The sequence below is a fragment of the Papio anubis genome, chromosome 7, assembly GCF_008728515.1.
Source record: "Papio anubis isolate 15944 chromosome 7, Panubis1.0, whole genome shotgun sequence".
NCBI classification, from domain to species: Eukaryota; Metazoa; Chordata; class Mammalia; order Primates; family Cercopithecidae; genus Papio; species Papio anubis.
The window spans coordinates 131023837-131150561 of record NC_044982.1 but is presented as its reverse complement, the minus strand read 5'-3'; the positions used below and the strand labels follow the sequence as shown (position 1 = coordinate 131150561).

Sequence of the window (126725 nt, the reverse complement as noted above, 5' to 3'; positions counted from 1 at the left end):
TTCCAAATTTTTGGTAATACAGTTACCTTATTCTATATAGAAAAATAAATACATAAAGGAAGTAATGAATCTTTTAGTCTCCCCACCTGCCAAGCAGGAGCACACAGGAGGCCTCTTGGCAAATTGAGGTGTTACTCCATTTCAGGACCGTGTATCTAGGAAATGCATACCTAAGAACACACACCACCATGCACGCCTCTAGTTCTGAAGTGTTGGAAGAGCTACTCCCAGGATGTAAGGATTCCACCTACTGTGTTGAACTTAAAAGTTTGCTAAGTGTAGTACACACTCCAGTCATAAAGGGTCCAAAGAATATAGCAAAATGAACAAGGCAACTAGCCCCAGCTAGCCCAGGGATGTATGAGCACCCCTCTCACCCATCCAACCATCCAAGGAGGATTACGAGCACCATGCCCATAGCAACAGCAGCCAGGGAAGAACAATGGTCAGTTCCACATCAGAGGTGGGTGTTTCAAGGGATGAATGAGTGTATTAATCAAGGATCCTCAGAGAATAGAACCAATGGGGGGGTGTGTGTGTATGTGTGTGTGTGTGTGTGTGTGGAGAGAGAGAGAGAGAGAGAGAGAGAGAGATTTATTATACGAATTGGCTCATGCAGTTAGAGGTGGAGAAGTCTCATGATTTTCCATCTGCAAGCTGTAATTCAGTCCAAGCCCAAAGGCCTGAAAATAGGGGTGTCAGGGCGATGGGTAGCAGTGATTGTGTAAGTCCCATTCAGAGTTTGAAGGCTGGAGAGCAGAGAGTACTGATGTCTGAGAATGGGAGAAGATGGATGTCTCAGCTTAAGTAGAGAATGAATTCTCTATTCCCCCACCGTTTTGTTCAGTTAGGGCCCTCAGCAGATTGGATGGAGCCTGCTCACCGTGGGGAGGGTCACCTGCTTTCCTCAGTCTGCCAATTCAGAGACTAATCTCTTCTGGAAACACCCTCACAGACACACCCAGAGTTCATGCTTTAACAGCTATCTGGGCATCCCTTAGCCCAGTCAAGTTGACACCTAAAATTCACCATCACATACCAGCTATCTGGGCATCCCTTAGCCCAGTCAAGTTGACACCTAAAATTCACCATCACACAGAAGATGCCACCACTGTTCCACAGGGGAGAGAGTTGGTGAGACCTTGGTCTGTGTGAGCCTGAAACTAGACATGTGGCCACCCAAGGAAAGCGGAAAATGCCACCCCAAAACAGGCTGAGAATTCAGTGTTCTTTCCAATCAATATTCTTTAGTATTTCTTCTCCATACTGGAAGGACAAGGAGAAACAGTGCTCTAGGGTGAAAATGGAGAAAGAAGTTCTCTGGGGCAGTTTTTGGTGTTCCTCTTTTACTGTTTAGGCCTGGTCAGCTCTGGTCCCAAACTTGGACATCCCAGCTCAGCCAAACCTCACCCTGACACTACCTGCCTGGATCCACTCTCCTTACAGTGCAGTTTAGTCACTGTGCCATCGGTCAAGTCAGCCCTTGGGGTCTTACTGCTCCCCAGTGAGGCTCTTAAGGTACTGACTTCCTTTAGACTATTTTTTAAAATAATGCACCCCTAATTACACTTGTGATATTTTAGAATCTTGGTAGAATTTGAGCACCCTACAATATAGCTCCCAGCCTGGCCTGTCCTGGCTCTGCTCCACAGTGTCCCCCTGCCAGCCTTCCCAGTGCCCGAAGACCCTGCTGTCTGGATTCCACTATAGTTTCAAACTGAATGAGGTGATCTTTTGTCTTAAAAAAAAACTGCAGGGCATTTGTGAGCACCTCTCTCACCCATCCGACCATCCAAGAACGGTTGCGAGCACCATGACCCGTAGCAACAGCAGCCAGGGAAGAACAATAGTCAATTCCACGTCAGAATGTCTTGGTTGTTCTCCCAGGTCTTCAAACAGCGCTGTTTTTAAGAAATTTTTGTCCACCTTTTCTAGTTGTTCTCAGCGGAAGAATTCAGTTTGATACCAGCTACCATGGCATGCCTGAAGCAGAATTCAACTCCTTTTGAAGCGGATGGCATATAAAGCAATCAGTATTTTAAAAACTCGACATTCAACACTTAATTTACCCAAAAAATTACCATAAAAAAATAAAAACAAGCTTTCACTGCCTGACTGCCGCCATCAGGGGTCGCATGCATGCGCCCAGGAAGGGCCTGTTCCAGTTGGCTTTGCCCTATCACCACAGCGTCCCTACTTGGCTGAAGCTGACATCTGACGACGTGAAGGAGTAGATTTACAAACTGGCCAAGAAGGGCCTGACTCCTTCACAAATCAGTGTGATCCTGAGAGATTCACACGGTGCGGCACAAGTGCGTTTTGTGACAGGCAATAACATCTTAAGAATTCTTAAGTCTGAGGGACTTGCTCCTGATCTCCCTGAAGATCTCTACCATTTAATTAAGAAAGCAGTCGCTGTTCAAAAGCATCTTGAGAGGAGCAGAAAGGATAAGGCTGCTAAATTCCGTCTGATTCTGAGAGAGCCGGATTCACCGTCTGGCTCGTCAATACTATAAAACCAAGCGAATCCTCCCTCCCAGTTGGAAATACGAATCATCTACAGTTTGTGCCCTGGTTGTATAAATTTGTCTAGGTACTCAAGCAATAAAGTGATTAAAAAGGAAAACGAATGCGTAAATAATCGACATCAACATAGCCCTCAAAAAAACACAATTTTGAATGTAAAAGTCACAGAGTACTATGTACAAGACGCTAAGACATATATGACATTTTAAAACACACAAAACATACTACATGGTGTTCATGGATGCATACATGTAAAAGTATTTAAAATTGAATAGAATACCCAGCAGATTTGAGAATAGTGGTTGCCTTTGGCAGGGAGTGAGGGACAAAAAGAGAACTTCAATTTTATCTGTAATGTTTATTTAAAAAGGTAAAGCAGACAGATATGAACAGCTGTTAACCACTGTTAATTCTTGGTGGTGGAAACATAAACAAACCAAATCCCTCCATTGGAAATGCCTAGAGATCAGATGTCACACCTTGTTACTTTGCATGCTTCTTCCTTCCTCTTATTTGCTCCTCCCTAAATGTCCACGTTGCTGCTGTTGGTAGCAGAGTCACCATGACTAAGTCCACAGCTAGCTTAACATCTGCCCAGCCAGCTCTGGACACAGGCTGGCACTTCTTAGAAAGCACACGCTCCACATGATGACCAGCGCGGGGGCGGAGGGAGCGCTATGCTTCCGGCCTGCACCCCTCTGGCTCTCACGGGAAATAACCAACCCTGGTTATCTTGGGTGCACCTAACCTTTCCACAGGGCCTAGGAAGGCTACACGACTTTAGTAAGTCCCAAAGCATCTTGCACCTTGATTTTAGAATCCAGCAGCCATGAAAACACGGACAAAAGAAAAAATTCTGCCATGAAGGGGAGGAGGTAGTAGAGTGAGTTATTCATTCTCTGTTTCAGAAAATGAACTTGGTTTAGAAAACCATCTACGTGTAAGTCAGGAACAAGCACCGCTCAGGAAGGCCAGAGCTTTGGATTCTACCCAGGCTGGAGGAGGCGGCAGGTTGAAAGGAAGCCAGTTCTGTTTTCTAGTTCTTCGTTCCCTAAATGCCAGAAGCAGCTTCCCCAGGAAGAACAGACAGGGCCATGGGGGAGCCAGACCCTCAGAGGGAGCTTGGGCACCCGTTTTACAAATCCCTTGCCTCGCTCTGCAGGGAGTCCTATGCCCGTCTCCAAAGAGCCTCAGTATTCATGCCCGACGATAGGCAGGGACAGATGAAAGGCAAGGCAGCCCCAGCCACGGAGAGAAGCGAGCAAACCAAGGAGCTGGACTGGCAGGCTTCCCGGCCCTTTCAAAGGCAGCAGGGCCTTTAACTGGAGGCGGCTGGCTTATCTTAATCTCCAAACCCTTTCCTGGAAAACAAGCCCGTCCTAGAAGGGCCAGAGGCCCAGAGGTAGCTGGAGTCAGTGAGTCAGGCTGGCAGCATGCAGCAGGTGGCAGGGGTTTTGCAGAAAGGAAAGGCAGGCCATCTGCCTTCCCTTAGAGCAGGCCTCAGGCTGCAAGCACAGACTTGCAATCTGGCAGCCCAGCCTTTGTGTCCAGTGTCCTCAGTCAGGGAAGCCAGCAGTGACTATTTCAGAGGGGCAGCAGGGTGAGAATGGCCACGGTAAGGTACAGGCCACTGTGGGTGGTTAGAGTGGCAGACCTGGGACTTAGCCACTTTAGCTACTAGTTGGGTGACCCTGGGTAAGTTACTGATCTTTATACACATTTCCTAACTCGCCAAAGTGGGTAATGCCACCTACCTCACAGGGTGCACATTAAATCAGATAAAGTGCAAAAGATTCTTGGCCCATAAGGTTTGCCCAATTATGGCTTCTGCCCTGTTAAAGGATCTTAGGCATTAGTAAAGAACCATTCCCACTGCCCCAATATACTACTGGGTCTGTTCCCATAGTAAAGTTGTACCGTCCCTGGGTGGGGTCCAGAAGAGATGCCCGGGATCTCTGTATGTGGCAGGGGCACTACCCACGACCTGCACACACAACCCTTCCCATCTCCAGCCCACCACACACTGCGTCAAAAGGCTGGGTCCTACTTCCACAGCTGTAGCCCTGCTACTCACGGGAAAGGCAGGGGGCTGAGGCATCCCCCTCCTTCCAGATGAGCTCTGCATATGCCCGTCAGTCCCAAAGCTTGCTGTGACCCACAAAGTTTCTCTCTGTCTGGACACAGGTCAGCCTCCTGCCCACTCACGGGAAGGCAGAGCCCATTCCCACTGGGACCACTCCCCTGGCTTGGCAGAGACTATGCTGCCACCTCCAGGAAGGCAGTTCCCTGCTGCTGAGCCCGGGCCTCCAGCCTCCAGCCCAACAGCCAGTACTCGGGCGAAAGGTCTGATTAGCAAATCATGAGGAAAGACAGACACATTTGGCATCACATAAATATAGAAGGACTTAATATTGACAAGTCATTTCCATTTAGTTTAATAACAGTTTTGTAGCCCCACTGTAAGCAGGTAAGGTCCTAGACCTTGTTCGCCGGCGGTGCCTGGTCCACGCTGGCAGGTGCTAATTGTGGGCTGTCTACTCACTCTATGTGCCGCTGACAGCAAAACGCCCAACTTCCCTGAGACTCGGCTTCCTTACCTCCCAAAAAACCAGTTTCCGCCTTTCTTCAAAAATCGTTTAATTGCATTTACCCAGCAAACCTCTGGAATCACACTTCCCGTTCCCTAGGAGCTGTTGACAACTGTGGTGAGACCAAGTGAGATCCTGTGCAGTGGGAACCTTGCAACTCTCCCCCGACACCACATTCAACTTACTGCTGAACGTCTCTGTGACCTGCGCTTCTCTAGCTTTCATAACCCAGGGAGGGGCACACACTCCAGCCTTTCTTTGTTGATGGAGACGGGCTGGGTCTCAGTCATGCCCGTGAAAGTCAGTGACAATCTTTAGCCCTATGTATTCGGCAGGTCTGAGGGCAGGACCAAGGCATGTGGATCCCTCTGCAAAGCCTAGAATGTCTGAATTTGGGGCTGTCACGCCCCTGAGAGGCACCTGCTGTCAAGTCATTTCTCCCCAATCATTTGAAGATTTACAACGGAAACATTTCTGGCTAATGACAGTCTTCCAACAAAGACAGGCTGCCCGTAACTATCCACCAGCTCAGAGGAGGAATGCTGAGAATGTGAAGGAAATGAACTGCCGGCCTGGGGGAATGTTTTTGCTTTGGCTCTGGGCCTTCGGACTCACATTCTTCCTGAGGACCTGAGGGAAAGGTATCCACTCAGAATCTCATTCCCACCAAGAGGACATCGGTAGAAGGGCCAAATACAGAGGCCCAAATACAAAAGCAAATAATGCTAAAAAGGGTGACTTTTACTACAAATTAGAAAATTATGTACCTCAATATATCAATATACCTGACTTTTTACAAAAAAAAAAAGGAAACAATCTACACAAAGGCTTTACACTTACTAAAATTAGAAAATCTCATTTACATTAGGTTACCCCTTCCAATTAGAATGAGGAGAATCAGTGCTGCCAGAGAGCTGGAGGGAAGGTCCTCTACATTGACCTGGAGGCAGAGGCGGTTGTGTACAGAGCTCTGGACAGGACACAGCAGTGAGCCATCAGGTGGCTCAATGAAGGGCTGGTCTGGTGAGTGGGCAGTGTGGCAGGAACGCACCAGGGTAGGGACCGAGAGGAACAGCAAGAGAAAGCCATGACTACCCCCCCCACACTCAGAACTAGAGGCTGAAGGAGAGATCACCCAAGTCCCAGGGGAGCCCACCTGAAAATGCCACACAGAGCAGGGCGTGATGGAGACATACCCAGAATTCCACCTGCTCCCACTGGCTGAACCCAACCAGAGCGGCCATCAAGGAATCCAGGGCCTATACGGGTCACCCTTCCGGGGGACAGAGCAAAGAATAGACAGATCTGATGACAATGATCATCGTCAGTCCCCTTCCATGGGGAAGCTGTTTTGCTTTCTGTAAAATAGAGACTGTGGTGCCTGCTGTGGGCCTGGTGTGAGATCGAGAGAGATTATGTGCCAACTATGGTTGCAGAAGACCTCGAATTTAGAAAAAGGGGTACACAGGGGGCTCCTGTTTATTCTGTAATTAACATTGAACATGCTCCCTCTTTTGCCATTTTCTGGAACGGGCAGTTTGGATTTCTCAGAATATCACAAGAATCCAGGGCCATTAATTCCCTCCACATTCACCACTGACCAGTCCCCACCCTTCTGTTTCAGAAACCGGTCCCAGGGCTGGAAGGCCTCCAAGTTCCACTTCCCTCAGTAGCTCCCAGTCACTCACCTTGGCAATTTCTTAGAGGACACGGAGCCAAGCTCTGGAGAAAACAAAGAAGTCACAATCACAGGAGAGTCAAAATTCCCATTGGGTGACAGTATTTATTGAAAGGAAATCTTGCTTTATCCAGGAATTCACTTACATGGAGGTAGCTGCAAGGAGAATGTCTCTTTCCCATGACAACCCAAAGCAACCAAACCATACCCCAAAGCAGAAACCCAATGGGATAAGCCACCTGGCGTTGTAGACCACCACTCAGAAGCAGGAAAAACCACAAAAGATACAGGATGATTGTCTCTTCAGTATTGCATTTGGCCATGTATGTGTTTTTACGTAAGATATATTTTTCTTTTTAAGCTAGCTAAAGAAAATATTCTTGATTGGGGTTAGTTCTTAAAGAAAAAAAAAAAAAAATAGAAAAAAAGTACGTATATATAATAAAATTAAAGAACGGTAGCATGTTATACCTGGAAAGGACCGTGGGCCCTAATCTTCGCTTTGTTCCAGGCAATCCATGGCTCTGAGAGTGAGCACACTGTCAAAGTCACTGGGGTGAGATGAGCTGGGACTTGAAAACCCTTGTCTTAACTTCCAGTCTCTTAACTCTTCCCACTCTACCATACCGCATGCGTTGCCAACTCCCTCAGAGTGTAGGATAGCACAATTGTCAAAATGCGTAACAGCCTATTTTTAGGGTAATGATGCAAGTGTTTTGAAAAGTGACCTCTGTTCTCTTTGCATGGGCCGTTTTGCTTCTTGTAGCCAGCCCCATGGCTACTGGAAAGAACTGACCAGAATGAGGGGCAGCCACTTTCTCACAAACCGAAACAGACACACGCTCCCCAAGTTCTTGGGCGTGCTGACCTTCCCCAGCTCCGTCTCTAGGTATGAGTGGGCTGAGGCTTCTCTAGGCAGGCTTATTGGCTGATGTCTAACGATGGCGGAAGCAGCAGGGAAATTATGAACATATCAAGGGTCAAAGTGAGCTCTAGGGAACCAGGCTTGTCACGTCCTCAGGAGGACAGAGAGACAGAGGGCTTGAGTACAGAGGTGCTCGACCTCCATGTCGATTTGTTTGATTGTCATCTACCACCCCCTTTCCCGACACTGAGCTCCAGGAGGAAAGGAATTTGTACCTGTTTAATTCACTGCTGTATTCTCTGTGCCAAGGACTGTGCCTGACACATCATCGATGCCCAATAAATATTTGCTAAATGAGTGAATGACTAAAGGGAGGAATTGTCCACACCCCACACAAGCAAGCAGAGATGAGAATCACCCCCGGCTGTGGTGAGGATGACAGTGACCCTGTAGACGTGGAAGGGGCTTGGCTCTCTGGCTCCAGACTCCCACTCTTAAACTGGGCTGACCACTCTGAATCCTGTCGGGCGGGCTCTGACCCGGCGCAGGTGGGACCCCATGGCAACTGTCATGGAGTTCTCTGGCCCACAGGCCTCCCGCCTATTGGGATGGTTGGGGACACTGCTGAAGTAGCTGAACACTACCACCTCTGTCCCATATATGTCACCAACTCACAGGGTCTTCTCCCTGGCCACATCCTGTCCCATACTCTGACCTGTGGAAGCCCAGCTGTGATTGGGCCTGGCCTGTGGGTATGCCTGGAGACTGCCACATTGTGAGGTGACACAGGAAGGCCAGGAGGAAGTCCCCGGATATCTAGCATCCTCCCGATGCCATGCTCCCTGAAGTTCCTCTCCAGCCATGTGGCCTTGCCCACAGACCTCAACAACTCCCTGCGACCTGCTGCTGGCAATATCTCTTTGTCCCAGGAAACTGGAAGGAGTTCTCCAGTTTGCACAGACACACCCCTGCCTGACTTCTGCTTCTTTCCTCCCTTCCTCGACATAAACCTGAGATCCTGCTCAATCCACCTCTTGCCCACACATCCCCCAGCTTTCAAGAACTTCTCTGTCTTCCTTCTCACACTAGGCCCCCCACACACACCTGCCTATCTCCTCTCTCCTCTCCCCTCCCCCATGACCTCACCAGACACCTCCCACCTCACTCTCATACCTAAGTCTATGAACCTTTCCCCCACACCCTCCTATTCCCCCGATCCCAAAAGCTTGCTGTGGGAGGAGCGGGGAAAGGACCAGTAAGACATGACCACATGGCCCCATCCTTCCAAAAACGGCCTCATTTGTTGAAGGCCTTACCTACAAGTCTCCCTATCCAATCTGCGTAAAAGAAATTGCAATCAGTGACTGGGAACAGGTCTCAGAACGTTCAGAAATTATAACAGAATTCTAGATAAAATAAGCAAACAAGGCCATAGCTGCCGTCACAGACACGAGCAACCTTCTGGCTTTCCCCTGTGCCAGTGACGTGTTTACCCAGACCGTGTGAACTGCTCTTCTCAGTCTTAGCTATCCGTGACCACTACAGTTCTTTTTTTACAACCTTCGTTTCCAAAGTGGTCTTTATTTGACTTTTTTTTTTCTCCCTCTCTCTCTCACCTCTGCTCAATACTTAAAATCTAATAGCTTCATATTTTAAAAAAGAATACTCAATGGCTGGGCACGGTGGCTCATGCCTGTAATTCCAGCACTTTGGGAGACTGAGGCAGGTGGATCACTGAGGTCAGCAGTTTGAGACCAGCCTGACCAACAGGGTGAAACCCCTTCTCTACTAACACAAAAAATTAGTCAGGAGCAGTGACGGGTGCCTGTAATCCCAGCTACTTGGGAGGCTGAGGCAGGAAAATCACTTGAACCAGGGAGGCAGACGTTGCAGTGAGCTGAGGTTGCACCATTGCACTCTAGCCTGGGCAACAAGAGTGAAACTCCATCTCAAAAAAAAAAAAAAAAAAAATACTCAATATAGGTGTGTGAACTTTACAAACCAGCCATCCTACCAAGCCTCCATCACATTCCAAATGCAACAGCAGCAGTACGTGAGAAGGTCTGCTTTAAAATATGTACAAGCTATACATCGTTTCCTCCCTGCACGGTGCTTTTAAATAAGTCCTAGCCTTCTGGAGCCTTTGTCTTGGCAGGGGCAGTTAGGACGGGAGGAGGGACAGCAATGCAAATAGTGACTGTGGAACAGGGGCCTCAGCCTACCAAAGTGTATCTCTCACAACAGCCCAGGGGGTGGTGGCTCCTGTTCCTCAGGCATCCCAACATTTTAAACTGCAAAAGCTTCCTGTCAAAGACCCACTGAGAGACCCTGGCGAGGAACGTAACACTGAGGAGCTGGCACGCTGTGCAAAGGGGCGGCGATGGTCTCGGTGGCAGACGGATGCTCCCCTCCCTGCCTCCCGCTTTGGGCGGCTGCAGCTCCTGCAGGGATGACCGGCACTTCCATAGCACTCAGATCTGGCTGGCGGTGGTGCTGTCCTTGGAGAAGGTGTAGCTCAGGGGCGCCTCGTAGAGGCTTCCCCCGTCCGTGCTGAGGTCATCGTCGTCATCCATGTCATCCAGCACTTTATTTGGCAGCTTCTTCAGTCTGCTGAAACAACAAGGGGCATGTTTCCTGGCCCTGGGCCGGGGCCCGTCACTAATTTGAAGATAAAGGAAGGGTTTTGGGTTGCTGTCCCTGCATCCCACTGAGTGGCACAGAAAAGAAACACATGAACTTAACAGGCGATGTTCCCTTCAGCCACAGGGAATCCACTGCCCCCATTTCAGTATGGAAAGCCCATCTTGATGGGGTGGGCCAGGCTGGGACAGGATCAGTAATGTTGATTTCCCCAGGCTGTCATTATTGATCTTGTCTTAATTTAAAATTTTGGTATCTTGTTCACCATGGATTGCATGCATTATCTTTTAAATATTGCAATAAAATGTTATCTATCTTAATTATTGAGATTTTTGGTGCCCTCTTAAATGCTGCACCCTAATGCCAACCTTGGGGCCAGTGACCTGATAGGCCCTGTTTTACAGGATTCTCAACGGGCTGGAGCCTTCTGTCCATTGATGAGAACTACCTGGGCAGCCAGCACAGAGCCCCATGTCACAGCCAGTCTCCAAGAAAAGCTCAGCTCTATGGTTAGCAAGAACCTAATCTCATGAACCTTACCTCATACCCTAGAGAGAGACCCTGGAGCAGAAAAAGCAACCCACACAGTCCCCAGCCCTCCGCTCCACGCCCCCATCCTTAGGACCACAGCAGACAAGCTTCAGAGAGCTGCTCTCTCCTGGAAACCAGGCTTAGGGAATCCTAGTCCTCATGAGGACACGAATCAGAACTTTACCTTATTTCTCCCTAAGTCAGACAAAAGCCCAGGCTGACCCAGGAACTGCCCCTCCATGATCGTGTGAGCTATAGTCTTACCTGCCTTAAGCCTCTGTTTCCCCTTCTGATCAACAGGGATGGTATCTGCCCAGCTGGCATCGGGGCATTGGTATAAGAATGACATGCATGAGACCCTACTGCCCATGTAGGGTGACTGAAGTGGACAGAACCACCTCCACTTCTAGGATAAGATAACCCCAAAAGCAACAATGAGGAGCTGGCTTGAGACAACAGGAGTGCGAATGCTCTGAAGGCAGAGCCTGCTTCAACCGTGGGGAGATTATCGGGCCCTTTTTGGCCTCCACACCTGCCCACCTTAAGTCCTTCTTCATGGAGTTGAGTTGGCCCTGCAGGTGCTCATTCATGTCCATCTGCTCCTCCAGCTCCCTCTGCAGCTTCTTTTTAGAACTTTCCAGTCTGTCGATTTCCTCCTCAGCCTCCTCCACCTGCCGCTTCATGGCTTTCAAACGCAAGCTCAGCTGCACCGGGACAGAGTGTGGGTTGAGTGCCGGCTGATGGCCCAGCCCCAGCACTCAGCTCACCCCAGGTCCAGCCACCATCTCCCCCAGGCAACCAAGACATGGGCAATGGGGCAGCCAGTCTCTTGGGAAACATGGAGAGCAGGCGGTAAGACAAGGTGACTCTTTAAAAGCCAAACTCAGGGTGTGGAATTTGCTATCTCCTAATTACGTAGGCGAGAAGCCCCCATTCTATGATGTGACTAGGTGCGTGGAAAGGGAGGAACCAGCCCACTCACACTCCACTGCTGCTCGGGGAGGCCTCCCTTGCTCCCCCAGCCTGAGACGTGCAATCTCATCTACGAGCGAATGCACACAGAGGCTCCCTACCTGGTCCTTCTGATCGGTCAGTGACAGGTGCTCATCGTCCACCTGCATCACCAGCTCCTTCACTTTCCGCTCCAGCCGCCGGTTGCTGAGCTGAAGGCTGGCCCGATCCCTGGAAGGGAGGAAGCAGAACCAAGAACCCTTTCACTCCCATGCCTGCAGGGGGCCCAGCCCAGGCTGTGGAGAAGGGGAAACTCCAAACAGGGGTACCTGGTCAGCTCAAGGCTTAGGGTCAGGGAAACACAACTGCACAGGAGAAGCAGCTGCTTGTGAGAGAGGTGAGGAAACGGGGTTCGGAGAAGGGGAGTGACTGGCCCAAGGCTGCAGAATCAGCGAGGGGCTGAGCCGGGGCCAGACCTGCCTGGAGTTCCTGAGCTTTACTTTGTAAGGCAAGAAGTCACAAACTGCAGATGTCTTGTGTCTACTCCAGGCTGTTCTGGCCTGACTCCCCAAAAGTCCAGCTAACACAATAGATAATGTAAAACGTCCAATGCTGGCACACCACGCCCCTTTTAGGAAGGTGAGGGGCCGGGAGTCAGAACTACAGCTGGAAGGCTGCTCAAGTTCAACCTGGTGCTGGCCCTCGGGCTGCCATTCAAGAGTTAGCTGCAGAGAATGGAGTTGTTGGAAAGGAGTGTGCTCACTTGATCCCATGTCCCTCCCACCCCGGGGGAAGGACCTGCCCCATCTCTGACGGGAGGCTAGTCGGCCTCTGCTTAAATACACCTGGCCTCCAGGGCAGAGTCAGCCTTCTGGCTTGTAATGTGGCTCAAACTCGGTAGTTTCTGAGGCAGTCTGTACTATGGGAAAAGGGACAGCAAGTACAGTGGCACTGCCATGGACTGAGAAGTGGGGGTCCTAAGCTTTTACCCAGCTACACCAGTATCCAGCCAGGCTACCTTACTGAAGTCACTTATTTTGATGGGTCTCTGTTTTCTCATCTATAAAAGTAAGGTTGTAGTTGCTCTGCCTTCCTCACAGGCTACAAGGATCAGGAGAGATCCCAAATGTGAGAGCACATTGCGATGGAACTGTCACTGCCCACTGGGGCCTCTGCACTGCAGTGGGCCCGGCTCACCTCTCCTCACTCTCCAGGCGGTCCTCCAGCTCTGCAATCCTGGCCTCCATCTGCACCACCAGCCCCTCTTTGCTGGACCTGTAGGAACCTTCCAGGTGGATAATCCGGCTCTTTAAGTCCTTGTTCTGGAAGAACATAGGGAGACCGTGAGGGGCTATGTGTCTGCCACGCTCTGTGCAGGGCAGCGAAGAACACGGGGCAGAACCTGGTGTTTGGTCGCTGCCTGCGATGAGGCTGCTTTCTGCACCAGGGCCTGTGGCCTGGAAACCGGGGGAACCCAGAGATGTTTCCAAGGAAAGCCCTTGAACTCAGCTGCAGGTCAGAAGAAGAGGGTCTATCACACTCCCTCATAAGCCTGAATGAAATTTTTGCCATGTCCTAAGACTCCCGGATGTCAAATAGGCTTTGCCTTGCCCTATAAACCTACAGGGGGACAGGAGAAACAGGCTCCTTTGCCAGTCATGTGCAGTGAAGAACACGAACAGAAATCATGTAAGAGAAATAATGACCCGATGAAGCTTTCTTAGCCACTCATGTGTTTGATGACATGGATTCTTTTTCATTCTCTTTACATTAGAATTTAGCCCTCTTCAGGATCTAGAAAATAACACATGCAATTCCTCCTCCCCTAGCTGCCGAACTTCCATGCAGATTTCCTATCACTGGGAGAAACAACTCTGGAAAAGGACTGTTACCCCCCCCAGAGGTCTTGGGATGCCAAGTAAAGGAGGGACCTCCAAGGGCTTCTAGTTCAGAGCAGTGCAGTGGGGGAGGGTTAGCCGATGGAGGGGGAGGCAGCTCCCAGGCCAGCTGCTCTCACCTGCCTCTCCAGAGAAATCTTGTCACACTCCAAGTCTTGCCTCGCAGCTCTCTCCTGAAGTAGCTCATTCCTCACCTGCTCCATCTACAGCAGACAGAACAAAAGCCCGGAGGTCAGAAGGACTGTGCCTGGATCTTTTGTACTGAAACGGTGGCAAGGAACTGAATGTCGACTCCCACTTTATGAAGGGGGCTGCCCTACCCAGCCCCTCGTGCCATCTGCTCTGGGGCACAGGATCTGTTTCTTAGTTCTTTCTTGGTTTCTCGATGACTGCAATACTGGTGATACAAATAACAGTAAGAGTCAAAGCTAGCCCTGCTGCTAGGGGTTGAACTGTGTCCCCTGAAAAAGATATGTTGATGCCCTAATACCCAGTACCTCTGACGTGACCTTATTTGGAGATGGGGACTTCAGAGAGGTAATCAAGTTAAAAATTAGGTTATGAAGGTGGGCCCTAATCGAGTATGGCTGGAGTCCTTTAAAAGGGGGAAATTTGGATGCAGAGACAAACATGTACAGAGGGAAGACGGACACAGGGAGGGCGCTCTGGGGAGATGGAGGATTGGGGTGATGGGTCTACAAGCCAAGGATTGCCCAAAGATTGCCAGAAACCACCAGGAGCTAGGAGGAGGCAAGGAAGCATTTCCCTACTGGTCTCAGAGGCAGCATGGCCCTGGTAACACTCTGATTTCAGATTTCTGGCCTCCAGGACCATGAGACAATAGATTTCTGTTGTCTAAGGCACGCAGGTTGTGTTACTTTGTTACAGCAGCCCTAGAAAACTGGCACACCTGCTTAGACTCCACAGGTAGGATCCTATGACACCCCCTGAACAACCCTCAGAAGGAGGTAACAGTATCTCTGCTGAGGATACTAAAGCCTCCAAAAGTCAATCAACTTGCAGTGACCCACTGTCTAAATTTGCCTGGACTGAGGATGTTCTCAGGCTGTTTCTATGCTAAACAGAGACAGTCCCAGGTGAACCAGGATGAGTCAGTCACTCAACTTCCCCAAGAGGTACCTAACCAGGAATGGGGGAGCCAGCATTCAACGGCACTCCTGACTGCTTCATTATAAGCTCAAATTGCAGAGAGGGCTTCCCAGAACCGTGAGCGTATCTCAGACACTGCTAGATTTCTCCTTTTTTATGCCAGAAACGAAAGTCAGTAAGAATGCTGGGCGACTTCAGGTGACCTGACAAAGGCTGAACACTCCTGAGGGTTTCCTCTATGCTCAGGAAAGGAAACTGGCTGCGTAGCACCAGAGAAGAAATCCCATCACCTGACCATCAGCATCTCTTTTCCTGATTGCCAGTGGTTTGCGCAGGAATAAAATGAATTATCAGAGGTGGAGGCTCCAGACCCTGTTGCCAGAACTGTCCAGCAGAGGGCAGCCTGAAGAAGCCAGAAGAATCAAGCTAAGCCAGTAAAATAAAACCACGTTTTCCTTCTTAAGGATGAAAAACAAATTCCAGGGTCCAACATGGCTAAGAGGTACACACACAGCCCCCGGACACCAGGGCCTGGAGAGTGTTTGACACAGGCTGACTTGGCCTGGCCTCAAGTTGAATTTTGCCACCTGTACATGCACCCCAGTGAGTAAAAGATAAGCTCGCCCCTTCCTCACTGTCTCCCAGGGAGAGCAAGAACTGGAATCCCAGGAATAGCCAGAGGAGACACCCCACATTGGGCCAGGTTTGCATTTGCTCCCTGGCTCCCCTTGTCCTGACCTAGGTGTGTCACACAGCATGATGTCACTGGCCCAGAGTGGGCGACAGGGAACGGGGCGAAATGATGCTGCTGGGACAGGCAGGGTTGGGACACAAAGGCCTCCAACACCACAGGGGGAAGCTGGGCCTCTGCCCCTAGGTGAGAGGGGGGTACCAGGTGGTCCAAAGAAAATGCTCACATTTTAGAATTCCTAACTGGCAGGCATCTAATTCATGGAGGTTCAGAATGTTCAGCAGAGGAAATTGAGGCCTAGGGCGGCGGTTAGGCAAGTAACCTGAGGATCAGGGCTAGAGCCAGGCCAAGCCCCTGCACTGCCCGTTACTTCATGGCTCTGCCTCTGGACCAACTAAGTGGAAAGGATTCCAATAGACGTAGAGTTCAAATGCAGCTGTAGCAGAAACATCCAGGCACAGACGGGCAGTCCAGCCTCCTTACGGCGTCTTGCACGGAGAACGGAAAAATGCTAGCAATGGCCAGGACCAGCAGGCAGGGCACGGCCACCCAACTCGGGCCCGCTCCTGCTCACGAATCACACACTGCACAGAGGGCACCAGAACAACTGCTGTCACTGTGACCCCAGCACAAAGTGAAAGGGGAATGAATGCGGACTCACGGCCCTGCTCCCAAGGTGGTTTCTGAACCAGCCACCAACACCTCACACGTGGAGGTCATCAGAACAGCTGGGCCACGGGACTGAGGACGGACGTGCCTCCCAGCGGCAGCCGTTCTGTTCATATGCCCAGGGCAGTGCCCGACACTTCACTGAGGACGTGATTAAATTTCCACTGTAATGGGAAGTGATTACAAACAGCAGTGGCCCAGCTTGTCCTGCTAGCTCTCCCAGTCCCTCACCTGTGACCTTGTTGATCTAACTGCTGGGATACGGACTCCTAAGCAAGGAACTTGATTGAATGAGACAGCCTGTAAGTGTCCCCGAGCTGGCCAACGATACAATAAAAGCACAACCTGGTGCCTCCTCTACCATTCAGGGTAGAGGAACTCTCCGAGGCAGATGTTATCACCCTGAGTTTCCAGGTGGGAGGTCCAGAAACAGCTGCTGAGTCAGAGTTAGGTGGAAGCAGCTTTGGGAGTCCAACCTAGGTTTTCTCAGAAAAACTCACTCTTTTCTCCCCTCCCCATTGTGTCTTCACAAACCTGTAGGACCTAGGACTCTCGATAAAGGAAAAAGACCCACAAGGAGGAGAGTTCGGGCAGGGGCTTTGGAGCCCAGAAGGAGAACGTGCCTATGGTGGAGTGAGGCAGAGTGCAGAGAGCGTGTGGAGGGATTCCAGGATGGCCAAGTAGTCACACAGCCCTGGGCCCAGCCTGGGGGTTCAGGACAAATCTTGCCACGTAAAGCAGCAGCCACTGGCCACAGTCTTGCACCCTCAGTGCCAGTGTCTGAAAATTCTGGATCCCACCAGGAAACAGACTTCCCTGGGCAGAGCAGCACTTAGCATGGCGGCATCCTGGAGGGTCCCCACAGGTTCAAGACCTCCCTGGAGGACCCCTGGAGAGACTGAGGATAATGGTGACTCTCCAAAGGAAAAAAAAAAAAAAAAAAGGAATTATTTATCCCCCACCACAGCCCCTTAAAAGATGGCTATTAAAATGGAAATGTAAAATAAATCAGAGTGAAGAACAGGAAGGAATAAATGTGTAGCCATAAAACTTAACAGTTACTGTGACCTGAGCAGGCAGTCCCTTTTCTTGAGTCTTTGCAAACCTGGGCTTTTGGCAAACATGATAGGCTTCCTTCAGTTCTTCAAAGGACAGCCTGACATGAAATTCTAAAGTAAATCCACCATGTGGAGCCTTATACAAGGAATACTGCGTGGTGTTATGGACAATGCCCCAAGAAGGATCAGTTTCACCATAAACCCAGAAGTATCCTGTGTGTCCCTGCTGTTAGCTGTCCTCAATGCAGTGATCCCAGGACTAGGCCCCTTGACTTGGGAATATTGTAAACCAAATTGTTACCCTGAGCCCACACTGGCACCTGCCCTGGGGTGGTGGTGAGAGGCGGGGGGAACTATGGCTTGGCTGAGCCAGCCTCGTGGACCAGAGGAGAGTAAACTCGAGGCTGGGAAAGTATTTCTTTATATAAGCTTAGTGCTTTATATGCTGTTTACCCTTCAATTACATTAAATAGCATGAACAAAAACTTGCCAGTCAAATTTAAAACAGAATAGGAGCTGAAGGCAAAAGTGGATCGCAGCTGGATTGAAAGAATGCTAAGTATCCTGAGTATTTTGATGGGAAATCACAGTATCAGATTCCAGTGGGTTTTATGTCAGAGACACCCATGTCCTGAGCCAGCTCTCAGGATTCTAAGTAGCTGCCTTTCAGGTTAATGGAAAGCCAGAGCTATCTGTGATGGCCAATAACAATACTGAACCCCATCACCTGTGTTTATCATTGGGCTGTAAAGAGGTTGGCAAGCCCACACTCCTGGCTGGCATAAAAAATAATCAAAAAGGCCAGGAGCGGTGGCTCACGCCTGTAATCCTAGCACTTTGGGAGGCCAAGGCGGGTGGATCACGACGTCAGGAGATCGAGACCATCCTGGCTAACACGGTGAAACCCCGTCTCTACGAAAAATATAAAAAATTATCTGGGCGTGGTGTCGGGCGCCTGTAGTCCCAGCTACTCGGGAGGCTGAGGCAGGAGAATGGGGTGAACCCGGGAGGCGGAGCTTGCAGTGAGCCGAGATCACGCCACTGCACTCCAGCCTGAGCGACAGAGCGAGACTCCGTCTCAAAAAAAAAAAAAAATTTTTTTAAAAAGGAAAATTATTATTAATCAACTGTACACACTGGGTTTTTCAGCAGCTGATACAATAAGAGGCAGTTCTGAGATTAGGAGCAATTAAAAAAAAAAAAAAGAAGAAGAAGAAAACCCCCCTCTGATCTTTCACTCACAACTGCAAAGAAAAGAAGACAGTCCCATTTAGCACGCGTGGCACCCCGATGCTGACTGAGGAGCAGGTGTGAGCCAGTAAGGAGCAGTTCCAGAAAGTGACTGTAGGAGCCCACAACTCTATCCTTGGGATTTAATCCTGCAGTTGCCAAAGCAACAAGGCAGCCTTGCTCAGTCCCTGGAGAGACCATGAAGCCACCCAAAGCTTGAGTCGGTATTTTTCCTGCCTGCCAGCTGCCTGGGCTTGATGAATCATCTTTCCACTGGGCTGGGTCATCATGGTCTCCATGGGCAAGAGAACGCCTTCCCACGTAGGCCCAGCTCTGCTGTGAAGTGTTTGCAGCAGTACCCATCGAGCCAGCACAATAGCCTATTGGCCTTTAATTTAAAACACATGAAGCCGGACCTCTCTTTGGCAATTTAAATCCTGCACTCATAAAGAACCAGGAGAGGATCAGCTGAACTTAAATCCTCACCCATTTTAAGAAACATGACTTTTAACTTGGGAATGGAGACCCAAATGCATTTGAAGGAGTAGTCTTTAAGACCATGACATAGTCTCATGCAGGGATGATGGGAACAGGCAGGAGGCTTTGGAGTCAAACTGTGACTCCTCCTACAAACTATGTGACCCTATGTAGTCACTTCACCTTGCAAAACCTGAAAACAACAAGAAAATGAGGCACCCAGCACAGTGCCTAGCACTTAGGGAATCATTGGTAAGGATGGCAATTGTCATAAATGGAAACATGGTTTTTGGAGGATGGAAAGGAAAAAGGATTACTCTGGATTTAAACAGACCAAACACCAGTGACTTGAACTTCTTTCAACTTATAAGCCAATCAGAAACCTTTCTATATATGGTGGGACTATACTTGGGTGAGAAAACAGATACTCAGTACTTCTGTTTCATAAAGAAGGTATCATTTTATCAACTCCAAATCCATCCCTTCTCCTTCATAGCAGTCAGACCTGAAAACAAAGTCCAAACATCCAAGAGGTTTGAAAAACTTTTCTCTCTCAATTAGGATTTCCTGAATCCATCATTCTGAATAAGACTGTCCTAAGCATGTAAAGGAAGCCCTTAGAAAGGCTGTGATATGGTTTGGCTGTGTCCTCACCCAAATCTCATCTTGAATTATAGCTCCTATTATCCCCACGTGTAGTGGGAGGGACCCAGTGGGAGGTAACTGAATTATGGGGGTGGGTTTTTTCCTTGTGCTGTTCTTGTAACAGTGAGTAAGTCTCATGAGATCAAATGGTTTTATAAGGGCAGTTCTCCTGCACATACTGTCTTGCCTGCCGCCATGTAAGAGGTGCCTTTGCTCCTCCTTTGCCTTCCACCGTGATTGTGAGGCCTCCCCAGCCATGCTGAACTGTGAGTCCCTTAAACCTTTTTCCTCTATAAATTACCCAGTCTCAGGTATGTCCTTATAGCAGTGTGAGAACGAACTAATATAGGTCAGGAACTTATAAATAACATGGCCAGCTTTTAGTGAGTGCCAAATGTATGCATAAGAAAGAGAAAGAAAGAACAGAGGCATAGAAAGGATCAAATACACCATCTCATGCAGCCTTTCCTGTCCTTTGCCCTGGTAACAGCACAGTTGAGGCCTCCTCTCCATCACCCCTTCTCCAGTCCTCACCCCCACCCCTGGCACGAGTCTTCTAGAATACAGTGTATGCTTCACTCTTCTGCTCAACAGCCTTCAATGGCTGCCCACTGCCTTCACGATAGAGCCATTCAAACCTTCAGTCTGCATCTTCAAACTTATCTCCTTTCATTTCCTATGGAAACTAGATATCTGATTGAGTCACACTCATCCATTCATCCATTCATTGCTCCTCAAAATGCTGTATAGATTCCTACCTCCCAGTCTTTGTTCACACCATTCCTTCTATCTAGAATCCCATTCCCAATCCCCTTGGTTTATTCAAATCTTAGCCTTTCTTTAGAGCTGACCCCAGGTCCCCACCCTCTTTCTAGTAATTCTTTCACACTCACTCTTGCTACATTGGTCTTTCCCTCATTAGTTGCTTGAATCTTTTACTTGGCATTTAGTATCCACCGTTTTTTATTGTTAGTTACCAATTTTTTAGGTCTGACCCAGCTCCTCAAACAAACTGTAGCAACTCAAGGTCAGAGACCATTTCTGGTCCTCTTGGAGCTTTACTGCAATGCCATGCACACAGCAGGCATTCATCATATTTTGCAAGCATGGGTAGATAGAGCACTGCCTTGGAAATTGAAACCTAAGCCCAGTTCTGCAGTCAATTGCCAGCATGACTGTGGCCAAACCACCAGGTGACTCTGGGCCTCAAATCCCGCATCCATTACAGGGAAGTGAGGAGAGTTGGACTGAGGTCCCTGCCAGATCTAACAGTCTATGAGAGGGGTTGGCCATTCACTAATATTGCTGGAAAATCTTTTTTCTGGCTTATTCACTTAAGTCCCATCACTAAGGCTAGTGGGAGATGTTTGGGGGAAGCAAAGATTCAGCAAAAGAGCCTGTGAGAATTCAGAGTTTAAGAAGAGCTGTTAAGTTTGAACTTTTTAGGCCGGGCGCGGTGGCTTACGCCTGTAATCCCAGCACTTTGGGAGGCCGAGGCGGGCGGATCACAAGGTCAGGAGATCGAGACCACGGTGAAACCTCGTCTCTACTAAAATTACAAAAAATTAGCCGGGCGCGGTTGTGGGCGCCTGTAGTCCCAGCTACTCGGGAGGCTGAGGCAGGAGAATGGCGGGAACCCGGGAGGCGGAGCTTGCAGTGAGCTGAGATCCGGCCACTGCACTCCAGCCTGGGCGACAGAGCAAGACTCCGTCTCAAAAAAAAAAAAAAAAAGTTTGAACTTTTTAATTTAAAGAGAACAAGATCGCCAGACTAAAATGTCCCATGCCTTCTCTTTTCAGTACCTAGTAGCAATTTGCTAGGAAGGCAGGGCTGATGCTATTACTTGGGTTCAAGATAACATGCACCCTTTCCTGTTTTTTAGGAGCTGTCCTTGTTAAGAAGATGTCATAAGGTCAGCATTTGATGGGGGAGAGGAAAAAGGGTCTTAAGTTTTGAAGTTTCCCTTTTCTTGCTTTGATTCCAGCAGGACAGCACAGGCACATGGCCCTAGAAGTTAATCTAAGTGGACCAGAAGAGCTCAGAATCAGGGCCCATCTGTCTATACCCAAGGCCTTCATTTCAAGAGGCAGGAAATAAGCCTTGACTCAACCTCAACTTTGAATGAGAATGAGATGCTTTCCAGGGAGGCGGGTATTTGGCCCACCCATTTCTCCGCCCTCCCTCACAAGTCAGGAGGCAGCACAGGCCAGAAGAGAAGCTCTCAGAACACAATCAGGAGACATCACTTTATCTCAGCATTTCTGTTTCATTGGCTTACCAATTCCCACATCCACGTGAATGTGACCCTCAATTTCTCCACTTCTAACAAACACCAGGCTTTACCCTCCCTATCTCAGATGATGCAGTGAGAAGCAAGCAAGCAGAAGAGGGAAAGAGAGCTGATAGGGAAAGAGGCTGTAGACATTTGTGGAACTCATCTTTTTAGGCATATAACTCAGACACAGGGAGAGAATGGGGGAAAGTAAAGGGTGAGTCAGACACTTCTGGATGTATAAAACCTTCTTGCAGTACTGCAGTGTTAGAATTCAGAAAAGCCTTCAGAGATCACCTGGATCAGTCACTTCCTTTTGATAGATTTTAGAGACTGAGCTCAGAGAGGCTGGGACTCTCCCAGAGGTAAATGAGGCTAGTGCAGGAGCCAGGACTGGGACTCCCAGCCCACTGCTTTCCCCAGCAGACCAAGTGAGTTCCCTTAACTTCCTCCCGGGACTTAGTTCAGGTTCTCGGTTCCCTTAACTTCCCCCCTAAACTGACATCAAGTTCTTGGCTTAGTGGAAATATTTTTAGCCTTGACCACATCATGGACAGCAGTTCTATTCTCCATGATCCAAGTGCTCAGCTGAAAGGAAAAAGAAGCGTCCAGAGCAATTCTGGGACCAGATCTCTGCATGACCAGTTCTCTCAGTGTTGGGCTGTCAGCTGAGCTAAGGGAGGCAGACATGTTCTGGTTCAGTGTCTGTGTTTTGTTTCTGATGTAAACATGGAACTGAAGGTCTGTTTTCACTGCCTCGTTACTGATAGGATGACACACTTTCCCACTATTCTTCTTAGCATAAGCCACAAGAAGCGCTGGCAAAACAAATTCATGGTCACGTCCTTTGTCATTGTGAATGTTTAGCGGATTCTGACATGTGGCGGGGCGGGGGGGAACGTGGCTACTTAGCCAGGCTGGCAGGGGCTCATCACAAAACAGCTTTTATTCCAGTGAGAGAACTTAGAAAACAGTCTTCAGTAAGAACCCTGGGGGACGGTAGGGGAGATATCAAGGTCGAGCTGTCCATCCGGGCTTTTGGTTTTCAGGAAGGTCCCTCTCAAACCTGTGCAGCTCTGGCCTGATGGACTTTCGCAGCTCCAGAGGAATCACAGCCTGGGAACATGCAGACAGAACCCAGACTCCACGAGGAGGGTGCAGGGAATGAACCTGGGGTTGCAATTTCCTTCACTCTCAGGAGAAAAGCAGCATGAGTATCCCACTTGTTTGCAAAGAAATCTGTCAACAGGGACCTAACAGAATATGGAAAAGCAGCCAGTGATTCGCATTCTACTTTGAGCAGGGCTGCCTGCTCAGAAGGTGCTATCCCCAAGCTCTGCAACTTTCAATTCTTGGTCACCCTGAACTGAGGAAAGGGAACTCCATATGAATAAGCAGAAGAGACCAGAGGAAAGTGCCCTTTGGAATAGGGAAGACTGGAAAGAGAGGATAAAAACATAAAGCAGAAAGTGGACGTTTCCCAAGTGGTTATGAATAACAATCTATTGGCCATAGTAGGAAAAGTGCTTTTTAGAGCTGAGGTTCTAAGGATCATTCGTTCAACAAGCAAGTGTGTGGAATTTCGTAGCCAGCACCATGTTAGGTGCAACAGAAAGTAGGCTCTATGATGCAGCCTTTTCCTTGACAAGTTAATCAGCAGTACACATACCTATGAAGCATTCACAGTCAGTAACAGTACTTTCCAAGTGAATGCTTTTTGCAGTTTTGGAAGGAGTTTCACTTACATTTGATCCTTATGACAACACTGTGAGGCAATCGGGGAGAGTTACTCTCATGTTATAGATGATGGAACTCATTTCTCAAGCGACATGCAGATAATACATGCAGTATTATCCAAAGGCTTTTGACCTGTGTTTCCATTTTTTAATTAAGTGAAGGTTCAGAGGGGCTTTGAGAGAGACTGGGAGTGGCAGATGAGATCTGGGGAGAGCAGTGAGATCACAAGGAAACAGCAGTACTGTTAACTAGTTTCTGTGTCGCCAGTGCATGCTCGAACCACTTGACAGATAAAATGTGGAAACATTTTGGGAAGAGGATTCAGAACACTCAGTGGCAGTTTCAAAGATAATTAATATGTATTCACTAGTCTCAGCCCTTCATTTACAAGATACCTGTGGATACATGTAGAAACTTCTAATGACAGAATGTGCTTTTAATGACAGCTTACCCAGTTGTATGCCTAGGCCTTGAAATGGTGCTGGACGAACTGTACATCAACATTGAGAAAGCCCTTCACTTTTTCTGGACTAGCACTGGCAGTTTCTTAATTTAAAAAGATGAAAACAAAACTTAAAAACCTTGAAATGATGCTAGGTATAGATTAGGAAATTAGCTGACCAAGAATTAAAATTTAAAATCTAAAATACAAGTAATCTGGTCAAAGTCTCTCCTAGAAGCTTATTAGGGTGATGACTATTCAATCTTCCATCAATTTCTAGACAGCATGAATTCTTCTCTCCTGGCCTTAACTGAATCCTCAGGTTTAACCCCTCATGTTCCATTTTCACACGGGACAATCCACGCATCATTCACCTATAGAACAGTACCTGTTCCCGGCTCCTACTGATCCTCTCAGACAGCAAATCTGAGTTGTTTCTCTCTTCTTCCAGTTCCATCTCCAATTGAGACACCTTGTCCTAAGAAAGAAATCACAAACACAGTCGACTTAACTTGCACTGATCGGGATTAAGAGCAAAGACTGCCCCATGGAGAAAGAACCCTAAGGGCAAATGAGAGCTGACTAGCATTAGGGTTTGGAAAAACAATATATCTATTTCTTACATTGCCCAAGGCAGATATTTCTTAAACTACGTGTTTCATGACTTGTAATGTAAAATGTAACTGTGTATGTAGAAAACACATAAAAGAAGAAAAAACATTATCCCAAACCCTAATACAAACACTAAGGACATTTGAGCATGTTTCTGTCAAGTCTTTGTTTCTCCCTGTGAATCAACAACTTTAAACAGATCTACCCAAGCCAGTGTCTGTTAAAAGACAATGTGGAAAAAAACACTTCATGCTCAGGACAATCTTCTGTCTGCATCCTGCTCAGGGTTTCCAAGAGCCTTGCAGGAGTAAATCTACAGCAGACGTCTAAGGAACAGCATGCATTTGCACTGTGCACTCCCAAACCTGCATTGGATTAACCAAAAGGCAGTGCTAACCAATTCTGTTAAACTCATCATCACTTAAGAATAATAATTTGTGGCTTCTTTGTTGGCTCCTAATCTAACCTAATTGAGTGTTAAGAGAAAAACATTTCAAAGCCGCTTTGTATATGAAGAAAAGAGGCTTCTAACACCAACCACCCCACTTAGAACTGCGGGTTGTTGGTCTTGAGCATGTGTTTCTCCTGTCACCAGTCAATCTGTCATAAGTCTAAGTAAACTCAGAGCCACAAATGCTAAAAAGCAATTGGCATTCCAAGTTCTAAATGTGAACCTGCAGCATTTGTATATAAATATTGTCTCTGAAATTCCCAAAGTGGACTGATAAGCAATGGACACCTCTATCCCTAAATATTATTCTATTTATCACAGTAAGACACCCAGGATTCATGTGAATGACTAACTGCCTGTGAATGGCCCCTGGTAGTGATCAAAACCTACGGGGAAGCCAGAAAGCCCTCTCCCGGGAGCCAAGCATCTCAAAGGCTAACTTGGATCAAAGCTGGGCCATGCACCGAAGCCTCCTGTTTATTCAGTGGTTCCTGATGCCTCCAAGACCAGTCTCACTATAGTGAGACAGACATCACAAGAGCTGCATTTACATCCAACAGCCACCTGAGAAAATGGCCATCGTTGGGAGAGCTCTTGAGTCTTGAAAATTAATTTTAAGTGCTAGTGAAGGAGCAGGCAAGACGTAGTCACAGCAAGATGGTCCTGCTAGCTGCCTCTTAGGGGACAAAATACCCCTCAAGTGCATCTCATGGTAGCAGGGTCTTAAGAGCCATTCATTTTGTAATTAATGGGAAAATAGCTAAATATTGCAAATGGGCAAATGAAGCTTAGCTATGCCACTCCTTCTAGACCTAAGTCGGCCAAAGGAAATGTTCTCTTTAGTCAGGATATACTATGGATTTTAGCACCTCTTTGTAGGACTCTCTTCTTGCCTAAAATCCATACTGCACAGAACCGAGCAGGAGTGTTAGGGGTCCAGGCCAGGGCCATTACTCCAAAGGTTCTTCCTCCACTGCCTGAAGAGGCTTTAGCTTGTTTTGAGTCAGGTTGTTGTAGGCCCTAGAATAATCAGTTTCTAGTTAAGTGGGTTGACCTTAGCTTGACTTAAAATTACCACCCCTAAAGAGAGCAGAACCAGGACATTAGCAAAATGTACAGCAGTCCTACAAAAGAGCAATGAAACTGTAATCAGGTTATTCCAGTCTCTAAAAGAGGCCTATCTAATAAAATCTTCAATGACTGAAACAACACTACCTAGATATAAATGGCTACTAAATCCCCTGGAGGTTTTAAAAGTTATTTCTGTTTATTTGCAAAGTTGAATCAGGAATTCCATTGATTCTGAATTTAAGCCATCTCTCCATGGCCTTGAGCACTGTCTTTTATCAAAATCTTGACCATTTTAACTTCTCTGAAAAGTCTGAGGCTATTTTTTAGTGTCTCTCTCAATTCCACTTTTTCAGTGTCTCTCCCTCTCTCTAAATTCTACTGGGGCTTGTATGTGTATGTGTGTGTTTCTGGGGGTTAGTTTTGTTCCTAGGAATTATTCTTTTTTAAAAGTTCAGATGGAGTGATTCTAAGGTTCTTCTTGTCAACCTCAGTGAACTGTCCATACTTAGATTCTGTTACTTCATTTACATTTTTCTAATATGTTGTGTTTTCAGCCTGTGACTAGATCACCCCCATGTGGTGACTGCATTCAGCACTTTCTGATACGCTGTCTTGGACTATGTACATACTATGTATACCACAGTAAGTTGAGTCACAGTGTGCTGCGAGCTCTGGCAAAGCCAAATAACCCGTAAGGGAAAATGGGCCAGACACAGGAAGCAAGAATGGAATATGCGGTGTGGCTAATGAAGGATGACGATTCCTAGGAGGCTGCTCTCTGGACACGCAGCAGTCTGGTTCCTTCTAGTTAGCTGAAAGCACTGCTCCAAAGAACAAACAGAAAAGGAAGGAACTATCAGTGCCCTTAGGCAAAATCACCTACGTCCCTAGGAATCTGTTCTATTTCCTCTCAAGACAATGAGAACGTTAGACTAAATTGTGTCCATCATTCCTTCTAACTCTAATGTCCTGAGTCTCTCAATGACTGGCCCCTTCCTTCAATCAAGAAATGACCTCACTACACCCGGCTGTGGGAGAGAATAAAAACCCCAGACTTCCCACAGGCGGAGCTGAGAGCAAAGAGGAGGCTTCTCTCGTGGCCCAGACTCGCTCTCCACAGGTCCCCCAGCTCACGCTGTGCGGCCCACAGACCTCCATCTGCTTGACCAGTCTGCTGCGGTCATCTTTGAGGTGACTCTTGGCTTCCAGCTCATACTCCAGGTCCTTCAGCGTCTGCTCCAGAAGCTGCCTTTTTGTGAGCGCTTCATCCTGAGCTCTCTGGTAGTCCCGTAACTCTTCCTCCATCAGGCGCATCTAGGAGGAGAGACAGCTGGGATGGTTTCCTGGGGTGCCTCAAGAGCATAGAGACCTCCACAGACAGTGCACAGGCTGACTCCACCACAAGGAAGATCCGCTGGACCCCCCATAATATGGGAGATCAGAAGACCCTGAGCAAGTCCTACCTCACTCTGGGCCTCAGTTTCCTTTTTGTAAAAAGAGGGGGTTTTCCAGCTACAGGCAGCAACCTATTAGGTTACAAATTCCATTTGGTAGATGTTGACCAGTATTTTTTAATTAAATAGAACAGAAAAAATAGCAGAGTATTAGCAAATACTGATTTGCAAATCTTTTGTACTAGATATTCATATATTTGTGCAGATGCGTGTATTCCTGGGTTGCAAGATGTAGGTTTCATTTTTGTTTTTGTTTTGTGAGATGGTGTCTTGCTTTGTTGCACAGGCTAGAGTGCAGTGGTGCGATCTTGGCTAACTGCAGCCTCCATCTCCTGGGTTCAAACAATTCTCCTGCCTCAGCCTCCCAAGTAGCTGGGATTACAGGTGCCTGCCACCACACTGAGCTAATGTTTGTATTTTTAGTAGAGATGGAGTTTCACTGTGGTGACCTGGCTGGTCTCGGACTCCTGACCTCAGGTGATGCCCACCTCGGTCTCCCAAAGTACTGGGATTGCAGGTGTGAGCCACCATGCCTGGCTGAACGCTAAATGTAGGTTTTACTAGGTCGTGTTAAAAATTCTCGAGAGCCCCTTAACTAAATACATGTTTCCCAGGGGGTAATTTGTTGTCTACAGGTATCACTGTCACCTCAAAAGAGGTTTCAAGTCAGTAAAAAAGAACACACAACTGAATTAATGACCGCAAAGCAACCTACTGGCACAAAACCTAACAATATACACAGGCACATTAGGGAAAGCCACTGCTTTGTAGAAGAAAATGATTAGCTCTTAATTTACAATGTCGACTTTTTTCCATCCACAAGATGGCACTCAACTAATAGCTTTGAATAAAGTGCAACAGACAAAACAGCGTGATTCACAAGGGCCAGTCTGTGTCTTGAACTCTGGAAGCTCCCTGGGGAGATCAGCCAGCTCAGCACACAGTAGGTCTCCCTTAAACATCTGTGTGGGCTGATATGGTGAAGCCCCAGGCTGTCTGCTTTGTTCTAAGTGTCCTACCCTCTTGGAGTTGGTACCAGTATTGAGTAGAGTTACGGTCTCAGGAATAGAATACACCAGGGAGTCTGTTTCCTTCAGAGTATATGAAAGCGAATGGCAAACTCCACTACAGAATGCCACCCTTCTGCGGTGTCTGTCACAGGAGAGTTGGAAAGCCCCAGTAGTTGAGGACAGCTTCGGAAAACCCGTGAGAAAACTTGAGGAAATGTGTTCTTCTCTGGGAGGCTGACAGCAGCACCGGGCATTTCTGAGAATAGCCTAGCCTTGAAGACGGCATCTCCAGATGAAGACCCGCATCTAGTTTTGGTGGTTACCATGACAGAAAGTACATGAAAGCACAGAATGAAAATCACCCCATGGAAAAAGAGTGATGGGACATTCTCTGGATACAGAGGGTGTGCTATATTCCAGAGCATTTAAAAAAACAAAAACAAAACAACAAAAAAAAATGCTCTATGACTCAGTTTCCTGGTTCGCAAAATTGGGATAATTATAAAACCAGCCTTCTAAAGCTATTATGAGAATCAAATGAGATGATACCAAAACAGAACATGGGTATGAGGGTCAGAAAGAATGACAGGCAAATGTGCAGCCTGCGTTTCCTTCCTGTCCCCCTTCCCAATACCCGGCATGCCCTCCTCCACTGCTCAGCACAGCTCCACCTTCCACACCCAGCAGGTCCCTCCTAACACCTGGTAAGGGCCCCGTCATACTCAGAGTCCTTGACGGGAGCCGGCAGAAGAGAATAACTAGCGTGGTGTCTGTGAACAATGTATCCTGAATCATAAGTAAGCAAACAACTTTTGAACTTCCTAGTGCTACCTTTAAGTAGTTGAAATCACACTTTGCTAAAAAGGATTTAGAAAATAAACTGAACAGTAGTAATCACTAAGTCTTGATTCTCTAAAGATCAAGCTTATCGGAAGGTAGAATGGGTGAAAAATGTCTATTTCTCTCAAAGCAAAGGCAGCAACTATTACAGCACTTAGAATGGACCCCTGTCGCTTTTGGGTTTTTGGGTTTTTTTTTTTTAAACCAAGATCTTCAACTCAGCTCAATCAAAACACAAGAAGAGGGGCAGTGAACAGAGTGGAGCTTGAGTTTTTTAAGGATCCAGAGTGACCTTGGCTTGTCAATTCACTTTTGCTTTCAACAACTCCATCACTCTAGCATCTTAGTCAAGGGTGGTATCTCACTGTAGTTTCCCTGCAGAATGATGAGGTGTCCACGTCTGTTGCTCGCATGAAAACAGTGTCTCACAGGGCTGCATCAGTGAGAAAAATCCAGGAAGGGCCATCTTTATTTTCCTTGCAAGGAATCCTTTTATTTTGGAATGACTGCTCTTTTATAAACAACACCGGTCTCCATGTGGCCTTAACTATTCTCTCTGGACCTCAGTTTCCTTATCTAACTAGAGGATCTCTACATTTCCTTCCAACCCAAGGATTCTATCATAAAAATCATTACATAAAACGCAATGGGAAGTACTTTTCAGGGGTCATTGTGACACGGTGATCTTTTGAAGTCAAATCAGACCAGGTGCTTGTTGGCGTTCTGGCAGATATCTGAATCCTTCTGCCTCTGTGCTGTAGTAATGAACGTGATTTTTTTTTTTTAATGCCAAAGAGAACTGTGATGTCAGTGGGCTAATTTCAGTTCTTACTTGGAGTCCTGTATCATATAACCCTGAGCCAAAAGGGATCTGTTATCAAGGTCCTTTCAAGAGTGTTCTAGAAGTCTGCAATAAATATCTATTGTTCTTTTACACAGTTTCAGCACTGACTCGTGGGTGACGTTTCTTTGATCATCAAAGAAATTAAAGTTTGTTTTTTAAAGAAAAAAAAAATGTTTTCCTGTGGAATCTTGGTGCTCTTGGCACTGTTCATGAAAAACAATAAGCCTTAAAATTAAAGAAAAGGAAATTAATATTTATGAAGTGTCTGAGATGTACAGACTCGCTGCTACACAGTATTATCTCATTTAATTATTAAGTCACTAAAATGTGGTGTATTTTTAAAGAGGTAGAAACATATGCTCAGAAAGCTGGGGTAAGTTGCTCAAGGTGACCCAGCTGGCAAGAGATATTATAGCTGGAAATCAGCATAGGCTGTGCTTACATTTTGAAGCCTCCAGCTTTCCATTAAAACAATCAAAAACATCCCCTTTCTTTTTCTCAGTTCTTGAGAGGCCAAGCCTGAAGGGAGCTAACATTTGGGTTTCTTTGCTCGATCCTTCTTAAATATAAAACCAATGTTTTAATCATTTCAGGACTCATAAATTCCTGAGGATTTCTTTTATTCACCATTATTGTTGTGAAACTCTTGTCTGCTACCCTCATCCCAATAAAAGTCTGTATTTTCATAAATGAATGGCCAAAAAAACAGTCAGTTACTGTAATCCCTACTCTAGGATTAAATTAAAACATGAAAGCACATAAATAAATCATCTGGTTGCAGCTGGGCACATCACGGCTGCTCCATAAATGGCAGCTAAACATGTTAGGCAAAAAATTGTAGATTCATCAAGAAAATGGTCAGGTTAAAGCTGTGTCCATTTAGCCTCACAGTCCATCAGTGGGTCCTTTGTGCTCCAGAATGCCATTTGCTCACAGAACCATCCAGAAGGTGAAGAACGAAGAGTCAAGCACAAAAGCTGTCTCACGAATCTACCACCAGGTCCCTCACAGAAGAGTTTCAGGGCAAAGGATACTTTGATAAGCGATAAAGGAAGAACTTATCTGGCCAGCCATTACCTCATCCTGCATTTTCATGGCTGTCAGTCGGGACTTTTCTGCCTCCAGGGTTTTCTCCTTCAACTGTCTTTGCATTTCTGCGAGCTCCCTGCGATTTTTCTCCTTGTACTCATCCAGCTGGTTCTGGAGCTCCAGGGTCGATGTACGGGAGGCCTCAACAATGTCTGCCATCTGGAAGAAGTGACACGGGAGGGAGCCCACCCTGGGATGCTCTATCTGAGACCAGGGTCCGGGTCCCCTTTCAACACACAGCACATCTCCTCTTCTCCCTTTCTTCTACGGCCCCTTCAGAGACAGCCCAGTGCCTGATCCTGAGCCAGCCAGGTGTGGGCACCTGTAACTTGGCAGCAGCATGGAGGAGTGAGCAGGTACGTCCTTTGGAGCCAGGCACACAGCCTCAGGGTCCTATGCCTGCTGTGCCACTTACCAGTACGTGACCGGGGCATCTCATTAACCTCTCTGGGCCCTGGCCGTGTCCGCACTGGAAACACTGAAATCATATCTACCTTACAGGGTTGTTGTCAGAATTAGTATCCGCAGATACAGATAGAACTTTATCAGCAGATACAGGTAAAATTCTAGTTAGAAACAAAATAGTAAAGTGTCTGGTACACAGTACGCATCAGAAAACAGCAGACACTCATGTCAGCTCCCGGAATACAGAAAGCCTGCCAGCTTGGTGCCTTTCCCATTCTGGGCATGGTGGGGCAGAGAGGAGGAGAAAGAGCAGCAGCTACCGAGCTTTGAAGCTGCTTTCACACTCCTGGACAAGTAATAGAGATGGAGATGCAGAGAATCTGCACAGAGACATCCATTCTGATCCAGTTAACATTGGTTCCATATGCACTGACACACAGGCTGCTTCTACTAACTGTTAAGAGGTGATTCTGGTGCCCAGAATCCAGAGGAGACCGGCATTCATGTTTTCTAGACCAGTTTCTCTGTATCTCTTCAACAAATCGAAAGAGCTGCCTCTGGGGATCTGCAAATCCCTGACACTTTAGGGTTTAGACCTACCGCAGGTTTCCCAGGCTTTCACCAGACCCTCAGAGGGGACTGGGTCCAGCAAAGGCATCTGGCCCTACATCCTCTTTCCTCCTCCAGCCCCTCACCTCCTTCTGCAGTTTCTCAATGGTCTTGCCCAGGTGCCACCGCTCATTCTCCATCTCGTTCTTCAACCTTCTTAGCTGCTCCTTCTGCTCACTCTCCTCTTTGAGCTTCTCAGACAACTGCTTCTGCTCCTGGGTGGTCCGACTCAGATTTCTCTGCAAATGGCAGGGAAAGGACAGTGCTGTCACCTACCAACCAGATAGCCACAGGAACGGGTACCACAGGGAACTTCACAGTCACACTGCAAAGCAATCAGATCTGTTAAATCCGTGATGAGGAAGAAGATCAAAATAAAGCCGCCACAGAGACAGAAGGACATTGTTGGTTCTGAAATTCAGGGACCAAAAAGGAAAGTTGACTTACCCAAAAACATCCACAGGAATGAAGGGGCAGACAAACAATGTGCTACAGAAATACATGGCCAAGGCTGCTGGTGGTGGGCATTCAGGATAGTGTCTGAAAACCTGAATGTTCATGCTTGAAAATCGAGGTCAAGTTGTATATTACAACAACCTAAACCTACTTGGCAATTTATGTCCTGTGACACGCAGCATCACACCTAATATTCCAGTATTTACTGTGCTATGCAGATGGTTGTTACAGTTAGAATAACTAAAAATGAATCACGAAGAGAACACTACCCCACAGAACAAAGGTCCACTTGGGTAAAGGCAGTTGTCATCAACAGAATCCATGAATTGGACTCAGACACAGGCAAAAAGGAATTTGGAAACGCACAGGTTGATGAACTTGATGAACAGAAAGTGTTAAATGGAAGAGACACTAGTCAGATAAAATACTAGTCAGGTAGGTGGTTATTTATTGAATCAGCACCAAATACTAGTGCCTACCATAAAATACAACCATCTGAGTGCAATACTCCCCTCAGTTCCCCTGAGGCTCTCATCTCACAAAGTCACACAGACTTATGTTCTTTACGTAAACAACATGCAATTCCAAAATAAAATCCTAAAATATTATAGGAAGGTTATGGTGGTTTCTTTAAATGGCTAAGCATTAGGGCCATAGGTATCAGGATAAGAAGAAGAGGCACAGCTCGAAACAGAGCAACCTGACTCAAACACAGACTGAATCATCTCGAAAACGTTGTCAGGCACTGAGGGCTGACTGTAGGCCACTACAGGAACAGCTCAGGGCCTACCCGGTCTTGTGTCCCTGCAGTGACTGCACAAGAACAATGGTTTATATTTGTACAGCGCTTAACAGTTTACAAGCTGCTGCCACAGGCAGTAACTCAGGATCTTGAAAACATTCCAAATCACTTCGGACTCTCCTGGTTTGCAGAGCATAGGAACAGATCTGCTCTGCCAGCCACGTGACATGGGGCTAAAACACTACCCGTGGCGGCCTTCCGGTCCCTGGTCTCTGCTGGGCTGGCTGCACTTTGAGAAGCAGCCAAGAGAACCAAGATTAACAAAAGCTGTTAGGGAAAAGATGGTGGCAAAAAGAAAGGTAATCAGAAGTTCAGTGTTGGGGGAATTAGCAGGAGTGGGCTCCAGCACAGCTGCCGCTGGGCACCCAGCAGAAGCAGAGTCAAACCTGGGGTTTCTGTTGATCGATGATTTAGCAGTGTTGGGGTAAAGGGTGAGGAGGAGTTATAGAACCAGTGAAGTATGGTATGGGACAAAACCCTCAAAACACGTGTCCCAAAAAATGTCAATTCATGAAAACAACAAATACAGAGGGCCCCCAATGGCTTCCTATAGAATCTTCAGGATCCAACTCATCCCCCTCCCTCTAGGAATCCCCCAGCCTCTCTTTCTCCTCCTTTTAGACCCCAATCCCAAGGGCTCCAGGCAGCAGACAAGCCAACCCAGCTCTACTCAGCCTCCATGTGGTTCATCCATGCATTTCTGCTCCACTCTTGGCTCAGGCAGGGCTGCCTGGCTCCTTCTCCTGAACCATGAGAGACACCACAGACTCACCATTCTGGGCCCAGGGCCTGCCAGCACCCCCCACCCCAACACACACACATTGCCTAGAAGAACAGATTTGCTACATTATTTTTAAATTATTTCTTGTAGGCTTGCCTCTTGCAAGGTAGTAAGCTCTGTAAAGGCAAGGGAGAGATTTTCTGTCTATCTGGGTATGTTCACTATTAGGCATATGATAAACACTTAGCTGTTAAAAATGAATGCCTATCCCCAAAAGCGATCCCAAGGCTTCTTATGTTAGAATCACCAAGCGAGGATGGGATGCCCGTACTTAAAATGTAGATTCTAGCTTTTTCTGATGGAATCACAATTTTTCTCAGCATGGAGTTCACAATCATTTGCATTTGAAAACTCCCCAGATAATTCTAATATGTACTGAGGTTGAGAAACACTGTTTAGAACAACAGTCTGCTTCCTCCGTAATTCAAGAAATATGTTCCAATAAGTCACTGCTGAGAAAACGTCCCAAATTCACACGAAAAGAAGCAAACTTAGCAACTTTGCATTCTTCTGACCCTTCATGTGCATGGTGTCAGGAGTGAAATGCTCTGTAGCCACAGCGATTCTATTTCCAAGGCCAGCAATACAAGCTCATCAATGAATCATGAGATGAAAATTTAGGGAAAATATATCAGATTGGGGAATCCGAGACACAACAGTGGTAGACATAGGGTGAGCGTCCTTGAGCTTGGGGACCATTATCCGTAAACCGATGCAGACTTTTACCCTATGACTGAGGTCTCAATTAGCTCATATTAACAACAACCAAGTAGCAGGGAAGCCTACAGGTGTCAAGGAATGGGGCAGCTTAACGAGAAGGAAGCTGGTCTTCGTGGAGTCCCTGCCACTCAGTGTCTGTGGGCTGCAATAGCAGAAGCCTTGGGCCCTTTTTCCTTGGTTGTCTCAATACTCAAAAGTCCAATGGGGTGGCAGGGAAAGCCCTAGGAATAACGTATGCACTGTTAGCCCTTCCTGAAGGAAAGAACTGTGGTTTCTCCAGCAAAGGTTCCTTTATTTCCCCATCTGCAGAAGGCACTTTTAAATAGAATCACAGATGCCTTGCCTTAAGTAGCCCTAGACAGCAACACAGTCCTGAAGCAAGCAGTAGGGCACTGAGCAACCCAAGAACGGCATCTTTATGACCCTCTGCTACTTTTTAACTGAGTCATGGGAAATCAGACATAAATTTACCAGGGTCTTCGGCTACTATGTAAACAAATCTATTTATCATACATGAAGATGCAATAGACTAATAGCACAAAGACTGAGAAAAATCCCAGTTACTTTTTTCTTTCCTCAAGGGCCAAGGTCCCTTTGGGCTGCCAGCTTCAAGGACGAGAGTGTACACAGAAAGAGCAACCAAACAAAAGGAGCTGACTATCTGGTTTCCAATTTTAAAGGAAACAAAGTATTTTAGAGTGATAGTGCTTTTTTCATGGCATTGCTTTTAAGACCAGATAATTCAGCTAAAGACAGTGCAACTGTCAGGCCCATTTTTAATTCTCGCCAGCTGCACTGCCAGTGGCTAACACGACCACACACTGCACGAAGCACTCTCACCATCCCCACACCACTGGGAAAACGGGCCTCAACAAAAGTAACATGTCAGGGGTAATTTCCAAGGCGAGGCTAGAGATCCGGAGGTGGGAGTGGGTGGGGATTACATTAACATCTTCAGGCCCCAAGGCCATCATCTGTTCTGTGCACGGAATTCACTCTGAGTGCAGATTCCCAACTGGGGAACAACTTCCATATGTGTGAAAAGTTCCTATTTGACCAAAGGAAAAGTTCTGAGAGATCCACAGCTGCACCTGGGACTTGGCGTGGACATACCCAGAAGGTCCAGATGTTTATTCCTATAGAGCACAAATGTGTTTCCTTTCTTCCTGCCCCCCAACCAGCCCACAAATTTAAGCCCCACACTCTGGCAGCTGGCTTGGGTAACAGGAACCAACCTAAGCTTTAAACAGCAGCACAGCACAAGTGCCATCCACACAAAATCAACCCCACAAGATTTTGTAATGAAGATCTAGATTTAAAGAAATAAAAAAAAATCCAAAGTGAAGGCAGTCAGACATTGAATTGGGACTTTACTATATGCAAACACAAGTTTTGTCCCAAGAGGAGGAGAAGGCACAGACTTCTGATTCTGGGGGAGAGTCCCTAAGCTAGGCTGACCTGTGGGGATCCTTCCTCTCCTCTATACTCTAGGAGATGAGGCTGAATATTCTTCAGGAAAGCTGCAACTAGGCATTTACAAATCTGAACCTGACTCGGCTCTTAACACTTTTAATGCCCCCATTTCACCTATCCCTGACTACAAGTGGGTCCTGAATGGAAAACTTTAACAACCTTCCTCTTAGACAACTCTCAAAAACACTGGCTTCCACCTCCTCAGAAACCCACCTGAGATACTTAAGCAGCATCCCGAGAGCCAACAGGAGGAGGACACACCTCCATCACCCTGAGGTCACTGTGCAAAGTCAATCAGAACGGCAGGACAGGCCTGTCTTGAGAAGGTACTTCAAATGGGAAAATCTAATGTTCTAAAAACCTACTGATGTGGAATGGCGATAGCTATCCAGTTTCAAGGAAATGACCTCCGCCTGCCTCTCGGAATAGCCATCCCGAAGGACTGTGCTCTATAGCGTGCATTTGCCCAGAGGAAAAGGGAAATTGCCTTCTGCCAGAAAGCAGACTCCACACCGCCTCGGGGGCCAGTCCTGCCAGCCTTCTCACACAACTTGTATTTTATCTTTGGAAAGCTATCAAGCTCTTTCACGTCTAAACCGAGGTCTCTCCGCCTTGGCATTACTGACATTTGGGACCCGATCATTCTTTGTACTGGGCGCTGTCCTGTGCTTCATAGGATATTTAATAGCATCCCTATCCCTGTTTTCCACCCACGAGACACCGGTAGCATCTCCCCAGTTGTGACAACCAAAACTGTCTTCAGGCATGACCAAAACCCCTCAGTTGGGAACTGCTGGTCTAGACAGATACTTCAAATGACTGAGTGGTTATTATGGGTGAAAGGGAGCTACCTGGAAAGAAAGGGCCAAGGACAGTCTCAGCACACCCATCCAGAATTGCGTCTCTGTGCATTCTTCTTGAGGGAGTAACGACAACAGCCCTTGGTGTTTACCTGAGCAGCCTCCAGTTCATTCTCTAGGGCCCTCCTGGCTGACACAGCTTCTTTTTCTTCCCTTCTGGCCTGCACAAGGGCCTCCTCTAATTGTCGTATTTCTCCCTACAACGAAACACTGGGTCAGTGTGCACTTAGATGTATGCTGTACCTATGAAACTGACTCAGTGGAATTAAATGAACACCGAAGACACCCATGACGTGGCAGTGGCTACAGTCACAACGCGCCTGTCACGGACCCAAGGCGGCACACGACAGCTGTGTTCTTGGATGTGTGTGCCTGTCTGCAGTTCCAGTTCTTAGCCAGGTGTGAACATCCACATTATCTCGAGTGATTTTTTATTTTTTAGAGACAGGGTCTCATTATATTGCTCAGGCTGGTCATGAACTCCTGGGCTCAAGTGATCCTCCCTCCCACCTCTCAGTCTCCCAAGTAGCTGGAATTACAGGCATGAGCCACCATGCCCAGCTGGGGTAATTTTTTTTATTTTTAAATACAAATATCCGGTCTTATTCTTGGAGATCTGAAAACAGCAGGTATTGAATGGACCCCACACACACAGTTTTATAAAAGGTACCCAGGTGGTCCTGATGGATGACTGCCATGGTTTGAATGCGTCCCCCAAAAAGCATATGTATATGTTGGAGGTTTAATTACCATTGTAATGGTATGAAAAGGTAGAACCTTTACGGGGTGATGAGGCCATGAGGGCTCTGCCCTTCTGAATGGGCTCAAGCTGTCATGACAGGAGTAGGTTCCTGGTCAACGGACAAGTGTGGCCCCCTTTGGCCAGTCAGTTCCCCACTCCACCTCTGCCCTTCTGCCATGTGATGCCATTCACACTGTGACACAGAAGGACAGCCCTCGCTAGAGGCTGGTATCTTAATATTAGCCTCCCCATCTCCAGAATTGTGAGAAATACATTTCTATTTTTCCTTAATTACCCCAATGTGGTATTCCAGCAGCACAGGACAGACGAAGGCAGTGACCACGTGTATCTCCTCCTTCACTGTCAGCTGCCCTTCCTACTGCTGAATGTGTGTCAACTCTCACTCCCAGCTTCCCACTGCTAGAGGTCTGGCCAACCAGGTCACTGGCTTGTTAAAATCAGTGTCATTTCAAAAACATCAACTATGAGTTAAAAAAGAATACATAGTCTTGAGTGAGAATCAGTCTAATGGTGGTGTTAAGACAGCATTTTCAGGTAGAGGCTTGTGCGAAGCCGTGGAAGGCTGGATGTGTCTGGTATCTGGGTGCATGGGGATTCCTGTGCCTAGACCCGTGTTCCCACCTGACCTCACCCTCCCTATTCCCAGGCCTCCCTGTCATGCCACTTCCGGGGTAACAAAGAAATGGCTTACAGAGAGGATGTATTCACTATTGCCTTGACCTTTCCAACTAAATTATGACAATAAATCCCTTCCCCACTTTTGAAATCAATTACACAGGAAAGAAGGAGCAGCAGCTGCCAAAGCTGGGCCTGGGCCCAGCGAGCCTCACCTCGTACTTCTTCAGCGTTTCCTTCGCCGTGGCTTCATCGCCTTTCAGGTCCTCGATCTGCCTTTGAAGCTGAGCAACTCTCTGCTCCAGCTCTTCGCTTCTTCCCTGCAGCTTCTCGTTCTCCTCCTGCAGGAGCTTCACGCGCATTTCGGTCCCTGCCTGGTCTTGCTCTGAAGTGTTGCTCCTGCTGGCCAAGACCTCGACATTCTGTTAAAAACACAGAGCAAATGAACAAGGAGACCGGTGTCAAGGAGCTGTCCCCAAGCTGGGAGAACAGCTGGCATTTATGAAAAACCCATTGTGCCCACTCAGCCAGGCCCTGTGCTGAGCCAGGGGTCGGCAAACAGCAGCCTGCAGGTCCAACCCAGCCTTCCACCTGTTTTGAAAAGTGCAGTGTTATTGGAACATAGCCACGCCCGTCCATTTGCACATTGTCTGTGGCTGCTTTCAAGCTACAACAGCAGGGCCCAAGTGGCTGCAACGGAAACCCCAAAGCCTACGGTGTCACAAAGAATAAAATGTTGACTCTCTGGCTCTTTTTAGAAAGAAAAAGTCTGCCAGCCCTTGCCTGTGTTAAGATCCTTACATGAGATTTCAACCTTTTAACAATTCCAGAAGGTGGGTGCTATTCTTATCACCATCTTAAATATGAGGAAACTGACACTTGGATAGTTTAAGTAACTTGTCCAAGATCACTTAGGAGGAGTTACATTCAGGCAGACTGAATCCAGAACCTGTCTTCATAACCCTCGCTTTCTGACATGCCCACTTCCTTGCCCCAACCATGGGCAGGGTCTTTTTTTTTAGACGGAGTCTCACTCTTTGGCCCAGGCTGGAGTGCAGTGGCGCGATCTTGGCTCACTGTAAGCTCCGCCTTGATCACACCATTCTCCTCCCTCAGCCTCCCGAGTAGCTGGGACTACAGGTGCCCGCCACCACGCCCGGCTAATTTTTTTGTATTTTTAGTACAGACGGGGTTTCACCATGTTAACCAGGATGGTCGCGATCTCCTGACCTTGTGATCCGCCCGCCTCGGCCTCCCCAAGTGCTGGGATTACAGGCGTGAACCACCGCGCCCGGCCCAGGCTCTTTCATAGAAGCTCTTGAGGAAGGGCAGCTTCGGAGTACAGGTTTTTTCATGTCCAACAGAAAAGAGAAATTTAAATTAGCTTAAATTCGGATACAGTTCATAGTGTAAGCTCTAGGTATGCTGCACACAATTCACAACAGAAAGGAATGACAGTCTCAGGGTGGTTATTGTTGATTCCAGAGGTCACAGGGGCTTTGTATTCTTCGGTTTAGCAATTTGAAGTGATGTTAAAGAAGTGAGTTAACACTTGTCCTGCCCAGCGTTCCACCTCTCCAGGCAGATCTCTTGCCTGTCCTCCATTTCTCCACTACTACAAAGATGCCAATATCAGCAAATCTTATGCCTACAACACAATGCTACAGATGCCTGCAGTAAAAGAAAGGCCCAGGGAGGACAAGGTTAGGCTTTGAAAGTCTGTATCACAGCCCACGTGGGAGAAGTATCTGCTAGAATTGCTCACTTGTATAGACTTTATGGAAAGATCTTTACATCTCTTAGTAGTATAGTAAGCTTATTCTGCTGAACCTAACCAGTTAGAGAGTTTCAGGAACCAGAGCATCATTTCATGGCCCAAATGTTTAATTCTATACAACAGAGAAAGCCCATCAGAGCCAAGCAACTGAGTTAGAATGAAGTTAGCTGGCATTGCTAGGAGAAAACTAAGGAGTCAGACAGCTGGGATTTCTCAGGTCTATCAGGATATCATCTCCTAACGAAACCAGCAAGGGGACATGTCACAAAGATATACAGAGAAGAAATGAAGTGTGGTTGAAAACTTGAGGAAGGATCTAAAGAATCCAGTAACGGGTCAGACCAGGGAAAGCAAAAGTCTAGATTGCCCATTTCTGCCCGAACTCTCCCATTAACATGTGAGACAAAGTTACAGTTATCAAGACAGGGCAGTACTGGCATGAGGGTAGGCATAGAAATCAATGAAACAGAATTGGGAGTTCAGAAATAAACCCCTACATTTACAGCCAACTGCTTTTCAACAAGAGTGCCAAGACAATTCAATGGGGGAAAGAATAGCCTTTGACAAATGGTGCCACGACAATTGGATATCCGCATGAAAAAGAATGAAGTTAGACCTCTTCCTCATACCTTACGCAAAAATTAGCTTAAATGGATCATAGGCCCAAATGTAGGATCTAAAACTATAAAACTCTTTAAACACAGGAACAAATATTTGTGACCGTGGGTTAGGCAAAGGCTACTTAGCTACAACACCAAAAGTACAAGTGACACAAGAACGAACAGATAAATTAAGCTTCTTCAAAATTTAAAACTTTTGTGCTGCAAATGATGCCACCAAGAAAGTCAAAAGACAACCGTTAGAATGAGAGGAAATACAAGTCATATATCTAATAAAGGACTCATATCCAGAATATATAAATGATTCTTTAACTCAGTAATAAAAAAATTTAAAATCCCATTTTAAAAATGGGGGCCAGGCGCGGTGGGTCATGCCAATAATCTCTGCACTTCAAGAGGCCCAGGTGGGCGGATCATTTGTGGTCAGAAGTTCAAGGCCAGCTTGGCCAACATGCTAAAACCCCATTTCTACTAAAAATACAAAAATCAGCCAGGCGTGGTGGCGCACACCTGTGATCCCAGCTATTTGGGATGCTGAGGCAAGAGAATTGCTTGAACTCCGGAGGCAGAGGTTGCAGTGAGCCAAGATGGGACCACTGCACTCCAGCTTGGGTGACAGAGCAAGACTCCATCTCAAAAAAAATAATAATAATAATAATGGGGAAAGGATCTGAACAATATACAAAACCCAATAAGCATACGAAAACATATTCAACATCATTAGTCATTAGGGAAATGCAAATTAAAACCATAATGCGATACGACTCCGCATCCATTAGGCTAGCTATAACCAAAAAGACAGGTAATAACAAGTATTGAGGAGAGTTTAGAGGAATTAGACCCCTTATACATTGCTAGTAGGAATGTAAAATGGTGCAGCTACTTTAGAAAACAGTTTGCCAGTTCCTCAAAATGTTACACAGAGTTACGGTACGACCTGGCAATTTTACTCCTTGGTATATAGCTAAGAGAAATAAAAACAAGGGACCAGGCACAGTGGCTCACACCTATAATCCCAGCACTTTGGGAGGCAGACAGATTACCTGAGGTCAGGAGTTTGAGACCAGCCTGGCCAACATGGTGAAACCCTGTCTCTATCAAAAATACAAAAAAAATAGCCGGGTGTGGTAGTGGGTGCCTGTAATCCCAGCTACTTGGGAGGCTGAGGCAGGAGAATCACTTGAACCCAGGAGGCAGAGGTTGCAGTGAGCCAAGATCACGCCATTGCACTCCAGCCTGGGTGACAAGAGTGACACTCCGTCTCAAAAAAAAAAAGAGAAAAGAAAAAAAGAAAAAACATATATCCACATAAAAACTTGTACATTAATGTTTATAGCAGCATTATTCACAGTATCCAATAAGTGGAAGCAATCTAAATGTCCATCAAACAGTGAATGGGTAAACAAAATGTGGCATATCCATACAATGGAATATTATTTGGCCATTCAAAGGAATGAAATACTGATACACGCCACAACATGGATGAACTTTGAAAATATTATCCTAAAGAAGCCAATATGACACACACACACACACAAACCCATACTGACATTTATATGAAAGTCTGGAATAGCAAATCTACGGAGACAGAAAATAGATTAGTGATAGCCCAGGGCTGCTACAGGGAGGGATATGGGGAAGGGGCCAGGAGTGACTGCTAATGGGGATAGAATTTCTTTTTAGGGGTGATGAAAATGTTCTAACATTGACTGTGGTGATGGTTGTACAACTGTGTGAACATACTAATACCACTGAATTGTACACTTTCAATAGTTGAATTATATGAATTATATGCTATATGAATTATATCTTAATATAGCTATTTAAAAAAAAAAAAAAAAAAAAAAGGTAAACAAAAGTTAAGGGAAACCTGGAGCTGGAGTAGGGATGGTGGAGAGAGATGATGCATTTACCCCAGTGGTCTGGAGGTTTGCTGAGATGTCAGAGAGGGGAAGAAGAGGCTCAAGACCATCTGCCCAAAGTTTTCAGTAAAGCAAAGAACATTTACATGTGTGGTCAGCACCCTTTGATTCACCCAGAAATCTCAGGAAGAATGAGGATACTGAATAACAGACCTGGTTTAACCTGGATTGGGGCCTAGCTAGCACCTTAGCATGTTAGATAAGGGAATCTGGACTGAATTGTGATGTTTAGAACTTGGCATGCAAGTCCTTCACTCAGCTTATGGCTGGCAGGGATTTATGCCAATCCTAACTTTCAGTGGCATGGCCTGAGTATGACTCTACCAGACCTTGTGTGTATTGAGACACTTAGTCCTTTTTTTTTATTATTTGTAAAGTGATACTATGTTTTTCTCTATGTCTTCACATTATGTTTACAAATAATGTAACATGAGCCTGTGTTAGCAAATCTTCCCAAAAGTCCTCTCCCATTTTCATGCTCCCGCACCCCCACACACCCAGCTCACTATATAAAGCCCATAGAAGAAACTTTCCCTTCCTGAAACCATACCTAATTCACCTGCAGTAGTCATGGAATCTAAAATAAAAATCCTATCCTTTTGTTCAAGGCAAGTACTACATGTAAGTTCTTCTCCATGACTTCCCAGTGAAGAAAAGAAACACGGCGGAGAGGACCTTCAAAGTTCTCCCAACTCTGAAGTGCGCTGATGCTTGCATCCATGTATCATCTTTTCCAGATCAGACTTTGTGTCTCATGCATGTGGCAAAGGCAGCAGAACTGCACCAAGACAGAGCTGGTAAAGAGCAACTCAGGTGGAAGGTCCCTGGGGGCAAGTACTGCTGAAGTCATTAAAGTTGCTGGCGTTATGTTTCTACGATTCTCTGATCCCACGTCCTATATGTCATAACAATATTAGAGAGGAAGCACCATCATAAATAAAACCAAAAAGGACACAGTTTTTAATAATTCATTTGGCTATATCACACCACCTATGTGATGTCTGGTTTTCAAAGAATTATATGGATTTGCATCTTAATATTTTAACAATTATTCACTTGTACAGGTAGTCGATTCCTCTGCCACTCCAAAAAGTTGGAAACACCACATCAGATTCATTACCACAAAGGCAAAAGTAACAAAACTGTGCCATTTTCTATCCTTTTTCAAGGTTGGATCATCACTAAAAATTACACCAAGATTATTTTTTCAGCTACGAGGCAGCCACATCAAAAGGTTTAATAACACAGTGTGTATAATGTGAGGAAACATATTCTCATCGACTGTTGGCGGGGCTATAAACTGGTATGAGGCTCCTGGACGGCAATTTGGTAGTATCTATCAAAATGACAATGTACATTTCCTTTGAACCGGAAACTTATCGTCTCTCATTTTATCCCACGTGTGTGCAAAATGACATATAAATGAGATTATTCATTGCAGCACTTTAATAGCAAAAGATTGCATACTACTAAAGGCCAATTAGGTACTAGTTAAATAAGTTACATCAAGTCAATGGTATCTTGTGCAGCTGGGAGAAAAAAAGAACAAGAAAGTGAGGAAAAAGCAAGAGACAGATTAGTAGACATGGCAAGCTTCTGTGTGTATAAAAAGAAGGTAAGGAGGGATAAAGATGTATTTACTTGGCTACACAAGAAACTGGTAACAGTGACTGGCTATGAGGAAGGAAACTGGGGCTGTGTGGAAAACAGCAGAAGGAAGTTTTCAATTGCAAACCCTCTGGTAATTTTTAAATTTTGAACTATGGAAATTCAACATGTATTACAATTTTTTAATATAAATATACATTTTCTTTTAAAAGACTGACCATCAATGGTCTCAGGAACTCAGAGAACAACCCACCTCCTTGGCCAAGTTCTCACCTCCTCCAGCCTCTAGAAACCCTTCCTTTGTCTTTTCATGGGTACTTCTGGGCCATGAAAGATAGCGGAGCCGGAGGCCCAGGAGCAGCTGTACAAACAGAGCACAGCGCCAACTCTCCCACGCCGGTTTACATAGTTAAGCAATTCCTTTTCACCACATATAGCTGGGAGAGTGGAAAAGGCCCAGATGGCCCAGGACTTGCAACTACACGAGTGCCTCCCCAACTTTTCCACTCCAGCAACCCTAAGGCAAAGGAGTCCCGTGTGGGGTGATGAGAGACATCCAAGGGACTGCAAAGAACCGCTTTCAAGGCTTGGGTTTTTCCATTATAAATGAATCTAAATTTTGCATCCAACACCATAGCATTTTTCATTCTACTATGTCTCTTTTTACATGAAGGATACTGTGTTCTTGGTATTCCAGGAAGTGGCGTCACTTTTATCCCATGACTTTGCCAAGCACTCTCCTCCTTGCCCACCCAGCACACAGACGCATGTCCCATCCTGAGGAACACAGACATAAATCGCCTCAAGAATGGAATTCTCATTTATACTTCTAAAAATGCTTCTCTATCTGTTTAGAGGAAACAGCAAAGGCTCTGAAGTCAGCCAGATCAGATCCACACCCAGGCTGTGCCTCTTGCTGGACCTTCCACCGGGCCTGGCCTCACAGAGCCTTTGTTTTCTATCTGAAGAAGGGGGATGAATTGCCCACCTCATACATTATTGTAAATATCTAGTTAAATGGGATGACAGCTCTTGTGGTAGCCCTTGTTATTACTGCTAGGCCAACTAAACTCACATCTGCTTCCCAAAAGGGAAGACTTCACACAGCTTACCAGCTGTGGTTCCAAATCGTCACACTTGGCTTCAGGCCACTACCTGCACGTTTTTTACCAGCTAAAAAAATCAAGCCTAGACTTCTCAAAACAGAGAACTGAGGTCTTCTACTAGTCCTTCCAGGGGGACTGCACTGCACAAAGAAGATGACACCCATCTTATTTCAAAGGTAAGTCGGGTTTCTTGGTTGGCTAATTTATTAAAATCTTAGCCTCATTTCCCAGTCGAGGGTGGTGTGGTAAACTGATGGCATCTAAGAAAAACATTCTTCTAAAACAGCCAAACAGCATGCTTCAACATGCTGAATTGCTAAATTTCCATTACTTTAAAAATACTTGACTTTTAGCCATATGCTCCAATTACCAATTTTAAAAGAAGGAAAAAAGAAATATAACAATTGTATCACACATACGCAAGAGAGTGAAATCCCAGTCTTTGCCATACCGCCATTCATTGCAAATAATCACCTGCCTGCAGGCTGGCACATTTTCCACATTTTCATGGGTTAACACCCACATTTAGAAGTGTTCACACTGGCCCCTGGAGCCACAGGAGATGAGCACAAAACCCCCCATGGCACCATAAATGGCCCCATCTGCATGTTCTGCCTGACTCAGGAAGCTGAGGAGTGCTCACTGTAGGAACACGGACCCGACACCTTGGATAGGCTCACTTCTGATGGACAACAAGTCACCACACAGGGCGAGGGCCTCCTGCTTGTCCTAGTGCCGACTCAATACACAGACATATCAGGTTTTACTAATTAACACGGCCTCTGCCACAGCCGGCTTTTGTTTCCTTTCTGTCTCTCTTTTTTGCTGAATGAGTGAAAACAGCTGAGGCGTGGAGGCCGGGGCATCCAGAGAATGGAATGTTGGTGTCAGTTCCATCTCGCTGGCCACCCCCACGCCCCAGTGTGTTGGGGCTGCAGGCTGCCAGCTGAGAGGTGCTAGAAGCGTCCCCTAGGTCAGCTCATCTGCTGGGAAATCACTGTCTTCTCACCACCATGGCTGTGGACGTCTGCTTTCATTTGCACAGTAAGGGCCTGGGTCACAATAATGCATCCCTTCCTCACTCTGAGAGTGTTAGGAACCAAGTTCCCTGTATTGTGTCTTCAGCTTCCCCCTCAAATGAACAAAGGTCAACTATTCAGGTACCGAAACAGCATATATTTTAGTTTTAACTAGCATACTCCATCCCTTCTCCCAATCATTTGTTAATTTCCTTGGCATAAGGTCTCTAATCTTGGGCTTCTCAAATTTTAATGAATTACCTAGAGATCTCATTAAAACGCTCATTCTGACTCAGGAATTCTGGAGTGGGACCCAGGACTCTGCATTTCTAACAAGCTCCCAGGTGATGCCAATGATGCTGGTCTGTGGATACCCCTTTGAGCAGTGAGGTCTAGGCTGATGGGACCCTTCTCAGTTCTCAGGACCTTCCTGCAGAGATTTGAGCTGAGCTCCTAACTGGTCAAATCCTTGATGCTTCCTGGTAGGACTCTCAGTGCCTGGGATTCGACGTCAGGTGGCTTGTGCACTACTGCAGGCTTTGCAGCCAGCTCACATTGCAATCTTCCTTCTGCAAGCTCTTGCCCCCTCTGAATTCAGTTCACATCCTTAAAGAAGGTATAATCGGTAATACTTAAACAGATCAGAAAATCAAAAAAGAAAGAGATACAAATCTTTAAAAAGTTGAAATTCTTTTAGTAATGTAAAGTGATGGGTTCCTTCCTTCCTCCTTTTTGATTTGCCTACTTACCATTTTTTGGGCAAGATGGGGTTCAGCCATTGCAAAATATTTTTAAATCCCATGCTCCAAGAAGAATATCAGAGTTTCCAAATTTTCTCTCACTGTATTTATCAAAATTGCCAACACCAATCTCTGCCGACATATCTACAGTTCAGAACTCAGTTGGTTATACAGTGATAAGCTCTTTTTGTTTGTGTGTGGCAGGGGGATGCAAACAAATAGTGCATGGGAGAGATGGAAATAAATGTTCCAAGGAAGTGGCAAGGAAGTAGAGGGTGTTCATCACCCAGGTCCCAAATATTTCCAAGGAAGAGTTGATTCCAATGCGAAAAATTGTACAGATCAATATTCAATTCCTTTTTGTTAAAAGATGTGAATTCTAGACCAGACCCCGCTAACAATTCACGTATGATGACAATAGATTAACTTCCATCTGCCTTCACTTTCCCCCTCTGCAACACAAAAGGGTCAGTCTATCTCGTTTCAATGTCCTGGCCAGCTCTAACAGTCTGGGATTCTAGAATGAACTTGAAGAAGTCACGCAGCATTAGGCAGTCCTGGAATTCAATGAGCTAAGAAGACTGGAGGTTTCACTCCTACTGCCTCATGTTTACATTTTATTTTCAAATGCTGCCATTTAAACCAGATCATCTGTAACAATGTCCCTGCCACAGCATCTAGAGGTGAGGGCCATTCTCTCCTTATGGTCACTAACCCGCCATACTCGTGGAGTTTACATATACCGTGCTTAACGAAGATTTTATTTACATCCTGTGTTTTTGTTGCCCTGGTGGCACTTTTCTTGCTTACAGAACAACCTAAAAGATACTCCCTTTTAATCATATTCAATTACCCAGTTTTTCCTATAGCAACTCAGTGACTACATAGGTTAAAAATGTCTCTGGTTTTCTTCATAATGTCCTTAGGAAATAAGTCAACATGCTTCCCTTTAAAAAACTAGTTAAGATTCCCTCTCAGAGTGGCCTGTAATGAAGATATAGGTCCAAGACAAAAGTTTCGACAATAAAATCCTCACATTTGCTCACAGAATGCATTTGACACACAGTAAACCTACAGAGATACCCGAGATGGAAATTAAAATATCTGTGACCACAATACACTGCAACTAAATAGACGTGGAGCAGTTAAGTGATTTGATTTTTCCGAAACGCAACATGTTCCATAGTTCAGGTCTTGTTCTGTTTATACAAAATGTCCAGAATAGGCAAATCCATACAGACAGAAAGTAGACGAGTGGTTGCCAAAGGATGAGAGAAAGGGGGAATTCAGATGAAAGGGGCTTTATCTGGGGTGATGAAAATATTCTAGAATTAGATAGTGGTGGTGGTTACCCAAATTGTGAATATATAAAAACCACTGCAGTGCACACTGTAAAATGTTTAAAACGAATTTTGTGTTATATGAATGTTATCTTCATAAAAACAAAAGAAAACAAAAAGAGTGCAGGCCTTGGAGTCAGCCGACCTGAACTGGTCCTGCTTGTTCCTGTTGAAACTTCAGTTTTCTCGTTATTCTAAAAATGAATTGAGACATTATGCAAAGCACCTAGCAATGTTTCAGACACACAGTAAGACCTCAGTCAATGACCGCAATACCTTAAGGTTAGGTAGACAAAAGTCACACACCCAGGACTTGAACCCGGCTCTGACTCCTTGCTTGTGACCTCTGCTAGTTGCTACCAGGCTCTTCCAAGTGGGGGCAGCAGCTTGAGGAAAAATGTGTTTCTCTGAAACACAGCCTTAGACCTTCCATTGTGCCTTTGCTTTATTTTTTTAACACCACTCCTTAGAAAAATTCTTACAAAATGTTCCCCACTTTCCAGGAGATACAAAGAGCCTTACATCATATTTCTAAGATACCATTTCCCTCACCATGAGAGCCACAGTCTAAGCTAACCTTGTGACCAGCATGTAAAAGTTCTGTTTATAGAACCCAACATGCCCCTGCAGTGCCGTTTGCCTTCAAGGAGCTGCTGGCTGGAGGAAGGGACTCCACCCAGACAATGCCCTGTTTCCAGGGCTCTGCGTCACTTGGAAAATATCGGGGGATGAGAGCCGGGTAAACGCAAGGGTTAGACTCCCAGTTAGAGCGCTGTCCCAGACAGACCACATGGCTTTACAAATGATTACAAATCAGCTTGCTGTCAGCACACACATGTCCAACAGGTTCAACAGGATTTTTGAAGAAAGAAGATAAACAAGCTGCCAAAGGCTCAATCTGGAAGCTCACAGGCCCTACTCCGGTCCACAGTTCTGCCCTGCACCCCTGCCCAGAAGTCTTGTTATTTGTGAAAACGGGTCCTTCAGCTTCCCCATTTTGCTGCTACCATATATCCATAAATGCTGAAAGAGTCAATGCTGAATTACAGAAATCAGGCCATTTTCAGAACTTAAATACAAATGCTGAGGCCAAGAACTTTCAATCCAATGACGCTTCTCATTAGTGCCTCCTTGCAGCCCCAAACAAGACCAAATTTCCATGTAGAAAGCTGTCAACTTTTCTCTTTGCCCCACACTTCCATGGCCACCGGAGCGATGCTAAGCAGGGACTGGAGAAAGAAAAGGACACGGCCTCAGTAGGCAAGAGCCTGGGCCAAGACTGCTACAAGTGTTTAGGCTGACTCTGGTACCCACAGGGTTAAGACACCTGACAAGAGTGACCTTTATTATTTCCTCCTTTAAAGTAGTAGGCTGTTCCCTGAGACAGAGCTGAGCAGACCAGGCTCCTACAAAGCCCACGTTCCCCTGGTTCCTCCTTGCAGGCCAGGCTACCCAGGTCAACAGCCAGCTCTAACTGACTGGCAAGGGCCAGAATAGAAACGTCCTGATCCTGGTATAGTCACCTGATCACACTGAGGTTTTTGTGCAAGTAACAACTTCTCTAAATCGCAGCTCAGCTTTCTTAAAAACAGGGTGGCGTTAATGGATCCATTCAGGGCACGGATCAAGGAAAATGAAAGATAATGGGGCCAAATGTCAAAGGAAGAGTCGCTGTATAGACAGCAAACAGTGTCCAGGAAGGAATTACTGTGTACCACCCAGAAGTTACAGAGCATAAATCACAGATTTCCGTCTATACAGAGGCCTTGAAGGAGGTGTGGTGACTTTTTGGCCCTCATCCTCCTAGAGCAATTGTTTCCCAGCCATGCTGTTGGCAAGACTCACTCATTCCCTCCTTTTCTGAATGGAGAATAAAATGTCACTCCCTCCCTCAAAAAAGCTGGGACAGACAGAGGGGGAGGGATGGAGTAACCAAGTCTAATCTAAGACCTCCCCCAGGACTGCTCTAGGGCCAGCCCTCATCTGTTTTAAAAAGGAGCCATCTTGGGGTGCTGACCAAACAGGCCCCATGAATCACTGTGGGGATCATTAGTGCTGTTCACCTAATATTTCCAGTTCTTCTCTCCTCCAGGCACATCAATCTGCTTTCCTGCCCCCTTGAAGTCAGGAGTGGCCATGTGACTAGCTTTGGCCAAGAAAATGCGAGAAGTGGCATGTGTCATGTCCAGGTGCAAGTTCCAAGAGCCCATTAGTGATTTACCATATCCTCCTCCTACCCCACTGCAGAGATCGCCAACACCTGGGTCCCCCAGGGACTCAGGAACAAAGCAACTAACTCCAACCCTGCCATGACTGGATGTGTAGCATGAGCAAGAAATAAGCTTTTCTTCGTGAAGCTATAGAGCTTTGGAGGCTGTTTATGATTGCAGCATCATCTAGCCTATCACATCACATAAAGACCTACTATTATACTTGCAGATTCAACCCACCCAGCTCACATCCATTAAAAACAAAACCTGGAGTTCATCACAAGCTTCAGCCCCAAGGACAAGTGGGGCTGTAGCAAGGAAAGAGCCCAGGCTCCCAGAGTCAGACAGACTTGAGTTTAAATCCTGGCTCAGCCGCCCACCAACCATGCAACTCTGAGCCCGTCAATTACCTTTTATTGAGCTGTAATCGCCTCCACTTTGACAGGGCAATGATAGCACCTAACATACAGTATGGCGGTGAGGATGAAATGTAACGTGTGTAAAATACATAGCATGTGGTCAGGCATGCACTGTGCACTGAGTAGACAGGAGTGATTCTGCTAACCCTCGTCATCATTATCATCATCATCGTCCTGCTTTTGTCAATGACCAGCAGTGAACCCGGAGGCTCTGTTTCCTGCTCTGTAAACTGGAAGAGCAATGCTATGCCACTCCCAGTGTGAGAGTATCTAAGGAAGTACTCAGCGCAACGCCAGGCAGGGCGCAGGGGCAGCTGCTCAATAACTGTGAATACCCCATACCACCCTGATATGATTTGGCTGTGTCCCTACCAAATCTCATCTTGAATTGTATCTCCCAGAATTCCCGCATGTTGTGGGAGGGACCCAGGGGAAGGTAATTGAATCATGGGGGCCGGTCTATCCCGTACTAGTCTCGTGATAGTGAACTAGTCTCACGAGATCTGATGGGTTTATTAGGGGTTTCTGCTTTTGTGTCTTCCTCATTTTCTCTTGCTGCCGCCATGTAAGATGTGCCTTTTGCCTCCCACCATAATTGTGAGGCCTCCCCAGCCATGTGGAACTGTAAGTCCAACTAAACCTCTTTTTCTTCCCAGTCTTGGGTATGTGTTAATCAGCAGCATGAAAACAGACTAATACACACCCCTTCCACTCCAAGCCTTTACCCAGCCTGCCCTGAGCGAGCCCTGGAACACTACAGGCTGATGAAGCTGCAACACCTGCCCCACACACATCGGGGGCCCAGTCCTCAACTGGTCCACTCTGAGCTTCAGGTTGCCCTCCAGGACCTATCCGATGAGAGTCCCACTCCCTCCACCCCTAGCCAAGTCACCTGCTGTCACTTACTGGACACAAGCACTGCATCTGCCAGGGTTATCTCACCTTGGGGACCCCAGCCTAACCCCTAAGATACCCACATCTACCCAGGTGACTTGTGATCTTGAGAAGCCCTCTTGGGTATGAGTCACATACCCAAGAGACGTGGCCCATCCCCGGGGCCAGCTCATCAGAAGTGGGGGAGGTCCCCTGCCAAGGCTCTGACTGACCTACTGTTGAGGATCTGGAGGGCCTGGCAGTCCCCGCCTGGCCCGGGCTTTGACAATTAACGGTGTTACAGTGAGGCTCTGCAGAGTAACAGACTTCACATCTAGGAAAATCTGCCATGTGCCACAAAATCCCTGGTCACACAACTAAAAGCATCCCACACTGTGCATCCTTAGGCGGTAGCTTAATGAAATGCTATGCCTGGTACTGACGTATCCCAACTGCACTGGGACCTCTGAAAGTGGCCTAAATAGAAGGAACACTGGAGGCTGAGCAGGAGTGGGTGTCTTGGTCCCAGGGCAGCCCCTGGGTCGGTCTGTGTGACCTGAGGCAGCCACAACTTCCCCAAGCCTCATTTCCATGACTATAAAATGTCACAGAAGAGAATCCAATTAAGGATTGAAGTACCCACCACTGATCATCTACAGTCACTGAATGTACAAGTTGAACAAGGTACAGTGCCATTTTTAAAGACTTTAAAGTCCCAGAGAGAGTTCAACATGTTCATAAGTGAAATCTAAGTAATCACTGGCTGAAGACAGGCTCATGAGCACACTGGTCTAAGGTCTTTAAGCCATCTCTGCAATTAACTGCACGGCAGATGAAGGTTATTTCCTCTCTCTGACCTACCAAAGTTTCCATTTCTCCAGATAAATTAAAACAGGCCTATATTTCATTCATCTTACCCATTCATAACGTCACAGAGCATCAGCATTATTTGAGACACCAACTTTCTCAGGTTGAAACCCTCATTTGAATTTCCAGCACTTCCTTCCACTTTCCCTGCTATCTCTGGAAGATAAGCAGCCATTCAGTCTCTGCTCCGGGGGCTGGAAACACACTGCCTCTCAAAACAAGCCTTTCCATTTTCCCACAGCTCTCAGGCATGGAAACTTCTCCTTCACACTGAGCTGACGTTTGCATTCCTACAATATCACTGAGACCAACCAAGGATGGTTTAGTGAGACCTTCTTCCAAATGAGAGCCTTTCAAACACTTAAGCCCACCCTCATACCATCTATCTTTCTTTTCCTCTTAGGCTAAACTGTCCAAGGTCCTTCCTCACTTACTGGCAGGTTGTACCAAGTCTTCTCTCAAAGCATGGGGGCCAAAATCAAAACAACGCTCCCTGCAAATTGGGCCTATCAGCATCCTGATTACCAACTGCTCTAGGCTCCTGAACAGTCTCCCAGAGAACAGAAGAGTCAGACCCCACACAGAGGCTGGAGATAAAACCTGGGGCTTGAACTAAAGACTACCAACCACAGATCGTCCCCGCCACCTCTAGACATGCAGACACCCACGGGACCCTTCCCAGAACCTCCCCTCTGTGAGTGCCGCTGCAGGATCCATGGGGGCAGTCAGGGCACTGCTGCTGGGGTCCCACTCCCGCTCCCATCTCTTCCTTAGCTGCCAGTCCCTTTCCTCTTTCCTCCCCATCTAGATGCCTCCAATAACCCTCTGGCTCCCGTGCAGTTCTCAGATGGCTCCTAGAGGTCACCCCTTGCCCCAACCCCATCCCCTTTGCTGGTAAGTTGTACCTTGACTCCTGGGGAAAAAATCAGACAACACCCTTTTCCTTTAGCCTCCTCCCACTCCCCACTTCTTCTCTCCCACTATGGCCAATACCCTGTCTCTACCTCTCACCCCATCCCATGCCAGGCTATGCCTGGTGAACTGGACGACAAGCCTAACTCCCCACATAGGCCTCAGGTGAGTTGTTGGTTGCATCCCCTGAGGACAGGGCTCTGGCTAGGCTGGCATCACTAGATTTACTGAGTGCTCAGTCTATGCCAGACACCGGCTATGTGCTTTCCATGAGTCATCTCATTGAATTCTCGTCGGTTTCCCCCTGAGGGAGGCACTACTATTAACTATTATAATCCCTTGCTTCTAAGTGAGGAAACTGAGGTACTGAGAGGTAAGTCACTTGCTTAGGTGCTCACAGGTATAAGCAGCAGAGCCAGAAGCCAACGCAGGCAGCTGGACTTGAGAGCCCATAGGCTGAAAACCAGACCAGGAGCCCTTCCAGACAGGGCCCCCATCTCACTCTGTGCCCAGCCCAGCACCTGGCACACAGCACACTCACAATCCAAGGTTACTGAATTAATCAGTTTGATAGAGGTTTTTATGTGTCTAGGTATTTTTTTAATACCCAGTGATATTCCCCAAGCATACACGCACATTCCCCAACCACACATGCATTCTGTATTTTATAGTTAATACACACTATTTTAGTGGTGTCATGGACTAAATCAACTATTGTTAGCTGAGCTGAGAACCTAGCCTCAATTCATAACAATGTGTCTATGAGAAAATTCCTTCAACTTGCAAACACCCCACATAAAAATAAAATGTTAGCACCCTCTGTTCCTAAAATAAGCATTCAGTTAGCAGATTCATTCATTAGGATGCTGTCTACCTTTGCGTTACTAACAAATCTGTCCTGGCTAAAGTCGGCCTCACTTTGTTACATCTTTGCCTCAGAAAACATGCCTGAATTTCAGAGGAATGTGTGAACTGAACACTCCACACTTTTTTTTTTCCCAAAGTCTCCATTCTCAATCTAAATTTTTCACAAAATTGATAGTTCTCTGGGAGCACAGGCTCTTGCTGACCCTGATAAATGATTGCCCTAATTAACAATGTTCAGTTCCCCAAGAGGGCTGGAATTCCAGCTCAGGAGGGGCCTGACGTTTGTTCTAGCCTCTCATTTTCCAGATGAGCAAACTGGGGCCTGGAGAGGTTAAGTGGCCTGTTCAAAGTCACACAGTGAAATCTCAGCCATGGCGGGAAGTTGACGGCCTTGATGCCAACTTAACCCTTTCCTCAGGCTTCATCTATTAACCTAAGTAATTCCTCTCCCACTCCCTGACAATGGCAGCGCCCTTGCCAACACGCGGCTTCTCTGCCAGTGCTGCGTGGGAACCCACGGGCTCCAAGGCATCCTTATGCTTATCTGGCCTCAGAAAAACACAGAAGAGCCTCTCGTGTTTTCAGCTGCTGCCAGTGGCCAGCCACCCAAGAAAAGGGTGTGAAGGAAAACATCTCACACTTCCTTCTCAACCCCAAAGATGCACTCTCCATTCCCACTCCCCACGCCCGGGTTCTCATCCACTCACTGCTAGAAAGCCAGGCTGCCCAACTCCAATACACGCCTCACCACCCACCCCGTTTACCAGGTATCTTCCAGAATGACCTAGCCAAGATGGCACTTCCGCCGTGACACAGCTCAGAGCCCGGAACGACTCCCCACACACAGCAAAATGCATCCAAACTCCCCTCAGCCTGGCCTCCAAAACCTTCCTAAACTGAATTCAATCTACCTATTCCGTCTGATCTGCCCAAGGCTTCAACTCAAACCCTGTGTCAGACACATTCCTCTTCGTACTGGGTCAGACCCATTTCCAATTACAGACCTTCGTATAGTATCTACAACTCTCTGTGGAAAGTACCCCAAAAAGAAGCAATTATATAACGCAGTATTTCCCCAGCAGTATGCTATGGAATAAAAGTATTGTGGAATATTCTTTGAAAAAAGATTTGTAGCCTGGTCATATTGTGGAAAATTCTGATGGTCAAGTCCTTTCTCAGTGAATCACAATTTACATTAACCCACATATTAAAGGCTCTGAGAAGTTACATAATAAGAAAAGCCATTTAGGCCAGGTATGGTGGCTCATGCCTGTAATCCCAGCACTTTGGGAGGCCAAGGCAGGCAGATCACTTGAGGTCAGGAGTTTGACACCAGCCTGGCCAATACGGTGAAACCCTATCTGTACTAAAAATACAAAAATTAGCCAGGTGTGGTGGCACAGGCATGTAATCCCAGCTACTCGGGAGGCTGAGGCAGGAGAATCACTTGAACCTGGAAGCCAGAGGTTGCAGTGAGCTGAGATCACATCACCAGCCTGCGGGACACAGAGAGACCCTGTCTCAAAAAAAAAAAAAAAAAAAAAAAACACCAAAAAGCCATTACCTTTATTTCATGAGCTCCCAAGTTTATCTCAGCTCTTCCTTCCTTTCTCCACCTCTACCACTGCCATGCAACTCCAAGCTGCCAATGTTTCCTTCCCGGGCAACAGCAAGACCCTCCAAGCTGGTCTGCCCACATCCCCTCTTCTGCCCTTTCCAATCCATCCCCACACACTGGGGCAGGAGAAATTATTTTGAGGCCCAAATCAGGTCATGTCACCCTCTACCAAATGCTTCAGTGGCCTTCTTGTGCTCTTAAGGATAAAAGCAAAAATAAACAATGAACCTCCTTAATTCAGTCCCCAATGTCTATATCGTCTACCTACCCTTCCAGCCCCATCTCATGCCACACTCCTCCTCCTCACCCACCCCATCCTTCTACTGGCTTAAAAAAAAAAAAAAAAAAAAAATCCTCCTGTACCATACTTCCTCCCACCCCAGGGCCTCTGCACATCTGCCTGAAGACTCTGCCTCCTCTCTACCAATCCTCACCTCCTCAAGGAAATGGTCCCTGACCACCCAAATGAGGTCAAATCCTAGCCCCTCTCTTCCATAGGCCTTACCATGGGTACAATTTTTATTTACTTGCATGATTTTTTTCTTATGTTCTCTTCTACTAGACTGTAAACTTTTTAGGATAGACAGCATGCATCCATTTTTGCTCATAGGCTTAATAGTGTGAGACTCATACCTGTAATCCCAGCACTTTGAGAGGCCAAGGTGGATGGATCACTTAAGCCCAGGGGTTTGAGACCAGCCTGAGCAACATGGCAAAACTCTGTCATTACAAAAAGTACAAAGAATTCGCTGGGCATGGTGGTACACGCCTGTAGTCCCAGCTCCTTGGGAGGCTGAGGTGGGAGAATCACTTGAGCCCAGGAGATTGAGGCTGCAGTGAGCCATGATCAAGCTACTGCACTCTAGCCTGAGCAACAGGGTGAGACCCTGTCTCCCAAAAAAAAAAAAAGTTTCAACAATCAACATAAGTATGAGCAACTGATGTGAAAAAAGAAAGCACAACACAAGACTATGTATTTATAGTGCAGACAGGAACCCAGTGCTACGAAGAGGAGGTGAGAGAGCCTTAACTCTACTCGAGTGAGACGGGTGAAGCTGCAGAGTCTTGGTGCCACACACAGAGGGAAGGGAAAGGCAGTGCAGGTGGGAAAAAACAGCACATGTCACAGTGTGGAACCCCACTAAGGCCGGCTGCTTTCTGCTCGGTTCTGTTTTCTATCTAGACCATCCCCGCCTCTGATCCTCAAGGGTACAGAGAATGTCTTTTACACTCTTCTTAGCACACCATGGTGGGCACCAGGAAAATGGAAGTGTCCACTCATGTGAGAAGGAAATGCCTCCCTGTACAATGGCTGGGCTTCTTCCCTGCAGGACTCCTACAGGCTGTGTGTGCATGGGTGCAAGCCCGCATCTCCACTGCACAGCACACATGCTCGGCTCCTGAGGCCTGAGGTGAAGCCACCGTTTCCAGATTCTGCAGGACCTGCCCCTCTGCCTGGCCCACCCACACCCTCCATTCCTGTGGAATTGTTACATTTCTGGAAGCCGTAGCCCTCTCTTTCACCTCATTCTGTGGTAAGCAGCTAGCTCCAATAATTTTCCTATTTATGCTAAATAAGAAGCCAAGAGTGAAGAGGTTCAGGCCACTCAAGACCCTTGTCTGCGGACTTTTACTTCGCGGGATCAAAGTTGAAGCATGAGAATGTGTCTTTATTCTTTTTCCCCTGCTGAGGCCAAGAGACGCATGCCAGATGCTTCTCCTGGAGTGTGCTGTCACAACAGGAACCCTGCCACCACCTGCCCCACCCTGCTCCCCCCACCTGCCCCCAGTTCCCACTCCAATCTAACCAGGCCTGTTCTTTGTTCCACAAAACAAACAGTGAGTTCCGCCTGTCAGGGCAGACAAGGTGCACACACACAGAAGCAAACAAAGAGGCCCTCTTGCCAAAGGCCTTCTTTCCTGTTGGACCAACGCTGTTACTGGTGCCCTTTGTTTGAAGTCACCAGATGCACCAGGCACTTACAGGGACCTGCCAGAAGATCCTTGGACCTGCACCAACTGGGATATCACTCCCCAGCCATCCCCATACCACCAAACACAGGAGGATGTGGGGCCTCGGGGGTGTCAGACTCCCATTCCTGGGCTCTGCTGCTCTGTTTGGATTGCTGAAGCGCTGCTTCCACAGAACAGGGATGCAACTGCCACCCTTCTCAGCACAGCTGGACTCAGCAACCACAGACTAGTTGCCGTGCCTGGCCCCTGGCCCTTCTCCCCTCTCTGAGTCTATCAGCAGCAGTTGGTGGCCAGACACTGTGCTACCAAGTCTTGAATGTACGGGCTCATTTCACCTTCTCTGTGCTCTCTGTGCTGGGCTCTGTAATTATCCTCATTTTATTGATTAGGAAACAGGGGCTCCAACCAGTGAAGTGGCCTGACTCAAGGCACATAGCCAGGGTTCGATGTGAGTCTGACTCCGGGGCTCACGCTCTCATCCTCTACAATAAACCGCCTACCACCCCAACCACTAGCTAAAGGCCACCAACCTCTTTCTTGATCATTCCAAGACAGACTTGGAACGGAGTAGAGCAGCAGTCCCCAACCTTTTTGGCACCAGGGACCAGTTTCGTAGAAGACAATTTTTCCATGGATGGGGGCGTTGAGGGGAGGGATGGTTTCAGGATTAAACCATTCCATCTGAGATCATCAGGCATTAGTTACTATAGATTCTCATAACGAGAATGCAACCTAGATCCCTGCATGCACAGTTCATAATAGGGTTCATGCTCCTGGTCCCTAACAGGTCACAGACCTATACTGGTCCAGGGCCTGGGGGTTGGGGACCCCTAGAGTAGAAGGCAGGGCTCGACCTAAATATCAGGTCAGGCACAACTCCTGATCTTCTCAGTAGGTAATTCTGTTAAAAATTATCATGAGTTTCTTAGAAATAGTCACGTTTTGGTTTTAAGGCCCTACAAGGAAGGAACTAAGGCTGTTTGGGTTGTTTTTTTCAACGTATTTGTCGCCTTGGTAAGCCTCTCTAAGTGAGCTTTAGAATAACCCTGTGAACATTTTCCCTGGAAACACACACCTCCCTCCTCCTGCCTTTCACTCATTTATCTTATCTCGGACTTCATGAGGCTCCATTCCACAGTCATTCCTGGTTATCAGTTTTGCTTTTACAAACAGCATTTATCTGGATTGCCAAGACATTCTTGGCCTTCTGGAAATATACTTTCATTTTTCTTGTCAATTAGTTGCTTTATGTGCTTCCAAAGTCATGCTTTCATATGAAAATAGATGTCTTCCCAATTCTCTTGGCCTTCACGTGATATTAACAAAATTTACACTGGAACTGGGACCTAATGCTTTATTAAAGTCTATCTACATCAGGGAAAATGGGGCTGGTCACACTCCAAATCATGTGAAACACCTCCCAAGGCAATGTGGATTCATTTAATATCCTTCCTTGGTGCTTATAAGTACCTCCCCAAAATCGTTCATCAATGCTCTCATATGGAGAGCTTGAAAACAGTAGAGTGGCTATACCTTCATATTTTCCCAGATGGAGAGTCCCTAGGGCTGATTATTTACTGTCATCCTTTCTTTCTCTCCTTAATGATGTTCCTAGGTCAAAAGGGCAAACGAAGGCTATTTTTGAATCATCACAGGTATAAAACCAGAAATTCACATTTTACAAGAAGTTTGATTTTAAAGAAGCAAACTGGTAGTAACCATGAGGAATACTTGACACAGAAGGGAGGCCTTCCCACAAGACAGCTCAAAGCCACCTCAAGGTCTGAGAGCTGGCAAAGGTTCCAGAGTCACTGCATCTTACAATCCACGAGGATGCTGGTAATGAGACCAACACCAGCTGGAAGGCATGGTGGTAAATGAGCTGACTGAGAAAGCAAGAAGGATACTGATGATACTACGCAAATGAGTTGCTGACAGCTGGTTTCTAAGTTACACATGAAAGCTATTTCAGAGATTTCACAGGAAATGCTTCCTGTAGAAACTACAGGAAGCATCATGGTTTAAGGACCCACAGGGTATAGCCAAGTTATATGAACTGATCCTCTACCCTATAAAGCCCCCAGAAGGCTGTAAAGAAAGATTTTTAAAAGACCTTCCTTCAAGCCATTTCCAGTAGAGGTGATGACAACAACCTTCACGGTTCCTGTCATACAAGGAATGAGTGATAAAATCCCTAAGACAGGAGCGACGAGAAAGCTATTGCATGCAGAGAAGAGGAGCTACCTTTTGGCTTTCCAGTTAGAATTATACATGAAGCACATGGAGACATTTAGAGGGATGGCAAACGCGCCAGTGTCTGAGCTCATGCCTAGACACTCGAGTTTCCAGGGAACACCCTTGGCCAAAATCTGCTGGATGAGATGCCAGCTGAACACTGTGCACCATCACAAGTGGCTGGAGTTCAGGAATGAACAGAAAGCCATAATCCAGTTGTTCTGGGATGGAAAATGTAATGCACACCAGTTTGCAATTAGTCTAAAATGAAGAATCAGGACCATTTAGCCCCAAACAGAAAGAACAGACAGTTCATGGGATTGGGCCGATTCCCAAAATAAAATCCATCCCTCCTCCTGCTTTTACATTTTCTACTTCTATTTTTAATGGCCTAATCACATATGAGTAGTTTATTATAAGTTGCTCATAAATTAAGGGTGGTAAATGCTGAATCCAGGTGCAGAGGAGAAAAAAAAAAGGAACAAAGAAAAAGGGTGCTGGCAGAGGCGGACTCTTTCACAGCCTGGATTTCAACAGAACCACGGCAGGGTCCTAGAGACACACAGAAGAGAACGAGAACTCCACCTCTGTACTTCCATCATAAACAAAGTTTTTTGGCCTCCATTTCAGAATACAGATCCTTCTCAACCTCTCCCCACTTACACACTATCCAGTTACAAATATTCATTTGATGGTTATGCCTTGAGAACAGTAAGTCACTAGATGAACCTATAAATGTAAAAAACTTTTTCAATGGCAAGAGCACAGGCATATAAAAATGATGGTCTTTGGAGCCTATATCCCTTGCTTTGCAGATTTATTTTTTTAACTGATTTTCAGGTTTATACCCCCCATTAGTGTTTTCACATCTCTCTCTGAGCACTTATTGTCCAGGTACATTCTTCTAGGTACTGTGGGTTACAAATGTGGTACGTGAATTCATCCATCATCTACACGTATTTCGGAGAGACACCTGGGTCTCTGGGGGATCTGGACTACGTCTTGCTTATCTCCTTAGCTCCAGTGCCTGGACCAAGGTCACATACACAATTGGAGCTCCATAACTACTTATTATTTGTTGAAAACCTCTGATTGTGGAAAGTAACTGAGCACCTATAATAACCATAGCAGATGGAAAGAAGAGCATCGAATTTGAGAATATGCAATCTCACCGAATCCACTAAATGGTACTTCGGAGGTTTCTAGAACTTGATAGCATGTTTACTTATACGCATGAGTGTATCTATGCTGCTGCCAAGGAGTGGAGCTTATGAACACCCAAAAGTCCAGTAACTCAAGGGTCTTCCTTCTCTAGTTAATCCCCAAAAAGGAAAGCAAAAGAAACAGGAGATATCATATATCTCTTTTCAGTTTAATCAAGTTGATTTTTAATCTCTTGTTTCTGACCATGAGATCATTGGGAATCTTGGGTCTGCATTTTGTACTTGGGCTCTCTCTGCCTGCTTTGGGTCACGTACAACCTTGATAAGCATGATTTCTGTGTCTTTATGTCATGAAAAACAAGTTAACAGGACAGGACCACGAGTTCTGTCATCCATCACTAGAAAACTGCTTCCAAAATCTGTCTGTGGCCCCAATCTCCTTGCCTAGTAACCCTGTCAAAAGAAGAGAGCACAACAATTGGAGTGATTCTGAATGACTGCAGACTTCTATGGATCATCTTCTTCAGCTCTTACTTAAATTTTAATATTTTCAAAAGAAAGGCAAGAGCATCAATATGATGCAACTTTACCAGCATTAACTTCACTGCAAATCTGAAATCATAAACTCACTATTTAAAGTATTAATTCTGGTCTAATGTATTTATTGTGTTCTTTATCTTGTTAACTCCTGGTATCAAACCAGACTTCAGAATAATACTCATATACTCACATTTAGACTTGTCCCCTTATCCCACGTGCAGAAGGACAGATGTTATCTCATACTTCACAGTAAAGAAGTAAAATCTGGAAATAAAATGCCCATACCTGAGGGCCTGTTCAAGACTCTGGGACAATGATTTGTTTCTCCCTCGGTGATGTGTGGGCCTGAGGCATGTACAGGTGACAGTGGACATGCCTGGATCTCAGCATCTACTTCCTCTCTCTGCTAATGGGGTCCCCAGGTCCCCAGGCTAGCAAGGAAACTTGGGTATAACTTCCAGAATTATATGTCAAGAGAAGCTTTAATTACAGAATTATATGTTAAGGGAAGCTTTAATTCCCCTGAGGAAATGTTTTGGGGTTTTTTTCCTTATGGACAACAAAAATCATGAAGCTAATCGTGTTTCCTTTTTCACTTTGCCAGAAGTCTCAGGACGACACCTCTAATTCACCTTCAAGATTATTGGACTACATGGCTGGGTTCTATTTGTCCTCACTATCCCCAGAATTGAATCTATTTAAATTTATATTTTCTATGATCTTTTAGAAATATCTTTTTTATTTTACTCTATGTGCTTTTGTGAGTATTCTCAGATTCAACCTACGGAAAATGTCAATGTATAAACAAAGTTGCAAATCTATTGCTCACAAAGTTTCCTTGCAAACGAAAACCTAGCCCTCCTTAATCTGTGCCCTGTGCTATTAGGGAGGATTGGAGTGTAATCCTGAAATGTGTGTGCTGCCTCGGAGGAGACGGATCAAGTTAGGCCCACCTCATCTTTTCAACCTCAATTTCTGGGATCACTGAATCGATCAGATCCTCTAACCTCCCTTAAGAGGTGCCTCCTATAGGCAGGTCTCCAGGTTCTGCCTTCCCCAGTGTGAGAAACCTAAGGCTTTAGTTGATAAATTAAGTGTATGCCTCCAGATAAGTCATCATACCTGAGGATTTCAAAAAGTAAAAGCCTTAAATGAAGAAATAAAGTCTCTGACTGGAAATATCCGGAAGTGAGTTGGTGGGGAGCAAAGGTAGAGGAGGAGGGGAGTTGGTCCTAGTACTATTTGCATCTTTCTTGGAATAAACATATTTTTAAAGCACTTTTCTGACACATTCTCATTGCAAACCTTATGCTGTTCTCTAAAGCAGACAGAATAGGCATTCCTTTATCTTCCTAAATTATTTGGAACTCTTCTATAATGCAGATTCATCTGTTCTTCCTACATCATGGGCATCATTATCCCATTACTATCCTGCCTCTTAGCTACAATGTGAGCATCTTTGAGTTCAGGAACTCAGAGCAAAAGGTGGTACATGTGGTGGATTCAGGAAATATATGTTCTAGGGCTCATTCCTTCATTGTATCAGCTAACAAACATGTGAGGGCCTCCTGTGCGCCAGAAGCTGTGCGTAAAGATGAATGAGGAGCTTACAGCCTCACGGGGCAGACAAGAGCGGACGTTAACTGCAGTGCCAGCGGCAGAACAGAGATGCAAGTGGTGCCGCGGAGAAAGCAGTGGCACTGTGGGAAGGAGGCTGCTTGAGGATGACTTCACAGAAGAGGCACCAAACTGGGTGTTACAATATTCCCCCAGGTAGGTTTTTTTAAATGAAAAATTATCTTCATAAAAGCTTTAGATTATAGAAAAACTGCTAAAATAATACAAAATTCCCTTTCATCCCATACTCGGCTTGCCCCTGTTACTGCATCTTACACGAACATGGTACATGTGTCATAATGAATGAACTAATCCTGATCTCTTATTATTAACCAAAGTCCATACTGTATTCAGCTTTCCTTAGTTTTTACCTAACGTCCTTTTCTGACTCTTGATCCCATTCAGGACACCACATCACATTCAGTCATCATAGCTCCTCAGGCTCCTCTTGGCTGTGACGGCTCCTCAGACTTTCCCTGGTTTTGATGACTGTTAACAGTTTGAGGAGTACTGGGCAAGGCATATTCGCAAGATGTTCCTCAATTGGAATTTGTCTGATGTTTGGGGTAGAAAGACCACAAAGGTAAAGTGTCATTATCAGCATATCCTATCAAGGGTATATATACTATCAATGTGATTGATGCAGAAATTGATCACCTGGCTGACATAATGTTTGTCAGATTTCTCCAGTGACGCCCCAACCCGCCAGAAAAAGTGATTCTTTTCTCCCCCACTTCATCCTATACACTCTGGAAGGAATTCACTATGTGCAGCCCAACTTCAAGAGTGGAGAGTGAGCCCCTACCTATTTGAAGGCAACATATCTAAATAAATTACTTGGAACTCTTCCAGAAGGTAGATTCCTCTATTATTCCCCATTCATGTATTCAATTACTTGTTATATCAGTAAGAACCCACATGCATTTATTTTATTTGGGGGTTATAATCCAATACTACCTTATTTTGTGACTTTGGCCACTGGCAGCTTCTGTATTTGGCTCCTGTGTCCCTCTGCCATACCTCATCAATGTGAGCGTGTGGGGGGGTGTGTGTGTGTGTGTGTGTGTGTGTGTGTGTGTGTGTGTGTGTGTGTTTGGAACACTTCCTTACTTTCTGGCCCTGCTAGGTAGGTTTTTATAACGTGCTTTCTAAACATCAAAGCCTGGCCATGTTAACATCATCTTCAAATGCATCAACATCACAGAACTTTAATGCCAGAGAGGGCCACAGGTCATAAATTCAGTATCCCCATTTAACATAAGATAAAACAAGGTTGGAGCAGTTGCCTGAGGTCACACAGCCACTATGAGAAATCCTGATTTTTATTGCTCATTTTCATTTTTTTCACTATTTCAAGTAACTACTGTTGTCCGTGTGTAAAAGTCCAGTCTACAGTAGAGAAATTGTGTCTGTCACGAAATCTCTCCAGGTAACCAAGTTACCATCAGCAAGGCTGCACACAAAGCAATGCTGAAAATATGCTTCCCCGACCTACAGATATCCAGAGAAAACGCTACTCTTTTTATTTTTCTAATAACAGCTTAATTTTCCTCACAATCTCTCTAATTTCTCTCACAACCTCTCACCTACCTACAGCGGCAGTAACCCTAACTTGAACTTACTAGTTAGTAGTATCTCAGTCGCTTCTAGTCTAAACAGTCTCTCTTGAGTAGGTGCTTTAATATCCAAGCTTCGGCACCAAAACTAATGTCTGAGAAACAACTTGAATGGTAGGGAGCCTGGAAAATAAAACTTAAGAGGAACAGAATAGTGCTAAGACATTTCAATGAGGCAAGAATCATCTCTTCAACAAACGGTGATGAGACAGCTAATATTACATGCAAAACAGTAAAACAGACTCCTACCTCACACTATGTTCAAACTTTAATTCAAAATGAGTCATAGACTTAAATGTAAGAGCTAAAGCTATCAAATTCTTAGAAAAAGAGTAAATCTTAAATCTGCATGTCTATTTTCTATCCATTAGAAAAATATTATCTACATAAAGTTTTGGTCCATTTTCTATTTCTTTACCCCTACCATTCAAATTTAAATATTTTGATTTTTAAACTAGTAAAAGCAGAATTACCAGAATCACATACCTGACACAACTAAATATTTGACAACACTAAATTTATTGGAATTAGGTAGGCTCTTGATTATTTCTCAGGAACAATAACTCGTCTTTCCTACATGTTATTTCCCTGTTATTTGAGTAACTATGTAATGAGTATCTCTTTCGTACATTCAGTGACATGGGTGTGCATAAGTGTAATCTGTAACATCAGTAACTGGATTCACCATCTAATCTTCAATTCATGTTTAGTTCTATTATACAGTAGTTCCATGACTTTGGATACTTTAGTCAAACTTACACTTTTCATCAATTATAAATATCAAGATGTTAATTAAGATGTTACATCAACTGTGACAATTAAGATGTTAAAAATTCCAAACTAGACAGCACGGGGCCCACTTTTAGTCAGGCTGTCGTGAGAGGTCCTTGAACAGCTACTGCTTCAATTTCAACCCGGCCTCTTTTGGGCAAAGCAGCAACATGGTAAGCAGCTCTAGTAGAAAAACCACTCTTAAAATACTGTTTGTAGATTACACTGACAGCCCTGAAGTCATTTGTGTCAGCTAGCCAAACAGTTGTTTTTACCACATTAGTGAAGTCACAGCCTGCAGCTTTCAAAATATCACCCACGTTCTTAAGGGCCTGTTTAGCTTCTTCTGTTACCTACTCTTGGCACAAGCTGTGCACTCGAAAGGTTCATGCCTAGCTCTCCTGAAATGTGAATGATCCTGTCAACTAACGCAGCTTGACTGTAGGCAGCAGTGTACCCTTTGGCTTTCTCAGTGCTGATCACCTTTCTAATCAAGGATGACACGGCTAAGCCTTCTCTCTTGCACCCCCTCTGGGAGAAGCAGTCCCTACACCACTTCTCACTTCTCTCTCGACTGCAGAAGAGAAGGTCTTCATGACCTTGGATGAGGAAATGGTTTCTTAGATATGACACAAGTACCAAAAGAAAAAAAGTAGATAAACTGGACATCATGAAAATTAAAAATCTTTGCACTTCAAAGGACAGCATTTAAAAAGTGAAAAGACAATCCAAAGAGGGGAGAAAAATTTCGTAAATTAAATATGTACTAAGAGACTGGTATCCAGAATATATAAAGAACCATTACAACTCAATAATAAAGAGACAACCCAATTTTAAAATAGGCAGAGAATCTGAACAGATAGCTCTCCAAAGAAGACATACAAATGGCCAATCAGCACATGAAAAGATACTTGATATCATCCGTTATCAGAGAAATGCAAATCAAAACCACAATGAAATACCATTTCACACCCACAAAGATGGCTATCATAAAAAAGGCAGATAATAACAAGTATGGGAGAGGATGTGGAGAAAGGAGGACCCTCAGGCATTACTAGGGGAATGGGAAATGGTTCTGTCACTTTGGAAAACATTTTGGGAGTTCCTCAGTTATTTTATGATCCAGCAACTCTACTCCCAGGTATACAGGTCAAAGAAATGAAAACATCCGTCCGTGCAAAACCTCGTACCCTCTGTATACTCAAAAACTGTATCCAGAGACTGTAGAATATTGGTGACTCTCTTTGAGAGAGGTAATCTAAAGGTTTTCTTCTCCTCACTTAGCCTATCTGGCAGCATTTGAACTTTTACAGCAACTCTGTTTCGCAGATCTGCACGTTAAGAGAAGTAAAAAACCAGTAAAGGCAATGTTCTCAGTAACAGCATAATCTGCAAAGCTAGCAACTAATCACAATTCTAATCACTCGATTCTGTATAAATATCTGCCTCAACATGGACCTTTTTAAAATATAAAATAATCTGAACAAAAGGAAAATCTGAGTATATAGATTCATTTGGTAGCAACCAATGATACTTATATTATTACCAATATCAGAGAACGCCAACCCTTAAGAATTCCTCACAATGCTTTTGAGAAAAATACGTATGCTAACCCAGTATATTAGTCCTGGCTAAATGTTCCCACTAAGTATCGTTTCTGCCTAGAATAACAACAATACGCCAATCCTCCTCTTTAACTTTTTTTTGGCTCTGTATACCTGAAAATAAGTAATGTTGGCTCAAGTCAAAATAAGCTTTTTCAAAAAGTTGAATAAGCTCAAGAAAAGAAAGAAAAAGTTGTTCTTTGGAACTCATTTGTCATCTTGGAAAAACACATCTCCCAAGGAGAAGTACTCTTGTTCTTCATAATAATATGAATTTGCAAATACTCATTTCTTCCCTCCATCAAAATGCGCACATACAATAAAGTGTCTAATCCTAGTATTTCTAGTTGCTGGGCAATTACAGTTTAGTGTGGTTGCACTGGTAATAAAGGTATTTTAAGTTTGTCCACTTAAAAGCTTCACTTGCATCAGGAAATAGTTGAACCGGGCTGGGAAAACTAGCAGCAAAGAAGTAGATTATCTACATAATACCTCAAGCATGGCTGGTAGGGACAGGTCTACAATTATTGTGACATCTGTAAGAAGTTCTAAAACAGCACTCCCAGTGGAAATATAAAACAAAGACAGAATGCGAACAGCCTCTGCCTTAGGAGCATGCAACTATTGCAAGCACCTGTTGGGCCCAACCAAAATCAGTAGCTCCAGCCTAGCCTTTCTTTTGTACCAGACACCCCTCTTCGGGTATCCACAGATGCCTCAAACTCAACACAGTCAGATTCAACATGCACAGAATGGAAGTCCTCATCCCACTTACCACTCCAAGACATGGACCTCCTCTGGTCCTCCTCAATGCCTCCAATATTCACCCAGTCACCTAACATAAAAGCTGAAGGTCACCCTTGACAAGCTGTTCTCACTCATTCTCTCCAACCAATCCACAGCTGTGTGGTAGGACTTCAGCTAAAAGGCTAAAATATTGGGAATAAGAGAGGAAGACTGGACAGACTCATCTGAGTGACAGAATGGACCAGACTTGGTGATAAGAACAGTTTACAATTCTTGCAGAAGCGCCCAGTATCCGTCTGGCTTTCCACTCCTGTTTCTCTCTTTCTTGCTGATTTATTTGCCCCCCTCTTCCTTTCCCTCCACGACCTCTTCCCTGACTCTTTGCAGTGATATCATTCCCATTTCCACAAAGAGAAACAAAGTCATGTGGCCCTAAAATTTGGTTAACATTTTTCTGACAGGTGACCTAACACAGGAGAGGCAGGGAAGGTTGGCTGGGACCCAATTCCTTGGCCACATCTATTAGCTGATCCCTGAAAGAGGTGAAGTTTCAGGCCTCAGCATAACGAGCCTGCCCCTGTCCTGGAGCACCAGGAAGGCAGCTGATTGCACAGGTCACCACCTCAGCTCGCCTGAGTCAGCCCGGCCCTGTTCCTGACTCACCCTCACTTCTGATTCCAGACCCCTGACTCAGCTACTCACACATTCCTGACTTCCTGGCCCTTGACTGGCTTGCTGACTGACCTTGGCAGACCTTTGAATTTCTCTAGAAGGCTAATGCTAGACTATTAGGAGAGGTTAGTGAGATGGGGCACCAGAAGAAAGAAATGGCAGGTGGCTAAACTCCTCTTAAATCAGCATCCAGAGGGCTGTGCTGCTGCCACCAGAGAATGGCACACAGGACATTCTAGGTACATCTATCTGAAAAGATCCTCCAAATGTATTGTGAGAGAGGGAAAAGGTATTGTCAAAAGTACGACCCAAAATATATTTTTTCTACCCTATACTCTTATGCATTGTTCAATTTAATTTAAAACAATCTTTTTCTATCACTTCTTTTTACTAAAGCAACTACAAAATAAAAAATTCCAAAAAATTACAATTTGAATGGGAAAAAAACCTCTGTGGCAAATAATATGACACTTCACATATCCTCCACTGCTTACTTTTAACATGAAAATATAATTAGATTTGTAAACCACCAAAAAGGATGTATTCCTATTTTTTGTATAACTCAGGCTGTGAGTAAAGATAACTTGTCCAACCAGTAACAATATTTCTATTGCCAAAGGAAAAAAAAATCACTTATTTTTATCCTTCAGGTTGATTCATATTTACCATTTTTGAAATCTCTTTCTAGCAAAATATACAATCTTTTCAAGAATAATACCAAGATAAACCATATCCTGAGCCATAAAACAAACCTCAACAAATGTAAAAGGACTGAAATCATACAGACTGGTTTTCTAACCAAAATGGACTCGAACTAGACAACAGGAAAATACGCAAGCACTTAGAAATTAAACAACACACTTCCAAATAATCCATGGGTCAAACAGCAAGCCTCAAGAAAAAATTTTTTTAAAACACACACTGACCTGAATGGAAATTAAAATAAAATATGTGGCATTAAATGTTGATATTAGAAAAAAGGAAAAGTCTGAATTCAATAATCAAAGCTCCTACCTCAAGAACCTGGAAAAGGAAGAGCAATATAAACCCAAAGCAAGCAGAAGGAAGGAAATAATACAGAGCAGAAATCAATGAAACAGAAAACATTAAAAAAGAAAAAAAGAAAAAAAATCAATGAAATCAAAAACTGATTCTTTTGAAAGAATGAATTCATGTCCTTTGCAGGGACATGGATGAAGCTGGAAACCATCATCCTCAGCAAACTAACACAGGAACAGAAAACCAAACACTGCATGTTCTCACTCGTAAGTGGGAGTTGAACAATGAGAACACATGGACACAGGGAGGGGAACATCACACACCGGGGCCTGTCAGTGGATTCGGAGGTAAGGGGAGGAAGCGCATTAGGACAAATACCTAATGCACGTGGGGCTTAAAACCTAGATGATGGGTTGACAGGTGCAGCAAACCACCATGGCACATGTATACCTATGTAACAAACCTGCACATTCAGAATATGTATCCCAGAACTTAAAGTAAAACAAAAAATAAAAAATCTAAAAAGCATTAATCAAATGCTAAAAAAAAAAAAAAAAAAAATCAGTAAGATTGACAAACTTCTGGTAAGACAAACAAAAAAAAGATAAAATACAAATTACCAATATCAGAAATAAAACAAGATATATTACCACAGACCCTGCAGACATCTATAAATAACTCGACACACATCTAACAACTTAGATGAAATGGACCAATTCCTTAAAAAGTACAAACTACCACAACTTATGCAATATTAAATACAGTAATCAGAATAGCCTCATAACTATTAAGGAAATTGAATTCATATTTTAAAACTCCCCCAAAAGAAATGTCCAGGTCTAACTGGTTTCACTGGAGAATTCTACCTAGCATTTAAAAAAGAATAAACATCAATTCTACACAATCTCTTCCAGAAAATAGAAGAGGAAGGAATCCTTCTCAACTCATTTAATGATATCAGTATTATTCAATACCAAAATCCAAATAGTACCCTAAAAGAAAGGAAAAAATGAAAAAAGGACTATAAGTCAATGTATCTCATTAATATAGACCCAAGAATTCTTCACAAACTACAAGCAAATAAAAGTCAGCAATTTATGAAAGAATGATACAGTAGGATCAAGTGAAGTTTATTCCAGGAATGCTAGGCTGGTTTGATATTTTAAAATCAGGAGGGAAAAATCACATTATCATATCAATAAATGCAGAGAAAGCATCTGACAAAACTCATCCATGATTTAAATTTTCTTTAAACTCCAAACAAATTATGAATAGAGAGGAACATTCTCAACTAAAGAGCATCCAATTCACAAAAGATCTATAATTAACATTATATTTAATAGTAAGAAACTGAAAACCTCCCTCTAAGACTGAGACTAACGCTAGGTTACCTGTTCTCACCACTCTGATTCAACATAGTATTGGAGCTTCTAGCCTGCATAATAAGGCAGGAAATAAGAAGCGAAAGGCATATAAATTAGAAAGGATCAGAAAGTGAGAAATAAAACTGTCCCTGTTTGCAGATGACATGACCGTTTACATAAAAAATCCCAAGGAGGCCGGGCGCGGTGGCTCAAGCCTGTAATCCCAGCACTTTGGGAGGCCGAGACGGGTGGATCACGAGGTCAGGAGATTGACACCATTCTGGCTAACACGGTGAAACCCCGTCTCTACTAAAAATACAAAAACTTAGCCGGGCGAGGTGGCAGGCGCCTGTAGTCCCAGCTACTTGGGAGGCTGAGGCAGGAGAATGGCATAAACCCGGGAGGTGGAGCTTGCAGTGAGCTGAGATCTGGCCACTGCACTCCAGCGTGGGTGACAGAGCGAGACTCCGTCTCAAAAAAAAAAAAAAATCCCAAGGAATCTACCCCACCCCCCCCCCCCCACACACACAAAACTTCGTAGCATATGTGATTTCAGCAAGGTAAAGAAATAAAGGTCCTGATATAAAATAAACATAAATAAAAACATACAACTGCATTTCTGTATACTAGCAATGAACAGAAGGATACTAAAATGTAAAAATATACCATTTATAACCACTCAAAAACATTAAACACTTAGGTATAAGTCTAGCACAACACATACAGGACTTACATGCTTGAAAATACAAAATCGGCCGGGTGCGGTGGCTCAAGCCTGCAATCCCAGCACTTTGGGAGGCCAAGACGGGCGGATCATGAGGTCAGGAGATTGAGACCATCCTGGCTAACACGGTGAAACCCTGTCTCTACTAAAAAATACAAAAAATTAGCCGGGCGAGGTGGCGGGCGCCTGTAGTCCCAGCTATTCGGGAGGCTGAGGCAGGAGAATGGCGTAAACCCGGGAGGCGGAGCTTGCAGTGAGCTGAGATCCAGCCACTGCACTCCTGCCTGGGCGACAGAGTGAAACTCCGTCTCAAAAAAAGAAAGAAAAGAAAAGAAAATACAAAATCACATGATGAAAGCAGTGAACATCTAAATAAATGGAGATTTTACTTAGACCATGTTCATGGACCGGAATACTCAACATAGTCATATTCAACCTATCAAAATCTCAGCAAAATTTCTATAGATACAGACAAGGTTATTCTAACATTTATATGAAAAGGTAAGCCAGGCGTGGTGGCTCACTCCTGTAATCCCAGCAGTGTGGGAGGCCAAGGTGGGTGGACCACCTGAGGTCAGGAGTTCAAGATCAGCCTGGCCAATATGGTGAAGTCCCGTCTCTATTAAAAATACAAAAAAATTAGCCAGGCGAGGTGGCAGGTGACTGTAATCCCAGCTACTTGGGAGGTTGAGGCAGGAGAATTGCTTGAACCCAGAAGACAGAGGTTGCAGTGAGCAGAGATCATGCCATTGCACTCCAGCCTTGGCAACAAGAGTGAAACTTCATCTCAAAAAAGAAAAAAAGAAAAACAAAAACAAAAAAAGAAAAGGTAAAGTAACTAGAATAGCTAAAACAATTTTGAAAAACAATAAAGTGGAAGATTCAGTCTACCAGATTTTAAGACATAATACAGCCACAGTCATCAAGACTATGTGATATTGGTAGAGGGACAGACACACAGGTCAGTGAAACAGAATAGAGAGCCCAGAAATTAACACAAAAATGCCCAACCCACTTTTACAGAGGTTCAAAAGCAATTATTGCAGGAAGAATAACCCTCTCAACAAATGGCACTGGAGCAACTGGATGTTCACAGGCAAAATAAATAAACCTCAAACTAAACTTCCACCTTACACAAAATTTAACTCAAAATGGACTGTGAACTTAAACGTAAAATGTAAAACTACAAAACCTTTAGAAAACAAAAACACAGGAGAAAATATCTGGGCTCCAAGGTAGGAAAATAATTCTTTTTTTTTTTTTTTTTTTTTGAGACGGAGTCTCGCCCAGGGCTGGAGTGCAGTGGCGCTGATCTCGCTCTCACCGTGCTCCGGCCCCGGCTCACCATTCTCCGCCAGCTCCGAGTAGCTGGGATCTGGCAGGCTTTTTCCCGGCCACCGCCCGCCAGTTTTTTGTATTTAGAGATCGGGTTTCACTCCATGTTAGCTTGTGGATGAACTCTATCTTCCTGACCTCGTGATCCATTCACCGGCCTCCCAAAAGGGACAGGTTTGGTTTCACCGCTACTCGCCGAGAAAATAATTCTTTTGGATTTGACAACAAAGCACAAATCATAGAAGAAAATCCAAGTGGATTCTGTCAAACAAGATCTCATCTTTCAAAGATTCTTGACAAAGGCTTTTTTTTTACTAGAGATTGGAAGTATGTCTTTACAAACCACATATTTGATAAAGTGCTCATATATAGAATACACAAAAAATTTCCAAAACTCAACAGTTTAAAACAAACAAACAAAAAAACCCCAAACAATCCAATTAGGAAATGGGCAAAACACATGAATAGATATTTCACCAAAGAGGATATACATGGCAAATGGACACATGAAAAGACATTCAACACGACTGGCCATTAGAAAACTGCATAAAACCACAATATTATATCACATATACCTATCAGATTGGCTAAAATACAACATATTGACAACGCCAAATGCTGGGAACAATTCCTAGAAACTGGGTCACTCATACATTGCTGTGGGAATGCAAAATGGTATAGCCATTCTGGAGAGTAGTTTGGCAGGTTCTTTAAAAGCTAAACATGTAACTACCATTCAACCTAGCAATTGCACTCCTAGATATTTATCCCAGAAAAAAATTAAAACACATTCACACTCCTAGATATTTATCCCAGAAAAAAATTAAAACATATTCACACTCCTAGATATTTATCCCCCCCAAAAATAAAAACATATTCACACAAAAAGCTGTGTTCATAGAAGCTTTATTGTAGTAGTACAAAATGAGAAACATCCCGTAAGTCCTTCAATGAGTGAATGGTTGAACAAACTGTGGTACATCTATACTATAGAATACTACTCAGCAATAAAAAGGAAAGAACCTGTTGATACATGCAGCAGCTTGGAGGAATCTCCAGAGAACAATGCTGAGTGAAAAAAGCCAATTCCAAAAGGTTACATTCTGTATGATTCCATCTATATATATCTCATCCTGGAAATGATAAAATTTAAATTTAAAAATTTAAATTAATTTTAATTTAAAAATTTAAACTAAATTTAAATAAAAAATTTAAAAATAAAATTTAAAAAACAGAGAAAAGCATAGTAGTTGGGTTAAGGAGGGATAGGATGGAAAAGAACGAAGACGGCATGGCTATAAAAGGACAACATGAAGAATGCGGGGAGTGATGTAAATGTTCTGTATCTCAGAACAATGTCAGTATCCTGGTCATGCTATTGTACTATTGAACTATTGTACTATAGTTCACAATATATTACATTTGGGGGAAACAGGATAAAGGGTATATGGGATCTAGCTCTATTTTTTTTACAATTGCATATAAATTTATAATTATCTCAAAATAAAACATTTGATTTTTTAAAAATTCTTTCTTAAACTTTGACCATCTTAAAAAAAAAAAAAAAAAAACTCAGGTCTTTCCTGCATCACTGGCTTGACTAACAAACATACTATTTATTGGTTGAGCTGATAATTTCTGGATACAAAGAGAAGGCATTTAAGGCATACTGTTCATTAAGGAATGATTTGGGGGAAATAATAGAAAATCTACAATGACATATCAAACAAAGTTGGTTTCAAGAGGAAAGGGGATGGCCTAAACCAGTTGGTAAGAGTAAGAAGGTCCCAGATCCACTGAATAATGCCCCAAGTTCACAGACTGATCACTGGAGACCAAAAGCATACCTCTCTCCTCTTTAGAAGGCTGTATAAATTCTCAGCCAGAGCATACAATTTTTTTTAATGAATATTAGTTTCATTCTGAAAGATTGGATATGGGTCATTTAAATTCTTCTGATGTCTTTCCAATGATCTCTTCAAATTCCTGCCGAAAGATCACCAGAGACAGCTACAACTAACTGGACTATGGTATTTTCCCCCACAGACAAATGACAGTTGTAACTTTTTAAAGCATTACATTCAATGCATATTTTCTTTCTTTTTCTCTGTTTTTGAGACTGAGTCTCACTCTGTTGTCCAGGCTGGAGTGCAACAGCAGGATCTCAGCTCATTGCAACCTCCGCCTCCTGGGTTCAAGCGATTCTCCTACCTCAGCCCCCCAAGTAGCTGGGATTATAAACGTGCACCACCACACCCAGAGAATTTCTCTGTATTTTAAGTAGAGACGGGGTTTCACCATGTTGGTCAAGCTGGTCTCAAACTCCTGACCTCAGGTGATCCACCCACCTTGATCTCCCAAAGTGCTAAGATTACAGGTGTGAGTTCCTGGCTTTTCATACCCATGTTCAATGCTGTAGACAGAGAGACCCTAGAAATAGGAGGTATAAAAAACACCCATCTCAGGTGACAAAAGTTTCATTTATCCTCTTCCAGAGTCTCACAGTTCACACTTTATTTCAAGTCACTTATTTAGTAACCACATACTGCTAATATTGCAATAAAAACAACACTGGCTGCCATAGCTCTTTGAGATAACCGTGAGCCAAAATTCCTGGAGCAGAAATCCCACCTGGCATAATATGTAGCTCACAGCTTCTCCTCTATCCTTTGCTGTCACCGTCTCATACCTTTCTTTCAGACTCATCTTTTCCCCCTTTATCCTCTAGATCTTTAGCTCAAACTCCTCTTTCACTTCTTGGTGCTACCAGCTTCCCCACTTCCTCTCCACGCCACCTCCAATCTTCTGACCCTCCCTTTGCACATTTCTCCTTCCTACCTCCCCCGTACCTCATTCCTATCATACTTCAAACTGCTCTTGTCCCTCTGCCTGTTTCATTTTGCTTTGTTTTTTGTTTTTTGAGGAGTCTCATTCCATCACCCAGGCTGAAGTGCAGTGGCATAATCTCGGCTCACTGCAACCTCCACCTACTGGGTTTAAGTGATTCTCCTGCCTCAGCCTCCCAACTAGCTAGGATTACAAGCATGCGCCACCATGCCCAGCTAGTTTTTGTAGTTTTAGTAGAGACGGGATTTCACCATGTTGGCCAGGCTGGTCTCGAACCCCTGACCTCAGGTGATCTGCCTGCCTTGGCCTCTCAAAGTGCTAAGATTATAGGTGTGAGCCACCACGCCCAGCCCCTTTGCCCGTCTCTAATGCTGATTGTTTCTATTACTGGGCACTAGTCAGTCCCCAGCCTTCTTCCCTCTAACTCCTGCCCTTCCTTTTCCATGTCCTCTTTTTCTGGCTTACTCTGTTTTTCACTCCCATCCTCCACACCCTCACCTTAGTCCAACGGCCTTCTCCAAAAGTACATGCATATTTACAGAGCGTGTATTTGTTGGGTGGATAAAGGTGCCAGCCAATGTACTGGCAAAAGCAATAAACCAGGGACCCAAAAGCTGGATGTCAGAACCACCTCAAAGAACTCCTTGCACCTTCCTGGAGGGCTGAGGGAAGGAGAATGGCAAGTGGGCTTCTGCAGTGCTTTGCAGCTAGCTACTGATGAAGAATTAATCAGATTCTACTTAAGAGATCAATAAGCAGATCAATTTGGATACTCCCTAATAAGTTAAGAATCTGGGCCAGGAGCTGTGGCTCACACCTGCTATCCCAGCACTTTGGGATGCAGAGGTGGGAGCACCACTTGAGCCCAGGAGTTTGATACCAACATGAGCAATATGGCAAAACCCCATGTCTACAAAAAAATACAAAAAATAGCCAGAGGTGGTGGCACTCACTTGTAGTCCCAGCTACTCGGGAGGCTGAGCTGGAAGGATGTCTTGAGCCTGGGAGGTCGAGGCAACAGTGAGCCATGATTATGCCACTGCACTACAGCCTGGGTGACAGTGCAAGACTCTCAAAAAAAGAACCTACCTTTGGGTCACCATGTATCCTTTCACAGTCTAGGCCTATTTAGCAGCTAGTGAGAACTTTTAAACTATTAACAGCTTTCCACAACACACCACCAAACAATCATTGCTCTGGAGCAGGCTTTATTTCAGGGAAGGGACGTAGCAATGTCTACGGTGAGAGGACACTGTGCCAGTTCAAGTGCCTTCCAGAAGGAGCTGTGCTATTGACTTTAGGATGTTTAATCAGTTGAACCTTCTCGCAGCACCAGAGGCAAAAGATTCGGAACTTCTCAAGAAACAAAAGCTGTGAATTTAAAACCAAAGAAGCACAGGGGACAGGGAGCCTCTTCACCTGCAATATCTAGCAGGCCCACACGGTGTTCTGCCGCCTCTCCTACAGAGAGTCGTGATCACTGTGGCCTTTGGCCTCCTACCACAATGAGTGGCTCCGTGGAGAGCCAGGCCCCTGACCTGATGTGCCCTCTTTGTGAACCCCATGAACGCCATGAGCCCACAGTCCTGGCTGCTGGATGCAAACAGGGCCGGATGTACTGGAATGTCAGCCGTAAACTCGGAGACAGGATTAACCTCAAAACAAGAAGTTCTTTTGAGGCCATACTATCCTGTTAGTTAAATGACAGGCCAGGTTCTAACTAATTTCTACTAGTGTTTTGTCAAGGTCAACACCAGTGGCTACATAGGAGCAAAGTAAATTATTAACCCTCTTTCTCCACTAGGCCTGAATCAGCCAGAGTTCACCACCTGCCAGCCACATTTTCTCTCCAGTTCAGCAGCAGGAGGGGCATGGTACACAGCACAGGCATCTGCTTCTGGCCCGAAGGGTCACTAAGACAGCTACAGGAAATGCCACTGAGTCAAGCCTGCAAGGTAAACAGTTCACAATGGGACAGGGAGAAGGAAGCACTGCACACAGGGTAGGAGCCTGGCATCCTGGTGTCTCTGAAACCAAGCAGCAAAGGAGCCATAGAAGGCTTCTTCTCATAAAAAGTCATAGGCTTAGAGACATGAAATGCCTTGACCAGGCAGAAAGAGGTCCTGTAAATCAAAGAGCACGAGGGGCCAAACAACATACCTTTCCTTTGGATTTGGCATATGCTGGACTCAGGTTCAGGGTCATAGTTATAAACCCAACTGGCTCAAAATACTTACCCAGATGGACTCTCTCGGACAATCCCACTGCCTATTTTCCAAAGTTTACTAATGCCTTTGTTCTCGCTCCAAATACATGAAGAACCCAGTGTTTTCCAACGAAGTTTGCCAGCATCTAAGTCTTCGTTGCACTATCATATGGCAAACACTTTGCAGAGTAGACGTCTTTGGGCTCTTGGACAATTCAGGGATGGAAAAAACAAGATTTTAACATCCTCCTGCACCACATCTCCCTGAATGCTTTCAGATCTATCTCTAATGCCACCTTCTCTGGACTCTGTCATTTATTTGGTTGACTTCTTTGTCCCTAGTCTTATTCCAAAAAGTCTTTGAAGCACATCCAGCCTTTTATTTCTAACTGTAAGTGGACTCAGTGTTTCCCTGAACCCAGAGACTGCCAGTATTTCTTCCCACTGGACCACACACTTGAGAAACATGTGCAGAAATTTAACAAATACAACAAAAAGAAAGAAAAAGAAGGGACGTATTAAAAGGAGAAATATGTGTGCTTGGTCATATTCTCTCCTTCATCTGTATGTTCCCCAAGGATAAGGCCCATCCACAACTTTGGAATTTCCTGAGGAATGGAACAAGCCTCTCCCAGTCCCCAACTCCTACTCACTGCTGACAAAACAGCATTACTTTATTCATTACTGTGAAAACTGCTGCAGTCACCCTGGGGAACAAACACCTTGCCCTTTATTTTGTCTTTCATGAAACCAAACTACTAAGGCTGGCTCAAACAAGTTCTGTTCCCTAGTGATGACTCGGACAGAGGGATTTTTCCATTGCATCCAACTTGGACTTGTTCGGGCCCACATTTCCGGAATTCTAACGTGTGGTCACCGTGAACACATGATTTACTCTGTAGCTAAAACTCACTAAACCACATCTAATCACTTCAGAGGCCACCTACTACTCTGGTGGTTTCTACTGAATCCATCTGCCACCAACTATTTGCCTAAATCCATTCACATCAGTCCAGTACCTCCAGTAAATAAGCACTCAAGAATATTTGTTGAATGAATAAATACATGAATGCAAACAAAACTATTAGCTGTCTAAGGTAAAACTATAAAAGGCACACAAATGAATAAGGAAAATGGTTACCCCTAAAGAGGTGTTCAAGTCTCAGAGGACAAGACATGCTTTGGTTCAAGAAGTTCCAGAATGTCCTTGCCCACCCATAAGTCACCTTGCCAATTCCCCCTGCCCCCAAGACTCACCCAAGCCTCACTCCCTCTTAGGAACCGGCCCTAGCCTGCCTACACTGAGCAAAGTCACCCTTTTCCGAACTTCTGCTTTCTGTGTCATATGCCAGCTTCTCGTGCCCCACGCCGAACTGTCCGTCAGCTTTCTTGTCTGTCTCTGGCACTAGGCTGGGGGAAGAGTTGAGAGCAGAGGCCACCTTGTCCATCTCTGCACCCCAGACTTCACACATGCTTGATGTGTTGAGTAAACAAACAACTACAGGCAAAGCAAAACACAATAAATGCCACCCGAGGGACAAAAGATCCTGGGGATTTCAAAGAGAAAGAACAGCAGCTGCTGGGTGGACCCAAGAAGGAGATGTCATCTGAGCTCAGCTGTGAAGGATGGCAGGATTTTAAATGGCAGAGACCAAAGTTCCGGGGCTGGTGAAGGACGTTAGGGACAGACAGGCTAATACGAGCAGGGGGACAGACGAAAGCAAGCAGGGAGACCACTAGGGCACACACAGAGAATCCAGTGGGAGAGCACAGGACAGCAGGTCAGAAAAGACAGTCTGAGACTGGAATACGTGCAGCCCTGGGAGGATTATTTTCCCCACTGCAAGGAGAGGATTCTTGGGGATCAGAGATGTGGTATGTCAAAAGTATTCAGTCACTCCATCTATTGCTAATCAACTAGGCTTGGGGTTGCACAGCAGTCATTTATGTAAAAAGAGAAGCGCCCCCCCCCAACACACACACACACACTTGTATATACATAGATCCCAGTTTCTGAGTCATGATTGACATTTTGGGTCAGATAAGTCTCTGTTGTGAGGACTGTCCTTTCTTGCAGGTCAGGACTGCAAAGCAAAGGCCCAGAGGTGGCTAATACGGAGTGACAGAGCACACTCTTCTGTGGAGGTGACAGGGAATCCTTTAGTGTGGCTGGCACCAGGGACAACAGTGAGGGCCAGGGTTGCAAAGGCAGGTGGGAGCCAGGTCATGGAGTGCAGGCCTTGGAGACCAGGCAGGATCCTGTGACTGGAGGGAAGCCACCAGGGACTTGTGAGGAAGGGCCTAAGCTATGGGGTGGCCAACCTGCGGCACGGGGTGCGGTAAGAAGGGGACAACCAAGTTGGGGAAATAGGGAGATGGCTGCTGATGAGGCCTGAACCAGGGCAGCAGCTGTGAGAAAGGAGGTCAGAGGACGGAACTGAGCTACTGTGGATGCAGAAGTCACAGACCTGGGTAGCAGATAGAAGGTGAAGGTCAAGGTCAAGGCAGAGGCAGAGACCCCCCAGTGACAAAAAATTAAAAATACTTCACTAAACTTAGGGCTTCTTCTTGACCTGCCTTAGGAGAGACACAGATCAATACTCTTATTTCACTGTACATGGAATAAATTCAAAAGATATAAAAGGTTTATACACTGTTTTTTGGAAGTTTTCCTCTTACCCTATCCCCCTACATATCCCCAAAAGTAACCACTATTGACTAGTTATCTCCCTCTTGAAATAGTCCATATGTGCACAAGCACATATGCCTATATAGCAATATATTATACATGTTTTTTATAACACAAATAGTATCCCTTTACAAGAGAGGGAATAAAAACAGAGAAAGACAAGGAGAATTCTATGAAGTCAATGACAAAACTGGGTTTAAAACCCTGACCTGTCCTTACACTATGCGGGTGTCCTTTATTTACCTCTACACATTCTGATTCACACATACAGCAAATACAGGGCATTCTGCAAAGTACTGATTATACAAAGGACAAGACACCCCTTCTTCAAGATGTGAGCCATGACATATCACCTAAGAGATACAGTCCAGCGTAACAATCATGGGCATGGCAGGATGCTGTGGGTTCTGCTAGAGCCAGTGGCTATCAGAAAATGCAGCTTGAAAGAGATGGTTTTGTCAAAATGTTTTATCAGTTGTCTACTGCCACATAACAAATTGCCCCAAAACTTAACAGCCTAAAATAAAAACCATTACCTCACAAAGTTTCTGAGGATAAGGAATCAAGAAGTGACTCAAAGGCTGGGCACGGTGGCTCACGCCTATAATCCCAGAATTTTGGGAGGCCAAGGCAGGTGAATCACCTAAGGTCAAGAGTTCGAGACCAGTCTGGCCAACATGGTGAAACCCTGTCTCTACTAAAAATACAAAAATCAGCCAGGCATAGTGGCACACACCTGTAGTTCCAGCTACTCAGGAGGCTGAGGTAGAAGAACTGCTTGAACCCAGGAGGTGGATGTTGCAGTGAACCAAGATTGTGCCACTACACTCCAGCCTGGGTGGCAGAGTGAGACTCTGTCTCAAAAAAAAAAAAAAAAGGAAGAAGGAGAAGAAGGAGGAGGAGGAGGAGGAGGAGAAAGAAGAGACTCAATCAGGCGGTTTTGGCTCAGAGTTTCTGATGCGGTTGCAGTCAAGATGTTAGTCAAGGTTGCAGTCATCTGAAGGCTTGACTGGGGCCAGGGGATCTGCTTCCAAGATGGCACACTCACATGGCTGTTGACAAGTGGCCTCAGTCCCTTGCCACAGGGGGTTTTTCGTGGGCTGCTTGAGTGCCCTTACAACATGGCAGCTGGCTTCCTCCACAGCAAGAGATTCAAGAGAAAGCAAGGAAGAAGCCACATGTCTTTTATAATCAAGCAATGGAAGTCACACTCCATCATTTCCATAATATCCTATTAGTTACACAGATCAGACCTTTTCAACATGGGAAGGGACAACAATGGAGCAAAAGGACCAGAAGGCACAGGTCACTGTGGGCCAACTGGCTACTGTAAATGCTTTATGCACTCTGATTAACTTTGCCACTGTAGGTACTCCTGTTTCCATACTGGTTCTTGTCTAATGAATTTAGAGTTTATGACATATTCCATTTTCTGCTTAAAGTGATCAAATAATAACGCCAAAATTTTCCACCAAGTAAAAATCTACTTAATGATCTTGGCAAGTCTTTAGAAAAATATCCATCAGGCAGAATTTAGAGGGTCAGAGAGAGTATAACATAGATTGAATAGGATTCCCAATAATAAAATTAAAGCTTTTTTCCTTTAGATGTTCAGGATTCAAATGTTTGCAATATTATGGTGGCTATGACTGTCCCAGGCTATTTACAACAGCCCCCCTCACTGCACCACCCAATTCTTGTGGCTTGACCATATCCACATCTGGAAATGCATCTGGTGTAAGGCCCTCAGTGAGTAGCCATAGCTCCTTTGTTACTCACACTTCCGGACTCTGAGCAGTGTCCGTGGATGGCTCAGAGATTTCAGAACATCCACTCCACATGGGGAGATAGGCAAGTACCCCACCAGTTACTTTCTCTGCTTCTGTAAGCATTTAAAGGTATTTCCAGCAGTGACCCATTATAAAAGTCTTATCGGGCAAGAAACAAATAAAAACTTTCCTCCTACAAACCTTCTCCATCAGCATACTAAGCTTCTCCCTTCAGCTATAAGCCCTATCAACTCTCATCCACCTGCCCAAAGACACATGTTATAAATTCAGGAGACTGGCACTTAGCAAGGAGCAAAAACTCATAAGGAAAATGGGGCCCTACATACTCCTATTTCCATCCCTTTGTCCACAGGAGTCAGGAGAGACAGAGACAGGTAATAATCCTTTTAAAAATAGAATGAAATTGTGGAAGAGACCTCAGAGATCCTGTGCCTCCATCCTAAGTGTCAGCATGAACGAACCATCCCAGGGCCTCCCATCTCACTGGTCAAGCCCAGGGCAGGCACTTTTCCGTGGGAGGAATCTGCCTGTGTCAAACATTCACACTCCCCCACAAAAACACATACACGCACACCTGCTTGTCTGTCTGTCTCTAAAACTCTGTCCTTCAGATGCTCCACACAGGCTGCATGAGCTGGTCCCTATCTGCTTCTACTTCCTCTCATACCAGACTTTCAACCACCCTTCACGGCCCAGCCTCACTTGCCATGGTTTAACAGCTTGAACAAACCACACTGCCTTCTGTCGTAAGCCCCTCGCACATGCTCTTTCCTCTGCTTGGACCATTCTCTGGATTTATAAAAATCTAGTTAATTCCCATTCACCCTTCAGATTTCCATCATCATTTTCCTCAAGGAAACTTTTTCTCCCTCCCTGAACTTCAAAGCATTTATCACATCTGAATTATACATGTATGTATTTTTTTCTTTTTTTCTGAGATGGGGGTCTTGCTATCTTACCCCGCTGGACTCAAACTCCTGGGCTCAAGTGATCTTCCTGCCTCACGCACCCTAGTAGCTAGGACTACAGGGTGCACAACCACACCCGGCAAATCACACATTTATCCATGTGATTATCTGAATAACGTCTTTCTCACCCCTTTTGTCCATGTTATTCCTACAACCCAGCACAGTGCCTGACATAAATAAAATGCTCCTTAGATATTTGCTTAATTAATGACTATAGGTGAACTATTTATTGAATGGATATTTCAAAAACTGTATCAACAATCCATTCCCAACAGTTAGACATTGACACTGACTATTGAACATGAAATCTGAGTGGTTTGAGCCTATTCTCCTCGTCACTGTTCACCACAGGTGGGAAACAGGCAAGGGCCCTCCTCGCTCCATCGGTGATCAGGAGGCCCGCGGAAGGCTAGGCATAGGCAGCCTGATCACGTGACCAAGCTCCTCGGCTGTGCTTCCAGCGCATTACCTCCTTCTCTACCCAACTAAGTCTTGACACTTTCTCCGCACGCTGCTGTGAATTTGCTGTGACTTTGAAACATCGAGAAGCCCTGGGTATCAGCCCTATCTTCTGCTCCTTATTGGCACTGCTGGAAAATGCCAGCCTGCTTAAACATGTTCATGAGGCATCAAGGTAGGGTCAATAAAAATTACCCAAGGTCCTACCTCTCCGCGTGAGGGATCCTCCTAATGGAATTTTCCATCAGTTCTTCCCGCACTGTGAGGCTAAAGCCAAAATCCTCTACAGAATAGCAGCTGCTAAATCTACTCGCCAAAAGCCCTAACAGTAGTCCTGGAAATAGAAGCCCTTTATTCTATCATCCTAGCCAGGAAAGGTAGAGGCTCTCCTCATAAATTGTTTATGAGCTCCTACCCTCTGGAAATCTGAACTGTAACTGGAACCTGATTTACTGAATACGTGAAATATATTTTAACTCATCAGCCAAATCAATATTTTTTCTTTGTCTTCCTAGCAATTCTAATTGTTAACTCTGAGTTTCACTAAAAGAAGCTGGGTACAAAATCAGCAAGTTCAAGGTATACCAATGTCCCAAAGCTCCTGGAAAGGTTCTTCGAAGAGGAAGACTCTTTTTCATTTCTAATTCTTAAGTATTTGGTACATAAAAGGCACTTAGAGTGTCAACCCACAGAACTGACATGCTATTTCTCACCTGAATTTTGCCACCTAAAGCAATAAACCTGTCCTGATCTCCTAGTCTGCACATCCCTCAACCACAGCACCCATAACTTCGTCATTTAACTTGCACATCTTTCTGCCCACAAGACCACATAAGATCCTCAAAGTTAGAGACCACAGCTTGCTTGCCTTTATATTCTTGGTGACTAGCACTGTGCTGGCACAGAAAGCACACTCAGGCATTTGATGGCAAATGAATCCGCATATCTAAAGATAAACCAGCATATCTTTGTCGCCTATGAGCTAACCTATGGCAAGTGACTCTAGGCAGCTCAGGTAAAACAGCAGGAGTGACTTGCAGAGATGCTCTGTTTACCCCTCATGGAGGCCCCCTAAGAGATTTGTCCATTGCCCAGCCCCCCGGAGTCTTGTCATGACAGCCACTGACTCTCAGGACATGGGAGGCACCGGGGATCAGAGCCACAGAATGGGGCACTGGGCCTGTGATGGGTTCAAAAGGAACATCCCAGAACACCACTCTAGACCTCTTATTTATATACTTTTTAATCAATACAAGATACAGAAGAGTTACATAACTATTAAAAGAGCCATTTCTGGGGCGGGCAAAAGAGAGAGAGAAAAATAAAAGAGATCTTTTTTTAGCCTTAAATCTTACCCATTTCACTTTTGCCTATGGAAAGTTCCATGTCACTCTAGGCATGCTTGAGTCTGTGGAAAAGAGATATTTTCCTTTTCCTGGGCACTTGATTGCAAATCCCACCACTTCTCCAGCTCTCAGTAGCTGTCATTCAGGGTAAGTTGATTATTTGAAGTTAAAATGCAGAGGAAATGAGGAGCTTTTGCTGTTTCCCTGGCCAACCTGGCTCCCTTGGAGAAGATAGAAATGAGATTTTACACTGAATTAGCCATGTCTTAAGGGAAGCAATTCCACTGATCCTGAGATTAGCGCTGGTTTTACCATTTGACCTTCTGCTGACCTTATGCTTTGGAAGAACCTGTTCAGAGATTGGCAGGAAAGAGGGAAGGGACAAAACTAGAAATGATGTGGGAACACGGCACCAAAGCATATATTCATTTCTGTAAGACTGAGTGACATTTCCAAATTGCTGAGTAAAATACACACATACATCCAAAATTGGAGGGTGGTGGTAAAGGGGGAGAAAAGTTTCAACATTATTGAATTTGAATAAAATTCTTACAAGGGTTAGAGAATATAAAATATGGGCAGAAAGAATTTACAGTATGAGGAACAGACAAGACAAAAGTACAGAAACTCAGTATGGAAATGTATAATGCAAAAATAGGCTGCTTGAAGAAACTCCCCCAAGAGGTTGTTAACTAAGTCAAATGAACTGCCCTTGCCCTTGCTTTCCTGTCACTGGATGTGGCTGCTTCTCTTCAGGTCTCTGTGTCTGTGTCTTCTCTTCCTCCTCAGGCCCTCGGTCCCCTTCCCTTCTTTCTCTCTCTGTCACTCGCTCACATTCCCTCCAACGACTCCCAGTTGGATAGGGCAGCCCTGTTCCTCACTCACTGTTCACACAGGGTCTCAAGATGAACTCATGAGCCTTTCCATTCCCAGTACAGCCCCCTTCCAGGCACCCAGAGACGATGCCTGCTCAGGTTAGCTGTATCTCTTCTTCCTCCTCACCCCAATCCATGCTCCCTGCGGGGTCTCCTCAGTCAGCCCCTACTTCCTGCTCATCTCTCCTCACTCTCTACTTCTAACCATTCCACCTGCAGCCTCAGGTCACACCACCACCAAGTAATGTCCCTATTAGGTCCCTGTATTAGTCCGTTTTCACACTGCTGATAAAGACATACCCAAGACTGGGCAATTTACAAAAGAAAGAGGTTTAATTGAACTTACAATTCCATGTGGCTAGGGAAGCCTCACAATCATGGTGGAAGGCAAGGAGGAGCAAGTCCCGTCTTACACGGATGGCAGCAGGCAAAGAGAGAATGAGGAAGATGCAAAAGCAGAAATCCCCAATAAAGCCATCAGATTTCGTGGGAATTATTCACTACCATGAGAACAGTGTGGGGGAAACCACCCCCATGATTCAATTATCTCCCACCAGTCTCTCCCACAACATGTGGGAATTACAGGAGTACAATTCAAGATGAGATTTGGGTGGGGACGCAGCCAAACCATATCAGTCCCTAATAAAAGAAACATCATTGCTCCCTCAATGACTACCAACTAAAAATAGTCTCCATAATCTCACCCCACTCCACCTTTCCTATTTTAACTCTTTTTGTTTGTTCTTTAACACACACACACACACACACACACACACACACAAACTTTTTACCAAAGAAAACTTCAAGGCTGGGTGCAGCGGGTCACACCTATAACCCCAATATTTTGGGAGGGTGACATGAGCAGATGGCTTGAGCTCAGGAGTTCAAGACCAGCCTGAGCAACGTGGTAAAACCATGTCTTTACAAAAACTAGCCAGGTGTGGTGGAATGCACCTATAGTCCTAGCTCCTTGGGAGGCTGAGGTGGGAGGATGGCTTGAACCCAGGAGGCGGAGGTTGAAGTGAGCTGAGATCGTGCCACTGCACTCCAGCCTGGGTGACAGAGCCAGACTCTGTCTCGAAAAAAAAAAAAATAAAAAGAAAAAAAAGGAAGAAAACTTCAAACATTTGCAAAAATATAGAGGATATGTAATTAACTCTCACCTACCCATTACCGAGGTTTAACACACATCAGTGCACGGCTGATCTTGTTCCATCCATGCCCCACTGACTTTCCCCAACAAAGTGGATTATTTTAAAGCAAATTTCAGACATCCTATAAAAACCTCAGTATGTTTCTTTAAAAGTCAGAGACTTGGCCGGGCATGGTGGCTCACGCCTGTAATCCCAGCACTTTGAGAGGCCAAGGCAGATAAATTACCTGAGGTCAGGAGTTCTAGACTAGCCTGGCCAACATGGTGAAACCTCATCTCTAGTAAAACTGCAAAAATCAGCGGTTGTGGTGGCAGGCGCCTGTAATCCCAGCTACTCTGGAGGCTGAGGCACAAGAATCACTTGAACCCAGGAGGCAGAGGTTGCAGTGAGCCAAGATCACACCACTGCACTCCAGTCTGGACAACAAGAGCAAGATTCCATCTCAAAAAACAGGAAAAAAAAAAAAAAAAAAGAAGTCACAGACTCTTAACAACAACAGCAGTATTATCACCCCTTAAAAATTGTTTAGTTTCTTAATATCATTAATATACAGTGTTAAAATGTTCCCAATGATTTCAGGTATTTTGTTTTTTACAGTCAGTTTGTTTCAGTTGGGATCCAAGCACCGTCCACACATTGGATCTGGGCACCCGCCCCTTAAGTGTCTGATTCTGTAGTCACCTTAACTTCTCTTTCTGCACAAAGCCCAGCTCAGACATCTCACTTTCCCACCTACAAGGTATTGCTCATGCTGTACTCAGCACCCAAAATGTCCTCAGCCCCCATGCCCAAACATCACTCAAAATCCAACTCAAATACTGTCACCTCCATGAAATATTTCATGATTGCCACCAGTCCTCTCCCTAAGCACAGCCATGGGGTCTCCTACAGGGTTTCCTATATGACTTTGTCTGCATGTCACTTGGCTCATTTACTGTTGTCTATAATCAGCTTGAGAGTTACATATCTCCCCTTCAATCTCCTGGAAGGGAGATCATTCCACTTCACTCCAGCCTGGGCGACAGAGTGAGACTCCATTTCAAAAAAAAAATGTCAGTTTTTAGCCACAGTGGTGGCTGGGTTCTCCCCCTGGGACAGGAAAAATCTAAGTGTAAGAGCACATATTTAAGAAACATTATTTACCAGATTTAAAAATTATATTTAATTCACTCTCCTCCAATAATCTTAAGATTCCATTCGATAATACCAAGACATAAATAACCAAAAACAGCATCCATCTACTAAATTGATATATTTGTCCCCCATAAAATATGGCTCTATCATATTTGTTAAGGAGCCACCTTCAGAAGCAAAAGCTAATATGGTGAAAAAACACAATCAGGATCCTCTTTAAGAAACTGCAAGGAAGCCAGGCACCATGGCTCACATCTGTAATCTCAACACTTTGGGAGGCCAAGGTGGGCAGATCACTTGAGGCCAAGAGTTCGAAACCAGCCTGGTCAACAAGGCGAAAGCTCATCTCTACTAAAAATACAAAAAAATTAGCCAGGCATGGTGGCACATGCCTGTAATCCCAGCTACTTGGGAGGCTGAGGCATGAGAATTGCTTGAACCTGGGAGGCGGAGGTTGCAGTGACCCAAGACTGCGCCACTGCACTCCAACCAGGGTGACAGAGCAAGACTCCATCTCAAAAAGAAAAAAAAAAAAAAAGAAGAAAAAGAAGAAGGAAAGAGAAAGAAACTGCAGAGAAATTCAAAAGCAAGGCACAGAAATTCACAGAATAATACCAGAGTTCCCTAAAAGGCTTCCCACATCACCACTGAAAAAATTCAACAGGAACTACACGGCAGGGACTAAAAACCCAGTCAGAAAGGAAATTTGTCTTAAACTAACTTTCACTTGCCAGACACTGTCCCAGGCACCATGCTGAGCTCAAAGGGGTAAGAACACAGCCTCTTGGCTTGCATATGGGGTGTATTGGTCTATGTCGTTTTATTTATTTATTTATTTTGTAATTTGAAGATATGCTTAAAAGTTGGGAGATCTCACAGATATCTCGCTTCTTGAAAAAAATGAAAGATCTAGCAACATGGGCCCAGCATTCCCTCAGTGGCAACTCTAAGCTGGAGCAGAGAAGCCACTGAAGCCTCCAGCAAAGGACATGCCCTCCAGCCAGCTTGTCACAGTCCCCACCATACCCTCCTATCATCCCAACAACAGACGCAGCACTTTACTCATTTATGCTCCCTGTCTGGCCCCAGAGGTACTAGAGTTTGTCACTCCCTCTCAGGAAAAAAAAAGGGCAGGGGGGAACAAAAGTGCCCCCATGCCTAAGAAGTGCAGAGTCTAATGGAGGAGGCAGACAAGATGAAAAATTATAATAGGGTGTGACACAAACTACAGTAGAAGAATGGCCAGGGTTCCACAGAAACCCTAAGGAAGGTGAAGGAAGGTGCAACTAACTGCACCAAAGGTAGTTTAGGTATCTAGGGTGTGTTCACAAAAGAGAAGACATCTGGGGAAGGTCTTGCAGGAGAAGAAGAGCCTGGTCAGATGGCAAAGTAGGAGCAAGTCACTCTACACGTATGAAGAGGTGAGAGGTCTGAAAGATACAGAGTTTTCTGGGGATGGGTTAGGCAGAGAAGGGACTTCTTCCCTACGACGCTAACAATTTTCAGCTGAAATCTGCGGCAATGGGGAGTCAAGCGAGTTATTTAAGCAGAGGCTGACATGATCAGATTTGTTTTTTTAAGGAACGATGCTGGCAGCAGTATAGAAAACAGCCTTGAACAGAGCCCTTGCTGACCAACACCCCCACTGGGCACTAAGGCGAACCCCTTCGCGTTAGCTTCCTGGTGCTCGGAAACTGTCCATTCTCTGCCAATGATACACGTCTTGACTACTTGGCCTGTTTTGCTTTTACAGACTGATATGGGTCAATGTAGTTATTGCTCTTGAACTGGCACAATGAAAATACTCTGAGTTACTATATAATGCAGACATTTGAAAGGGTCAAAATGCAGTAACATAAGTCTCTACTGATGATCTCAATTCCATACAACAAAGATATCCTTTCACCTACCACGTGTCCTTTCCTCACTTACGTATCTCTGACAGTCGCGAACCCGGAAGCTTCCAATGCAATAGCCCCTACCCCATGTGAGGCACAAGTTTGATTTTTCTTATACTTAAATCACTACAAACATATCCCCCAACACTATTCTCAACTACCCTTAAAGGAGCCACCCAGAATACACCACATTAAGTCGAGCTTTGAGGCAAGATTTAAGGGTGATAAAGATATGGGTCCAAAGGAGAATCAATTTACTCAGTAGCCTATTGGCATGTACCTGATGAAGCAACAGCACATAAAGATCAATCGCAAGGATATCAGGCTGTTGCACAGAAATGAAATGAGATGCAAATAACAGACACGTCCCCTCAAAGCAATAAAAATTAAATCGCTTTTGCTTTTCTCCCTCAAATTCAGTCAAATCTTAAAAAAAAAAAAAAAAAAAAATCAGATAGGGAAATCATCAAGAGGCTTTTAAAAACGGTCTCAAAGTTGTAATAACCCCAAACAGACTATTTCCCAGACTTTTTATTGTTATAACAAACAAACCCATCTTTCACTTCTTGTCATTTGCAATTACTGTGCCATAATTGAAAATCAGTGAATCACCATAGGGCTTAGGGGAGAGAGGGCCTACTAGCTCTGAGCTGTCACTGTAATCACCACAGAATAAACAATATCAAGAGCTCTTTCTTCATCATTTTTAACCTATATATTGCAGAGTCTCTGAAAATTGTATACTCTGTAATTCCCCTCTTTCCCTAAAGATGGCATGACATTTCAAACCATTTTCCCCTTCAAAATACTGTTTTTCTCTTCTTCAACAGCCAGTATGACGTCTGCCCCAAAAGACTTCAGCATAATTTTGAATCTATTTGTAGGAGCCAAGAATTCAATTAAGAGAAAAATTATCTTGGAAGGGTTTGGGCAATTCAGCCAATTAACCCTCTTGTAACTGTGCTGAGAAAAGAACCTGAACTGTCTAACAAAAGGCTACACAAAATCAAAAGGAACAGACTAGGGCAGGGGGTGAAGGATTCCAGGAATTTGGGTCCTGTCTACACTTCTGCCCATTAACATGGTCACACAATGCCCTCGGCCTCTGACCGTTAGGAATGTCTGGGAGAGTACAGCCCTCCACTCTGCAATGGGCTGCAGAACCTCAAGTGTTCATCTGCAGCCTCTTCATCTCCCCACCTGCAATAGGATTTAACCAATGTCCCTACCAACATTTCAGTTTACAGACTTTAAAAGGTCAATAGCAGGACCATTGAGTTTATTCTTTGTTAATAAGCTCTATGTCCATGATCTGATGAACTGAGATTCACTCTCTAATTAAAAGGAAGGAAGGGAATTTGCAGTGGTGTGGGAGAGAGGGTCTTACCCTTTCATCTGTTCCCAAGCCAGATTCTCCTGCCCCATCCCTCACCTTGGTTGCTTCTTCCACACTCTCCCTCAGGGCCTGCAGCTCAGCATCATATTGCTCCTTCAGCTTGTCCATCTCCTGATCATGGCTGGAAACCTCTTCTTTCAGGGCTCCCTTCAGTGCAGTGAGTTCACGCTCTCGCTTTCTCAAGAGGTCTTCTTGCTCCTCTTTGGCAATCAGCAGATCCTGAAGATCCTGTTTTGCCTGTAAGAGCTCCTAGAGAGAAGAAACATGAAGGGAGGAGGTGACGATGAAACATCTTGTTGAGAGGCCCCGTATCTTCCCTCCAGTTCAGTCCCCATATGCACGGCCATCTCACCTTGCCCTGCCACTGTCTCCTTCTCATCCCACAAACCTGCTTAGACTATTTCTTCCTCTCCCCCTGCACTTCTCAGAGGCCATCATTCCCTTGGATTCCTCTGTCTTTGCTTCTTGGAGATTTGATTGAATTTGAGGGAGAAAGGGGAAACTAATGTAAATTTCACTGCTTTGGTAAACACGTCTGTATTTTCCATCTCGTTTCACTTCTGCACAGTGATGTGTTGCCCTTGCTCTTGCCCTGTGTGTGCTGTTGCTTCATGGGGGACACGCCAACTTGCCTACCTTGCTTCATATCCCCTAGGACCCTGAGTGTGGTCAAACCCTTCATCCACATTCCTCGTACTCAGGATTTGGGTGCTTCACATCCCCTGGGACACTGAGTGTGGTCAAACCCTTCATCCACATTCCTCGTACTCAGGACGACTTTGCCTGTTTTTCTTCTATCTCATTTGCCCATCTGAGCAGAGCACAATATTCACATTTTCCCCTTCTTAACTGCCAAGTATTAATGAGGAAGGTCACAAACCTGGGGCAACAGGCTCCACTACAAATCACATTACCTGAGCCCAGTGTGTCCTGCCAAAGGCTCGGCGTTCCTTTTCCTCCAGCATCTTTGTTCCAGACCTTCTCAGTTTTCCAGCTCAGGACTCGCCCTCACAGACACTTTTGCCCTTCCCTCAGCCAGAGAGACGTGGGCACCTTGGCTCCCTCTCCACCTCAACCCCTCTACACTCCAGGCCTTCTTCCACCCAGAGTCCCTCCACAGAGAATGCACTGTCCCCTGCCAGCCTGCTCCCAGTCTTCACTCCATCAGTTATTGACATGGTTTGGCTCTGTATCCTCACCCAAATCTCATCTCCAGTTATACTTCCCACAATCCCCACGTGTCGAGGGAGGGACACTGTGGGAGATGATCGGATCATGGGGTAGTTTTCCCCACGTTGTTCTTGTGATAGTGAATTCTCACGAGATATGATAGTTTTATAAGGGGCTTTTCCCCCTTCGCTCACTCTCTCTCCTGCCGCCTTGTGAAGAAGGTGCCTACTTCTCCTTCTGCCATGATTGTAAGTTTCCTGAGGCCTCCTCAGCCATGTGGAACTGTGAGTCAATTAAACCTCCTTTGTTTATAAATTACCCAGTGTCAGGTAGTGTCTTTATAGCAGAGTGAGAACGGACTAATACAGCTGTCTTTTCTTTCTGCCATTTTGTTCCTATCCATATTCTTGAATCTTGGTTACCTGCCAAACTTCACCATCAAAATGTGTGAAAGCATAATTTCTGTTCATTGCCTCTACTTCATGACTGCCTGTTCACTCCTTAATCTCTTGCTGTATGATTTTTGTCCCTACTCTACCAAGACAGTCCCCTCTGAGGTAACTGTGACCTTTAATCATATCCGATGGCCTTTTCCCAGTCGTCAATTTTCTTTACTCCCTTTCATCCTCCCCTCCTGTCTCTCTAAGATGCCCTTCTTTCTTGGAATGCCAAGATAACACAGACTCCTGTTTTCTTCCCTCAGGCTGCTTCTTCTGTGATAGTCTTTTCTGGCTTTTCTCTCCCTCTTCCCAAAATCTATGATGATCTCCAAGAATGCAACTTTGCATTCTTTACCCTCTTTTAGCAAGCTCATTTTTGCTTTTCCAACTATTAATTCTATGTAAATGACTCCTAAACTTTTACCTCTTACCTTTCTCAGAGTTCAAACCTGTACTAACACATTCAAAGACCTGCTAGATGCACCTATCTGGGTGTCCTGTGACACCTCAGATTCAGTAGGATTACAGTTTCAAGAGAATTCATCATGCTCCTTCCTTCCTTCTTCCTTTGTTCTTTGCTCTTGTGAAAAGCACCACCTGCCCCCTCAGCACTCAAGCTCAGAAACTTGGCAGCAACTTTGACTTTTCTCTCGTCCTGGTCTCTCATAACCAAAAAGTTAGTTCTGTAACATCTTCAATCCTTTCCATCACCTCCCTGGGTAAAGCCCTCCTCACCTCCTGTGCAGGTGGTTTACGATAGCCACTCAGCTGCTCCCCGCATCCAGGCTCTCACCTACAGCCTCTAAGGCAATCCATGCAGCATCTTCTGTCTGGAGTGCTCTTTTCCCTTCTCAGGCCCACCTCTCCCTGCCTTTCAGAAAATCTTTGAAGACCCAGATACAGTATGACCTCCTCCAAGAGGTCTTCCTTGAATATCCCTCTTGAATACCCATCTCACTTTAGCTGTTCTTCTCACAGTACTTAATACTTCTTATTTTACATTCTATATATTTTAATCATTTTTCTAATCTGCATTTGGCTCCCCTACTTATCCTTCTTGAAAGACAGGTACAGATCTGATTTATTATATTTTTGATGCATAGATTAATATTGGGAGCACTTATCTGTTCAGATATAAATAAACAAGTGCAGTACGGGTGTCTGGAGATGTCAGAATTCTAAACTCGTCAGTTATTTCACCTGTGGCTTCTGCATAAGAACAGGCAGGACCTGTTCTCTTGGAGCCCCTGGGGAATCAGAGGCATGGCTGCCACCTGGGGACCCAAGGCTTCAGAAATGATAAGCTACTTTCCATTCAAAAAGTGTGTCCCTGACGAGGGAAGAAACATTTTATTGATTTAAGGATAACTGACAACGAGAGCTCTCTCTTTTTCTCTAGGATATGCACCTCCATTGAACCAGAGGAACCTCTACAATCCCAGGATAGGGCTGCATTGCACAGACTAAGATTTTGCCCATCAAGAATCTAACTAGCAGGCATTGACAAGCTCAGACGAAATGTCAAGAGACCCATGCAAGTAACAAGGCCAGCTCTGGCTCTTTCAAAGCAGCAAACACAGAGATCTTATGAAAATATACCCTGTCCTGATATTTATCAAAGAGGACGCCCTGCTGCCGCTGCCCAGCCCCTTCTTAAGGAAGATCAGAGTCTCTCTTGAATGACTGTTGCTTCCGGCTACCCCCTAGGGCTTCCTGGAACCTCCTGCCAGCATCTTTAGTGCAGGCCCTGTGATTCTGACCCCTGTTTCCTGCTTTTACTCTCACACGTTTCTCAATTGTTTGGACAATAAGACAGTTCCTCTCCCCACACTTATCTTTTCCAGCATATCTCTGTGTTTTGTGTTGCCTTTTGTGTGCTGCCGCCAATGCATGTCAAGACTGAAGTTTTTATGGTCCATTCTGCACCGACATGCTGTTATCTATGGCTGGGGCTGTCGCTTAAGTGGACTGTGCAGGACAAATCCAATCAGATTACACCTCGCCATATCACGTAGTAGCACTTGAAACCAAAGCACAGAGTAGAAACCAAAAGGTACATGAGGTTTCAAAAACTTCACTCCATCACCTCGGGGCTTAATTATATCAATCAAAGAAGGGAGAGAAAAATACATAAACTTCAAAATGTAAGTATACGTCCATTAGAGGTCAACTTGCCTCTCTGTGGACTCCAATTAAAGAAAACAAGGGAAAACTGGCTGTCTGGGAGTGGCGAGAGCTAGGAAAGTTGACTGTGTTTGGTCCTTATGCATCATAAGAACTGTGCTGAGCATTTCTAACAATCCAGAGAGATGGATATTCAAGGAGATGAAGATTACTATTCTCCATAAATGGATGAAGCTCTGAGACTCTAACATGCCTAAGATCACACGGCCTTACAAGCAGCAGAGTCAAGAATGCGACCCAGATGGGTCCTAATGCCCTTTCCCTTCACTATGGTCACTACAGACCTGACCACAAAACCACACATTCAAGAAGGCTGAGAAGCAAACAGTCACACTGGAGTTCATCCATTAGATGCTGTTATGGTTTGGCTGTGTCCCCACCCAAATCTCATCCTGAACTGCAGCTCCTATAATTCCCTCATGTTGAGGGAGGGGCCCACTGGGAGATAATGGAATCATGGGGTGGCTTCCCCATACTGTTCTCATGGCAGTAAGTCTCACGAGATCTGATGGTTTTATCAGGGGAAACCCTTTTCTTTTTTTTTTTTTTTTTTTGAGACAGAGTCCCGCTCGCCCAGGCTGGAGTGCAGTGGCCGGATCTCAGCTCACTGCAAGCTCCGTCTCCCGGGTTCATGCCATTCTCCTGCCTCAGCCTCCCAAGTAGCTGGGACTACAGGCGCCCGCCACCTCGCCCGGCTAGTTTTTTTGTATTTTTTAATAGAGATGGGGTTTCACCATGTTAGCGAGGATGGTCTCGATCTCCTGACCTCGTGATCCACCCGTCTCGGCCTCCCAAAGTGCTGGGATTACAGGCTTGAGCCACCGCGCCCAGCCAGGAAACCCCTTTCATTTGGCTCTTGCTTCTCTTGTTTGCCACCATGTGAGATGTGCCTTTCACCTTCTACCATGATTATGAGGCCTCCCCGGCCACAGGGAACTGTGAGTCCATTAAACCTCTTTTTTTTGTAAGGTGCCCAGTCTCAGGTATGTATGTCTTCATCAGCAGCATGAAAACAGCCTCATACAGATGCCACCAAAACAGAGCACTGTGTTTGGCTGGAAGGCCCTTTAAGGAAGTCCACCTTCTTAAACTAAAGCAAAGAAACACAATCAGAGCCTGAAGAAACGGGTAGATGGAGATCTAAGAGAAAAAGGAACACACTATGGGACCAGCTGTTCTGCAGCAGCAGCAGCAGCAAATGACCACCCCAAGACCATGTGCACTGAGAAGCAGGCACCAGGATGTCCAGAATGGCAAGGTATTTGCTCTCAAAAAGCTTTACTTCACACACTACCTGGGCATGAGCATGACACATCAAAACGAGGAAGACACCAGTCTAGACCCTCTTTTGCATTAAGTGCTTCTCAGAAGTTCCACAGGGTCCCTATCTCTGGCCCATGCTCACTGAAAGCGTAAATAAAAGGTTTTACAGCAATGGTAGCTGACAGATAATTCTGTCATTTTTTTGTTCCAGAAGGATGGCCAAGGAAGCATCACACGGCTGGTGAGAATCACGATATTTTTGGCTGCCTTTTTTTTTTTTTTTTTTTTTTTTGAGACGGAGTCTCGCTCTGTCGCCCAGGCTGGAGTGCTGTGGCCGGATCTCAGCTCACTGCAAGCTCCGCCTCCCGGGTTCCCGCCATTCTCCTGCCTCAGCCTCCCGAGTAGCTGGGACTACAGGCGCCCGCCACCTCGCCCGGCTAGTTTTTTGTATTTTTTAGTAGGGACGGGGTTTCACTGTGTTAGCCAGGATGGTCTCGATCTCCTGACCTCGTGATCCGCCCGTCTCGGCCTCCCAAAGTGCTGGGATTACAGGCTTGAGCCACCGCGCCCGGCCTTGGCTGCCTTTTTTATAAAAATGCGTAGAATGTTCAAAAATATCGTTACAAAAGAAGTTTTAGAGACATACTTTCTGAGCACAATCTCTCCTCAGACCAACACAATTTTATAACCAGACTATTTTAATGAAACTGAAGTACCTGCATCTTGGCAAATGCCCGGAATAAAACACCACAAGACTCTGCTGGAGTGAGGCCCATCTCTCAGCACTGCAGGCTCCCATCAAAGCAGACATTTGATAATTAGAAAACCCCACCATCGTGGCACTTAGCAAGCTGTCTCACGTTGACCTGTCACCTTCAGAATGGAAGGTAATGCATTCATGACAAAGAAGTGGTGGAAACCTGTTCTATAATCATTCTTGTAACTTGAGCTGGCAAAAAAAAATTTCAGAATCATCTATTTAACTAAGAATAACAAAGTCAACCCACTGTTGGTCAATTTTATGGCTTATTCTAAGAAAACAAAGTATTTTCTACTATTTCTCCCTTCCTTTTTTTTTTAAACTGTTTTATTCTTTTTCTTTTTTTAAGTGAAAGTCAGTTTATTAGAGAAGTAAAGAAACAAAAGAATGGCTACTCCATAGACAGAGCAGCCTATTCTTTCTTAATGCTACTTTACTGATTGCATACAGGGGTCCAGTGTTATTTAACAAAATGTGACATATTAAAAGATATTTCATGCAAAATCTGGTCCATTATGCAGGACTTGCAAAACTTGGGCCTTCAACCTTTTTCGAACATTCAAAAGCAGAAGTGTTTAATGCTCATTGTGTTAAGAGTTTGTTCCAAGCTAAATGCCATGGGGAACTTGGCCACAACTACACTCCGTTATCAAATTCCCCCAGGTCACTTTTTATTCAGATATGAAGAATAAATTAAAAGTGACAAGGAGACAGGGTCTATTTTACTAGTGATACAGAAACCATAGATCATAGTTTAAGTGTTGCTGACAAGTCAAAGGAAATTGATAAAAACAGAGGGTGATTTTCTGGAGCAAGAGAAACCCACTTTGACATAGGGAAGCTAATTACACCCTAACTCATCTTGCAGAAAGGCAGCAGTAAATGATACAGCTCCTGTTATGGGAAAGAGACAAACAACCTGTAAGCCAGCAACATCAGGAACAGGTTTAAGAAAACATGTGCTATTGCCCACTGCTGTATCTCGCCTTATCAGCCTCTGCCTGAACACATCACCAAAATAGTCTCATATCGTTATCCTATTATCAATATAAATAAATCAATAAACTAATGATGTTCAGTTAATAGATATGCAGTATGGTATGTTTAAAGAGGAAAAGAAGTATGCAGTTCATTTCAGAATTATTCTCTTTTTTAAAACATGGTGACATTTTTAAAGTAATTTAAATATGAAAAATTATTTATTCATTTGCTCTGTTGCTCAGCACTGTGCTAGACATGAAATGGGGAAAGAAGCAAAGGTGAATGCTCTTGAATTAGCTGGCTAGTAGAAGAAAGATACAAAAAATGTGTGAGGTCAATGAGCTAAAATAGAGAAACTGAAAGGACAGGGGATATCAGGGGGCAACTCACAGTGACAACTGTCAGTTATTGGGGAAAATCAGCAACTTCAGAGACTTCCCACGATCTAACATAACATCTTTCCCCTTTAGAACCAATCAAATGTTCACACAAGGAATCACAGAATATGACAACGTTTTATCTTCTATTTAAATTTGTTCATGAAGCTATACTTTTACTGAAAGCCATAAATTGTTCAGTGACATCATTTCTGGAAACTTATCCTCAGAAACAATTTTTAAAGTAGTAAAAGGATAAATGTAAAAACTGTTCCCCACGACCTTTGTTTCATAATGACGAAAAAGGGAAAACAAATGTAGGAGAATGGTTAAATATATTGCGGTTTATCTTCCTAAAAATGAAATACAAAGAATATAAAGAATAACAAGAAAGAACATTTTTGACATCTTAAGTTTTAAAAGCAGGTATCAAAATTGTAGGGACATGATTGTCCCTATATTATATACAGATGGGTAGATGAAACCTATCAATAGACAGGGAGGCAAACAAAAATTCTAGAAACAAAAATGGCTGCTTAGGTATTAGGAAAGTATGCGTACGTCCCATTTTTAAACTTTCCTTTTATGTTGTTTTAATATTATTTCAGTGATAAATACACCTATCTTCTCGTCTTTGTAACTCTGAGCCCTGAAAGTAAACAGCGCCATGAGAAGCAGTATAATACCAAGAATGTGGTGGTTTTTAAGGAATCATTTGATAAAAAGAGGAATCCCAGTTGGTAAGGAACAATGCTGAGGGCTTCTCAGGGGAAAAGGTCTGAATAGGGACACAGAGATGGTCATGTGCGGAGAAGAGACAATCACCCTCCTCTGCCCGTGTGAAAAATGGATTCATGAGAACTCCTGGGCTGGGTGGCCACAGTCACTCATCTCTGAGCTCCTGCCAAGTCATCAGGTGAAGAAAGGCTAAGTTCTAAAAAGTAGGACCTAAAATTTCTCCTGGGGAATTATTTCAACACTGGAGGAGGAAAGGAGTGAGAGAACAGTAGACAACTGAGACGTAAAGAGTGTTCCAGGGACTTCAGAGTCAGAAACTTCTAGCCCCAAGGAAGGGACAGAGAAAACACCTAAGCCCAAAGAGGGAGGAAGTAGAAAATTAAATATTAACAAAGAACCTTTATGTTTTGACTTTTTGTTGTTGTTGTTGTTGGCTTTGCTCTAAATTGTATATCATCTCTTTGTTGGGCTATTCCTACAAACCACGTTTATAAAGAAGTAGGTTCCAAAACTATGCTAGAATACAGGTGATGATAATGTAACCGCAAACATTAAACACCTAAATGTGTGCAGAGAGAAAAGTCCTATCTTTTTCTGACCCTCAATTATACTTATTCCCTCCCCCAAAAATGTAGATACTCAAAACCAACATTCTTGCTTTCTAATAATTTCATACATGTGTATCTAATACCTCAACAAGATAATAATCTAATTTAGAGAAGAGAGAATACACAATAAAAACCCATAATAATTAGCTAATGCCAAGTGGAGAGGAGAGAGTCAAGCGCATCCACTGACTCACAGATCATAAGAGCACAGGTGGAGCAGGTGTGCACATCAGACAGTGGCTGGCAGTGCACAAACCCCAGCCACTCCATCTTTCCAGGCAGGTGGGGTCTGTCTTATCACCTGACCCCACAGCCCCACTTACCTCAATCAGAGCTCCCTTCTCCCTGTCCTCTGATCGCTTTGCACTGTCCAGTTCATCATGCATTTCTGAGAGCTGGTCCTGGAGATCCCTGATTTCAGTCTGATGCTGCTCCCGTTCCATCTTCACCTGGAATAGCCTGGCAAGGAAGGAAGTCCATTAGACAGGATCTCCTGGGCTCTGCTTATTTCCATCCAGTCTGATTTCTGATCTTCAGAGCTTTACACAAGTCTCTGAAGACCCAAGGAGCCTCCCCATTCTCTGTTCTGCACTGAGCAAGGAATCACCAACCTGAAAAGGTGCCTGAGAAGAACTTAGGCTATGGTCTAATTGCCCAACAAGAGGATAAATGAGAACTCAAACCAATGAAGTGGGTATGGTTATACGGAGACATGTTCTCCCCAAAAGGAGATGGTAGGGTACTAGAATTTAAATGTAGAAGATAAAGAAATGAAAAAAAAAAAATTTTCCCACTAAAGCCACCCCACCCTTCCACTGTCTACTATCCCAGTGTTCTAGACCAGAAGAGTTGGCAAATTACAGTCTGTGGGCCAGTTCAGCCCACTGCCTGTTATTGTAAAGTTTTACTGGAACATGGTCATGTTCATTCATTTATGAGTAGCCATTTCATTTCACGATACAATGGCAGAGCTGAGTGTGTACAACAGACTATATGACCCACAAATCCTAAAATAATCAACACCTGATAAAAAAAAAAGTTTACAAAACTCTGCTCTGAACCAAACTCACAACTACTATACCTCTTTATGTTGTAAAGCTTTTACTATACCCTGTATTTTCTGATTGTTTTCTTACTAAACTCTTTTCTGCAGTTAGCCTCTATGATTGCTTTAAATGCAAAACACCACCATCAAAACTGCAAGGACAATCAAATGCTTTTATTATATAATGTCTTCTTTTTCTTGAACTTCCCCCTAGATTTCATTCCCACTTGACTTTCCACTTAAGGCTTCTGTTGTGTCCACGGGACGTCATAGCACTGTGGATTCTCAGACCTTGGCTTTCGATCCCTTTGCCACAGATTTTAATACAACACAATGGCAGGGGCATCTTGGATGTAACTTTCCTTCTCTGTAGACTCAGAGGAGGTATAAGCAGCCATCGCAAACACCAGCACCATCCAGGATAAAATGCACAGGCTGAGAGCTCACGGAGGCCACGTGACGAAAGCTTTTTAGAAGCTGGGCCCAGGCTCCTTGAACTCTGTCTTTCAATATCAGCACTCAGTGCGCCCTGCTTCCCACTTACCTGCTAGGAGGTCCACTTTAAGGGCTGAAACTCTGTAAGGCATACTTCAAGGTGCACAAAGAATGTTAAGAATTACTAACGTTTTTGTTTATCAGTCTACATGCGTCGCCAGCTTCACAATTTTACAAGGGTAAGAGGAAGAAAAAGAAAAGTCAGCTGCCTTTATAAATATTTGGAAGGCTGGGTAGTATTAAATGGACAGAAAGGTTCTAGCCACATGTCATAGAGAACCTGGGAAGGGCAACAGGCTCTCAGCCCAGAACTTACTCCTCCAGATTCTTCCGGAGCTCCCCTTCACTTTCTTCCAGTCGTTGCTGCAACGTGGAGTTCTCCTCCACCTTTTTGTTGTGTTGGCTTCGGAGCTCTTCTAGGTTTGCTCTCATCCTCTCTCTCTCTTCTTTGATGTTCTGTTGATTCTAACAGGAATCAGTGTGATTTTAAAGTACCTCCACTGTACATTAACGTAACCCCAAAGAAGCCTACTTCTCAACAAGCAGACTCCGTATCTTTGCACTTACGTTATTAAACAACTTAATCAAACTATATAATTAAGGCATGGGAGTTCTTAACTAGAAAGAACATCAAATATTTATATTTAATGAACTGTAATACTTGTAAAAGAAAACATAAACACAGCCAAACCTCATTCTGCTATTTCTATGATTTAGTTCAGATGTTTTATACACATTTAGTTTCCCATTGGCCTGCCTAAATCCAACAGGGTTTCTTTTACTCTGTCTAAGCAAACAGTCTGTACAGGCTTTGGTTACATTAAAAAAAAAAAAGAAATTATTTGGACAACAGCAGCCAAATACACAGGAATTTACTCAGTGATTAGAGGAATGTTACTTTTGGGGGGAAAAAAATTGGCTTTCACTCTGGGCATCCCCATGCATGTAAAATATTCTTCATCAACCTAGACAGAAATGGAAAAAGTAACATACAGGAAAAACCAGATACCTTGACTTCCAGTTGAAGCTGCCTCTGAAGTTCAGCCACTTCTGTGGTCAACTTGCTTTTCTGTTCCAATAGATCTTTGACTTCAGATGTGGAATTAGAAGCCTATAATTAATTGCAAAGATATACTAATTTAAACGTTCAGCGTGCTTTATTTTAATTATCTTCCCCTTCCACATATAATTAGCGCAGTAACAGATGAGGCATAACACTAAATATTTTAAGACCCAATTCAAACATCAACCCCCACGGGGAACCTTCCCTGACTTGATGGGCAGAGTTAACGTTGCTGGTCCCCTTGGGACTCCAGTGAACTTTACTCTACAGCATTTACCAACCACAGGCATCATTTCATCAGGTACCTCAACACTAGTCCAATACGACCCAAACTTGCACAGGTGGCTTATTTGTTAGAAGTCCGTAATGTATTATGTAGAACATTATAAAACAGTAATACATTAAATTCAGGATAATAAAACTTAAAAAGCCTCTCCATAATAAATTCTATATTCCAGAGCATGGAAATCAATGGTTAGCAAAAAATCAGCAACAAAATCTTTTTGTAAGTAAATTGGGGAAAGACATTCATTTTTTCTATTTTAATGGCAGAACACAATTTAGTTTTAGTGTTTCTTAAGAGTGGTTTGAGAACGACTACATCAGGAGAGTATGAACTTTTGTGGGGCAGGGACTAGGTTTTATGCACCTCTGAATCTATAGAACCCAATGCATCTCATAAATTTAATCAAATCTTAGTAAATGATCGTTAGAATTCTTGTTTTGCCATGATAGAGTGGCAAATATCAGATTTACCCTCCCAGCAAAAACTCCAAAAGCTAGACAAAAATATATAAAAACAATTGTTGGCAGGCACTGAAAAGCAAGCAACACAGAGTTATGATCCTTACAAAGGAAAAGACAGGAGGTAGCCCCACATTCACCCTGGGTTCTCCATGACTCCATTTCCAAATCACACAGTAAAATTTTATAAGCACAGACAATGTCATTAGGAAATTGCAAATTAAAACAACATTGAGGCCGGGTGGGGTGGCTCATGCAGTAATCCCAACACCCTGGGAGGCTGAGGCAGACGGATCACCTGAGGTCAGGAGTTCGACACCAGCCTGGCCAACGTGGTGAAACCCCGTCTCTACTAAAAATACAAAAACTAGCCGGGCGTGGTGGCCCACACACCTGTAATCCCAGCTACTCAGGAGGCTGAGGCAGACGAATCATTTGAACCCAGGAAATGGAGGTTGCAGTGAGCCAAGATCATGCCACTGCACTCCTGACTGGGTGATAGAGTGAGACTCTGTCTCAAAAAACAATCAGACAAACCAACGATACCACTATATACGAATTAGAACGGCCAAAATTCAAAACACTGGCAACACCAAATGGTGGTGAGGATGTGGAATAACAGAAACTCTTATTCTTTGCTTGTGGGAATGCAACATAATACAGATAATTTAGAAAATGGTTTGGTTGTTTCCTACAAAACTAAACATGCTCTTACTATACAACCCAGCAGCTGCCCTCTGGGTGTTCACCCAAATTAGTTGAAATCTCATGTCCACACAAAAACCTGTACATGAATGTTTATAGCAGCTTTACTCATAACTGACAAAACTTGGAAGCAATCAAGATGCCCTTAAAAGGTGAACGAATAAATTGTGGTATATCAGACAATAGAATATTAATACTCAATCCTAAAATGAAATGAACTATCAGTTCAACAAAAGGCATGGGAAAAAATGCACATTACTAAGGGAGCCAAACTGAAAGGGTGATATACTGTGTGATTCCAACGATAGAACACTCCAGAAAAAATAAAACCATGGAAACAATAAAAAGATTACGGGTTGCCAGAGGTTAGGGGAGAGAAAGGAACAAACAGGCAGAACACACAGGATTTTTTAGGGGAGTGAAACTCTTCTGTGTGATACTAAATGATAGATACATGTCATTGTTCATTTGTCAGAAGCCTGTAGAATGTGCAACACTAAGAGTGAGCACTAATGTAAACTATGGGCGGTCTTTGGGTGATAATGATGTGCCAGTGTGGGTCCCATGATTGTGAGAGGTGCACCCCATGCTGCAGGATGCTAACAGTGGCGGAGGGCATATGTGGGCACAGGACAGTAAATGGGAATGTGAACCTAAAACTCTCCTGAAAAATAAAGTTTGTTAATTTAAGTGACAAAAGTGTCCAGAGTGGCAACTCACTGATGAAGGAAACAGAGATTAGAGTTTAGAGATGGTAAGCAACAGAGATTTCAAGATCAGGGTATGAGAGAGGAGACAGCTCCACAGAAGAAGTTCCAAGAACCTACAATAAATACTCCCTGGATTCTTGGATGATTCCTAAGCTATATATGAGCAGAGCAAGAGTTCAAGAGGACTGCAGAGAAGAGCTGTTAGGAGGCAAAGAACCCAACAGAAACTTCGCAGGTAGCCCAATGCTAGGGAGACACTAGGGTTCCAAATCGACCAAAATAGAGAAACCTTGGTGGACATTCTGGCATTCATTTGAAATCCAAGAAAGGAACATGGGTCATGTCTTAGTAGTAAGGGCAAAAACTTACATAGACACTCCCCAATAATGCCTAGAACAACCAACCATATAGAATCAAGATAATCTGCAAGTAATTTAACTGTCTGTCAAAACAAAACTTAACATTCTTCAGGGGGAGATAACACATTCCAGAACGTCTATAACTAATCGTCACCCACTCGGTCTAGCATACAATCAAAAAAAAAAATCATTGGACATGCAAAGAAGTAGGAAGAACCAACCAATAACTAAATAAAATAGACAACAGACACAGAGATGGCCCAGATATTAAAGTTAACAGATAAGGACTTCAAATTAACTGTAACATTTTAAAAATAGAAACAATTATGGACAAAGGGTGTTTTTTTGTTTTTGTTTTTTTCTTTTCAGACAGAGTCTTGCTCTGTCATCCAGGCTGGAGTGCATTGTCCCAATCTTAGTTCACTGCAACCTCTATCTCCTGGGTTCAAACAATTCTCCTGCCTCAGCCTCCCAAATAGCTGATGTTACAGGTGTGCACCATCACACGTGGCTAATTTTGTATTTTTAGTAGAGACAGGGTTTCACCATGTTGGCCAGGCTGGTCTCTACCTCCTGATCTCAGGTGATCCATCTACCTTGCCCTCCCAAAGTGCTGGGATTACAGGCATGAACCACTGCACCTGGCCCAACAAAGGGATTTTTCTAAATGAAGTTCCAGAGATAGATTCTATAAAAATATAATCAAGTAGACATTCTAAAACAGCAATACACAATATCTGAAATTTAAGAACTCATTGGATCTCAGCTCACTGTAACCTCAAACTTCTAGGCTCAAGTGATCCTCCTACCTCAGCCCTCTGAGCAGTTATGACTACAAGCACGAGCCACCATGCCTGGCAATTTTTATAGTTTTTGTAGAGATGGGATCTCACGATGTTGCCCAGGCTAGTCTCAAACTCCTGGCCTCAAACAATCCCTCCCACCTCAGTCTCCCAAAGTGTCAGAATTACAGGCATGAACCACTGCACCTGGCCAAAGAAAAGTTCTTAAAAGAACCATCCTTTAAAAGAAGGATGAAGAAAAAGATTCTTTTAAAGACACCTTTAAAGAAAAAGTCTTAAAGTAAGATTGACATAGCCAGAAAACAAGACTAATGAATTTGAAAGGTCAATAGAAAACATCCAGAATATCTGATGTCCCAAACATACACACACACACACACACACACACATGAAAAGAGAGAGAATAGAGCACAAGGGGTAAGAGGAACACCATCAAAATTTCTAAAATACATTTAATTGGAGTCTGAGAAGAGCTGGGAGAGACAGAATGTGAAAGAAGCAATATTCAACTAAATAATAGCCAAGAAATTTTCAAATCTTTTTTTTTTTTTTTTTTTTTTTTTTGAGACGGAGCCTCGCTCTGTCACCCAGGCTGGAGTGCAGTGGCCGGATCTCAGCTCACTGCAAGCTCCACTTCCCGGGTTCACGCCATTCTCCTGCCTCAGCCTCCCGAGTAGCTGGGACTACAGGCGCCTGCCACCTCGCCCGGCTAAGTTTTTGTATTTTTAGTAGAGACGGGGTTTCACTGTGTTAGCCAGGATGGTCTCGATCTCCTGACCTCGTGATCCGCCTGTCTCGGCCTCCCAAAGTGCTGGGATTACAGGCTTGAGCCACCGCGCCCGGCCGAAATTTTCAAATCTGATGCACCTGTCAAGTCGAGAGCTCAGTGAATCCCAAGAAAAATAAATAAAAGAAAAATCACTCTTAGGCACGTCATAGTGAAAATCTAACAATTGACAAAAAAGATAAAATATTAAAAGCACCCAGCTGGAAAAGACACATCACTCTCAAGAGAATAACAGTAAGAATGATGGCTGGCTTTCCAATGGAGCCAACTGGGGTCAAAAGACAAATAATGTCCTTAAATTCATGAAACAAAACAATACTTGCCACACTAGAGTTCCTCAAAACTGAGAGTGAATGACAGCTATTCTCAAACAATGCTCCCAAAAAGTACTACAGGATATTAAAAAAAAAAAGTTCTCCAGGCTGAAGGAAATCACTCCTAGATGGAAATACGGAAGTACAGAAAGGAGTGAACAGCACTGGAAAGGGACTACATCTAAATGAAAGATGCGCTGGACCTCTCCAACAAAAATGACCGAACACTGCTGAGAGATGCTGCACACATAAATAAGTGGGGAGAAAGTTCGTGTTCACAAATAAGAATACCAATAACATGAAGACATCAGTTCCACCAAATTTATCTATGCATTTGGTATAATCCCAATCAAAATTCCTAGAGGCTTTTCTTGGTGGAAATTGACAAGCTGATAAAAGTTTATATGGCAAGGCAAAAGACCCAGAGTAGCTAAGATAACCTTGGAGAAGAATAAAGCTACCAGATCTCAAGGCTTATTAAAGTTGCAATAATTAAACTGTACAGTAGTAGTGCAAGGAGAGACAAGTAGACCAAAGCAATGGAAGAGAGTCTAGGTGTTACAGAGAATATACCCACTGGAACTGGCATGCAGCACTACCAGGAGTGTAAATTGTTTCAATCACTTTGTAAAATCATTTGGCAACATTTAAGACTTAAACCAAAGCCCAATTTGCAACCCAGAAATTATACTCTTAGATATATTCTCAAGAGAAATGAGTGTGTTTACAAAAAAAAAAAAAAAAAAAGACACTAATGTTCAGTATGGCATTATACCTAACAGCCAAATACCAGAAATGACCACTAAGAGGATACACTATGTTGAGTGATAACAACAGAAAACTACATTTCAATACAAAATAGCTACCAGTACATGCAACATTAATGGATCTTGCTGATATAATGTTGAAGAAATGAAGGGGGACACACAGGAATACTTATTATAATACATATTGTAAAATTTTCTTTATGTAAAATTCAAGAAAGGCAAAACTACTCTAGATGATAGAAGTCAGGATACGATTACCCCCAGAAGGAAGGAGTACAATTTTTGCGGAAGGAACACAGGAAACCCAGGAAACCAAAACTACTCAAGGTGATAGAAGTCAAGATATGATTACCCCTAGAAGGAGGGGGTACAATTTATGGGGAACACCGGAAACCCAGGAAACCTGGGTGATGGGAGTGTTCCGTATCTTGATCTAGATGGTATTTGCATGGAAGCAAACCTATGTTAGAAATTCAATGAACTGTATAGATACAATTTGTGTAATTGACTTTATATAAGTTATACCCAATAAAACAATATAAAAACAGATATTTGTTGAAGACTCATCTGTTTGCTAAGTTATACCCAAAGCCCCTGCCTCTGTGTTCCCAAGACCCTTTATACATATATTTGTTACAGAAATCTGCATTACACTAGAGATTATTGCTCAGTCACCGCCAGTGAGATTCCGTCCCTCTCTGCATAGACTGTATGCAAGTAATAAATAAGCGTATGTTAGCTAAATTGACTTTCTCCTTGTAGATGTTACATTTCCATAATGAAGAGGGACCTGACTGAAGAGAGTCTATTAGGAAATACTATCTCTCTGATCTGAGTATGAATATTAATGGATCTTCTTTTTTTTCTTCTTCCATGAAAGTAACACAATGATTCTCTCAAAAGGATTTGGCTAAAATCCTACAGTAAAGTCGTTAGAAAACTACAAATAGCTGAGGGGAAGAAACAAAAGCAGGAATCAAAGCTAGTAATGGCAGCATCTTGGCTGACACGTCCCTGAATCCAGGTGCAAGTTGTGTGTGATAAATTTGGAATGAGGTACTTCCCCACCTACCCCTGTGAAGAGAATTAGAAACACAAACACACAACTTCCAATTTTCTTAGGCAAAATGAGAACAATCCATTTAGAACTCTAAATCCAACCCAGTGAGGGAAATTATACATTGTTCTTTCCCATACAAAATGTCTACCTGCTTTGCTGTTTTCCAATATGGTCTCTGTCCCTAAGGAAGAGGGTTTTTACATTCTCTCCTAATCACTTAACTGACACCACAAAGATAAAACTCCAAAACCTTTGCCAGCAAATAATCAGATTCCGAACTTAAGAGGGAGGGAAGAGGAGTAGGAAAATGTGGCAATTAAACAGTCATGGAGCTGTAATAGGAACCTGAAGTCTAAGAGCCTTGGTTCATTTTCTCATCATCTCTTGATTTGGCAGCTTCTTTTGTTGTTGTTTTTAAGAGACAATGTCTCATTCTGTCAACCAGGCTGGAGTACAGTGGCACAATCATAGCTCACGGCAGCCTCCACCTCCAGGTCTCAAGTGACTTCTGCCTCAGCTTCCTGAGTAGCTGGGGCTACAGGCATGTGCCACCATGCCTGGCTAATTTTTTAATTTTTCTAGAGACAGGGTCTCACTACATTGCCCAGGCTGGTCTCCAACTCTTGGCCTCCAGAAACCCTCCCTCCACAGTCTCCCAAAGTGCTGGGGTTACAGGCGTGAGGGACCACACCTAGACAGGCATTAGCTTTTTATGTGGTCTCTCTTCCTCTAATCTTACCTCTCTCCAAAAGCTGCAAAAGGAATAAACTTTCACAAACACAATGGTATTCACATCTGTTTAAAATCCAACAATGGCAACCCACCCCCTTCACAGCCTGAAATGGAAACTTCTTACATAACTTCCAAGGTCCTTGCTACCAGGCTGTTCCTCCGCCCATCCTGGCTCTGTGCTCCCACTACACTACATTCCCTCTTTAACACGGCAAACCCATGCCTCTTTATATTTGTCTGTGCTATTCACTTAACCTAGAACACCCCAGCTTCCCTTCTTCTCACAAATAATTCTATGATTTCTTGAGGCAGCATTAGTGTCATTGTCTCTAGAAGGGCTACCCTGACTTCCCCACTTCAGGCTGGTCACCCCTAGTCTATGGCCCACAAGGACAATCTCAACATCAAGGCCAAAGGCCGCTCGTCAGGTGGTAGGGCATGCTTTCACAGGTTGGCACCCAGCCTAACCTACCACTCCAGTAAATTTTACCTCTAGGTATATTCTCAAAGAGAAATGAGTGAAAGTGTTTTACTCCTCCACAAAAATTGCAATAACATTCTGTGCTTTATTTCATAGCCCCAAACCAGAAATTTCAAGAATACACACTGTGTTAGCATACAGATCCTAAAGGAAACTGTTTCGTACCAAAAAAAGTACAGAGTATGTCAGCATTCAAGCAGATCTTAGGCTGAGAAGCAGTGGCTCAAACCTATCCAGTGGGAGGCGGGAGGCAGAGGATCACAGAGTCAGGAGATGAGACCATCTCAGCTAACCCTGAGTAAGAAACCCGTCTCTACTAAAAAATACAAAAATAGCCAGGCGAGGTGGCGGTAGCCTGTAGTCCCAACTATAGGGAGGCTGAGGCAGAGAATGGCGCATGAAAACCAGGAGGCGGAGGCTTTACAGTGAGCTGAGATCAGAGCCCTCACGCTCCAGCCTGGAAGCGACAGCGAGACTCCCTCAGAATCTTGATGATATAATAATGTGAGGAAATGCAGCTAAGACACACAAGAATACACATTGTGAAATTTTCTAACTTTATAAAAGGGAATAGAGAGGCAAAACGACTCTAGGTGATAGAAGTCAGGATATGATTACCTCCAGAAGGATGGGGTGTAATTGATGGGGAAGAAACCCAGGAAACCTGGGTGATGGGAGTGTTCTGCACCTTGATTGGGATGACAATTCCATGGATGCAAAGCTATGTTAAAAATTCAATGTACCGGCCGGGCGCGGTGGCTCAAGTCTGTAATCCCAGCACTTTGGGAGGCCAAGACGGGCGGATCACGAGGTCAGGAGATCGAGACCATCCTGGCAAACACGGTGAAACCTCGTCTCTACTAAAAATACAAAAAATTAGCCGGGCGTGGCGGCGGGCGCCTGTAGTCCCAGCTACTCGGGAGGCTGAAGCAGCAGAATGACGTGAACCCAGGAGGCGGAGCTTACAGTGAGCCAAGATGGCGCCACAGCACTCCAGCCTGGGCCACAGAGCGAGACTCTGTCTCAAAAAAAAAAAAAAATTCAATGTACTGTACCGATACGATTTGGGTAATTTACTTTATATAAGTTATACCCCAATAAAATAATATAAAAAGGATATTTGTTGAAGACTCATCTGTTTGCTAAGTTATACCCTAAGCCCCTGTGTTGAAGACCCTTTATATTGCTTTATAACAGCCAGTGAGATTCCACCTCACTCTCTGTGCATAGCCTGTATGCAGGTATACAAAAAAACAAGAATCGTGTTGATAATTTGGACTTCAGAGTTTTAGCAAAGAAATACTGGACTGACTTTAAGAACTATGTAGAGCTCCTCAAGTCTATGTATACGCAAGGAGTATGGTATAAAGATTCCCCAGTAGGAATTGCGTCTGTGTGTGTATGGCATTGCTCTATTTGAGGTCAGCGCAGCCGTCATGGGTTAGCTGAGTGCCGGGGGAATAACAAGTAGTAAAGATGGTAGGGTGATGCCTAAAATTATCCCCTATATGTACATTTCCCAAGTTAGACAGAAGCTCTAGACAAGTTTCCTATTACCTGCCTCCAGGTATCTTCCTCTTTCCTTCCCATGCAGAATTCCCCTGGGAGGGGAAAGGAAGCTGGACAAGCAGGAAATGAGTTCTACACAAGGTGGTGTAGGATTGAGGAACAAGTGTACAGCCGTACTCTCTTAAGAGCGGCTTACTTCCAGAGCACCAGGTGTGTCTGACATACAGTAGTTGTTTTATCAAACGTGAGAGGGCTCTCTCCCTAAAAAAAAACCTCTATGTCCCCACTCAAATTCAGCACAATCAATCAGACAGGCAGTTATTTAAAAACTAACTTGGCACTCACTGAGCTCTCTCCTGGCCCCTGCGCCACAGCTGGTCAGCGTCACCAGTCTCTAGTCCCATTCTGTTTCACACCTGAAGCTCCAGAGCCTGGGTCCACGCCTGTTCACACTTACCTTCCGCGTTTGCCGACAACAATGCTAGTCCTCTTATTCTTATTTTCCCCTTCTAAATCTCGCCATCTGTTTTTATCATCCTATTATAGTCTATGTTTTTTTAAATAAAATACCTTTAAACGTTTCTGGAAAAAAGGCTGTACGGTAAGGCCAAGCATGGTGGCTTATGCCTGTAATCCCAGCACTTTGGGATGCCAAGTTGAGTGGATTGCTTGAGCCCAGGAGTTCAAGACCAGCCTGAGCAACATGGTGAAACCCATACCCTACTAAAAACACAAAACTTATCTGCGTGTGGTGGCACACGCCTGTAGCTCCAGCTGCTTGGGAGGCTGAGGTGGGAGGATAGCTTGAGCTCAGGAGGCAGAGGTTGCAGTGAGCCAAGATCATACCACTGCACTCCAGCCTGGGTGACAGACAGAGACTCCGTCTCAATAAAAAAGGTTGGGTGCAAATGAACATTTAAAACATGGGGAGTACTCCTCACTACTCAGGAAATGTCCCACTTACTGCTATAAGCAAACATACAGACTGAAGAAACAGCAAGTTGTTTACCACATTCCATGCTAACTGCACTCCACAAAATACAAAATTTCTATTTACTTGGTTATTTCCTTGTGCACTCCCAGCTGCTCGAGACTTTAAGGTCTGGATTTTCTCAAAGACCAAGTTGACTTTCCTTTTAGTAGCATCGTCATTATCAGCACTCCTGAAAAAGGGACAGCAGAGAAAACAATGAGGGACACACCCATTGGTCTCAGAACAATTTACATGTCATGACACACACACACACAACAGGCACTTTAAGAAGATAAACTGCAGGAGCTGTGAATTCATTAAAGCCTCAGACAAAATCAGTGTGAGAGCAGGATGGATGGTGTCTTTTTTTCCCAAATAAATTACGTGTTACCACTCAATTTGGGACAGGGTTCCCAGGGACATAAGCACATCCTCAGTAAGCTTGGAGAAGACATCCAGTGAACATCTAGCAATCTGTTCTTTGATTCAAATGGCTCATGTCCATTCCAAAAGGAATTCTCCTTTTCTTTGAAGTGGGTTTGTGTGTATCTCTCTCACACACACAAACACACTGTACACTTAAATCTTACACTAAGAATGACCTACAATGATCTTAATTTGTGTAACCTATGTTTAAAAAAATAAAACCCCTAAGCCAAGATTGTCAACATGGCAGCCCTTTGTCTGGGCTTTCATAGCTAACACTGAGATACTAAGTTTTATTAACTTCTACCACACTCCCAGCAATTAGAAGAAAAAGATTTAAAATAAACTTCCTTCAACAGGCACCTCCCACTAAAGTCTGTCTTACCGATGTCTCAATAAATCATGTGCCAAAAAATACATACATAAAGGAATTTAATGAATTTTGGCCAGGTGCAGTGGCTCACGTCTGTAATCTCAGCACTTTGGGAGGCAGACGCAGGTGGATCACTCGAGGTTAGGCGTTAGAGATCAGCCTTGCCAACATGGCAAAACCCTGTCTCTACTAAAAATACAAAAATTAGCCAGACATGATGGCACACACCTATAATCCTAGCTACTCGGGTGGCTGAGGCAGGAGAATCTCTTGAACCTGGGAGGTGGAGATTGCAGTGAGCCAAGATCATGTCACTGCATTCCAGCCTGAATGACACAGTGAGACTCTGTCTCAAAAAATAAAAAAAATAATAATGAATTTTACAAGTCAAAATTTCTTCTACCTTAATCTTAACATGGTAAAGTCTTCCACAGGGAGATACTAATAACCAGTTCTTAGCTAGATCAATCTTTTGGGTTACTTTTTTTTTTTTTTTCCTTTTCAAAAGATCCCCTATCTTATATTTTGAGCCTTACTATTTTGTTAGCTCTAAAACTGACAAATAATTGTAAGGCACAATACAAAAATATACAGTATTTTGATACCAATGAGGATTTGCCATGCCAAGTGGCTGGTTTTCAGTCATGTAGGCTGTAAAGCTTTGTTTTTTTGGTTTTTTTTTTCCTTCTTCTTAATCATATCTGATGAGAGAACTGAAACAGAAACTTCAAATCCCTTGCTCGAGTTCCAGCACAGTTGGTATCTAAGTAAGGGCTGAAACCCTGATTATTCCAACTCAACCACCAAGATAAGCATGGAAAGCACTGCTTTTAAATGACTCACACATGCTTTAAAAATAATGGAAGCAGGGGCTCTTGGCCAATGTTAACTCTGGGGAGGGGAGGTGTTTGTATTTGTAACTTCTAAAGGACTAACATTGCGTGGAAGAACTCAAGGTGACGGCAGACTCCATTCAAACCTGAAGAGTAGACACTCTTCCTATCTTTGAATTTGCTTTTGAAATAGTAAAGGGTCATTTTTAAAATGTATTCATTTTAATTTTTAAAGTGTGGTGTACTTTCCTAAACACCCCTCCCAAAACCCCCACCCCATACCACACAAGACAAATGCCGTCATGAAAACCCCAGCCATTGAGTTTTAACCCTCCAACGGCTGGCACAGGGCAAAAAAGAAGGTAAACATTAAGCCCTCAGAAAAGGAAATTAAGAGTCCCACCAGAAACAACAATACTTTGCTCTTTCAGAGGGAAAATCACTAACCCTTCTTTGAGGTAATTGTAGAGAATCTGCTTAGCTGTCTCCTCATTGGTTTGCTGAGTGAGCTCTTGCTGGCCCTTTAAGAGATCCGGTGTGGCCTGGAACATAAAGCCTGTTGTTAGACCTTGAGGATGAAGTTCCCAGAGGCTTCCAAACACAAAATAATTCCTCCAGTGAGCATCCTCCTTAGAGCCAGTTACAACATTTACCAGCTTCATAATCTTGGGGAAGTTACTTAACTTCTCCTCGTCTCAATGTTCTCACCTGTAAATTGAGGTTAATAGATATTACCTGCACAGGGTTGGTGCAGTCCTGTAATATATAACAAATAGTGCTTAGCACTTAGCTACATTTTTTTTTACTATTTTATCAATATCATTATTTTTTATTGTTACTATCAAAACACTAAATGTACCACTCAGATTCTATCACTTGATAATTAACCTAAATGAAGATTAACCTAATTTTTCAGGCTAGAAATTAACCCAGTCACTCAATTTTATGAGGAAAATTAATATATCTACAGAAATCTAACCATTCAGCCTCTGTGTAGAAACAAATTCTGCATACTTTCAGATTTCATGCATGCACAAACAGAACAACTGAGCCTCTCTATAGCGTCTGCCAAGTTACTTTACAGAGAGATCTCAATGGGAATCCAGCTGAACTTCAAAGAACCCAGAAAACTATACAATTGGCAGTAGGACATCGTGAGTAGGACACAACTGGATAACGAAACAGATCAGCTGTGTGATTCCTGATACAAGATTGAGGATGTGTAATTCCTATGGCCTCATGCACCATGAGTACATCATTAGATTATTTAGCAAGAAGAGGAAATTAAAAAAAAAAAAAAAAACAGGAATTGCACTAGTGTTACCTGAGTATTCGAGGCCGAAGGAAATGTCTTCACAGAAATTTTCTTGGGGCCAGAATCAGGCGAAGTTGCTGCTGCCCGGTTCTGTAACATCAGCGTGGCAGTGGCTGTTTTCACCTCCTCCTCCTTTTTACTCTGTGCACCAAGGGAGGGCGCACGGATCACTGTACCTTCCTGAGTACCTTTGGTTTCCAGAACTTTCCCATCTATATTCTGCTGGGGAGGCCTGGAGTGGGCACATGGAGCCCCGTGCGCTGCTCCCTGCAGCTTTGCAAAGGTACGGCCCACGCTCTGTTTCCCACGGTGCTCCTGAGACAGTGGCCGCTGCGGGCACACCTGGGAAGGCCGGAGGAGGTGTTCGTTTGACTTGCCCAAGTTCCTACTGAATTCAGTCAGGTACTCGGAGTTCCCCTGGAGGCCAAAAGGAAAGGCGCTATCCACGCTTCTGGATCTTTTCCTGTCATCTGGATTAATTCTGTTTCGCTTCCCAGTCCTTCCTCTTCTCTGAAGCCCAGGTTTTTGATCAAATTTTTCAATTAACTGATCCACACCAGGAATTGATCCCGTATCAATATCCCGTCCAGTTCCTGGCAGGAAGGGGATATACCTTCTGTTTTCATGACGATTGACGTTGTCGGCATGGATGGCACAATCCTGATCATCCAGTAAAAACCTGTACAAAGAGTTGGCAGACGTGGGAGTTGTCGATGACGAGGAGGACCTCCGGGACCGAGCTCCATCCAGGACGGGTCCCGCTGAATCCTGTCGCCGGAAGGGAAGAACATCTGGCCTGGTTTTCTTGGTTTCGGGGTGGGCATGTGGGCTGTGGGCAGTCAGGGGTCTCCCGCTAGTGGAAGGGGCCTCCTCTCCCACCCTCTCCTTGGTGCAGCTCTGAACGTTGACACACACTGAGGTCTGCTTTTTAGGGTCCTCTATGACCACAGAGCTGCATAAACGAATAGCTGTCACACCAGATTTGGCCAGGTCTTCCAAGGAGGGACTGGTAGGCTGGGAATTGCTAGGTTTGGGAAAGCAAGTCCAAGGCTTCTTATTATTGATGCCTCCTTCTCTCAACGTTTTTAGCCAATTACTCTCAGGAGGCTGGTGATTTTGTAAGTTCAATTCATTCTTTTCAGGGTCATAGGGCTGCAAAAGCTCTGGATGCCTCTGAAAGTTCAGCACGTGAGATGGCTTCATGGACCCATCTTTGCGATCTAGAACTCCATTCTTGCCTTCATGGAGAGGGGGCTGTTTCAGGTTTCTTACTGGGCTAGGCTGGGCGTATGGGTTTTCTGGAAGCTGCAGTTCTTCACTGTTCTCCTTTAGCACAGAACCATTGCTGGAATGTAGAGGCAGGTTATTTACCACTGGAGGTGGAAAGGGTGGTCCATTTTCAGAAAACGATGTGCCTGCTAGGCACCGTTCTGTGTTATTCAGGACAATGTAGGGGTGACCATCAATTCCCTGGACCCGAATACTGACACCGTAAGAGCCTGCCTTGGAGTTCTGGGAACTCCTCGATTTTTGGGTATCATCACTTGCGAGTCTCAGATGGACCCCATATTCCTGCTGCACATGTTGATATTCACCGAAATACAGCTCCATGGTTCACTGTTCCAGCTACCAGGGAGAGATGGGGTAAAAAGAGGACATTAGGTTAGAATTACATCTGTTTAAATGAAGATTGAAATAATTAGGAAGGGGAAACTTCAAAGTTCAAAGAAAACAAGACATTTTAAACAGCAAAGACACCTCAGAACCAAGTGCTGAAGGGCAGCCCTCTGGTGACCAAGCAGGACTTTCTGGATGCCCTTCAGCCCACGTGGCCACTGAGTTTGTCAACACTGGGCTTGAACTCTGGCCTGAGGGCAGACAACCGGTGTAATGACCTGACACCTTTGGCATAACTTCGTTATTCTGACTTTGTTATTCTGTTTTGGGCTGTTCTGGTTGCCTTCTTCTTTTCTTTTCTTTTTTTCTTTTTTTTAAGTTTAGTTGGTTTCCTGAAGCTCTATGCTGTTTATTTTTAACCAATAGGATGTTCCAGTTACCAGCATTTGAGAGTTAGGTACTTTTCCATGAAAATAATTAAGAGCTAAGGAATTCTGATGCTCACCATTTTTCTTTGTTACTCTGTGGTTCATTTTCCTCTCAAACTACTTTCAGCCTTTTTTTATGCACAATCTTGCTTCAAAATCTTTAACACTACTATTTGAATGAGGAATCAGTTGTTTGTGAGACTGACAGTGAAATTAAATGATTATAAATCATTTTCAATCTTTTCTTCTTACCAAAAAAGTTCAATAGCACATTGATCTGGAAAATGTTATTTAAAAAATGAAGAACACTCAGGGCTCTGTATTTTGTGATGGGTCCTGATGCCAAGAATAGTTGCCATCGCCTTTCTGGTGTGTGGCCAACCTTGTCAGATGACTACAGACAGCTCACCAAGCAGGATGGCCACCCTGCCTCACACTCCGAGGTTCCCCACCAGAAATTCACTTGTAACACTGCAAAACCGCAACGGTAAAGGGACTCCAGGAAGAGCAGTAGCAACTGGTCACAAATAGCAGCTGTCTCTTTTTTTTCCCTCCACTTTTGAGACACTTTTTGAGTTTTCTTTCTATTCTAGAGTCAATCTACTAGCACATTTTCCAAGAAAATCATCTATTCCATCCAATTTTCAAATTTATTTGCAGAATTTGGGTAGGATAAATCATTTCATTTCTTTATTATCTAATGTTGTATTTTCTTTTTCTATTTCTTGATTACACTGGTGGAATATATCTGTGTATGTATTTTTAAAATTGTTTCCCTAAAGAACTAGCTCCTGGATTTATCAAGCTTTTCTTTAATTTTCAACTTGACTGAGTTCTAGTTTGATTTTTATTATTTCCTTCCACTTTCCTTTGTTTTATTTTGTTGTTCCATTTCTAAGTTCTTGACTTGCTTGACTTGTTTATTTTCATTCTTCAATCACATAAATGGTGATTTGTAACTAAGTCACTTAAAAATTATGTCAGCTCCTACTAACAGACTCCCACATAGCAGCTTAAGACAGGAATTTTTCCCCAGAGATAGGAAGTCCAGGGCTGAAAGAGACCAGGGATAAGAAGCACCCCTTCTATCTTTCCACTCATCTTCTTCAACATATATTAGACCCCTTATGATTACAAGATAGTTGATCCAGCATCACATAGGCCAAAGGCTTAGGCCAAGTGACTCAACTTTCTTTTTAAATAGCTTTCCTGGAATCCCCACCTACCAATAATCCTTTATATCTTATTAGTGAGAACTTAATCATATGGCCACCCCCAGCTGCAAGGGAGATTGGAAAATAGGGTGCTTTAGCTGGTCATCAACATCCAACAAAATCAATGTTCAGTTAGTAAAAAGAGAGAGGAGAATGGACTTTATAAAGGCAGCAAACAGTTTCTACCTCAGTAATGTTTCTATTGCTATTTTCTAGGTAGTTTCTGTTTGGGATTTTGATTTCTGCTTTGACCCAAGAATTGATTTTGAGAAAGTTTTTGCATATGTAGTATTTTGTTTCTGTGCTGTTTTCATTTGGAGGGTCTTTATTTGTAAATGTTGCTAATTTCTACCTGTATTGTGGTCAGAAAATGAAGTCTCTACCATTTCTTCCTTTTTAAATATATTGAGCTTCCCTTTGTGAGCAAATATATGGATAACATTTGTCAATGCTTCATGGGTGCTAGGTGTAGTCTCCATTTTAAGGGATAACATTCAAAATCTATCCATCTGTACAACCTTAATAATTACGTTGTTTGTCTCTAGCACATCTTTACTTGTTTTGCCTCTCTATTCTGTCTTGGGGCTTCCTGAATATATTCAGTTTCCTACAACTAGCATAGTGTTGTCAGTTTTGCTTGGTGATAATTCTTTTAAATCTAAAACATTTTAGATACCATTATTTACCATTTTAAAGATAGGAACAAATCAGAGAGGTACATTCATCTGTAATATTTATCTTATCTCACCAATTTCACATATTTCATTGTCAACTTTCATTTTCAGTTATATTAGTATTTTTAAATAATTTATTTTTTAATCAAAGTAAAACAATATAAGTGAAAAACCTACATTCTTCAGCTTCCCTTCCCTGATCCTGAACACATCACCCAGGAAAAAAAAAAAGAAAAAAAAAAAAAAACAGAAAAAACTGCAAATTTTAGCTATTTCTTCTAATACTTACCTCCCTTTTGCTAAATAATATTCCTGCCTGTGATTCCTTAACTTATTGATTCTACGTAGGATAGATGCTACACCATACATACAAGTCTCTCACTTGGCTAACCTACCAATAAAAAAATCAAGAGTCAACTATTTACATTACTATGACAATATAAATATTCACTAAAAAGTTATATACTATGGTCTTACCGAACTTTTCTTATAAAATTTTTACTTTTCTAGAGTTAATGATTGAATACTGTTTTACTTGTCTTTTCTATATACCTATCCTTAAATCTTTCCCTCAACTACATTACATCTGTTAGATGCTTATCAGTATTAATTTCCGGATGATCAAAATATCAGGTAATTTGGTCATTTGGTGACTTTTTTTTTACAGTCTTCCCTCCTCCTGCCCTATATTAGGGTCTCAGTGCTCTCTTCCTTTTGTGCTATATTATTTTCCGGGTTTCATGTCTTCCTCTTTGTTAGTTTCCCCAATTGGTCTGATACAATACACTTCCAGTAGTTTTCTAAGAAAAAGTTCAATGGAGAAAAATATTTGACTCCTTGTATTTTGAAAAATATCTATTCTATGCTTACTTTTCATTGGTGGTCTAGCTGGACATAGAAGCCAGGTTAGAAATAATTTCCATGCTATTTTTTAAAGCTTTGCAAACTTCATTATCTTTTAGGTTCCAAGGATGTTTTGAAGAATTCTGAAGCTATCATTGTACCCTTTCCTTTGTGTGTGACCTGTTTCTGTTCCTCTTAAAGCTTTTAGGACCTTTTCTTTATCACTGGTGTTCTGAAATTTCATAATGGCATACCCAGGTGGGGGTTTTATAAAATTGGGCAAAGTGGACACTTTCATAAAACATAAGCACATAATATATATATGCTTCCAATTTGGAAATTCATGTCTTTAGTTCTCTAAAATATTTTTGCAATCTTTCTGTGATAATGTTCAGATTACTATTTTATTTTGTTCTTGGTTTCTGCATCTACTATAATAGCAATGTTGAATTTTTTTAATCAGATTTTAATTTTTCATATTTCTTTTCTCTCCTGCTTTTTAACTCCATCTTTTTTGTTCTACTTTTGAGAGATACATCTTCAACAGGTTTTAAATTCCGGTATTTAATTTGTAATACTCAATAGCTCTTTCTTGTTCTCTAATTGTTCCTCTTTCATACATGTTATTATTATTTTGGATATGAAACAGTTTCTCTCTGCAAGGATAACTTTTTTCAAAAAACATGTTTTCTCTGCTTTCTGCAACAGCACCATCTTCTGCAAGGCTGCTCTTTTCCTGTTTTGACCCCTACCTTTCATATTGAAGACTTTGGTGATACACCTGATACACCGCGACTGCCTGATCCTATTTAAGAACGAAGGACCAAAGCAGATTGGTGGCTCTGCACATGTGGAGAGGACTTATTAGTTGATGAGTGTCAATTTTAACGTGAAAGAAAAAAGTATTCCACTGAAGAACCCACACATTTCAGTTATCTGGGGGCATTTTTTTCTGGACTTGTTCAATTTCTCAAGGAAAGAGTCTTCCACTTCATTGCTGGGGCTGCACACGCCTGGTTGCTGTCATTATGGACAGAGCAGAAGAGTGACCAAGCTCCCAGCTGTCATCAGTCTCTCTTTTAGTCACCTCCATCAACACCCCAACACCATTCCAGTTCCATTTCTCCAGAGAACAGACCTCTAGGCTGCTACTGGGGTCGGGAAGGGAGGCAGGGACAGGGTGCAGGGTCTAATTATGCTGGTTTTAATAACTCCCTATATTTGGCCTGTCTCTGTGGCCTACTATGGTAACAATGCCTTCCCACTTCTAAGCCTCTCTGCGGTTCTGCAGACAAAGCACCTCATTTCAGCATTTCAGTGAGCACTTCAGGTGGAGGGGTCTATCCCTCGGCCAGCCCGGGGACCACCCCTGAATCGTTGCAGGAGTTGCCACCAAAGCCTCCACTGCCATTTTTTGCCTTTTGCAGATTTTTTTCTCCCCTTACTATCATTTGAGTGGAATTTTGAAAAGGATAAGAACTTCTAAACTTATCTGGTTTGACAAGGCTACTAATATCATAAAACAACTCAATACTAAGGACAAGTACAGCAAGCCTGCCTTAGACTAATGAAGTGAGGCATGAGGGCTGACACCAAAATAACCAGGTATGTCTTAAGCCCTTTTTTCTGAGCAGCACTGGCATATTTTATTCTGCATCTCTAGAAGTCTTCATATTTGTTAGTTTCTAACAATCTTCTTTAAACAGAAGAAATTTTGTGTGTGTGGTATTTACTAAATGGGGTTATGTTATTTACCAATAAGTGTCATAGAAAAAGTCAGTTCTTAAGCTCACACTGACTTTTCAATGAAATATTTCCTCTTTTATTAGCAAAATTCTTGTGTAGGATTTATGGTCCTTTAGCTACTCCTACTATAGTCAACACTAATTACATTTCAATCTTTGAATAAAGCCACCTTGGCTTATTACAATCTTAGCTCCCTAACGGTAAATTAATCCACATATTTAAATTTCATGAAACATCCACAATTTACATTTCCTTGACAACAAACCTCAATCCAGTATTTTCATGGAACAACATTTCTCAGCTGGGCACTGGTGTCTTAAGCAAATGTGGATTTCCTTCCCAATCAAAGTGTAAACACTGAATTAATTAATGAATTTAGGGACAGCTGTTCTCCACTTGCAGGCACTGGGCCACGTTTACAATCCTAATGCACACCACAGACACGCTTGCGCCGTCGGGGACTAAGCCTAACCAAAGGCTTACATAATTTGGCAGTAAATGCTGATCAATTGCCAGGATGCAACATTGTGGCACTTGGCAAATAAAAGTGGTGTTTTGGAGTGGAAATAATACTTTATGAAAAGACTGCTAAATGATGATAATTGCTTTAGTTAGCGAGATCAATGAGTGTGTTTGTAAGAACAAAGGGCTTAGCTCCTGGAAGAACTATGAACATATGCCAGATAGAAACATTTCCTCTCTCTGGGCCATCACATGTTATCAGCTGAGCATGGAGATTAGTCACGTAATGCTGGTCCACACATCCCCACCCCACCACTCTAATTCACAGCGGCACCTCCAGGACCTGCATGCATATTCACCAGCCATTCCAGAGGCCCTGTGGCTACTGAGGAAATGCAGCCAGGCAATCTGAAATCTTCACCTTTATGCGGTGGCCGGCCCTTGCCTCCAAGGACAAGAGTCCCCATCAGCCAAGCCAGGCTGGCCCAAGCAATCGGCATAGTATCTAGCATGGGGCAGAGACTCTAGGTATGTTTGCTTCGAACAAGTAATTCTATTTTACCACACAAATCACTTAAAAGAGCATCTAACACAGTGGGTAGGGAGCTGATGAGTCTCAGTGCAGTCTTGAGCTTAATTCTAGGAAATAAGAATTGATCCACCAACCAAAAAGTAATTTCCCCTGAGTGGGATCCTGTGACTGCCTCATTTAGAGAGAAGATACTGCCAGTCTGATGATAAACACGAGTTAAAACCTCTAAACCCGGGGTGTCCAATCTTTTGGCTTCCCTGGGCCACACTGGAAGAAGAACAATTGTCTTGGGCCACACAAAAAATGCACTAACACTAATGACAGCTGATGAGGTTTAAAAATAAAATAAAATCACAAAAAAAAATCTCAAAATGTTTTAAGAATGTTTACGAATTTCCTTTGGGTGCATTCAAAGCCATCCTGGGCCACAGGCAGCCCACGGGCCGGGGCTTGGACAAGCTTGCTAAACAGTGGATGACACATTTACTCCTAAAGGATTTGTCTGTGGAACTAGTGGGAAGACAGAATTTTGTATGGGGATATTCAGATTAGAACCTCAACTAGATGAAATTGAAAGATCAGGGTATAGAAAGCCAAGATTGGCTAAACACGTATGAGTTCCAATGTATTCCCTAACATGACAGAAAGAGGCAGTCTTACCTAAACTGAGCTTTTACGTTTTCTCTCTACGTGTTTTGTAGTGCAAATGTAGGAAACTGACCAAACTCTTCAGATTTCAAAGGAAGTATCCTTGTATACAGTCAAACCTTCAGAACTCCCTGGGAAAACAATTTCAAAAATAAACTTGAGGTTTGGAAATGAAAGCAGAGTTGCTGTCTGTTTTACACAGTTCAGGATGCTTTGAATCTTTTTAAATGAACCTGACAACTACAGCTTTTCTATTTGGGGGAAAAAATAAACTTTTAATATTAAGTGCTACAACTACCCCCGAAACCCACCTTGTACAAAAATGAAGATGGCAAAAAAGAAAAGCCTGTAAAAAGGCTCCTTTTACTAGGGTTGGAGACCTAGGAGAATCAAACAGGAGTTTGAAAATCTGGAGTTGGCCGGGCGCACTGGCTCACGCCTGTAATGCCAGCACTTTGGGAGGCCGAGACCTTTGGGAGACCAGCCTGGCCAACATAGCAAAATCCCATCTCTACTAAAAATATAAAAAACTAGCCGGCCATGGTGGTGGGCACCTATAGTCCCAGCTACTTGGGAGGGTGAGGCAGGAAGAATCACTTGAACCCTGGGGGTGAAGCTTGCAGTGAGCCGAGATCATACCATGGCACTCCAGCCTGGGCAACAGAGTGAGACTCTATCTCAAAAAAAAGAAAATCTGGAGTCACTGGGATCAACTCATCTGATCCACGTGGCCTGGCCCTGGGAGCACGGACACCAAGTGGCTGTCCCCCAAGAAGCCCCCACTTCCCCCTGAAAGTCTACCCCCCTCATTTCCCTATGGATGGGTCCCACTTCTCTTGCCCACTTCTCTTCACTGATTAGCACATATATCACCACTTAATTTATGGTGTTCATATGTTACCAACTTTTATTATTTTTTAATTTTTATTACTTTAATAAATCCAGCAGTTCGTATTTTATATTCTTCATGGTTACTGAAAAAAATACAGAATTCATGTCCCCAAAAAAGTGTTAGATAAGTCATTCATCCTTTACACCTCTTGAGCCTTAAAATGATTTCTGAAAGTTTCTCCCACCAGTGCAGAGCTAAGCTACGGAAGTTTATGGTTCTGAAGACAAGTAATGGCACCTGACTCCAAGATGCAGAAGCAGGAAATATTTCTGACATGTGGCTCAAGTCCAGTATTGGCTCTGGACAAGTTCTTTAATTTCTCTGTTTTCCTGTCTCTAAAGTCAGACTGTCGGTGATGACTTCATAAAGTAATTAGGAAAATCACATATTGTATGCTAAATGAAATGACGGGGGTCAGCCGGGCAGTGGCTTATGCTGGTCACCCCAGCACTTTGGGAGGCTGAGGCAGGTGGAACACTTGAGCCCAAGAGTTTGAGACCAGCCTGGGCAACACAGGGAGACCGCATCTCTACGAAAAATATAAAAATTAGCTGAGTGTGGTGGTACACGCCCGTAGTCCCAGCTACTCGAGAGGCTGAGATACGAAGATCAGCTGAGCCCAGAGAGGTCAAGGCTGCGGGGAGCCATGATCACGCCACTGCACTCCAGCCTGGGTGACAGACTGAGAGACCCTGTCTCAAAAAATAATAAGAACAGGAATCTGAGACAGAATTCAGTGTAGCATTTATGGACACAAGAAAGCTGGCTTT

The 126725-nt window shown here is 44.2% G+C and overlaps 1 protein-coding gene and 2 pseudogenes across 3 annotated transcripts; 1 reads left to right on the top strand and 2 right to left on the bottom strand.

Annotated features, from left to right (window-relative positions):
- Positions 1 to 2135: 2135 nt before the first annotated feature.
- LOC116275907 lies at positions 2136 to 2583 on the top strand (annotated as a pseudogene).
- Positions 2584 to 6871: 4288 nt separating this feature from the next.
- CGNL1 (cingulin like 1) lies at positions 6872 to 125507 on the bottom strand. 3 transcript variants are annotated; one of them, XM_009210262.4, is made up of 19 exons: positions 125076 to 125505; positions 116909 to 118525; positions 116032 to 116126; positions 114037 to 114142; positions 103955 to 104056; positions 103262 to 103410; positions 101729 to 101864; positions 92921 to 93133; positions 39079 to 39285; positions 37578 to 37682; positions 32480 to 32632; positions 31368 to 31538; positions 27295 to 27456; positions 24397 to 24486; positions 13797 to 13880; positions 12977 to 13101; positions 11902 to 12010; positions 11369 to 11532; positions 6872 to 10264 (listed from the first exon to the last, which is right to left on the bottom strand). In XM_009210262.4, the coding sequence occupies exons 2-19, from the start codon at positions 118508 to 118510 to the stop codon at positions 10129 to 10131; spliced, it is 3909 nt and encodes a 1302-aa protein (XP_009208526.2). In that variant the 5' UTR covers positions 118511 to 118525; positions 125076 to 125505; the 3' UTR covers positions 6872 to 10128. The 3 variants fall into 3 exon arrangements, with proteins under 3 accessions (XP_009208526.2, XP_009208528.2, XP_009208527.2); XM_009210264.4 differs by lacking the exon at positions 27295 to 27456 and having other exon boundaries at positions 9584 to 10264; positions 125076 to 125507; XM_009210263.4 differs by lacking the exon at positions 37578 to 37682 and having other exon boundaries at positions 9584 to 10264; positions 125076 to 125507.
- Positions 61791 to 70820, bottom strand: LOC108586727 (annotated as a pseudogene).
- Positions 125508 to 126725: the final 1218 nt, after the last annotated feature.

Excerpts from the sequence above, each read along its gene's own strand:
- CGNL1 (XM_009210262.4), bottom strand. The coding sequence starts at position 118,510 with ATGGAGCTGTATTTCGGTGAATATCAACATGTGCAGCAGGAATATGGG. Across the intron at positions 27,457-31,367 it reads CCATGAAAATGCAGGATGAG|ATGCGCCTGATGGAGGAAGA; the intron begins GTAATGGCTGGC and ends CTCTCCTCCTAG. Across the intron at positions 10,265-11,368 it reads TCCATGAAGAAGGACTTAAG|ACTGAAGAAGCTGCCAAATA; the intron begins GTGGGCAGGTGT and ends TTGTTTCAGCAG.